This window comes from Macaca fascicularis, chromosome 7 (assembly GCF_037993035.2).
Source record: "Macaca fascicularis isolate 582-1 chromosome 7, T2T-MFA8v1.1".
In the NCBI taxonomy this organism is placed as follows: domain Eukaryota; kingdom Metazoa; phylum Chordata; class Mammalia; order Primates; family Cercopithecidae; genus Macaca; species Macaca fascicularis.
Genome location: NC_088381.1, coordinates 155,859,599 through 156,003,777, shown reverse-complemented (window position 1 = coordinate 156,003,777; position 144,179 = coordinate 155,859,599). Strand labels below are relative to the sequence as shown.

At 38.6% G+C, this 144,179-nt stretch overlaps 2 protein-coding genes and 1 long non-coding RNA gene across 8 annotated transcripts; 1 reads left to right on the top strand and 2 right to left on the bottom strand.

Annotated features, from left to right (window-relative positions):
• Positions 1 to 37,374: 37,374 nt before the first annotated feature.
• On the bottom strand, positions 37,375 to 45,389 carry GPR65 (G protein-coupled receptor 65). Its single transcript, XM_015454073.4, has 2 exons — positions 45,302 to 45,389; positions 37,375 to 39,145 (listed from the first exon to the last, which is right to left on the bottom strand). The coding sequence occupies exon 2, from the start codon at positions 38,689 to 38,691 to the stop codon at positions 37,678 to 37,680; it is 1,014 nt and encodes a 337-aa protein (XP_015309559.1). The 5' UTR covers positions 38,692 to 39,145; positions 45,302 to 45,389; the 3' UTR covers positions 37,375 to 37,677.
• A 4,845-nt stretch (positions 45,390 to 50,234) lies between these two features.
• LOC135972033 (uncharacterized) lies at positions 50,235 to 56,366 on the bottom strand. The gene is made up of 2 exons (XR_010588598.2): positions 56,246 to 56,366; positions 50,235 to 50,441 (listed from the first exon to the last, which is right to left on the bottom strand). It is a non-coding gene; the product is annotated as an uncharacterized lncRNA (long non-coding RNA).
• GALC (galactosylceramidase) lies at positions 56,277 to 114,284 on the top strand. Of its 6 annotated transcripts, none has more exons than XM_005561964.5 (17): positions 56,277 to 56,498; positions 60,927 to 60,995; positions 61,242 to 61,305; positions 62,871 to 62,984; positions 64,929 to 65,068; positions 67,223 to 67,261; positions 73,015 to 73,145; positions 80,954 to 81,109; positions 83,826 to 83,950; positions 85,854 to 85,981; positions 95,274 to 95,363; positions 96,092 to 96,178; positions 98,164 to 98,314; positions 100,304 to 100,484; positions 104,451 to 104,614; positions 106,023 to 106,099; positions 111,082 to 114,284. In XM_005561964.5, exons 1-17 carry the CDS (start codon positions 56,304 to 56,306, stop codon positions 111,226 to 111,228), a joined length of 2,058 nt encoding a protein of 685 aa, XP_005562021.3. In that variant the 5' UTR covers positions 56,277 to 56,303; the 3' UTR covers positions 111,229 to 114,284. The 6 variants fall into 6 exon arrangements, with proteins under 6 accessions (XP_005562021.3, XP_065405254.1, XP_065405253.1 ...); XM_065549182.2 differs by having other exon boundaries at positions 56,277 to 56,582; XM_065549181.2 differs by having other exon boundaries at positions 56,277 to 56,624.
• The last annotated feature ends 29,895 nt before the right edge of the window (positions 114,285 to 144,179 follow it).

Sequence of the window (144,179 nt, the reverse complement as noted above, 5' to 3'; positions counted from 1 at the left end):
GATTTTTTAGAAAACCTCTTTTATTATAAAATGAAACACAAATACAGAAAATTCCATAACACAAAATTACAGTTTAATGAATTACTGTAGGACAAGTACTCATATAAATACCACCGGGTCAAGAAATAGACTTTATGAGCTACCCAAGAAGCCCTCCACATACTTGGTTCCTCTTCCCTAAAATAAACCGCTATCTTGGTTTTTTATTGCAATCAATTCCCTTTTTAAAGAAATAGTTTGACCACCCAATTGTGCATTCATAAATGCTATGGTTTAATTTGGTCTCCTTTTAAAATTTGTCTTGTTTCTTTTCATCTAAAATTTCACCCCATGATCCTTTTTATCCTTTGTAAAGTATTTGTCAAAGAGTTTTTTCTTTTACCTATAGAGATTCTCATGATCTGGGTTTTGTTGATTATATCATTATGGTATAGTTTAACATGTTCCTCTGCCCTCTGTATTTCCTGTAAATTGGTAGTTTGATCAGATTCAGATTTGTTTGTGTATTTTGGCAAGACCATGGGTGATTGTGTTCTTTCATCAGGAGGCACAGACTGTCTAGTTGCCTCCCTTTGTGTTAGCAGCTATTGCTGCTCAAGGCTTAGATATGTGAATTGATTATGAGCTGCAAAGTAGAGATTTCATTTCTTCTTAATTACCTGGAATCTTTCTATGAAGAGTCACTTCTCATCTACTATTTGATATCTGAGATAAAATTCATATAGAAAAGACAGGATGAATGCTTAATTCATTCTCCTTTGTTAGTTTTAAAGATAATGAGTTGTTTTCCCAAATCCTTCCCCAATCATTTTTAAGGATCACTATACTAATGGATTTAAATATATTATATATGTAGCAATCCTTGGCAGTTAATATTCTCAGAAAACTCAAATTGCTCATTTTTGGCCACAGAGAGCCTCTTCTAATTGATTCCTTTTGACGTGATGCTTATAGTATGAAAACACATTTCAGGATCATCCTGTGCATTTCCTACCACTGTCCTGAAATTAGTCATATCTCCAAGAAGCCCTCATTTAAAGGAATATAATGGGTGGTAGGGATGTTTCATGTTTCTGGATTGAGTTCTTGCTTCCAGAAATGCCCAGTTGGCAGGTGAAGGACCAATCCAATTTCCCTTGCATCCAGATTGTGATCTTGAAGTGAGGTGTCTTGAATTCAAATGAATACATATGTACTGATATGGTTTGGATATGTGTCCCTGCCCAAGACTCATGTTCAATTGTAATCACCAGTGTCGGATGTGGGGCCTGGTGGGAGGTGATTGGATTGTGGGAGCAGTTTTCATGAAAGGTTTAACATCGTCCCCTTGGTACTGTGCTCATGATAGTGAATAAATTCTCATGAGATCCGGTTGTTTAAAAGTATGCAGCACCTCCCCGCTGTTTGCCCTCACTCTGTTTGCTCCTGCTCCTACAATGTGAGACCCCTTGATCTTCTTTGCCTTCTGCCATGATTGTAAGTTTCCTGAAGCAGAAGTTGCTATGCTTCCTGTACAGTCTGAAGAACTGTGAGCCAATTAAACCTCTTTTCTTTATAAATTACTCAGTCTCAGGTATTTCTTTATAGCAGTATGATAATGGACTAATACAGAAAACTGACACAGAGGAGTGGGACATTGTTATAAGGATACCTGAATATGTGGAAGGAACTATGGAACTGGGTAGCGAGCAAAGATTGGAAGAGTTTGGAGGGCTCAGAAGAAGACAGTACAATGAAGGAAAGTTTGAAACTTCCTAGAGACTGGTTGAATGGTTATGACTGAAATGCTGATAGTGACATGGGCAGTGAAGGCCAGGCTGAGGATATCTCAGATGGAAATGAGGAACTTATTGGCAACTGGAGTAAAGATCACTTTTGCTATGCTTAGCAAAGAGATAGCTGCATTGTACCCCTGCCCTATGGATCAATGGAACTTTGAACTTGAGAGTAATGACTTGCCGGGCGCGGTGGCTCAAGCCTGTAATCCCAGCACTTTGGGAGGCCGAGACGGGTGGATCACGAGGTCGGGAGATCGAGACCATCCTGGCTAACATGGTGAAACCCCGTCTCTACTAAAAAATACAAAAAACTAGCCGGGCAAGGTGGCGGGCGCCTGTAGTCCCAGCTACTGGGGAGGCTGAGGCAGGAGAATGGCGGGAACCCGGGAGGCAGAGCTTGCAGTGAGCTGAGATCCGGCCACCGCACTCCAGCCTGGGCGGCAGAGCGAGACTCCGTCTCAAAAAAAAAAAAAAAAAAAAGAGAGTAATGACTTAAGGTATCTGGTAGAAGAAATTTCTAAGCAGCAAAGCATTCAAGGTGTGACCTGGCTACTTCTAAAAATGACATAAAACTTGAACTTACGTTTAAAAGGGAAGGAGAGCATAAATGTTTGGAAAATTTGCAGCCTGGCCTTGTGGTAGGAAAGAAAAACTTGTTTTCAGGGGAGGAATTCAAGCAGGCTGCAGAAATTGGCATAAAAAGAAGCTAAGTACTAATAGCCAGGACAATGGGGGAAAAGGCATTGAATGCATTTCAGAGACTTTTATGTCAGTCTCTCCCATCACAGGCCTGAAGGCCTGGGAGGACAGCATGGTTTTGTGGGGCAGGCCCAGGGCCTCACTGCTCTGTGCAGCCTCTAGACACTGTTCCCTGCATTCCAGCCACTCTAGCTCCCACCATGGCTAAAAGGGGCCCAGGTACAGCTGTGGGCACTGCTTCAGAGGGTGCAAGCCATGAGGCTTGGTGGATTCCACATGGTGTTAAGCCTTCGGGTGCACAGAATGCAAGAGTTAAATCTTGGGAGCCTCTGCCTAGATTTCAGAGGATATATGGAAGAGCTTGGATGTTCAGGCAAAAGCCTGCTGCAGATGCAGAGCCCTCATGGAGAACCTCTACTAGGGCAGTGGAGAGGGGAAATGTGGGGTTGGAGCCCCCATATGGAGTCCCCACTGAGGCACTGCCTAGTGGAGCTGTGAGAAGAGGGCTGCCATCTTCCAGACCTCAGAATGATAGATCCACCAGCAGCTTGCACTCTCAGCCTGGAAAAGCCACAGGCAGTTAACACCAGCCTGTGAGAGCAACTGTGAAGGTTGAACCTTGCAAAACCATAGGGATGGAGAGGTCCAAGGCCTTGGGAGCCCACCCCTCATGCCAGTGTGCCCTAGATGTGAGACATGAAGTTAAAGGAGATTATTGGAGCTTTAAGCTTTAATGATTGCCCTGCTGGGCTTTGGACTTACATGGGGCCTGTAGCCCCTTTCTTTTGGCCAACTTCTCCCTTTTGGAATGGGAGTATTTACCCAATTTCTATACTCTCAGTATGTCTTGGAAGTAACTAATTTGGTTTTGGTTTTACAGGTTCATAGGTGGAGGGGACTTCTCTTGTCTCAGATGAGACTTTGGACTTTTGAGTTAATGCTGGAATGAGTTAAGACTTTGGGGATTACTAGGAAGGCATGATTGTATTTTGCAATGTTGGAAGGACATAAGATTTGAGAGGGGACAGAGGTGGAATGATATGGTTTGCATATATGTCCCCACCCAAATCTCATGTTCAATTGTTAACCTGGATATTGGAGGTGGGGCCTGATGAAGGGTGATTGGATCATGGGGGTGGTTTCTCATGAATGGTTTAGCACCATCCCCTTGGTGTTGTTCTAATGGTAATGAATGAATTATCATGAGATCTGGTTGGGGTTTGTTTTTTCTTTTTTTTCTTTTTTTGAGACAGAGTCTTGCTCTGTCACCCAGGTTGGAGTGCAGTGGTGCAATCTTGGCTCACTGCAACCTCTGCCTCCCAAGTTCAAGTGATTCTCCTGCCTCAGCCTCCTGAGTAGCGGGGATTACAGGCGCACACAACCACACCCAGCTAATTTTTTGTTTTTTTAGTAGAGACGAGGTTTCATCATGTTGTTCAGGGTGGTCTCAAACTCCTGACCTTGTGATCTGCCTGCCTTGGCCTCCCAAAGTGCTGGGATTACAGGAGTGAGCCACTGGGTCCAGCCTGATCTGGTTGTTTTAAAGTGTGCAGTGCCCTCATCAACTCTCTCTTGCTCCTGCAACCACAATGTGAGGCACCTCCCTTCCCCTTCACTTTCTGCCATGATTGTGAGTTTCCTGAGGCTTCCCCAGAAGCAGAAACCACTATGCTTCCTGTACGGCCTGCAGAACCTGCCAATTAAACCTCTTGCTTTGTAAATTACTCAGTTGCCAGTATTTTTATAGCAGTGCAAAAAGGGATTAATACATACACATATATATTCAAAAATATAAATTTAAATAATAAACATATCCAATTCAACTTTAGAAGAACTTAACCTCTTCTAGCTTAATGTATAGCTTCTTTTCTTCCATATTAAGAATTGTGATTTTCAAGAAAACAGTAGATGATAGAATTCGAATAGGACATAATCACTCGTTTCTTTTATCCTCCATTACATACACAATGATTATTTCACAATACTGCCAGCAATACTAACCCACCATAAGATTACTGAAAACAACTTAAAAATTATGTTTATGCTCTTCCCAACTTTTCCCATTTTTTAGTTATACCATAACTATATTGCCATAGTGTATAACTATTGCATATCATAATCTTGCCTTTCATACTTTCATTTTGACTTCATTCTATAAGTAGTTATGTATTTAATGCTCACTACCAGTATTCATGTTGATGCCTTTTTACATGTTGAATGTCCAAAGTTTGTTCTCCAGTGGATTCTTCAGGAAAGGTTTAAGGGAAAAATATTCTTTGAATTCCCAGATGTTGGTAATAGCTTGCCTACAGCTTTTAACCTAATCTTGAAAGTCAGTTTGGCTGGGTATGAAAATTTCAGGTTGCATTCTTTTTTCCTTCAATATCTTAAATGTATCAGTTATCTTCTGGCATAAAATGTTGTGCTTGAAAAATCTGATGACAGTTCCTTTTCTTTCCATTATAAGTCTACTTGAGCATCTTCTTTTGATGCTCACTGATGAGCTTTGTTAAATACAAGAGCCTGTTCTAACATTACCTTAGGATTTATGAAAGAGGATCATGTCCAAACTTGGAGGGAACCTGAGAAGTATATGAAATGCATTATGAGGTGGTGAGAGGGGATCTATACATGGCTTTGTAGAAGCAGTGGTCCAGAGCATGGATGCAGGGGCAAGTGAAAGACACCACCAGCAGAAAGTCATTTACATACACACATTCCTTGGGAATTCTAAAAAATCCACTGGGAAACTCTGAAGAAATGTAGATTTCTGATAGTTCATGCAATAGGCTTAGCAATACTCATATTTTGAATACAAAAGGAAATAAAATATTTTTCTGTTATAGGTTGCCATGTCTGGTAATAGGCTGGGCACATTGGAAAGAGGTTAGAAATGTGACTGGAAATGAATGCAAATATGTCTTCTATACCAGTATTGATTAGCTAGAATATATAATAAAACAGATGCCTCATTAACAGTAGTAACCAAAAATTTTTTTCTTAAAGAAATAATCCAAAAAGAAAGAAATAATCCCAGATTTCTGATCCTAGAAAGCTAGTAAACCAAGTTAATACAAAGACTAGCATAACGTGTAGAAATGCAGGATACAATCTATAATATATAGCAATTTTTAAAAAACATGCTTGCTGAATTCACACAAAAGAAAACCTACAGGTATAAAAAATAAATAAGGAATGGGAAAACAGAACTATAGGTCCAGAGGGTGTTACAAGCAAGATCTAACAATTCTTCAAACAGTAATTCTCCAGTTACAGAAACTGGTTCAATAAATAGAAAAAGGGGGAAAAATATCCATCTTATTTTATGCCATATAATCTCTATACATGTGGTGAAAGCATTTGGTCAAATCCAACACAAATTCATAATAGACACTTATAACAAATTTCTTTAGCCTGAGAAAGGAGATTACTAAAAACAGCAAGAACAAATACCATACTTAATAGTGAGAACTGACAAGGATGCCTGCCTTGGCAATTTCATTCAGTGCTATTATTCTGGAAGTTCTAATTGGCATAATAATATACGCAAACAGATAAAAGTTAAAGAGTTATGTAAAGAAAATCAAATTTTTATTGTCTGCAAATAAAATTAGTATCTCTGTAAAAATCAAAGTAAAGTTAAAGACAAATGACTAGAATTAATAAGAGACTTCATCAAAGTTGCTAGATACTAGATTACCTTATAAAAATGAATTAATTCCTCTACACCACCAATAAACAATTAAAGGATAAATTTTTAAAAATACCATTTACAGTATGAAAAATCTATTAGTGACCCAGAAATAAATCTACTAGAGGTGGCTAAGATCTTGATGGAGAAAATTGTAAGTTCTTATTGAAGGGCATAAAAAATTTACATGAAATAGAAACATATGCTAACTTCCTGGATGGAAAGTCAAAAATATGTAAAATCTCCCAAAGTTTATCTATAAAGTTTAATGCAATTCCAATTAAAATTACCAGAGTTTCCTCACATAACTTGATAAACTTATTCTAACATTCCGATAGAAGTGTGAAAGGCCAAGAATAACAAAGACAATATTGAAGAAAAACATTCATAAGGGAAAGTGAACTTTCTTTACCAGATACAGGGATTTATTATAAAGCTATTTTATAACGCTGTTATAACACTATTCACACAGTGTGGTTATGGTGCAGAAATAGATACAAAAGACCAGTAAAAGAGAATAGAAAGTGTAGATCCAGACTTAGGTATATACCAGAATGAAGCAATATTAGGAAAGTGTTATTGCATAGAGAAGAGAGAGTGGTTATTCAATAAATAAATGGTTCCAAAAAATTGGCTTCCTGTATGGAAAAATATAACAATATAAATTGGATCTAAATTGGATCATATAAACATATAAATTCAATTGTTACCCACAGCACTTGCTAAAATAAATTTCAGACAGTGCTCTGAGTGACTATCATAGGCTCTCCCACCTATGGAAGTGGCATGCCTGTCACCTACATAATGATTTATGATTGACATGAGGAAATAGGGGAAAAATGGTCCCTGGCTGAAGGACCAATGTTTGCCCTGATGAAGAAAGAAGCAAGCTGTGGATGAGGAGGCTGACATCACTGAAGCTTGGCGAATGGGGTGGGTGGCCACAGTTGAGATGTGAAAAGCTCTAGTAGGCCATGTTGAGTTTGCAATCTGTCCTAAGAGCAAATAGAAGCCAGAAGAGTTTTCAGTGGGACAAGCACTGACTCAATTTTTAAAAGATCCTTCTAGCTGCTATGTAAAGGATGAATAAGAAGGTCAGGAGTACATGTGGAAAGACCTATCAGTTGTCCAGAGACAGACTGTGGAGGTGGCTATGGCATTATGAGAGAGTTAGATGTTTTAGAAGAATGGACTTAAAATGGGACATGGTTACGTGAGCAGAAATATACCGCTATCCCTTTGTATCTATGGGAACTGGCTCCAGGACTCCCTGAGGATACCAAAATCTGTGGATGCTCAAGTCCCTGAAATATAATGATGCAGTATTTGCATATAGCCTGTGCTCATCCTCCTTTATACTTTAAATCATCTTTAAGGTTACTTATAATGCCTAATACAATGTAAGTGCTTTTAAATAGTTGTTATACTGTATTGTTTAGGCAATAATGACAAAAAAAAAGTTGTACATGTTCAGGGCAGGGGCAAACATACATTTTTTTAAAAATATTTTTGATCTGAAGTTCTTTCAATCCTTGGATGCAGAACCCACGGATACGGAGGACCAATTGTATTTTGTTACAGTTCTTCCCCAATTTCAGACAGCAAGGCTAAAGCCCCAAATGAAGAGACACTTTCAAAGGTTGCAAAAGACAACAAAAATTTTATTTTGGGTAAGAACTGTAACAAAAGATCAAGTAAAAACTCAAGTAAGGGGTAGACTTTACACTTGGGTAGAAAGATGGAGAGAATACCAGAATCACTGGAGAGCTTTGTTCAAATTATATATATTATGGACATATCAGGCCTCCAATTCAGGCATCAAAAATTCTACTGGGGGAAAAATTAGATGGATTATTGAGAATTTAGTATCACAGCCACAGCATATGAAAATCCAACCATAGAGTTGGCTTAGTACTTCTAAGAAAAGGCATACTAACAATTCCTAGGGAATGGTAGGAAATTGTTGCCTTTATAGACTGAGCTCTTTTCAATTATCAGAAAAATATTTGCTTCATTGTTTGATCTCCAGTGATCCATAAGAAAGTAAAGGGCAAAGGGAAAGAAGGTGGTAAAACTCCAAGTCAGGGACAGCTGCAAGAATACTGGAGAGGACTGGCCAGGCATGAAGGGCTGCAGCCTTGGCCACTGTGGCGGACTGCATGAATATCGTAACTAGACACCCAAGTCAATATTACTAGCAATCTCATTTGGAAATGCACAACCTGGACTCGTCAACATTTTCCCAGCATCCTATAACTCCAGGGAATTTGTATGGAGTAAGGGAGGGTGCCCTAGAATCACTGATGCATCAAAAACTCATGGGGTGGGAAAACTTTCTCAAAGTGAAAGTTTTGAGATATCCCTATGCCTAGCCCCACTGAGAATCATGGCTGTAAAACTTCTGTAGCCTCTTTCCGAGGAAGGGCCCTGTTGTAGGTTTTGAGTTATCCAAGATTTTTTATAGTAACATTGAAATAGCCCACATTCATTATTGTGTAGTTATCCAGGTACAAATAGATTCGATTTGGAAGGGACCTTCAGGACCATCTAAACCTCATTTTACAGATAAGAAAACTAAGAATTTGGCTAAGGTCACATAGCAAGAGTGTAGTGTGGTATCTTTGGTACTAAAATTCAGGTCATCTGCCTCCCACCTCATTACGGCATCTATCACACACACTTCTATTCAGTCAAGCTACCCTGACCCAAGAAATAGAGCACATTCTATTTCTAACCTCCTGCTGTGAAATGCCAACTGCTTTTTCAGTCTGCATTAAACTATGGAGCCGCGTCATGAATGTGCCATTGGAGAAATACAACAGGATGAATTCTTAACTTTCAGGCTCCCTATTGTCCTCATATATATTACTCCAACTCTCCAGAGGGAATTTGTGTTTCAACGGGTGAGTGAAATAAATCCTGAATAGCCGTTACCTCATGTTAACAATGGCTTGGGGATAAACATCCAAGGATTGCAGGATTCCTCTAGCAGGGACAGCAGCTTGTTTTTCACAAGGCTTGTTTCTAGAAATGGACATGGAAAGGGAAAACAACTTACTCTTGTTTGTTTTTGATCAAAAAAGTGGGCAAATTTAAAATGCATTGGTATGTGTCCTTATACATTTGTGTCTTCTGGGTCTTTCTTGCAAAACATTCTATGTGGCTCCAGTCATTCATACATAGACCTGCAGTAGTGTTTCCCAAAGTGACTCTTAAGGAATTCTGTTTCTTTGAGATATTTCATGAGAGTATACAGAGAGAGCTGCAGCCTATATCTTGCCTCTAGAAACATCACCTTTCTCATTAGCAGATAAAAGGCCTTGGAAGTCCTTTTATTTAGCCCATTTTCCAAACTTCTTTGATCATGGAACTCATGTTGACTTTTTTCATGTACCCACCTTAGAACTCAAGTTTCACGGGACACTCTTGGGAAGTCCTGGCTTATGAGTATCCTCCAGGAGTTTAACACCCTGGAGGGGGATTTTTGGTCACAATGGCTCTCTGTAGCACCTCATAAACGCAGTTCCAGCTGTAAGCCTGACACCAAGGTGACCACCGACATCAGCAAATTCTCTTTTGTCAAAATGTGACAGTATCTTTCAACTTTCCCCCTACTCCTGAATGTCTAAAGAACTCTCAGTGCATATTAGCCATCACCATGGTTGAGATCCAGACCTCTGCAGAGACAATCTTGATCCTCCAGCTCCCGTTTCACATTGCCCATGTCACCCTCGGCACTGAAATCCTTACCTCAAGCACTGGGAATTCAGGCCATGGAAGATTAGGAGGTTCACAGCAGGTTGCTTTGCCTTTTTTCCCCCTATTCCTTTTTGCATTTTCTTCTGGGTCTCTCAAAGGCCATCTAATTCTTCTCTGTCATACGCATAGATTTTGGAAACTACTTTGTTTCCTAAGCATACGCCTGAGAGGACTCACCCCTTACCCCCAGCAGCTTATCAAAGTATTTCTGTATTTCTGTCAAACTAGTGGAGTGTGCCTCCAAGAAGAATTCTGATTACATTTTCCCATGTCGTTGTTATGGAAACTGTATCTATATAAAGTGGGAAGATGCCAATAAGGGTCCTTGCTCCTTGACTGTGAGCTCCCCTATCTTTTATCTCTCTGTTGGTCTAGACGTGTGGTAATCAACCCTGGTTGCCCATAACAGCCTTGTGAGCAGCCTTCAAAATACAGATATCTGGGCCCCAATTTCTGAGATTCTGATTTAAATGGTGGAGTCCATGCATCGATTTTTTAAGCACCAAGGCAATCCCATTGTGTGCATATCAGAGTACAATATGACTGATTGAGAACATGGAGTCAATGGAAGTTGAAAATGCCATTCATTGTCAAATCATCATAAAGATGAAACAACTACTCTGCTGATAATACACCTGATCACCCAAGTACCTACTCAGCTATTCTGATCACCCACAGCTCTTCAGGTACAGCTTTTCTTCCAGATGCTCAGCAAAGCATGATAACATAGTCATTTATTCCTGCTCCTGCTCATTGATCTCCAAGCTTGTGAGAGTGGGAAAATAAGGAATGTTTAGGCACTTTACTGATAGATGTCCTTGGTATAATGTTACACTTAAAATGTACAGCTGGGGATGGATTTTCAGCCAGCTCCTGTGTGCCCAGTCCAGGGCACTAGTGACGGACTTGTTACTTGTAGGCAGTTGGTACAACTCGCTCATCTCAGAGGTGTGGGGAGGCAGAGTCTATCAGAGATTGTTAATGAAGGTAGCTGCAGTAGTACCCAAAGTGAGGTGGTGAACAGGAGTGATGGGGTAAAGGCAGCTCAGTAAGACAGGGGCAAGCAGTCCCACATCTTGCCCCTAACTCACTGTTCTGAACTGCCATCCCATCTTCCCACTTCTGCCTCAGGAGCAAGTTGTCCTTCAAGATTCAGGACAAATGTCACTTCCTCAGTGAAGCCTTCTCTCCCTCCTTGGTGTCTCCATAACACTCTGATTAGACTTCACATGATATAATATGTTTTCCTACTAGATTCTGAACTCCCCAAGAGCAGCAACCCATATCTTAACTCTCTTTGCATCAACAGAGCCAACACAATGCCTGGCACAGAGTGAGCCTCAATAAATATGTCTATGATATAAATTTGCAAATAAAATGTCTATGGTATCTATTGTCTATCTCAGAGTGAATTTAAGAAATTCAACATCTCTTACAAATCTAGATCATTCACTTAATAGAATGGCGTTACCATATTTATCAGCACGCACAGACAATAAACCTCAAGCTCTGCTTTGATAATACAACAACTCTAACTCTTATCTTACTTGGGAATGGGGGAAAATGATGACTGAATTGGAGGCCACTAAAAAATGGTAGGGAAGAGAACCAGCCAGGTACAACATCGTTTTGTTTAATCAGAATCAAGATGAAACCTCTTTCTGCATAAAGATACTTCAGTGCCCTCTCATCCCCTGAAAATGTTAAGCATTTTCTTAAAAAGAGATTGCTGCTGTTTCTAACATGTGCCCAGGGTTCTGGGAATCAACTAACTCTGTTGCTTCCCTGCTCGCCTGTGCTGGAAATCTCAAAGGAGCTGAGGGAATCTGGGCCTTTGCTCACTTGTTTTCAGGAGGCATGGGGCATTCCTATCTGAAGACTGCTGAGAGTAACTCCTCTTGACAATTTGCAGCTAGCTAAATCCACTATGCTTTCTTACTGGATATAATCCTGACACCCAGAGATGCTAAGCCCAAATGCCCTCAGAAGTCAGGCAGGGAAGGAGAATAGTGGAGTAACACCGTGATTGGTAGGAAGTAAGGCAAATGGGAAAAATGAATGCTCTGCCTAAAGATATTTAAGTTCAGAATTTTTCTGGAAGTTGACCCTGCCAAACAAAATACATCTATAGGCCAATTTATTCAGAAGGCCTAAGTTTTCAATTTGCATATGGCCATTTTGCTTTTCTGCATTCCTACCCCATACCTCTATGTAATTTTTTTTGCCCTTGAGCCGAGAGTAATTGGGAGTGAGGTGCAGGCAGAAGATATGGCACTGGGATATGTTGTAATTGAATGTTATGAGGGCAATGATAATTACACAAAATTTTGAGTGGGATGTTTCTTAACTGCATTGAAAGACTTGGCACAAGAAAACGGGAAGTTCATGACAGCCAACTGCCAAGTAAAAACAATCTTAAAAAGTCAAAGAGTTCTATGGTAACTTTGAAGGAGACTCTTATTTCCTACAGACTGCTGAAAAACAGACCCAGCATCCCAGTTTTCAGTGTAGCAGAGCTGCACAGGTGACTCAAGGCATAGCCCCAACAGATCTCATCTGTCAAAGTTAATGCCCTGATGGCAAAAGAGTGGGACCACTAACTTGTATTAGAGATATTTGGGTATATTATCCTGAGAATTCTGAACTCTGACATGTCTCTGAACTCCCCAGGATGGCAGAAGCAACTGATTCCAACTTGCCTGAGGGGAACAGTCTCCCCTTTTCTGGAGTCAATGAAATGACACCACTTAAGGCAGGTGCTTTGCAATATGGCACTAGTTCTCTTCCAGATCCAGTTCTCACTAGTTCCAGGCCAATGACCAGAGTCAAGTCTCAGCACAGTCTGATCAAGGAAGTACAATCTCTGCTCTAGGAGGAAAAGTCTATACTGAAAAGGATTTGCAGGACCTGGGACACATGTGGAAGCAGATCTAGAGGACATCGTCCTGGAGTGGGGAGACAGATAAAAGGCTGCATAGGGAGCATTTTCAACAAGGGAGAGCTCATTCGTGACTTAGATTTCAATGCTTTGGAAACATCTCAAGATGATTCTGAAAATCTGTTTGGATGGATCCTTAAAGCTTGTACAGTATGATGGCCTTCAGTAAATGAGGTAGAGATGCTAGGACTTTCTTGATGTATAGTATTGAAAAAAGGATCAGAAGGATCATAAAGATGGGGCCATTAGAATTAATTTATTTTGTAAGATCTAAAAATCTATCACCTGGCCATGTTCACTCAGTGAACACAGAATATACTCCATTAACCAAAGAAATAAAGAATGCTGTGGTCAGAGGGAACTGACAATTGTTTAGAAGTTTAGGCCGGGCGCGGTGGCTCAAGCCTGTAATCCCAGCACTTTGGGAGGCTGAGACGGGCGGATCACGAGGTCAGGAGATCGAGACCATCCTGGCTAACATGGTGAAACCCCGTCTCTACTAAAAAAAAATACAAAAAAACTAGCCGGGCGAGGTGGCGGGCGCCTGTAGTCCCAGCTACTCGGGAGGCTGAGGCAGGAGAATGGCGTAAACCCGGGAGGCGGAGCTTGCAGTGAGCTGAGATCCGGCCACTGCACTCCAGCCTGGGCGACAGAGCGAGACTCCGTCTCAAAAAAAAAAAAAAAAAAAAAAAAAAAAAGAAGTTTAATGGAAATTATCTTTGTAAAAAGGACTGATGGTTAGAGATGCTGCCATAAAATTGGGCTCTATATTATCAGTGGGGATGACAGGATTCTAGAGTGGCAGAGCTTGGAATTCTGATAGTTGAACTATCAGAGACATGGTGGACATAATGTCTACAATGAGCACCAAGGTCAGGCTGTCAATCAAAATGCCTTAATGGGGATCTTTGGTGTTGGCTAATAGACCATGGTGTTCTTAGATGTGAGATAGCTAGACTGTTGACAAGGATTGCTGACTTGCACTAATTTATTTTAAAAAATGGAGAACTACAGAAGTGTAACATCCGTCACCACAATGAAATCTGCAATCTTTCTTCCAGTTTAAAAATTTGTTAATATGTAGACCTAGAACCCACTAATTGAAAGGGAGGCTGAGTTCCCTTAAGGAATACATTGCAATGCTATTGCAAATTTATATACACATATGAAATATTCCTTATAATCCTTCCCCAAAGGGACCTATGGCCATTGATAGACCATTGTACACCGGGGTAGGAAGTACACATTATTTGGTTTTGAACACTGTTAAATATGGAATCCAAGCCTTCTGATGCTAGTGGACTCAAAACTTCATCATGTAATTCCAGTTAGAGTAGGTATATGGAAGCTAGGTGATAAATGAAATGTTAGCTCAAGTTTATTTCAGTTATTTTTCTAGTCTCCAAATACACAGTTATTTTAAGCATCTGGCAGAACCCTCCCATTGTTTCTCCAACTTGTAGATTAAGGGCCATTATGGTAGAAAGAGCTCTATAGAAACCCCTGCAATTTCTGCAATTCCTTCTCCTCCTACACATACACACATACACAAATGCGCACGCGCGCACACACACCTGTGTAGACATTCATGCCCTATATGGTAAATAAGACGCAATCTGCATCCTAAAAGGAATTACACAGATTTTCACTACCATTAAAGATTTAAAAAATGAATGTGTGGTGGTCTCATCATATCCCTATTCAGTTGCTTTATCTGTATCTTGAAAAAAATACAGATAAAAAATTCAGTTGGTCTTTCATGAAAAAGACCAACACAGTCTTTGGCATTTTATATGCAGCTACTAATCTGGAAAGCACTTTGTTTTTAAGTCAGGGGTAGGTAAACTACAGCTCATGGGCCAAATATGACCACAGACTACAAAAGCAGAGTTGAATAATTGTAACAGAACCATGTGACTAAAAGTATTTATTGTGTGACCCTTTACAGAAAATGTTTGTTGACTAGATTTCCATCAGCAAAAATGATCAAAAGGAATCTGTCTTTACATTTAGAGGGACAACTCTACATACTTACTGTTGTATTAACTCTCCTGTTCCTGTCACGATATAATAGCTAGGTATTTCCATAATCTTAACCTTCTGCAGAACGTCACAGTATCATACTTTTCTACTGTATTGATGATGCCATGCTTACTGGAAATGTTAGTACCCTAGGTGACCCAGTAAGATACATGCATATCAGAGAGTAGGAGATAAACCCAATGAAGATTCAGGTTCCCATGATATTGGTCAACTTAGTAGCTATCCAGCAATCCAGATTATGCTAGGATATTATTCCAAAGAAATAAGCACATTGTTCTACTTGCAACTCCTACCACTAAGAAAGAGGTACAGTGCTTGGTGAGCCTTTTTGAATTTTGGTGGAAGAATAGACTGCATTTAAAAATATTGCTTTGGTCTATATTCTGGGAGATACAGAAGTTTTGTCTGGGCCACAGTTAACAGAAGGCTCTGCAAGCCAGACTATTGAACCATAAAACTCAGTAGATCTAATCATCATAGAGCTCTCCATGATGAAGTAACTGTAGGAAATGAGAATCCCCTTCAAATCTGACAAAGAGTTATCTGGCTTTTGCAAACTGCCATTTATTTTGCAGCTCCTGGCCTGCTACCAGATATTTGTAGAGATTTAATGCCTGGTTATAAAATCACAAGACACCAAGTGTGAGCTGTTTCTGAGTCCATTTAGTGTTGCTATAAAGGAATACCTGAGGCTGGGTAATTTATAAAGAAAAGAAGCTTATTTGGCTCACTGTTCTGCAGACTGTACAAGAAGCATGGTGCCAGCTTCTGTTTCTGCAGAAGGGCCCAGGCTACTTCTACTCATGGTGGAAGGCTAAGGGGAGCCAGCATGTGCAGAGATCACATGGCAAGAGAGGAAGTGGAATCCGAGCCTTCTGATGGAGAGAGAGAGAGAGAGAGAGAGAAGCAGAGGTGCCAGACTCTTTTTAACAACCAGTTCTCATGGAAACTAAAAGAGCAAGAATTCACTCACTAATGAGAGAATGATACCAAGCTATTCATGTGGGATCCACTCCTCATGACCCAAACACCTCCCACTAGGGCCCACCTCCAACACTGGAAATGAAATTTCAAGATAAGATTTGAAAGGAGCAAATATCTGAACTAGAGCAAGCTGTGTGTTATTAGATCCACTAAATCATAGATTGGGTTAGCACAGCAGCAATCTACATTATGGAATGTTGTGCCTGGAAATGGGCCTGAGGCAGGTCCAAAAGGCAAGAGTAAATTGCACGAAGAGGTGGCCCAAATTTGCATGTCATCTGCTTCTATCACTTCGATATCTTTTTATCTCATCTTGCACTTAATGGTTTATAGGGGATTCCCTATGACCAACTGATAGAAGATTGAAAAAGCTTCAGGCCTGGCTCACAAGTTGTGTCAACAGATGCTAGTCAAAAATACACTGCTGACATATTATAGATCCACTTAGTGGTATCTCTAAAGAGCAGTGGTAAAAGTAAATTAGCCAGCAGGAAAGTGGTGAGCAGTAAACTGGTCATCTACTTTGCATGAGTGACTGGTGAAGAGTCTGGAAGGAACCAAATTAGAAAACTGGGAAGTGATGATGTCACAGGAAGAGGCATATAGATTGACCTATAAAAATGGACACAAATTTTGCAGCTATTACTACCTACCAGAGAACATCTACCACCAATAGGTATCTCAGCAACCAGTGGGGAAGGCTACCTCATCATGTATGTCATTTCATCTCTCTTTCATTGACTGCTTCTATGCTGTACAGTAAGCCCAAGAAAAGGGTGGTCATATGGCAGAGATAAAGGTTTACATGAACTCCTTCTAGTCTAGCTAATGATACTCTTGAATGCTCAATTTGTCAACAGCAGAGATTGAGGAGATCAGTCAGGCTCTTGGTATCAGGTAGATTACAATTAGACATCTTCTACTCTAGGGGGTTGAGGAGGACAGAAATTTGTCCTTATAGGAATTGATCCTTAATGTGAATAGACCCTGGGTTTGCCCTCCTCGTCTGTAGTACCTCCACTGGCTTACCATCCAAAAGTTTTTAGAATGCTTGACTTATCAACGTATATCTCACACAGCATTGCCACACACCAAGGGAACTGTTTTATAAGAATCAAGGTAATGAGTGCATGAAACAGGATCTAATAATTGTTCCTTGTATCCCATCACCCAGAAGCAGTCATCCTAAGAGAATGGTAGAAATCATTTTAAAGGTTCATTAAGATCCCAGCTTGGGGACAACACCTGGCAGGGTTGAATGTGATCTTCCAGGATATGGCATATACATTAAGCCAATGACCAATATGTGTTTTTGAATCCCCAGTAGCTCAATTATATAAAACTGGGAACCAAGTGATAATGGAATTTGTGTTTACCGTCTTGCAACTTTAGCCTCTATTGGATTATACATCTTAATTGTGATTGTGGATGGGAAAGAGAATAATTCTGCCAGATAAAATGTAAGGGTCCCCTGAATTTGAAGCTGAAAATATCAGTTGAACTCCTCATGCTTATGGGCCAGCAGGGGAGAAAAAGTTAGCACATCATTAAAAATAATAGCCCCTGACTCTGCTAAATAACTAGAGTTGCTGTTCTCAGTGAGGACAACAAGAAGCACGTCTGGAACCCAAGGATTTCACAGGGGTATCTCTTGGTGCTCCTGGGTCCAGTGATAACAGATTTGTACATAGTTTGTATTGTACCTACATAATCCTATTGTCAAAACTTGATGCGTAATTGTATTGCAACAACTATGGCCCAAAGAGGATAAGGCAAATAAAGGTTCAAGCCCCTCAGAGATGAATGTTTGTGTCATCCCACCAGGAGACCAACACAGATAGCTAATGTGCTGGCCCATAGTGAGGGAAATATAGAATTGCTGGAAGAGGTTGGAGATAAATATTACTTACGACTTCAGATCCAGGTCCAGCTATGGAACAGAAGTTTGTCTTGCTTATCCTCAACCATACTCTGGTGGACCATCCCCTTGAAGGGGACGTTGTGACAGATTGGACGAGTGCTTCCCCTCTTGTAGAATAGATTAGGACAACTTATTCTCACAAAAATGGGGACCTATATTGCAGTATGGGATTTGGATATAATGATTGGGGAAAGTGGTCCTGAATAGTACAGAGGTGGACTGTATTATGCACCTTTTATGTGCTAGTTTATATGCTTTGGCCCATCGATTTCATTCAAGCTGCCACTGAGATAACTTGCTCTTAGGGCATATTCTGATCACTTGCATGCAAGTGCAACCTGACATTGTTGCAACTTCTCACCTCCTTCCCTGGGGCTACCCTGATGATACTTAGATAAGAACCTTGTTACACTCAAATATGTGTAATATGGAGGTGCAGGAAGTTTCATGCTCTGTGAGACAAACCTTTGACCAATTGGAGGCTGCAGCCAGTGGTTAAATTCTTCACTTTCTTTTCTCCATGATGAAATTATACAATTTCTCAGAAGATGGTCCTATGGCATTGAGCAATCAGTCATACCTAGCAGCAGTTAGATCTATAATGCATCCTCCTATTACTCTCCCTCTTTCTCTATTCCACTCCCTTGTTCCTCATTTCTGCCCCCTGGAATTGTACAGTCTAATTCAGGCTGGGATATTATCCCACTTCCCAATCTGATCCACTTGTGGCCTTCTGGTGATTCCACTGCCACAGTGAACATTCCCTCCCACTGTACCATAACTGAAATGTGGCATCTTCTGAGGACACAAATTTCCCTGCAGCCCGCTCAAATGAAGACTCCTGGCTCACCAATAGTATTCCAAGACCATTCTTTCTCCTTGCTCCTTTGAAATGTATGTCATCCAACTAAAATGCCTTCTTGTCCTTCTACATATCTTTTGTATCTGTCCTTTTCTTGCAACCCCAGATGCCACCTGCCTAGGTCAGGTCTCCACTGAATCTTGCCTGTTTGTTTGAACAGCTCTCTCTTTCCAACATCAAATAACTCTCTGCTTCTCATTTTGTCTCCCTCCACCTATTTTGGACACTGAGACAAAAATAATCTTCCTAAAGCACAAATTGGATCGTGTCATTCACCTACTTAAAACTTTTTTGTGGCTACTTATTGGCTTGTTTCTTTCCAGCCTTTATCTTCTGCCACTTCCTCCCTCACCATCAGCTTCAATAATACTGAACTACTTTCATTTTCCTAAAATGGAGCCTGTCCTTTGCATGTGCTGACCCTGAAACAACCTCCCACACTTGATTAATGCCCACTCGGCCTTTTGGGTCTCAGAGGCAAGTGTCCTGGACCCTTTCAACATTGAGCTAGTAGCGGACATCTTATCCAACCTTCTTACTTAACTCTTACTGTAGCACTCACTATTTTGTAATTTTTGTCTCTGGATCCTCTGTCAGACTTAAGGCTTCCCAATTCTCTTAGCATCTAGTAAAAATCAAGCATTTGGCAAAAATTCATTGCAAGAATGTCTAGATGAATTGTTTTTCTTTTCTTCCTATTAACTTGTTCACCATCTTTTATAATATCATTAATAAGATGAATGTGCATTTTTTCTTATGTATTTTCCCAATGTACTTAAAAAGTGAAATGAAATGGCATATGAACAGCATGGAATTGACTCAGACCCTTCTCAGGCACAGTTTATATCATTGGGCTAAACCTCTTACAGTCAGCATTTAGGAAAAATAGATTAAATTCCGCACATAGATTTGTAATCATTTATTATATTCATATTCCTTTTACATTTTTATATTTTTTAAATCATGTGCCATATTTTTATCACAATAGTGCATCGCAAAGCTGAACATACCTCCTCTTGAACATTTATCACTAGTGGCCTTGAATCTTATGTGATATCATAATCAGAATTTCTACTTCATAGTGACTGATAGAGAACAGTAGTCTCAGCTGTAAAAATAGAATCCCCAGGGAATACTGATAGCCTCTTTTCCAATAAAACGAAATCTATTTGCAACAATAGGTGTATGCAAAGACCTCCTGAAATTACAGAAGCAAACTCCTTCCGCATCTTGACCTAATTAAGATCCATTACTCAACAGTGATCAGTCAGATTTTACTGTAAGAAGGAAGAAAACAAGGAGCCTGCTGGAACAACATGGAAACAGATAGGCTATATGTATGGTGGTTACAGTCACAGACATTTGGGTTCAAATTCTTGTTCTGTTTTTAGCCTCTCTAGCTCTCCATCTTGTAGAGGACTATGTGCTCGCAAACCAGACGTTCCCAATAAGTCCTGCTCTTGCAAACGAAGCAGGGCGTTCCTTCCCTGCAAACAGGGAGGACAAAGGAGCCAGCTGCAAACAGCAGACCCTGGGGGCTTGTTTATGTGTAAACATCTTGAAAATCTAGAAAGTCAGGGAAAGGTCAGAAAAACAACCATGTGTCTTGTGACTTGGCAACATTCCACAAACGACTGTATAAAATAAAGCAGAGCGCGCCATTGGGGCGGCTGCCATGTTTGTCTTGTCTTGTGTTGTCTTGTGTGTTCATTCCTTTGTTTAGGAAACACGTGGACCCCAACACCATCTCTTCTTGTACAATGGGGAAAATAACACCTACTTCATAATATTGTAGGAAAATTAAGTGAAATATCAGATGTGGAGTTCTCAGCACATAGTATCCTCTCAACATACCCATGGCAGCTATCACTGATGAGTTCCCGGAAACCTGGAACAATAAGGAAATCTATTACAAGAGCCTTAGGAATCTTCAGGGATGGGGGTCAAGGAGCCAGAGGCAGGTGAGAGAGGATGAAGGGAGTGGGGCCATTTCTCTAAAGTAGTTTTTATTAAACTTTAGCAGCTTCCAACCTGGGGTTCAGAACTCTAGGCAATGACCCAGTAGTCAGTGAGGCAAGAATAAATTGTGATAAGTCTGGTTCTATTACGGAAAACATTCTCAGCAAACTGCAGGGGAGAGATAGCAGGAAGATCCATGGCTAATGCACTGCTTTTAAAGGACTTTCATAACTCACCGGACACACAGGGATGTTATGTGCTTTTGTCTAGTCATGGACAGACAATAAATGCAGTGACTTACTTGTCAGGCAGAAAACTTGATTAATTTTTTTAAGCAGTAAGCAGAATCATAGGAAATCATTTCCTTAACGCAAGCCTGAAATAAATGGGAGGTTCATTTGTCACGAATTCATTTCGGTGTTCACATGGTAAAAAAATACTGCCACATGTGGAGTGAGCCAAGGAGGCTTTAGAACTCTGAAATAAACATTGCAAAAAATCATGCCCATAAAAACATTAATCTGTATTTCTTATGCCCACATTTTAAGGTTGAAAAGATCAATATAACATTAGTACTTTATCACTCTCAAATACTTTTATATCCAATATTTCATTTGCACTGAATAACAGATACCATTAGGTGGGCAGGGGAAATATCCTCCTATTACAGACAAGGACACAATATCTGAGAGGTTATCTCTTTTTTTTTTTTTTGAGATGGAGTCTGGCTCTGTTGCCCAGGCTGGAGTGCAGTGGTGCGATCTCGGCTCACTGCAAGCTCCGCCTCCCGGGTTCCCACCATTCTCCTGCCTCAGCCTCCGAGTATCTGGGACTACAGGCGCCCGCCACCACGCCCGGCTAATTTTTTGTATTTTTAGTAGAGACGGGGTTTCACCATGTTAGCCAGGAGGGTCTCCATCTCCTGACCTCGTGATCCGCCCGCCTCGGCCTCCCAAAGTGCTGGGATTACAGGCATGAGCCGCCGCACCCGGCCTTCTCATTTGTTAAAAGTCACTTAGCCTGTAAATGAAAGAACAAAAGTTCAAACAAACCTCATGCCTCCAAATCAAGAAGAAGTACCAATGGACCACACGATGTTGCTATTAGATATGTTCACAGTCTCATGTATTTTAATGTTACACAGGCCATTTTTAACATACATGTTTAGCAGTCAATGCCACAGGAAATGAACTTAGACCAGGGCATGTGTTTAGACATCTTATGAATATTTCCCTGATCGGGCCCATGACTAGAGTGTAAAAGTTGATAAGAAACTGACTTCCTGTTTGTTTCTCTCTTCCCACTTTTTGTCCTTCTCCAGTTGTGCCCTGGGTGTGCAACTGGAGGTGTCTATTCTCCAGTTGTGCCCTGGGAGGCTGATCTTAGGACCTACAACAGAGATTTCTCACTGGCTTCCTGGTGGTTCATTCAATAGGGAATTCCTGCAGCATGTTGGAGGGAGGGAGGAGAAGCAGGTGTGGATTTTTGTTTCTTTCCCTAGTTCTTATTTTAATGCCTGGCCATAGGCTGGCTGTGCCTGCGGGTCATCTGCAGGCAGACTTCTGTGCCTCCAGGTTTGGTAACCTCCCCCTCCGCTTGCCCTCTCGGAGCTAGGGGCCTCAGGGTGCCCAGATGTTCTTATCCCCAGTTCCCACATCAGCCTTCTGGCTTCCCTGTACCCTGCCCATCCTTTGTAAATATCTCTTTACTAAACCTTCCTCAGAATACCTGAATTTGAGTCATGGATCCATTGCCTGCCAGGATCCTTCCTGACATTACCTTCCAGAATGAATATTTCTGAAGGTGTCTATTCTCTATGCAAAGAAACTCAATTTCTCACCATGTATAAAAGGAAATAAACATCGTTTTCAATGGAAAATAATGTAGGGGACATGTCTGATGTCACAGGTTTGTTTGGGCCACACAGTCCAGAAAGATGGAGTCATAGAAATAGACTCTTTTTCTCTCTTTCGTTTGGTAACAGCATCCTGATTTTCCCTTGAGAAACCATCCTCTCTTCTCCTTACAGTCTGTCATTATGATGGGACCGACTCTACTCTCCTGGGCAGGCATGGGGCCCTGCCTTGGCTTATGAGAAAACTATACGCCCTTAACCACAGTGATCGATTTAAAGATGGGAAGGAACAAGGGCAGGGGAACCTTGACGTTTTCCAGAGATATCAAGAAAGATGCTCTTTTCCCACTGGATTTTCTAATCTGTGGAACCTAGGCTTGGAGATGCTGTTAATCATCTTTGACATCATATAAAAGCCAAATTAAAATAGCAAATGGTGGAACTGAGAGATGGTGAAAATGTCCTCCTGGCCACATAGGTTGAGCATTTGAATTCAGCCATACCTGAAAGTGTCCCTGCACTTCCTCCCTTGGACCAATAATCTTTTTTTTTTCTTTTGTGTGATCTGTTGTCACCTTCATCCGGAAAAGTCTACAGTAAAGAAAACATTTCTAAACTGAGAGACTTGGAATTGGGCTTAGATCTTAGATCCCTCACCCATAAAATGAGGGTTTTGTACTGGATGTTCTTCAAATGCCTTTCTAGAGCTGAATGTGGAGAAGGATCAACAGTAGCCAATCTTCCAGGTCAGCTAGAACTGAGAGAAAAGTTATGCCTCCAAGTGAGCTCATTCTCTGTTCTCAGCATGTTCACCGCAGCACTGCTGTCCATCCAGTAAAGGACAGACATCGTTACAAATAAGGGCCCTACCCAGCCCTGGTCAGCCCTCTTGATAACTCCCAGGAGAGCTCATCCCATCTTCCCACTTCAATCCAATTAACCAAATACACTATATAATTTTCGTGATACCGCTCTTAAAATCTAATCAGCACACCAAATGGCCAAAGAAATATTCAATGTCTACCAGAAGTAAAATGTGGTGCTAGGTATTGTGACTGTTAGCATTCCATCTTTATGTCTATCCTCCTTGAAAGGGACTCAAAAAACCCTTCCAAGCCCTCCAAGTTTCCACCAAGTAATATCTTCCTTCATGCACTGTGGCTTTTTGATACTTTCCTCTGGCATCCGTTTGATGAAAATTATTTTCATCAAAGGATGCCAGAAAAACAAATGAGTTTTAAAGTAAAGATGAAGAAAAATTTTGTAAAGTACTTAATTTCTTTGTTATTCATCCATTCATTGTTCCACTATCCAATGACCAAGACACTGTTTCTGGGTTGTTCACAGTAGCTCTATTTTCTGCTATTGTTTTTTAGTTGATGAAAATTTAGCTTAAGTAAACTAGGCTTATGTAATATCAATGTAATGGTACAGTCCTGCATAATTTGCCAAGCATTTGATGAGAGGTCACATATTTGCACAGTACATTTAGATGTGGGAAAGAAACTATCGTTATAGTGCCCTGAAAACCTCATTCCCACCATTGGTGGGGGGCGGAAAAACCCTAAATTTGTGCATAGAAGATATTTCTGTGTCTGATGGCTTAACTAGTGTTTTAAAGACTTGTTTAATATCTTCTGGATAAAGACTCAATCAAGTTTAAGGTCCACACCCCTCTTAGTACTGTTTGTCATCTTGGACATCCACTCACTAGATGGCACTTACCACGAGAGGTGCCTCTCACAAGATGTAGTCTTCCATAAGATGGCAGCTGGATGGAGAGGAAAGCTTACCTGTCCTCTTTGCTGTGAGGATGTCCACCTGCTGTTCCTCATACTGTCGTCTGGTCCCCTCTGGCCTTTGAAAAGGTCCTGTCTGTCCATTAGGCATACCCCCGACAGAAGCTGCTGAGACCTCAGCCAGTGTAATTGGTAATCTGGTAGCCTGCTGGGGGTCTACTGTGTCCCCTCCTGTTATACTCCCTTACCTTTGTTCTTGCTAGAGCAGCATCTCCCCATGGTCTCAGTTGCCTCCTCCATGCACCCCGGGCCTTGGTTGTCCACCCAGCAGCCCAGAGACTGTTTGACCATGGGGTCAAGTTTCTCTCCCACAGGGATCCATGGGAGGCCCACTGGCCATCATCTCTCTTCCTTACTCTTCTTCTTCTGGGAGCAAGTGACAGTGTTTGGATTCCTTCCCTATCCCACAGCAGAGGACCTATTTCCAGTTATCTTTTCTTCTTAAGTATCACCACCATGGCATACCACCATGTCGATTTTTCTGTTCTGTTGCAATTTTACTGACGCAGGGGTTCCCTAAAAGGTGATCTCTTCCCTGAACCCCAAAAAAGGCGTGAGTTCCGTCTGCCGCTCTGCTTCTGGGTTTCCTTGCTGATCTCTCTTGATATGAATCAAGAAATATGTCCTATCTCTTGCTCTTGCTTTCTGTACCTCATGGCTTCTTCGCAGAATCAGAAGGTATATCTACTTCATCTTTCTGTTGTTAAAAGAAAAAATTTTGCCGAATTAAATTTAAGAGAGTTTGATTGAGCAAAGAACAATTTGCAAATTGAGCAGCCTCCTGAGCCAGAGTAGGCTCAGGGACTCCAGCGCAGCCACATGGTGGAAGATTTACAGATAGAAGAAAGAGACATACAGAAAATGGTGTGAGGTACAGAAACAACCAGATGGGTTACTACTTGATGTTTGCATCGTTTGAGCACAGTTTGAACAGTTGGTCACCTTTGAATGGCCAAGACTCAGTGACGACACAAGACTACACTACAGTCTGAGTGCAACTCCATTGAGGTTACAGTTCATGATGTACACAGAAACCTTTAGGCTGAACTTAAAATACGTAAGGAGGCAACTTTTAGCTAAACTTGATTTAACACTGTCCAGCGGGGCATCACTAGGTAATATCTTCCTTCATGCTCTGTGGCATTTTGATACTTTCCTCCTTTTCCCTGGGCAATAAACTGGGCTTTCATGATGGAAAACCTTTGGGAGAACCATCACTTATATGGAGTGGAAAATTTAACAATTTAATATCTTCTAAACAGGATTTCTGTTACATCTAGAATACGTAAAACTCTGCTAGTTTCTAGGAAGGGAGCCGAGGATAGGCTCGAAGGGGATTAAAACGTGAATTAAACATGATTTCTGTTCTTAAATAGCTTTTAACTTGGAGGAAGAGATGGACATGAACACCATTGGCCAAGGCATGGCATAGGAACAAAATGTGGCCTGCACCACTGGGTGATGAGATCAGACAGGGGTGAAAGATCACTTAGATCCCTTAAAAAGCTGGCTGCTTTCAGTTTGCTTCTTCTAAATTCTATAGGTTAGGGACCACAGCCTGAACCCTGATTAGCTGCAGTCTTTGAGCCTAGACATTGGCTTGAGAATTTCTGTCTCAGCAAACATCAGGTTGGGCCTGAACTTGGAGGTGGGAAGGATCCGTCTCTTCACTGGTTGGGACTGTACCTTTTTTCTGGTAGATGGCAATTAATAGGAGGTACTTAGGAAAGGGCTGCCCTCTATTTGAGAGCAGTAGTTCTCAAAGTGTGTCCCACCCACGTTTGTGTTACCAGAAAACTTGTCAAAAACACAAATTCTCAGGTCCCACCCCAGGCCTGCTGAATCAAAATATCTGGGGATGAAGCCCAGCACTCTGTCTGAACAAGCTCTCCAGGTGATTCTCATCCATGCTAAAGTTTGAGAACCTCTTCTCTAGACTCTAAAATTATGTAACTCCACACCTGCACCCAGGGCCCAGCAGCACTGGCATTACATGGGAATTTCTTAGAAATGTAGACTCTCAGGCTCCACTTCAGATGTATTGAATAAGAATCTTTTCAACTAAGATTCCTAGTTAATTCTTATAAACATTAAAGTTTGAGAAACACTGCACTAGGTGATTGGACCTATATTCAACCTGGATTCTAGATCATAGGTGGACAGTATCATTTTTTAAATTATTATTGTACTTTAAGTTCTGGGGTACATGAGCAGAATGTGCAGGTTTGTTACATAGGTATACATGTGCCATGGTGGTTTACTGCACCCATCAACCCGTCATCTACATTAGGTATTTCTCCTAATGCTATCCCTCCCCTAGCCCCCCAACCCCCAACAGGCTCCAGTATGTAATGTTCCCCTCCCTGTGTCCATGTGTTCTCATTCTTCAACTCCCACTTATGAGTGAAAACATGCGGTGTTTGTTTTTCTGTTTCTGTGTTAGTTTGCTGAGAATGATGGCTTCCAGCTTCATCCATGTCCCTGCAAAGGACATGAACTCATCCTGTTTTTTAAAAGGTATGTTTTCTTCTCTCTGTTCCAGAAAGGCCACCTCCTGTCAAGGCTGGGACATCTGAGAGACAGTGGTCACACCACAGCTCAACTGCATGCGCACCTAAAACAGTAGCTATTTTCTCTGACTGTTTTATTCTTCTTTCTGATTTACCAACCTACTGGGTATCGGTGCAAAAAATTATTTTACTTGCGAATTAATGATATCACCACCTTTTCTTGCTTAAACTGTCTTTTTAGGTTAGCTCAGCTACTTTGGGCTAAATATTCAGTCTTTCAGATATACTGCACTTACCCTAGCTCCTCCCATGATGGCTCAGGGTGGGAGAGGCTTACACGACCTTGTGGTAGCAGAGCAGGGGCAGGGCTATGCTGCTCATGGGGCATTCTGTGAAAACAAGATGTGTCTTCCTTATGATACCTTCCTTCCAGATGTTGGAAAGTTGTCATACTGCTTTTATTAGAACAAGCACCTTGTTGCCATATGCTTTAAAATCGACATAACAAATGTGCAAATCTTCAATGTCTGTTAAATGAAGGGTGCCCTCTGAGACATGGATTTCTTGTGCAATACTCAACCTGCACAACTGTATGCCAGTCTCTATTTTTGTACCGCAGTAAAGTGCATGCATAAGGCAGAATACGGAGTTTTCCCCAGAGGCTTGCAGCTATCTTCAGGAAAAGCAGACTATTGTCATTGACTGTCCTGGCCACTCTGAAAATTCTATTGCTCTCGGGCCATGAGGATCAACATTGGTCCCCGACATCCTCATTTTAACTATTGCTTGCCTCCTCCCTTTAGACCCCTGGGGTCGGGAGCCCAGGCTTTTTCATTTTCCTGAATAATAGAAGCTTTGTTTATGTCGTGACTGCTTCTCACTACCCACTGGCATACAGAAAACTCCAAGTTTCAGTCAGCCAGGCCTGCTTCCTGAAATGATATGGGAGCCTAAGAGGTCTAAAAAATTCTTTTTTTTTTTTTTTTGAGGTGGAGTCTCGCTCTGTTGACCAGGCTGGAGGGCAGTGGCCGGATCTCAGCTCACTGCAAGCTCTGCCTCCTGGGTTTACACTATTCTCCTGCCTCAGCCTCCCGAGTAGCTGGGACTACAGGCGCCCGCCACCTCGCCTGGCTAGTTTTTTGTATTTTTAGTAGAGACAGGGTTTCACCATGTTAGCCAGGATGGTCTCGATCTCCTGACCTTGTGATCTGCCCATCTCGGCCTCCCAAAGTGCTGGGATTACAGGCTTGAGCCACCGCGCCCGGCCTAAAAAATTCTTTCATTTCCCCATAATGTCTGGCTTTTGAGACTGCACTCACTAGTGACTCACAAACAATGCTAACTTGCTTTTTCTAGCTAAAATTTACCCTTTTCCTGAAGCATAAAACACGCTGTTTCTGTGTGTAGGCCCCACAGGGCAGCAGTGTTTTCTGGATTTGAAAATTTAACAGAAAAGCTCTCACAAAAATTGTATTATGTTATCTGTCTCTTGTGGGACTTTATCGAAGGCTACAAGAAGAAGCCAAAAACCACCAACATTTTGAATTTTTCCTTCCAGTGTGTTGATTCCAGACCCTTGGTGGACATTATCTGAGTCTCGGGATATAGCAGGCAATAGTTTAACCAGCGATGGGCTGCTAACATCACAACTAGCTCTATCTTCATTGCCTCTCTACTGTAACTCTTTAGCTCTGCCTATTCAACAGTCTGGAGTCTGTAACATCACCCTGACTTCCATGTTCCAAATTCCATTAGGATCCTTTAGGATTCAAGGAAGAAAAATACCAGATTCACACTAAAATAATAAGGAAGTGTATTTGGTTCATGTAACTGCGATATTCAAGACTCTCCGTATCTTTAGGCTGTAGCTCCAGTGTTGTATGATTCCCTGAGCTCTCCTTTCTCCCATGCATTGGCTATTTCATGTTAATAAAATGGCCACAAAGATTCAAGGCATCTCATTCACATACTACAACATCCAGATTAAAAGAAAGGGCCTTTGTCCCAGAATCTAAGCAGGTTCAGTAGCATGCGCACCACTGAACCAATCATTGTGGCTTTGATTGACTTATTTAGGTACTACGTGTTCCATTCCTAAAGCCAAGAACCACGTAGGTCTGGAAGTCAGGCATTCCTAAAAAGAGGCAACTCTGAAGTGTCAACTGAAACATCATGAGATGTTACATTTAGAATGGAGACTTTATATCTCTTAAAGGGTTACAGCCTGCAGGGTGGTCATTTTGACAGGCTGGGAAACATAGCCTCTGGTAGAAGCCAGAAGGCAGGTACTTTGAGGGAGGGGAGGATGAAACAGGGATTTATGCTGAACAGATTGGCCAAGTATACATATTTAGCAGGTTATAAAAGTAGCTATGAATATTCATGAAGGGTGTCCTAAGGCATGTGCGCGGAATAAACATGCATGTTGCATGTTCACTTTGGGGTGGAGACTTAACATACAACTGCATTACAATTAGGCCTTGTATGTCAAAAGGTGAAGCAGAGACACAAAGGCACTCAAGTGCGCAGCCTCTGCAAACCAGCCAGAACCAGTCCATGGTTGGTGGTCTTTTATCAAGAGAAAGTTACCAAAATCAACTTCTTGTCTAATCAAAGTTGCAGTGATGGCTTGTGGAACAGAGGGGTGAAATCAGGCTGCATCTGGCAATTGGTGAGCTGTAATCGTTTCAATATTTCTTATCTCAAGGCCAGTGCTTGTTTAGCTGCTAGAGAAAAAGAAAAATTTTGTGGCAGGTGGAACATAGTTTATTCTTTAAGTACAGGGGTACATGATTTAACTCTTGCTTGGCGTGGCCTTAGGTCTTGGTCATAATTTAGTATCTATTGCCATAAAGAGTCCATTTTGTCAGTCTTATGATCTCCATTTTAACATTAATACTGGTCAGTTATTGTGTCTAAGTTGTAAAACGGAGTGGGTACAGTGAGGTGCGTACAAGCTCCCATTCTGTCATGGTTAGGAACTCAGTTTTTCAGGTTTCTCTGGGGTTCCCCGGCCAAGAGAGTTCTTTTCAGTCAGTTGGGGGGCTTAGAATTTTAGGATTTTATTTTTAGTTCTCATGAGGATATACAACATTTTGAAGGAAACTCTACCTGATGCACAAGAATCTGGGCCATTAACTGGGCTTCTACCAAGTCCTGCCCTGTGTCCCAAGAGATTCAGTAAAGGAATCAAGCAACCACTAAAAGGTTAGGCAATACTACCGTCACTGGTGACTATAAATCAAAGACCCCTTTTATTTTCTTTTTTTTTTCCCCTGAGAAATTTCTTACACTTTTTAATTTATTTATGTATTTATTTATTTATTTATTTATTTATTATACTTTAAGTTCTAGGGTACATGTGCACAATGTGCAGGTTTGTTACATATGTATACATATACCATGTTGGTGTGCTGCACCCATCAACTCGTCTGCACCCATCAACTCGTCATTTACGTCAGTTATAATTCCCAATACCATCCCTCCCCCTTCCTGTCTCCCCATAATAGGCCCTGGTGTGTGATGTTCCCCTTCCCATGTCCAAGTGATCTCATTGTTCAATTCCCACCTATGAGTGAGAACATGTGGCATTTGGTTTTCTGTTCTTGCGAAAGTTTGCTGAGAATGATGGTTTCCAGCTGCACCCATGTCCCTACAAAGGACACAAACTCATCCTTTTTTATGGTTGCTTAGTATTCCATGGTGTATATGTGCCACATTTTCTCAATCCTGTCTGTCACTGATGGACATTTGGGTTGATTCCAAGTCTTTGCTATTGTGAACCTCCCCGATTCTGGTGTAAACCAAAAAGAGGAAGACAATCCCATAATGCCTAAGATGGAATTTCCTATAGCTTGGTGGTATGTGGGTTGGGAGTTACAATTAAGCTGACAAAGAAAATGTAGCAATGTTTTTTCGCAGCACTGATTCCATGAATAGAGATTCATGCCACTGTGTAGTCTGCAACAAAAGTAAGTCAACTGATGAACAGCTTACTAAAAATTTAGGGAAGGGATATCCTAAACACATCTCTCATGAGCAAGGAATGATAGCTGGAAATTAACATGACAATTCTTGTTACTACTAATTTAAGATGGATAAAATGTCAATTGCTAATGTTTGTTCCTACTATTTTAGTTCAGCAAATGTAAAAATTATTAATAATGGCTTTCCTAATGGGAGACTCTTTCTCTTTGACCTTACTTTCCAATATAATCTTAAAGTTTTTCAACCAGGAATACAAATATCACCAAGGGTTTTAGGAACTGAATACAGTTAGGACAAACTGTAAAACTGCAGCATTTTTAGTTTGTTTGATTAATTAACTTATTATTTATTTATCCAACAAACAATTGTGATCACCAGTGGGAACACCCTTAAAAATACATTGTCCTTTCTGGAGATCAGAACAAGAATTGTTTCTAAATTTTCAATTGAGGTTTCCAAGTTAGATTTTTTGTTAGTGTCAACAGTCTTGGAGGAAATACCAGAAATTTTAGAGTAATTCTGAAAATATTTCTTTTAGAAAGATGTTTACAAGCTTAAGCAAATATCTACGAGCTTTCAATGAAATGCTGAGAACTGAAGTTAACATTTTTAACAGCATTGGCAAATTGAGTCATTGCACAGCAAGGTTTCTTGCTTGTGTTAGATTTGAAGGTCAATGAACACACATTTCCTAGATACAGAAATTTATACTTTTATTCTAGAGCTCACACTGAATAATAATATGGAGACCTCTCCAGCTCATTCCTTTATGGCTATGTACATGGATTGCTTCTTGAACATCGAATTGTAACATTATCTGAGGAGTCACAACCTATTTTTTAAATAAAAATGCACCGGTGCTTCATAAAGAGCTTCAGAAAATTATAGCAGAAGAAAAGTAAATTACAGGCCATTATATTTTTAAGATATGCAAATGCTAGTAAATTAGAACATGATTGTATTACTGTTCTTTGCAGGGAACAGATTTAAACAATTCAAAATACTAGATGTAATTTTTTAAGTGCTGAGATCTAACAATAAATTACAAATTAAAATTATACATATGTTGAGTTACATCTTGAATTTCATAGATAATAATTTCATAATAGACAAAAATGCAAACTGCATATAGCTTAAATGTTCTGTTTCTATTTATATGAAAGTTGGCCACTCTTTTCTTACATGGGTAAGATAACTATACAAAGACATATTTTTAATGCTATACCCACATTTCTGCAAGAATTAGACAACTTAGCCTATGCTCGCTTACATATGGGTGGAACAATTTTCACAAATTTTTAAGTTTGGAAAGACATATGGAATCTAAGCCAAATGAAATGACCTGATGATTGCTGAACTTTCCAGAGAGAAGATAAAGTATAGGGCAAATGAGATTTCAGCATTTCCCCATTCATTTCCAGTTCCTGGGAGGTACTTCTTGTTTCTTGGTTGACAAAATATCATCCTGGGTTCCTCCTCTCTTCTAGAGTGGCTGGTGGTGAACTATTAGTAAGAGGTCCCATGCAGAACACGATCGCCACCTAGTGGCCACAAACAAAACTCCTGCATGGCTTTTCCTGGCCAGCCACAAGTGATGGCAGTAAGAACAGCATCTTTGGAAGAGAAAAGAGGTAACTTAACCCCCACATCACTTCCCCCTCACCCCAGATTTGATCCGTTTTCCCATTGCAGGCTTATGCCTTCAACCTAGGTGCATTCAGCTAATGTAAGAAATAACACAAAACTAACCATGCTGCACTCCATCTTTAAGCTGTTTGAAATGTCAAAGAATAAAAGAGAAGATAGTGGTCAAATATGGTTTTTTTTTCACTTGAGTCGAATCAGGTTTTTATATTATAAATGAAAACTAATTTCAAAATAGTAAATGTCTACTTTCTTTTCTCTTCTTTTCGACGGAGTTTCACTCTTGTCGCCCAGGCTGGAGTGCAATGTCATCATCTCGGCTCACCACAACCTCCACCTCCCAGGTTCAAGCGATTCTCCTCCCTCAGCCTCCCAGGTAGCTGGGACTACAGGCATAGCTGGGATTACAGGCATGCGCCACCATGCCCAGCTAATTTTTGTATTTTTAGTAGAGATGGGGTTTCACCGTGTTGGCCAGGCTAGTCTCAAACTCCTGACCTCAGGTGATCCACCTGCCTCAGCCTCCCAAAGTGCTGGGATTACAGGCGTGAGCCACTGCGCCTGGCCCTACTTTCCTTTAAATTAAATTTCTGTTATTTCTCCCCAAAGGTGTCTACCTAGTAGATGTAAATAAAACGCAGTCAGAACTGGATTTTTCCAGTACAGTAGTGTAAAAATGCAGTTAGAAGTTTTCTTACCATAACTCCCTTGGCAGATCCTTCTGGTTGGGGGAGAAAGATGGAAGGAGGGACTGAGAGAGAGAATCTTAAAAATGCCCCCCAGATGCTGATTTTGCAAACAAGAAAATAAAAGCAACCTGATGGTGCATTATTTCAGAAGTTAAGGAGGTGATGTGTGTTCTACTAGTTGGTATTAGGACACCTTAAAGGACATGCTGAAAGGGCCCAGGGATTTTTGTTTGTTTTTGTGAGATGGGCAAGTTGTTTGTAAGTATACTTTCTGTCTGTGTGTCGGCTGCCGGAAGTTTTCTGATTCCATGGCCGGTCACCGGATAGACCAAGACAAAGGAGTCTATCATTACAAAAGCTTCCTGGGTTAGGGTGCTATAGTAGCCATTGTGTTTCCATAGCAACCTACAGATGGGTTTATCCAGGAAAGCACAGGGGCCCACCCATGCATAGCTAGCAGAATGATGAACATGAGGATTGTACGAAAAGAAGCATGGGGCAAGATAAACGTGTTGTAAAAAGAATGTGTGTTCTGTATTACAAATTCTATTCTAAAATCAGTGCTAATTAAAAAGAAATAAATCAACAAAGTCCACAGAGGCCTTTGGTAACTAATTATTTATTTGATCATCACATTAAAGAATAGAAATCTAATGTCTTGGGGAGTCTCATTAGCTTAGCTTGAGACAGAAAAAGGAATAAATCAGGCTGGGTGAGCAGATTTGCTCAGGATGCTCTGGGGGAGATAACGTTACATAATTTGAACCAAATGAGTTTGTTCTTTTGGGTGTTTTTAAGTTCCTCTTCATCCATGAAGCCTCCCCAGACTAGGTAGAGAAAATGGAAGTTTTAAAAACTTATTATCCGTCCTTTCTCTGGCCTGTCCAAGAGGTTTATTTTCAGTTCATTATATTAGAAAATAACATTTTGAATGAGAAAACAAAAAGTCAACAATTTTTAAACAAGTGATAAATGGACGTCAACCTGTATATTGATGTCCACAGTGTATGTCTCCTCAGAATCACGAACTCCTAAGAGCAGGAAGGTACTAGGGGTGAGAATGGTACACAGAAAAAGAAAAATAAAGGTCTTTAAATTACCTTAATGGATGTATTTAACCACTTAGAGAAAGTCGCTATAGCAGTGGTGCCCTACAGCCAGCTCCTGCCAGCTGCCATTGCTACATTCCTACCCCAGTGTTGCTCCAGGGACTTTTTATCTCTCGGGTTGCTGTCTATTAATCCTAATAAAGATGAGGATAACTAATAATCACAAACATTTTGACAAACTCACCACAGATCCACAGATTACAAAGCGTTTTCACATCTGCTGATTAAAAGCGGGTATTACTACTGTGCCTGCATTTTGTAAAAATTGAGTGTTGGGAAAAATCACAAAAATGTTTGGAGGTCAAACAGCTAGTAAGTGGGTGTTCTGGTCCTCTAATCCAGGTCTTCTGATAATAAATCCCAGGTAACAACAGCTAGAAGGTCTTATCCCTTCCGGAAGTACTTTCAGTTTACTGGGAAAATTTAATAAAAAACCTAAAAAGCCTTTAAAAATTAAATAATAACTCTCGAATGCTGAAATTTTGGATAATTTTAGGTTGCTGCTAGAATGTTTTGTCTGAAATCATATAAGTATCCGGTCAACATGGATTCTCCATGATAGACTCCCATAGGAAAGATAGGCTGCTAGAAGGCATGGGAAGCTGGTTCATCTGGGAACTCATCTCACAACATCCCAAATCCATGTTTCGCTGTTAATCATGAAGTACAACGTTCTTATTAAGGGTGCCACAAATATGTATTTGCTACGTCTGTTTGTATAACCAGCTGAGGAAAAGTCCTCATAGATTCTCTAATACAGACCACTGTAATTACTATCTACATGATATATTGCATTTCCAGACATATTAATTAAGGAAATAACTCTCCTTTTTCCTTTATCATGACCTAAACCTCATGACTACACTGAACAGCTTTCCATGCATATGTCTTTATCAAGCCTAAAGAAAGAAATGGTAGAAATGAGCAAAAAAGATCACAAAGAGGGAGAAACAACTCTGGAGGGAAGTCAGCATTCCTGGGTTCCAGGCCTGGCTCTGTTTGCAACCAACTGTGTGATCTTGGAGAAGACACTTAATCTGCACCTGAGTTTCCAGATGTGGGCAACACTGGTTTTGGATCTTTTACAAGTATGCGACTCACAGGCTGCCAATAATGTATCAGTAACTAATCAGTCAGCCCAAACTATTTTCATTATTTTTCATTTTAATGAATATTTAGTCTTTAAACATATGTGTGCCTCAGAGTGCCCAGAGGTAATATTAACTAATTCTCTAAAAGGGTTATGATCTGAAGAATGCAAAGAACAGAGAATGTGTGTATGTCCTCAAAGTAGGGTGGTTTTCTGTTATGTACACACAGCATCATGGAATACTTTCATGGGTAATGGAGTCAGTTTGTGCACTCACTGATTTTTCAGTGTGTGTCTAGAAGTTAATTACTGAAAAAATATTGATCTTTCTTATTATCTCTATGTATTTTTGAGACGGAGTTTCGCTCTTGTTGCACAGGCTGGAGTGCAGTGGTGCAATCTTGGCTCACTGCAACCTTCGCCTCCCGGGTTCAGGTGATTTTCCTGCCTCAGCCTCCCAAGCAGCTGGGATTACAGGCACATACCACCAGGCCAGGCCTGGCTAATTTTTGAATTTTTAGTAGAGACGGGGTTTCATCATATTGGTCAGCCTGGTCTTGAACTCCTGACCCAAGATGATCTGCCCGCCTCAGCCTCCCAAAGTGCTGGGATTACAGACATGAGCCACCGTGCCCAGCCCAGTATTTTGTTTTTTAATGTGAGGGCACCACTTGTTATCAAGGTATTTGCTATCTGATCATTTTGGGGGCAGTGGAAAGAACAAGCAAGAAAAGGAAAGGAAAGAAAAGGAGAAGGGTAGAAAAATCCTTAAAAATATTTTGGTGAGGAAAATGTTTACTGAGTATCTACTTACAACTAGGCAATTTCCACAATGAGGATTCAAAAGAATATGTTGTATCAAGACTCTCTTGGCCAGGCATGGTGGCTCATGCCTGTAATCTCAGCATTTTGGGAGGCCTAGGTGGGACGATCACTTGAGGTCAGGAGTTCAATCGAGACCAGCCTGTGCAACATGGTGAAACCCCGTCTCTACCAAAAATACAAAAATTAGCTGGGTGTGGTGGCAGGCACCTGTAACCCCAGCTACTTGGGAGGTTGAGGCAGGAGAATCACTTGAACCTGGGAGGTGGAGGTTGCAGTGAGTGGAGATTGCACCACTCCACTCCAGCCTGGACAACAGAGTGAGACTCTGACTCAAAAAAAAAAAAGAACTCTCAAAATATTCAAATATTCTAAGATTCTAAGTCCAAAAAGAAAGATACAATAGAACTATTTATTTGTCTATACATTAAACTTCTGGTAACTTCAACTATGTTATACCCAGTTATAAATTAAAAAGAGATCAAAATAAAACTCAGAGCCTGATTCCTTTTCCTTTATATAGAAATCTTTCAAGCTCAGAGACTAGACTTTTGAACTAATGTAAACTTCGTGAGGCTTCATGAAACCATTTCTTTCATAGTTCCAGCACTTAACTCAAAACCTAGTTTATGGAATGGATTCAGTAAATATTTGTTAATGAAGCCAAGTGGATTAGATAAACAAAATGTGGTATAACCATGCAGCAGAATCCTATCAGGCCATAAAAAGAAATGAAGTGCTGATACATTCTACGCATGGCTAAAACTTGAAACCATTATACTAAGTGAAATATGTCACAATAGGCCACAAATTGTATAATTCTATTTATATGAAATATTCAGAATATGAAAATCCTCAGAGACAGAAAGTAAATTGATAACTGGCATGGACAGGAGAACAGGGAGTGACTCCTAAGACTATAAGATTTCTTTGGTGGGTGATGAAAATTTTCTGAGTGTGGTGATGGTTGCACAGCTCTGTGAATATACTAAAAATCACCAAATTGTACACATTACAAAGTTGAATTTTAAGTTATGTAAATTTTGTGTCAATAAAGCAGTTATTTTATACAAGATAAAAAAATAAAGATTTGTTAATGAATGAGGAGATTAGAAGCAGTATTCAGTAGCTGGGGTTGTTGAAGACCGGTACAAAAAATTAGGAGAACTGATGGCTGACACCCTGGAATCCAAAGAAAGAGTGAGAAAAATCATAAAACCCAGACACAAAGGAAGAAACAGTCCTACATACTTTACTGACTCTGAGGGATTATAGCACAGATACAAAAACAATTGGCATTAGCAAATGTCCCTGAGTCATTAAGAAAATATTGAACTTTGTTCAATATATGTCATTTAATAAAACTCAGGGAGGGAGCTGTACACGGCACTCTTAAGATATTTTTATTAGACAGGATTAAAATATCATTCTGGGAACCCTTAGTCCCCTCATATGCTAGATTTCCTTTTCAAAACATAATCTTGATGTTATAATAATATGTAACTTAAACCTCCCTTCCCTTCAAAACATCCTTGGTTCTACTCAAGGACCTCTAATTCCATAGTATCTTTTGTAGACACAGAAAGTATGCGTTTTCTTTGTCTTTGTGATGTGTTACACCTCTCAGTGCAGAATTTTAATATATTCCACATATCATATCTTCCTGTTTCGGTTACAAAACAGTACAGAATTGGATCAGCAACACAATTTAAACTTGTTAATGCAACCGTGATTCTATACATTGTGTAAGTTTGCTTCCCAGACTTGCTGTGGTCTTTGAAGTACACATCATGCTCTAAAATGCAGCGAATCAGCAACATCACATGAAAGGGAGTAAAGCATAAGACAAAAGTAACTGTGATGCTGACCAGTAGTTTTATGATTCTCTTCTTCTCCTTGTTTTCCGTGGCTTTATTGTGCCGCACAGCTTGGTAGACTTTCCGGTTGCAGATCAGGATGGTGACCAAGGGTACTGCATAGCCTGTACACGTCCTGAACAAGTTGAGGTTGATTTGCCATTTCTCTAAAGGGTATCTGTCATAGCATAAAGTAAAATTAGATTTTTTGTCATCGCAATATTCAACAACTGTTTCATCTTCCCACAACATGACAGCATTGAAGATGGTTTCCAGTGTCCAGATGGACAGGCTGACCATGAGTGCAAATTTTCTTGTCCTTAGGAAAAAAAACTTCAAAGGGTAGACAACAGCCAAATACCTATCAATGGCAATGCAGGTGAGGAATGCTGTGCTGCTGTAAAAATTCATGTACATGAGAAAAGCACTCCCTTTGCACAAAGCAGGAGAGAAAGTCCAGTTGTCCTTATTCCAAGTGTAATCAATCCATAAAGGGAGAGTTAATGCATAGAGCAAATCTGATAGGGACAAACTGAAGAGGTAAATTCCTAGTTCACTTTCCTTCTTTGCTTGCAGGAAAGACACACACAGAGATCCAATATTGGCCGGAATGCTGACTATAATCACAAAAATGTAAACAATGGGAAACAAATAGTGATCCAGGTCATGCTGTTCTTCAATACATGTGCTGTTCATTTTTTTTTAAGGTAGCAATTATATTAGTTCTTAGAAAGTAAACAGAAAAGTCTTGTCTCGTTGTAGTTCGTTTTGAACATCGAATTCTCTTTTACTGAGAATTCTTTTTCAATTTTTCTATGTTGTCTAAAGTTCTAATTAATTCATCGATGCTTTTAAAGGGTGGACGTAGATCAATTTTTACACAGATATCAGCAGTTGGAAGTCAAAATTCAGGCTCCTCGCAGTTGGCTAAAGAGGTCAATTGAATTTAATAAACAGAAGTCCGTGTGTTCATTATCACAGAATGCTGACAAGCAGCCCACAAGGATCAACTGAGGCATTTGTAAGTGTACGTGGAGAGTTGTCCGCAATTTGTTTTTCTTCATAAATCTCACAGTAGATTGGTGCAAACATAATATACAAGGCTTTGTTTTCACAGAGATTGGTATTTCCTTTTAAAATTCCTTTCTTTCTGTAATGAAAGATGAATTAAAATTGTTTAGATGTTTAAGATACATAAGTTCATTACAATCATGATTTTGAAATAGTCCCTTTTTGTTTCATTTATTGAAGATATTGAAAATGCATTAAGTTACAGTGAAGGTGTTTAAAATGGGAAAATTATCTTAGTGACTTCAGTAAATAAAGTCAAGCCAAGATATTTTACTTATTTCAAATAAGAATTACCTGAGGCATGCTAGATTAGAGTGAATTATATTTCTCAATGGACATAACCCAATAACACAAAACTCAAGTTAAAAAGCCATTTTAGCAGCTAAAGATAAAAAAAATCTGTTATTGACACTCCCCAAAAGAAGACATTCATACAGCCAACAGACACATGAAAAAATGTTCATCATCACTTGCCATCAGAGAAATGCAAATCAAAACCACAATGACATACCATCTCACACCAGTTAGAATGGCGATCATTAAAAAATCAGGAAACAACAGGTGCTGGAGAGGATGTGGAGAAATAGGAACATTTTTACACTGTTGGTGGGACTGTAAACTAGTTCAACCATTGTAGAAAACAGTGTGGTGATTCCTCAAGGATCTAGAACTAGAAATACCATTCGACCCAGCCATCCCATTACTGGGGATATACCCAAAGGATTATAAGTCATGCTGCTATAAAGACACATGCACGTGTATGTTTATTGTGGCACTATTCACAATAGCAAAACTTGGAATCAACCCAAATGTCCATCAGTGACAGACTGGATTAAGAAAATGTGGCACAAACACACCATGGAATACTATGCAGCCATAAAAAAGGATGAGTTTGTGTCCTTTGTAGGGACATGGATGCAGCTGGAAACCATCATTCTCAGCAAACTATTGCAAGAACAGAAAACCAAATACCGCATGTTCTCACTCATAGGTGGGAATTGAACAATGAGAACACTTGGACACAGGAAGGGCAGCATCACACACCGGGTCCTATTGTGGGGAGGGGGTAGTGGGGATGGATAGCATTAGGAGATATACCTAATGTAAATGACGAGTTAATGGGTGCAGCACACCAACATGGCACATGTATACATATGTAACAAACCTGCACGTTGTGCACATGTACCCTAGAACTTAAAGTATAATAAAAGAAAAAAAAATCTGTTATTTGTCTGTGATTGATAAATACTTTTGCATGTATGATCAACTGTATGGTTATATGATTTCAAATTTCTAATTTCATATGCAATCTAGGTGTATGGCATTTTCAAAACTCACCTTATTATCCAAAGAAATACTATAATAGAAATACAATAAAGTTTTAGAATTTTAAAATGTAGCAGTTTGTTAAATCTTAGCATATAATTAGACAATCCTACTTCTGTTTTCTTTTTGTTTCCTCTGTAGACTAACTCACTTTATTTTTCTTATACTTTTATAAATGAGAGGACAGAATGTTCACAATTCTGGGTAAAATCTTAGAATCATTAATTTCCATCTTTATATCTGATAGTTTATTAGGTTAGTGTCTTTTTTAAAGCTCTGATGTTATAGATTCACATAAAAGTAAAGGTTCTATCCTTCTCTCCATACTGGAGTAGAGAAATATTTTGTCTATATCCCTTTGCTGCTGAGGCTTACTGGTGGCTTAGATTATTCACCTGGTGAATACCTTCACAGAAAGCTTTGTAGAAACACTATTCAGGGCACCAGAATCACTCCGTCTCAACTGTTGATTAATCCTGAGCACAAAAAGACCTGCCATCACAAGTCACAAGAATCCTACTAGCAGAGTAAACCATATGGGAGAATATATCATATTTCACTCTTAAGCAGAGAACGAAAACTCCTGAAACCTTTTAGCTTTATCAACCTGAAAAACAGGAATAAAACGTGAAAAACAGCCTTTTAAATAAATAGGGAAGCTTCCAAAGGGGGGAAAAATTCATAATGGAAGAAAGGAGGTGGGAGCTGCTATCAGGGAGGTGAGTGAGCATTGGAGCTCTGGATGGCCTGAAGGCATATGAATCACCAGGGATCCAATCACTAGAGATCAGAGAAACTAGAGACAAAGCTTGGGCCTATGCAGGTAAGAAGGGGTCCTTGACCATCCCAACACATGGGATCCAGGAACCTCTGCTGTCAGGGAAAGGGTGAACTAGAAAATAAACAAAATAACAAATTCCACAGAGATTTGCAGACAGTAGAGAAAAGATGGCAATTTCCCTGCCTCTGCTTGGTTTCTGTGAGGAGTTACAATAAAAAATTCTACCCTAAGTAGTTGTGGCCTGTGGGGTCCTCACTTGGAAACTGGGTCTGGGTCTACATTATTAGTTTGGTCCTGCAAACTTCAGGCCAACCTACATGTTCAGCTTCATTAGTCATCAGAGGAATTCAAACTAAAATTAAAATGATATACCACTACACACCCAACAGAGTAAATAAAATGAAAATAAGACAAAATATCAAGTGTTAGGGAGGAAATAGAACGCCTTGACTCATATGCTGTTGATTAAAAAAATCATTTGGCACTTATGCATACCATATGATCCAGCAATTCCACATCTAGGTATGTGGTCAACATAAATGCATGCATATGTTAACCAAAAGACAGGTACTAGAATTAGAATATTCACAGTAACACTACTTGTAATATCCCCTAAATAGAATGCCCATTAGCAGTATAATAGATGAGTAAATTGGGATATAGTAACACCGTTGAAATCTACACCTCAATGAATAAATTATTGCTACATGCAATCACATGGTTGAAAATCACAAATATAATGCTGAGTGATAAAAAATGACACAAAACAGTATGCATTACCTGATACAAACCAGGCTAAGTTAATCTATGCTGTTAGGAGTCTGGGTAGTGGCTATCTTTGGGGAAAGGCTGGGTGCTGCTGGAAGAGGGCATGAGGAGGACTTCTGAGATTTGGTAATGTTCTATTTCTTGATAGGGGTGGCTGGTTCCATGAGCATGCTCAGTTTGTAGAAATGCATCAAGTTGTATACTTAGGATATGTGCATTTTGCTGCATGTGTTGTATTGCAACGAAAACATTAAAGAGTGGAATCAAAAGGCTGTGTGAGATGGCATGTAGAGCATCTTGACAAACAAACATCTGTTTTATCTGCAGATGGAACATACATGCCTTCCTAAGAATTGGATTTTATTTCTATCCTCATATATAAAATGTAATTGAGAGAAACAAAACAATAAATAAATAATTTACATAATTATGAAAATACATTCACCAAAAATAAAGGTTAACTATATATGAAAAAATAAATTCTATGCTCCTGGAAGAAGTAGACACAGATCCCCCCTTGAACAAGTCCTCTTTAACTCGAGCTTCAAAGAATCCTACAGATAAGAGTTCCAACAAATATGACCTTATTCACACACACACACACACACACACACACACACACACACACACAGAGAAATAAGTAACTACGTGTGAGATTGAGCAGAAACAGCAAAGTAAATCAAATCCACAAAATTTTAGAGATAAAATTAATATAACACAAAATAAGTATGTTTAATAAATAGGGAAGCATGTTAAATAAATAGGGAAGCTTCCAAAGGGGGAAAAATTCGTGATGGAAGAAAGGAGGTGGGAGCTGCTATCAGGGAGGTGAGTGAGCGTTGGGGCTCTGCATGGCCTGAAGGTGTATGAAGGAACTCACTAGGGATCAGAGAAACTAGAGACTAGGTTTAAAGAAACAAAATAAGGGATTTAAAAACATGAGTAAGGAGGAAGAGATTATTAAAAAATGACAAGCCATATTTTTAGAAAGACTGAAAAAGACTTTCTAAAAATAAAAAATACGATAATTTAAATTTAAAACTCAACACAGGGACTAACCAACTGATTAGATCCAGCTGAAGAGAAAATCAGTATTGTGCAGGATAGAGATAAAGAAGTAACACAAAATTATCAGCATGTTAAGGACAGGGGAAAACATAAAAGAGATATGGAGAAAAGGTGAAAAGGGTAGCATATACATAATTGGAATTCCATAAAGATTGAAAAGAGAGAATGTTGAAAAGGCAATATTCACAAAGCTGATGAGCTTTCTAGAACTGATGAAGGAATCCTGAGGATGGATGAAGAATCCTCATATATCTTCAATCCTCATGGAATCCACAGATTAATGAAGCTTAGAAAATCTCAAATAGGATTAAAAACACAAAAATGGAAACCTATACTTAGACACATTGCAATAAAATTGCAGTTCGCCAAAGACTAAGGAAAAAAGAGCCAGAGAGGAAAGATGGACTACCTATGAAGGATGGAATTGAGATGGACAAAGGACTTCTCAACCGCGATAATAGACAGCAGAAGATTAAAAGTTCCAAATTGCTAAGAAAATATATGTCATCCTATAATTATATACTCAACAGAACTAAATTTCAAGGACCAGAGGAAGAATTAGGACATTTTCAGATAAACTACCACTGAGAACATTTACATCCAAAATCCCCACTAAAGAAACTTCTAAAGGATATAATTGAAGTAGGAAAAGGACACTAGAGTAATGTCTGAGATGCAGGAAGGATTGAATCAGCCCCCGCGGATGGGACTCTGATGCACACACAACACGTCCAACACTAGGCTCGTGTGTCTTGGGGAGAACACCTGGACCATGAAAACATCCTTCCTTAAGACCAGGACCGAGAAAGTCGGGTAATGGGCAGTGTGTACCTCTTCCTCCTCTGTCTGTGTTACTCAATAAATAGGCATCATTTTCTTTAAAAATGGGATGATAGATTAAATGGAAAAAATGATTTTTAGAAAGGTTTATAAGGTTTTCAATGGAATACATTTCTCTAGCTGTAAAAGCATTTCCTGCCTTGACTTAACCACAAGACAGGATGGGTTGATGAAGCAGACAGAGGCCCTCTTCTCTGTAGTGACGCAGAGGCAGTGCAGGCTTGTGGTTATGAGCGTGGGCTCTGGAGACAATTCAAATGCCTCTCAAAAGCACTCTGGGCCCATTTGTGTTTCTTCACCTCTCTAAGTTCCCGTTTTCACATGTGTAAGTTAGTACCCAGTTTCTAAGATTGTTGTGAGGGTTAAATGAAATGACATATGAAGCAAAGTTCATAGCACATGGGAAGCATTCACTGTAGGTTAGCTGGTAATATTGCTTTAATGACATTGGTAGTGTGCTCCAATCTTTGTGCTGTCCCCTACATTTCCTGAAAAGAAATAATCCTTAGCCATCTAGCCAGAGCATAGCAGAAAAGCTGGAGGTGCTCAGAGTGTGATTTGTATGGTAACATTTCACATATAATACCAAGCTCTGCAGATAATAGTTGTTCATTTAATTTGGGTGGATCTGAGATTTTCATGGAATACTGCATATAATTCCTATTACAGTATTCATATATCTTTTCAGATCTTATTTTGGCTCCTTTAATCAAATTTTGAGAAAATTGTTTTTAGAGCCAGAACTGAGAAATTTTGGTGAGTTTTTAATTTTTAAATTTTTACCAGATGTCAAAAAAGACAATCTACAGTATATTAAAGTGTATCTATTCTTGAACAGCTCTAAAAATAGTACAAATCATTGATGACGATGATCAAAAGTAAAATATTTTCCTACAGTGTTATAGAAAATGCTTGCTTTCATTTATCAGTTTAATAGTTACTTATTAAGACTCTACTATATATTTCAGGCACTGTGGTAGTCACTTATTAACTAATAATTATTACTTGACATTTATTAATACTGGAAATATTCATTCCTAACATCACATTTTTTTCCAATGGATATAAAAAATATTTACTGGACCATTGTACAGATGAGGGATTGGTGCCAGATAGCTCTAAAGCCAGGAGGTGGTGGTCGGCTTCTTCCTAAATACTGAATCAAGTTTGCCAAAGCACTCTTTCCTGGAAAGAAAATAAAGTATGAACAACCCCCTTTTTCTATATCTATAGTTTTACCTAATTAGTTCTAAATTTAAAGTTTGGCCCTTTACCACTGCTCAAAGTAGAGGAAACCCTGTGTCTTCCTCATTTCTTTCTCTCTTATAATAATTTGCATCACTACATTTATACAGCCTAAACCAGGTAGAATGTTGCGAACATCGCTGACAATTATACCAAAGCATGTTATCTATTTTAAAATCTTATTTTATTTTTTAATCTTACACTTACCCATGTTTCTTCGGGTGATGCGTTTGTTGACTGAGGAGCTTGATAAATCTGTGCCTGCATCAAGTCAAGAAGAGAAACCAACACTGCTGAGGGGACAGGAAATTGCACTCATATTTCACCACAAACCAATGAGGAAGTAGCATCTCAATGAGAAGGACGTGCATTATCCAAGTTTGAAGCCAAAACTCTCTTAAATACTTTTAAAGATGTTTCTAGTTATTTTTTTACCGTACTGTAATTTTTATAACTCACTTGTCTCATTGCATCTTAATTTCAAGTGTGTACAGATATAATATGCCCCTTACTTAATGGAATATATAGTAAATATTTTATTTCTTTATTCATTCATTAATTCAATCATTCATTCACTCATCATGCCAGCAGTGTGCGGGGAGATGTATACGAACTGGTTATCAACCCAAAGGAGTTTTTTTTTTTTAACCTAGTAAAGGAGAAAGACATGTTTAATAGTGATTGTAATGCAATGGCAAAATGAAGAAGTACTTCAAGAGGGGAACAGATAAAATAGAATGAGCCATTTGGATGTGTGAGATAGGGGAGGATATTGTAGACAGATTCAGGGTGATGAAGTTCCTGGGAGAAAAACAGAAAAGGGAGAATTGAGGCTGAGGGGTTTAATGATGGCTGTTGTGCTGTTTAAGGCTGGGATTAAGGTAGCCAACTTCATACAGTCTTTTTTTTTTTTTTTTTTTTGAGAGACTAATGGGATTGGATATATAGTATTTGATTGTAGAACTATTTTCTCCTTTGAGTTTCCTCTTGGAAACAGAGATGGCTAGGAGCAGTTGAACTAACTAGCTGAGACAAATAATTTTATGAAACTTGAAAATTTTATTTGAGAAAGATTTTTATTGTTATTACAAAACCTCTTGTACTTCAGCAAGTTAAAGTTAATGCCAAATCTATAAGCGGTTTAATATGAAGTGAAATTAGCTCCTATAACTTTCTTGCTATTGATATATAAAAAAGTCAGAAATATCACTTTTGAATCTTGCCCTCACAAACTTTTATTATAAATGAAGGGAAAATATTATTTAAAATAACATAATTGATTTGGGATGAAAATATTTAACCCAATTTTAAAGATGTAATCAGGACATTTTGAATCTGTGTTTGTAAAATGACATTAAGGGTTGGTGGTGGTGGTGGTGGCTTTTTTTTTCTTTTTTTCTCCTACCCGAGATGGAAAAGATGAGGCTGTATATAAGCAAGGCTTTTCATATTGAAGTTGATCAGGGTATATCAGGAATTTTCAATACTTCCTTTGTAGGTCTTTCTTTAAGAATAATAAAACTAATACTTTACATTTATAAAGTACAGGAAAGTTTATAAAGTAATTTAGCATATAGTAAATCATAAATCAGAATGTTACTGAAATAATAAAATTTATAAAGTAAAAAATTAATAAGTGTCTTGAACTTTTACAAAAATGAAAGTAATGATTTCAGTTTACTCGAGACTCTAATTCAAAATTCTCATTTTTGCTTGGTTTTGTACATCTGCTTATCTGTGGTTTCTATACACGGGATATCTTTTTTTAAGTTCGGGGTACAAGGGCATTGTTATGTAGGTATTTCATTACTCTCATGATCTCTTACTTTATCTGAATAGACTATACTTCTGCTTTTAGGGAAAGGATATTTTTTCACGTCCATATCAAATATGCATGTGGTTTGCTTTTCAAAAAAAAAAAGGTTGTAGTTAAGAAACATAAGAAATACAAACTTTCATTTCTCCTGATTTAACAGGAGAAAAAGCTGGAGCTGAGCTATGCTAACACCTTGCCAACTCTACACAATAAGAAATTTACCAGCTTTTAAGAATTTTGCTTCTTAATATGGAAAATATGGCAATACTGTATTTTCAATGATAGGGCTATCTTTTATAATGAATGGTTACAAATTTTAAATCAATGAGTCACTGTGACATTTTAACAACGTAACGCGAGATAATAAGTAGTAGTAGATAATAAGTAGTAAGTAGTAGTAGATAATAAGACAATAAGTAGTTATTCAGAACACTGCCTTAAAGGGGTTGGCAATTCTGACCAGTCCATTATTTGGTCTTCTTGTGGTCACAAACTGGGGACCCAACACTGGCCAGTTGGGCTACTCATTGTGTAATGGGGAGAAGATTGTGGATCCAATTCTCCATGGGGCAGACAGTGCAAGAGTGTGTTCTGCTGATGAAGGCGTCCTTTGTGAGACCACACTATCTGCTAGGTGTAGTTTCACTAGTCAAAGCAGCAACTAAATATGGCAAGGTAAGATTTTGAAATAATGCTGTATTTTCCCAGCCACATTTCTTTTCACTCTAGCCCTACCCTGACACTATCAGTGAACCATTTTGCATTTATTGCCTCGAGGAAATTTCTGGCACAAGCAGGGAAAAAAAAGAAGACAATGTGAGTTTTGAGTTTCAAAAGATTTAGGGAACTCAAGGCCATGGAAAAGACTGAGGCACAGACACTACGCTTGGGAGAATATGTGTTGAAATAAAGTAAAACTTCCCAGCCCCCAAAACTGAAAAAGATTGTCCTGCTTGGTGGGGGTTGGGTTTACCGTTGTGAGAGAGGAAGTATGTTCAAGAGCTTAGATGTGGTCAGTGCTTGAGAAAGGGGCCCTGCATCTTGATTGCTGTCCTCACTTCCAAGCAAGCCCTGAGGTAGGGGTGGGTGACAAACACCCTAGATGAGTTGTGTGATCTGGGGAGGAGTGAACCTGTTCCTCATTTCCAAGGAGAGACTCAGGAGTATGTTCCTGAGAGACCTCACTGTTGTAGTTGGGTATGGTTCGTTTGTCTTTACAAAGCTGGTGTTGATTTGATTCCCAGTGTGGCAGTAGTGGGAGGTGGGGCCCAGTGGGAGATGTTTGGGCAATGGGGGTAGATCCCTCCTTAATGGCTTGGTGCTGTTCTGAAGTAGTGAGTGAGTTCTCTCTCTGGATTAGTTATCTCAGGAATAGATTAGTTCTCGACAGAGTGGGCTGTTGTAAGTGAAGGGGTGACCTGCCCCTCCACACCTGTGGGCGTTTCTCGTTAGGTGGAACAAGAGACTTGAGAAAAGAAATGAGACACAGAGACAAAGTATAGAGAAAGAAAAAGTGGGCCCAGGGGACCGGCGCTCAGCATACAGAGGACCCACGCTGGCACTGGTCTCTGAGTTCCCTTAGTATTTATTGATAATTATCTTTACCATCTTAGAAAAAAGGGAAGTAGCAGGATAATAGGATCATCGTAGGTCAGCAGTAAGACATATGAATAAAGATCTCTGTGACACAAGTTTAAGGAAAAGTGCTGTGCCTTGATATGCATATGCAAACATCTCCATAAACCTTTTTAGTGCATAAAGAGCAGCATTGCGCTAGCAAGTCCCACCTTTCGCCGTAAGGCGGTTTTCTCCTTTCTCAGTAAACAGAACAAACAATCGGGTTTTACACCGAGATGTTCCATTGCCCAGGGACGGGCAGGAGACAGATGCTTTTCTCTATCCCAACTGCCAAGAGGACTTCTTTCCTCTTACACTAGTCCTCAGCACAGACCCTTCACGGGTGTCAGACTTGGGGACGATTAGGTCTTTCTCTTCCCTCGAGGCCATATTTCAGACTATCACATGGGGAGAAACCTTGGACAATACCTAGCTTTCCTAGGCAGAGGTCCCTGCGACCTTTGGCAGTGTACTGTCCCTGGGTACTTGAGATTAGGAGAATGGTGATGACTTTTCACAAGCATACTGCCTTCAGGCACTTGTTTAACAAAGCACACCCTGCACAGCCCAAAATCCTTTAAACCTTGAGCCACCACAGCACATGTCTCTTGCAAGGACAGGGTTGGGGGTAGGGTCACAGATTAACAGCATCTCAAAAACAGAACAAGATGGAGTCTCTTATGTCTACTTCTTTCTATATAGACATAGTAACAGGTTGATCTCTCTTTCTTTTCCCCACAGTAAGAGCCTGGATACCTCTCTGGCCCTCTCTGCATGTGTCCACTTTCCTTTGGACTTTCTCTGCCATGCTGTCTCACACCACATGCAAAAATTAACTCAAAATGGGTTAAGACTTAAATGTAAGACCTGAAACTGTAAAGCTGGTAGAAGAAATCATAGAAGAAAACTCCATGACATTGGTCTGGGCAATGAGGTTTTGGATATGATCCCCAAAGCACAGGCAACAAAAGTGAAAATAGACAAATGGAATTACATTAAACTAAAAAGCTTCTGCATATCCAAAGAAACAGTCAACAGAGTAAAGAGACAACCTACAGAATGAGATAAAATATTTGCAAGCCACACATCTCAGGGGTTAATATCCAAAATAAATAAGGAACTCAGCTCAATAGCAAGAAAATAAATAACCTGATTAAAAATGGGCAAAGGAGCTGAATAGACTCAGAATACTCTGAATAGACTCTGAATAGACTCAGAATTTCTCAGAATACATATAAAAGGCCAACAGGTATATTAAAAAATGCTCAAAATCACTAATCATAAGGGAAATGCAAATTGAAAACATAATATCACCTCACACTTGTTAGAATTGCTGTTATCAAAAAGAGGAAAGAAGATGTTGTCAGGGATATAGAGAAAAGGGAACCCATGCACACTGTTGGTGAGAATGTAAATTAGTTTAGCCATTGTGGAAAACCTGCAGTTCCTCAAAAAATTAAAAATGGAACTGCCATGTGATTCAGCAATCTCACTACGGGGTATATTTCTGTTGGAGAGCATTGTAACAGATGTTTCAAAAATATTTTGAGTGGTGAGAACGTCTTGTACAGTCATTTTTTTCATGCCTGGGGCCTGGAGCTAGGTGGATTCTAAAATTCTTTTCCTGGCAGGAGTGCAATAAAGTAGGTATTTGCAATCCAAGGAAGAGTAGAAATATCATAGGTAAAGCATAGGAGGACAATACAATTTCCTGGTATTCCTTTATTTGAGCAAATCTATGCTGTAACAATTACCAGCAAAAGGACTACAGGTGGTGAAGGCAATTTTTACAGTGGAGAAATGCAGACACAGAGACTGACACTTCTTTGCAATTACCACATCAGCTTTGGATCATAACCTGGTGTGTCCATCAGGGTTCCTTGCTGCAGGTAACAGAAACCATCTGTGGGTAACCTGAGAAGAAAATGAATGACTTAGAAAGAAAGAAATCAGGATATGGAACAAATTGATGCAGAAACTTCAGAATAAGACTTGTAAAATGGGTTAGAGTCAAAGGACCAAATAGACAGCCAGGTCACTCTGTCTGCGCATTCAGGTGAGAATGGCACTGCTTGATCACGCTGCTTTAGGTATCTGAGGCCACCGCTGATGAAGCCTCTATGCAGCTGCCTCTTCTGGACTCTGATATGGCTCTTGTGGGATTTCTCAACTGTGCATACATCTAGTTACTCTTCCAAGGTCAAATTTGCAGGTTCAAGGAACTGATTGAGAAAGCCTGGTCATTGTCAGAGCCTGTACTTCTAGGGACAGTAAGAGAGAGGATCTAGTTCCTTTACTTCTGAAGGAGGCAGAATTCTCCTTCACACCAAGACTCTCACTATGAGGAATCAGCCACACACGACATGGATTTGGATGACTGTAGACAACAACCTAGCAAAAAGAAAAATTGAGACCAATAGAAAGACAGGAATAATCTGTTTTTGCAGAATTAATTGTGGGGAAAGCAGTAAACTCAAAAGTTATACTATAGTTACATAGGTATGTCATTTATGTCATTATTTATATAATAAGCACTCATATAACACATAGGATGTGTGGGTCACTCTTCTAAGTGCTATATAAATATTAGCTTGTCCAATGTTCACATTAATGTATTGCCATCATTATCTCTATTTTATGGATGGGTAAACTGAAGCCCAAAGAAGTTATGTAACTTAACCAAAATTACACTGCTACAAAGCCATTGGAGAAAGATTTGAAGCCAGGCAACCTGGGGCTCCAGGGCGAATATTCTAACTACTATACTACATTGCTCTTTGCTATAGAAGTTTTTATTTGTAGTTATACTTAAGAAAATGTTCAGTAAGCAATTTATAATTTATTTCATTAGGTGGATTCTGTCCTCTGAATTATTTTCATTTTGTTTATGTAAAATCCTGAATTAATAGAGCCTTATAACATATTTTAGAGAGAAGTCACTGAACAGGGCAGTGTAACTAACAGTTGCAATCAAGAAACATGTCCAGAGTTGAAAGACCAGACAAATGGCAGATGTTGAATATATACTGAAAGGAATGTAAGTCATTCTCCCATAAAGACACATGCAAGTGGATGGTCATTTCAGCACTATTTGCAATAGCAAAGACATGGAATCAACCTAAATCTCCATCAATGGTCTATCAGTGAATAAAGAAAATGCGTTACATATACAACATGGAATACTCTGCAGCTATAAAAAAAAAATGAGAAGCCGGGTGCTGTGGCTCATACCTGTAATCCCAGCACTTTGGGAAGCCGAGGTGGGCAGATCACGAGGTCAGGAGTTCGAGACCAGCCTGACCAACATGGTGAAACCCCGTCTCTATTAAAAATACAAAAATTAGCCAGGTGTGGTGGCACACACCTGTAATCCCAGCTACTCAGGAGGCTGAGTCAGGAGAATCGCTTGAACCTGGGAGGTGGAGATTGCAGTGAGCCGAGATTATACCACTGCACTCCAGCCTGGATGATAGAGCAAGACTCTGTCTCAAAAAAAAAAAAAAAAAAAGAAAAGAAAAATTAGATCACGTTCTTTGCAGTAACATGAATGGAGCTGGAGGTCATTACCCTAAGAAGACTAACACAGGAACAGAAAATCAAATACTACATATTCTCACAAGTCAGAGCTAAACATCAAGTACATAAGGACACAAACAACAACGAAACAACAGGCACTGGGGCTGACTTAAGGGTGGAGGGTGGGGGGCAGGAGAGGATCAAAAAACTACCTATCGAGTACTATGCTTATTACCTGGGTAATGAAATAATCTGTACATCAATCCTAGGACATACAATTTACCTTTGTAACAAACCTGCACATGTACCCTGAACCTAAAATAAAAGTTAAAAAATATAGCAGATGTTACAGGACAGTTCGAGAAAACACTCTACACTCTTATGTCCCAGGGGATTCCTACTTTAAGAACTCAATTATACTTGAAGGTCAAAGCTCTGGGCAATCCCATAAATATGCACATCAGGTCCTCTGTTCACCCTGGGTTCTTAATGTACATTAGCTATGATTTGCCTTTAGTTCAATTCAACTAATATTTATTGAGTACTTAGCATAGTTTGGGCACTGTGCTTAAGATGTACAAATAAGAAATAAACCTGGCCTCTGCCCTAGAATTTCTGACAGCCTAATACCAAAAACATGGAATCAACCTAAATGCCCATCGATGGTAGACTGAAGGGGAGGTAGACTGATTTATAAAAGTAAAGCCTTTTCCTGAAGTGAGACAACAGACTACTATCATACTGTTTTATGACAGTTTTGGGGAAAGAAAAAAGAAAAAAAAAATCCAGACTGCTATTAGAGTTTATCAGTACATTTTCATTAAAAGGCAAGATCTCTGATTCCTCTCAAGAGACTATTTGATTTTGGTCACATTATTTTATTTAGAAAAAGGAGAGATGTGGGGTGGCTGAGGTGTAGTTGTGATACTTAGAAACACTTGTTATTTAAGAGAAAAATCATCGTGTTTCCTTTGGTAGACCATTTACGAACACTAGAATGGTACAGAGGTCAGTGTGGCCCCTGAGCAACGATAACATGCAAATTCTTGAAGTGTTTCAGATTAAACAGAGAGACAGAAACACTGTCATTACTTTTTAAACTGATTTAAAATCTGAAAACCGGGACCTTCCTTTCTTACCGTCTTATCTCACTGACCCTGATCCACAGACGCAAGGGAAGCTAAGCATATGATCACTTGTGGGATAACTGTCATTTTTCCTTATCTCACATCGTGAGTACATTTGAGGGCTGTGCCCAGCACTCCAAGGATCTCTGTCAGCTTGTATTTATTGGCCTTTTATTAGAAACTTTCTTGCCTCATGTCTGGTCTCATGAATATAGATCAGAAATTAGAAACAAAAAATATTTATCTGGTAAGCAATTTCTTTGGTAACTGAACTAATAGGAACTACTGGGACTTCTGGGAGTGAGGCTACCTTTTCCCTTAGAGTTTGTTTCCTCTTTTGTAGATTTCACACATTGCTCAAATATTTGTGGCATGCATTCCAACTACAAGGTGCAACTGAGGGCGGAGAAAAGGGAAAACTTAGTTGGGCAGACAGCTAAAGTTGGTCTTTGGTAAAATTCTTTTAAATAGAAAGACAGCCTGAAAAATCAAGCTACAGGCACAAATAGAGTGGCCTGGGGAAAACTCAGGCAACAGCTGCACTGATAAAGAAAGGAAGGCCCAGCATAGAAGCCTTTTGTTCTTTGGGTGATTAGCAGGTTCCTAGGAAAAAGTTTCTCCCCTTTTTCAGGCACATACGTGGTGGGCTCTATGGGAACTTGCATGGGGGTGGAGAGGGTGCTTACCTAGAACCCACAGTTACACAAAAAAGAGAAGCTGAACTTTATCCTTACCCAAGACATACCCACAGCTGCACAGATAAGGGGAGTTGCACAGATAGCTTTACAGTAAGTTACACGAACAGCTACAGAGATGAGAGGAGTTTCTTATAAAAGCTTTTGGATTCAACTGTAATAGTGGCAACCCATCTGGGACCCCTCTCCGCTGCAGACAGCTTTCTTCTTTCATATAATAAACTCTCTCTTCAACATCACTCTGGTGTCCACACTCCTTAATTCTTTTGGTTGTGAGACAAGCTTGGATAACACCTCAGACAACGAGACCACTGACCACTGACCCGTTTGACAATGACGTGCTACAGGATGGTGTACGCTGGGTATTCATACATCATCATGCAACTTCCTAACTTTATGTGTAAGGTGGTTTCCTCTGTTATCACCTTGGTATTTCCCATCTAGTCACGGTATTACATGGGTCTTACGCGCTTGTTAAGAGCTGGTAAGAGAAGCTTAACATTCACTTGATCGAATGGTTACCATGGCTTGTATCCACAGGAGCTCCAGCTCATGCTTAATATATTGTGTTAGAACAAATGGATCAGAGTGAATTCTGTAACAGTAAATCCACAGAACTGGAAAATTACTGACTTGCATCATAAACTGGTTGCAGTGGGAAGGTAGAGAGTTCAGATTGGTGTTGTACTGGGGAAAGAAGAAACCAAAGAAAATAAGTGGTTCACACACAGGGGACTATTTAACTGATCCAAGCCAGAAGACTACTGAGGATGAAGGGAGCATTATCAATAATTAACGTTCAGACAAAAGTTGTGACTGTCCTTAGTAAACCAGGATAGATGTAATTTAAAAAGAAAGAAAGAACAAACATAGCTAATGTACATTCAGGGATATCAGAGGACCTGATGTACATATTTATTGGATTGCCCAGAGTTTTGACCTTCAAGTATAATTGAGTTCTTGAAACTTAGATTTAGGTTTGTGGTTAAGGGGCAAAACAATCAGATTCCAAATAGGGTTCCGCAGACAAATCCCACAGGTCCTAAAGTCTCTGGGTCTTTTCCTTGCCATTGTGGTACCTCAGGGGCTTGTGTAGGCAATGACAACCAGCTCTATACTTCTGCTAAGAGAAATTTGGGGATCAGAAAATCTTTCTCTGCAGCTCTTCAGAGTCTCTTTAATTTACTTCAATAACAAGGAAATCAGAAATCTCAGGACAGTGCTGGATGTGGCAGAAATTCCAGGGCAATTCACGACTTTCCTACCAATTTAGAGTTATCTGTCTGGAATCACTTCAACTGACAGTGGAAGATAGTTTATAAAATTGTAGGGGAGGCAAAATTTCACCTTCATCCCTGTAGGGTCCCAGCAGGGCCCTAGTATTAAATCGATTTAAGATATTTATGGACTGTCAGGAGAGAACCACACGAATTTGTTTATTTTAAATGGCAGGGGGGGGTCTCACTAAAAAAACAAAAACAAAAACAAAACCTAAAGCAGTAGTTAAGAGTCAACTGCTTATAGAGTGAAATGGACAAAAAACAGTAAGTTGTGAAACATAAGGCGAAGGGGCTTGGGCTAGAGTAATTAACTGGGTAGAGAAGTGACTAGAAAGATAGGGATTAACAAATTTTGTTTGGACAGATTTCCCTCGACTTCAACTTTCTGTCCTTGAAGATAAGAATGCTATTTTATAGGGAAGACATCTTTCACATGGGAATTTCATCTCCTCCTTTTAAGACACATAATATCCATGAGAGTGATCTTGCACCTGCTGTTTTTAAGCGCCTTTAATTTAAAATAGTCAATATGCCACAGCAGCATATTTTGAGGTGGTATATTATTAACTCCTTCAAGGCTAAAAGCCTTGAATATGCCGGGGTAGTTTCCAGACTGGAGAACCTTCTCAGCTAACATTTGCCACTTGTGGAATGCATTCCATGTACTGAGTGCTTATTAACTTTTCTCTCAGTCCCTCACTGCTGCTCTTCTCGCCTCATCTCATATAAGGGAAAGCTCAGGCTCCAAAAGCAAACTGATTCCACCAAGATAACAATGGAACTGGGACCTGGGGTCCAAGCCTGGTCCTCGCACAAGGTAGATACTCCCTGAGATGCTGGGGAAGAGCCATGGTAGGGCCACTCATTGCCCTCTTCCCTGGGCGGACCTTGGACATCCACCTTCCCTGCGTTAAAGTGCTCCACTAGGTGACGTCGGAAGAGAAGTACATGTGAAATCCCGCGGCTGACCACAGACAGGCGAGCAGTAAGAAAAAGCTCGCCGCTTCCTTCCTCAACCCTGCGCTGGCTGCGTCAGTGGCCCTTGATCCGCACTCAAAATGGCGGCGGCGGCGTCAGCGTCAACGGCCTCCTGCCCGTACCTATCGTGGCGGCGACGGGACCCGCCTCCCTGGGCGCCGGAGTCATGTGACCCACACAATGGCTGAGTGGCTACTCTCGGCTTCCCGGCAACGCCGAGTGAAAGCCATGACGGCCGCCGCGGGTTCGGCGGGCCGCGCCGCGGTGCCCTTCCTGCTGTGTGCGCTGCTGGCGCCCGGCGGCGCGTACGTGCTCGACGACTCCGACGGGCTGGGCCGGGAGTTCGACGGCATCGGCGCGGTCAGCGGCGGCGGGGTGAGCGGCGAGCTGCGGGGATACGCGGGGGGCGACAAGAGCCCGCCCCGTGAGGCCCGCCCCACAAACCCCCGCGTCGTTGCCGTGCGTTTCGACCCGCTCCACCTTCGGCCAGTGCGGCCGAAGGTGCCCGTCAGCAGGCGGTTGGGGCGGGTGCGCTGCGGGGCTGGGACGGGTGCTTTCTCGTTTAACACGAACCACAGAGGCAGTTAGGTTTGAACGAATGAGGATCCGGAGGTCCAGAGAGTAAAGTGACAGGTCTAAGCAGTGAAGAAGCCGGGGCTGGTCCTAGTCCCAGGCAATGGGGCCCAGGCTGTCTTCATCTCGGAGATGGCAGTCGGGCAGCGTCGCTCCAGAAAGGGCCAGGGAGTGCGGGAGCGTCCGTGTGTGAAAGAGAACGCCCCAGCGGGATACTTTGGCTGTGTCTCTTCCTTTTGGGGGAGTTGGTGGGTGGTGGAGCCGTAAGTCCCGGGCAGTTGTTAGTGCAGGGTAAGGATGGGCTTCTCCGGAGACGGTAGCGCCGAATAGGATTTTGTTTGGAGGCACGACTGGTGCCTCAAGGTGTCTTTAAAAGGAATATAAGGGAGCGGCCTGAAACTACCAGGTACTCCCTCTGGGCCCACGGGCTTCATGGTGGCCAACCTTTGGGTGAGAAGGTTTTTGTTTTTTGTTTTTTGTACCTGAAATTACATCTAGGGCTAATTCTTTTTGAAAATGTTAACATTGAACTCGGGTTTTTGGGATTGAGTTGGATGGAGCTTGCATCCTTACATTCAACTCAGAACAAGCTTGAATGCCTGCTGCTAGGATGACCTGGTCGGTAGTCTGACCACATGATATAACCTGCTAGGGGAAATTTTTTTCCCCCTGGAGTTAGCTGATCCTTTTTGATTTTATGTTTTTATTCCCTAATTTGCAATCTCTGCAGCAGTGCTGATGTGTGTTTCAGGGGAAACCTGTGGGTCGATGAGCTAATGCATTTATTCTTTGCTACTACTATTCTCCTTTTTATGTTTTTGGTCTAAACCTGAAACAGCCAATATTTCATGAAATGGGGCCCCATCTTTTTTATAGCTTTACTTGTGATACTAAATCTAGTGTAAGAGCTTACCGAAAAATGGAAGTCTTTGTTTCCATTAGATTTATTAAGCCCAGTTTAAAATTACTAAGATGAGAAGAATCATTTCATAATTAGGAAACTCCTATCTAATCTGATAGAATATACAACAATTATTAGTATCCCTGTATAGTGCATTACTCCTCGTAGGAACTCACTAAATAATGAAAATGATTGCAACATTATATTTGCATACCACATTAAACTTCTTTGTGGAGTCCTTGGTCCCTAGCCCAAGTTGTGGCAGTAAGTGTTTAGAATGCTGTCATTTAATCTTTATGTCAGAGAGAGAAAGCAGTATGGTACAGTAAGTAGTTAAGAATGTAGGGCCAGGCGCGGTGGCTCATCCCTGTAATCCCAGCGCTTTGGGAGGCCGAGGGGGGTGGATCACAAGGTCAGGAGATCAAGACTACCCTGGCTAACACGGTGAAAACCCGTCTCTACTAAAAATACAAACAATTAGCTGGTCGCGGTGGCATGCGCCTGTAGTCCCCAGCTACTTGGGAGTCTGAGGCAGGAGAATCGCTTGAACCCGGGAGGCAGAGGTTGCAGTGAGCCGAGATCGCACCATTGCACTCCAGCCTGGGCGACAGAGTGAGACTGCGTTCAAAAAACAAAACAAAACCCAAAACCCAAAACCAAACAAAACATAAAGAATATAGACTAAAGAGAAGATTGCCAAGAGTGTATTCTGCGTTCTGCCACTTCACTGTATGACCTTGGCAGGTTATCTATTATAACTCCTCTCTGTCTCACTTTCTTTTTTTGGGATACAGTTATGTACCCACATGGTAGGAGCATCGTGAGGATAGACCTGAAGTCCTTAGGATAATGTCTTTCACGTTACTGATTTTGGTTAATAACCAGTTTCAGAGATTAGGGAGGAGAAAGTTATTTCAAGGCCACTGGATGATGAAATGTTCCCAGGGCTTTTTTCCTGTGCCTGTAAACAGTTCCAGGCCTCATTCAGGCAGTGTGGTTGGTAATCCTATGATTTGTTATTGCTTGATGGTGCATTTTAACATTTGGTTATATTGCCTTTGACTTATGCTGTTGTGTTAGGTGTGGCTATAGGTTTGCAATAGCATAATTGGTGTGTTTGCCTAAAGCCGATACTTTCTCTGTTAAATGTGGGAGTGCATAGAAGGCAGAATAAACCCTAGACAACAAAGTGCACAGTTTTAATGGCATAGTGTAGGACAGGAAGCATTGTTTACCTAGGGTCAAGGATATATTAGTGTGCCTATACAGTGTTCATTTAAAGATTGCCTATTTTGATATTGGAGCCCCTGCTAGGTTGTAAGCTCTTTGAGAAATATGTATTTTAAAAATTTGTATATATAACACTTGCCTTTATTGAGAACTTACTATGTGCCAGGTAATGTGCCAAGTCCTTTACATACATCTAATTTTAGTCTTACAACAGCTGAAAGAGTAAGATAGCCCACTTTACAATAATTTGCCTATGATTACATAGCTTATTAATGATGAAATCAGAATACAAACTCCATTTGACTTAAAGACTCCTATGTTATGTTGCCTGTACCAGTGCAACAAAAGACCCATAAAATATTTAATAAGTGTTTATTGAATAACAAAGAATGAGGATACGAACTTGAATAAGATTCAGTCCATGTCCTTAAGGAACTAAGAGCTGAGTCAGAAAAGTAAAGGAGTGATGAGGATGCAGGGTTCAAAGTGTTATAATAGAGATATGGATCTGGTGCCAAAGGATCCCAAAGGAGAGGCACTTACATCAAGTCAGTGAGCAGGGTCAAAAGGCATCCTTCCTTGAAGAGGTGGAATTTAAGCTGAAAGGTGAATTGGAGTTGTCCAAGAGAGGATGTGGGGTGCATTCCAGGCATAAGAATAGAAAACATTGTTTGGTACACCTAGATAGAAGGTGTGAGAGTGATAAAGTATCAGGGTTGGGAACTGAATAATTAAAGGATTTGGGTGCAAAATTGAGCAATTTGAACTTTATCCTGAAAGCTTTTGGGGAAGGGAAGATCTTAGCACGTTTACACAGAAGAGTTTCACGATTACATTTGTGTTTTGGGAAGGTTGCTCTCGTAAGTAGCATGGAGATGGAATAGAGGGAGAGGCAGAGGGGATGCCCTGAGACCACTTAGGCTTTTCCCATAAGTGAGGAGGGCCTAGGTAAGTCAGTGGGGTTGAAGAGTAGAGGAAGGATTTGAGAGCTATTAAGGATATCTTGGTGATTGAGGGTGCATGAGACGTTTGGACAAAAGGTGGCCCAAGTTTATGGTGGAGGCCAGTGTTCGTTACTGAGACAGCAAGCTCAGGAAAAGGAGCAGATAGGTGCAAAAATGCTATGTTTGGTTTGGGATATATTGAGATAGATGAGAAGAGTGACTAGAGAGCAGCTCCATGGGTCTTTGCCTTACTGGTAGGGACTGGGGATGTTTTGGGTGTGAGAACAAGTAGATATGGGCACTACCAGAATGTCAGTGGTAGCATATGTGAGAATATAAAATAGAAAGTTAAACCCCATAAAAGGGAAGTATTTTGTCCCTGTCATCATACACACAACTGGCAAAGTGTCAGCAGTTTGAACCTAGGACTGTCCGGTTTACAAGCCTGAGGATGTGCTACTATTTCATGCCAAAAAACGGCCTCTTTTTGTTTATTTTTTGATTATATTGCCTGCCAAAGGATAGATTATAGGTCAATTATTGGTTTTGTGATTTCTTTTTTCAAATAGTTGTATGCCATGGTCCAGGCATGATCAGCTATTGGTCCCCGCACTGTCCACCCTTGTCTTTCCATGCATTCTGATGCCACTCTTGGGTTAAGTTTTCTTAGTACGGCCTGGTCTGGAGATTATTGCTAGTTATTCTTAATAGTAACAGGTAGAATTTATGAGGATGGGGAAAGTGGTGCTTCCTTTCAGCACTGCTGCTTGTGATGTTTTTCTGGAAGATGTTAAGGGAAAAATTTCCTGACATTCATCCCTCTCATCTTAGCCCTGAGATACTGTTGCCAGTTGGTCTCAAGATAGAAAACCTGAATTTCAAGATAAGTTTGTGATCATGAGGTTAGCAAGCTTACCTCCCAGTTAACCCTCATCCCAAAAGAAGAGAACCTTTTAGCTGTTGGACAAACAGCAGCCCTACTTGCCCAGTGATTGGCACAGAAAGGGCAGATAAGCAACTTGTGAGGCGCTTTTCCATAGCCTGACCTTGCCTAAGGATAAATATGTGTATACCAGGTGGTGTGCATGAACACTGTAGACCAATATTCATGATTGGATTTCTTTTATTCATACTTTTAAAAACTTATTTTTTTAGGCAACCTCCCGACTTCTAGTAAATTACCCAGAGCCCTATCGTTCTCAGATATTGGATTATCTCTTTAAGGTAATGAAAAAATAATTATTTCTTGATACTTGTGATATTTTAGAAACTGTAGGGTGAATTTTACCTATAATTTATTAGCCTCAAAATTCTGGTTTTTGAAAAAATGGTGCATTACTTTTGGAATAAATTGCTATTTGAAGTTTTACTTTTGTTTTTGCGTCTGTAAAACGTAAGGCAGTAATTAGTAATTGTCTTGAAGCATCATACAATACAGCACTATGTTAATACTGTTAATTCTTTTCACAGCCGAATTTTGGTGCCTCTTTGCATATTCTAAAAGTGGAAATAGGTGGTGATGGGCAGACAACAGGTAGGAGAATTTGGGAGATAGGATTTCTCCCGTCAGCATTTTAATCTATACCTCACCATACGGACTGTGATTTCAGAATATGTGTAAACAGTACCAACACTTTTGAGATTGATTGTTGCTTATTAGAGTGTTCCTCATTTTAAAACTGTAATTATTTTAAAATATTATATAGAATATGGTCCATCTAAAACAACTTTCAGACTTTAAATTGCTTATTTAGTTGAAGTAATCGGTAGTAAACAAATCCACAGTTTTCTAAAATCTATATATACAGGACAGAGCATAGGGACAGTTTTGAATTTTATTGAGAAGTTAGAAAGATTTTAATTTTATGTAGAGCATATAAAGTGCTATTAACTTAAAATATGTGGTAAAAATGTATGTAACCAGTGTTTCAGAGATACAGCTTTTTTTTTCTTTTGAAAACAAAACTTTAATCACTAAATCTTCAGTCTTCATTGTCACTATTTTGATTGGCTTTGTGTAGTCCATGTTACCAATTGGCAGTTTATAGGCCTTTTGTTTTTCAGGAAGAAGAAAAAAATTCTCTCTATGATTAGATATAGCTTATTGTTTATAGATCAGATTCCATTATAATGAACTCTAGTGTATCTCCTGCATACTTGTATTCCTGCTAGTGATTTGGAAGTAATTCTTTGTTGAACAGATATGTCTATGTGGTGGTATTAGTGTTTATGTTGAAATAAAAAGTACAAAGCAAAAACAAAAGAAACCCGCATAACAGAAACTTTCCCCAAGCTATTGCATTTTACTGTTAAAACCTTTTAGGCAGAATTGACAATGATGGGCTAATTTCACTTGCTGAAGCTAAATTAGAGGTAGAGATACATAAACAGGCAGTTCTTGTGAATTCTGATGTTTACCTTTAAGAAGAAATGTGCAAGGGCCTCTCAGAAGGCCCAGCTTAGCAGGGGCAGATATTTGTGAACTGTGGGAATATATGAGGACTTTAATAGCAGTTAACTTCCTCCGTGCTAAGATAATGTAACCTCTACTAACTGCAGATGTTAGTATAGAATTTTGTTATTCTTAGAGTGGATATGTATACTTATTCCTTTTTTTTTTTTTCCCCTCAAAACTCTTCCTATATCAAGACATATTATAGGCTAAAGGTGTGGGTTCTGAGAACAGGGCTCAGGAGCCCGGGGATTCATATCCAGCATTGATAAGCTGAAAGTTGAGGTAATGAGAACTTAAAGTTGGACATGGGGATTTGAAAACCACAGAGAGATCATAAGCCCAGAAGAATGAATACTGGGAATTTTTAGTTATATGAGGTGATATTTCTCTCAGTACTGCTTATAATAGAAGGTTGTGGTTTTATTAAGACTTTTACAATGCTTAAGATAATGAAAAAAGGATGAAATAATGTGCTTTTATCATCCATCCTTAAGTTGTATAAGATTACGATTTGCCCAACTTCAGGATTAGAACTGGAATACTGCTTTTGTGAAGTGGGTGTCGTGGGTGGGGGTGGGGAGTGAGATGGTCCTAGGGAGTACCATTCATGGATCATTACTTCGTTTTTGCTCTCCTCTATTCAGATGGCACTGAGCCCTCCCACATGCACTATGCACTAGATGAGAATTATTTTCGAGGATATGAGTGGTGGTTAATGAAGGAAGCTAAGAAGAGGAATCCCAATATTACACTCATTGGTAAGAAATGAAGTTTGCAATGCTTCTTCAGTCTCTTTTCCTTTAACTTTTAAATTCTGGATCATGTTGGTGGAATCTCTATTAGTACGGAAGTGCTCATAATGTCATTAATACTACCAGTATGCTACCGGCAGCAAAGCATGTGTCAGGGGTGATCCTTTCTTTGCCCTTGTATATTATGTTGAATCCTTATAATACCTGTGAAGTAAGGCATGATTCTTTCCATTTGGCAGGAAGAAGCAGTAGAGGCTTAGAAAGATTATGCCACTGACCTAAGGTCATAGACAGTTAGTAAATGGCAAAATCGGTTTTAGCACATAATTCCATATTTCTATGATGCTAAACTACTTTTCTTCACAAAATCTGTCATCAGTATTTGTAAAAGGGTAATACTATGCAGTAGTACACCTAACTAGTTACACAATTGTATGTTACATGTAGTAGTAAACCCATTTTTAGAAAAGGTACATACAAAAGTGTTTTTTGTTTGTTTGTTAGTTTTTGAACTTCAATAATGTGCTGGTTACTGTTCTAGGGGCTCAGGAAGCCAATCACATCCCCAATCCCTGCACCTGTGGAGCTTAGGTTCTGTTGGAAGGATCATTGGCTAGTTGCTTCAATGGGACTATGTACATTTCACAGTTCTGTGAGAATGCGTACAGAGCCTGTGAAGTATTTCAAACATCAGAGTGATGGGATACTTTCATCATTTGAAATGAATTTGATTTTTTGAAACAGGCTTAAATTCAAACTAAGTTAAATGAAATTAATGATTCCTTCTAAAGGCCTGATTTCTAGTTATTTAAAAAATAATTTTCTCAGCAATCAAATTAAAGGATAAGAGTAATATTTTCTATGTTAAAAGAAATTAGGAGTAAGTATGTTCTTTATAAATGGGCTTTTGTAAGATTCCAGAAATGCTGTTTGCAGTAAAAGCATCACTGAATTTAGCAAATATCCGCTAGACTGCTTCCAAGGTCAGACCTCATTTAGATGTAGAAAATATGGCAGGGAAAACTATGTCCTAACAAAGACTCACACATGGTAGGCCTTCAGACTGCGTTTAGCATTTCATTGTTTTCAAGAATTCTATTACTTTAATGTCACATTTCTTATGTAATACACTTGGGTGTTCCTCCTGAGTTTAGAAAATAAACATTTTGTCATTTTTATTTTTATTTTTTTCAGTGGTGAACTAGTTTGGTAATATATTTATTGCTGAGGAACTTAACTGTTGAGCTTATTTTAAAATTAGTAGCAATTTAAATTTAGAATTATAATACGTACTTTTCTACTCTTCTCACTTTTTTACTTAAACGTAATCAGGGTTATTGGAAGAATATGGACTTATTTGATGTGTATCACTTAACAAGGGTATATTTCTCTATGGATTCATTGTCATTTATATTGATATAAGAACAAACTAGTTTTGCTACATTACATTGCCTGACTGATTAATATTTTAAGGACCCTTAAATTATAAGAAGATGTACAAGTGAATGATAAATTTGTGTTATACATAACTCAAAGGAGTGAGTAGTTTGGAATAAGCCTTTTAGAATTCTTTGGTTTGACCTCAAAGAACAGAAGTTGAATATTGAACATTCCAACAGTGAGTGGAAATGTTAAGTTAAAACATATGGTACATTTATTTCTATTGGTAAGGGTCTTGGATAGAGGTGTTTGTATTTGTTATTTTTCTTTTGCCTGGAAAGAACATTTGAAATTATGGGACCTGACTCTAGGGATCAATAAGGAATTATAGTGTCTATAGATTGGAAAGGATTTCAATAATTTTTATATGGTATATAAACTTTCCTTTAGTCAGATCTGTGTTGGTGTTTTGCAAGTTGAATGCTTTTCTTAAAAAAAATTTGTTTTATTTTCAATAGCGCCAGCAGTGTTATACCTCCTCTACCTTTGCCTCCTCCCTTCTCTCTGCAGGGTTGCCATGGTCATTCCCTGGATGGCTGGGAAAAGGTTTTGACTGGCCTTATGTCAATCTTCAGCTGACTGCCTATTATGTCGTGACCTGGATTGTGGGTGCCAAGCGTTATCATGATTTGGACATTGATTATATTGGAGTTAGTAATATATTTAAAATGATTCAGTTTGGGACATTTATTTGTAATTTAAAATATAATTTGGTTCTAAGGTACTTTTTGACTAACCATTTTATGTCATGAGACTAATTTGTTCTACTGGTATCTGATAATAACACAAGCTAAGTACATGTGACCTTTAATTGCTCCCATTTGCCCATCCCAATGTCACCGCTTTTGAAAACTGTGCTAAGTGTATACCTTCTTCCTCTGAGCTGGTTTTTTTTTTGTATCAGCCCAACTCAAATTCTCCTTCAAAGCTTTCCCTACTTTCTCTGGTTCCTACAACAATGTTGTGTTTCCTAGACAGCTTATGGGTTAGTCTCATTTTATTCTATTGTTGTCTTAAGCCAAAGATTGGCAAACTTTTTATTAAAGGGCCAGAGCATAGATAGTTTTGGGTTTGTGGGCCAAAAGGCAATATTGAGGATCTTGAGGTAAATATATAGCCATTTAAAATGTAACTATTTAAAACTAAAAGCACTTTTAGCTCTCAAGTTGTAAAATTACAGATGATGGGCCAGATTTGGCAGGCTGGCTGAAATCTGTGTCCACCTGTCACAAACTGTTACTTAACACCTTAACACCTTTTAAGGATTTAAAAAGTATGGAAAATCATATCATGTCCAGCTTGTCTGTTGGCTGGGTGGAGGCATGCCTTAGGCTGCATCATACCCCACAGAGCCTTAACATACACATACTGGGTCTCCATAATCAGTTGCTTATTAATATACCATCAATTAAAACTAATACTTAAACATTTTCATGCAACCATGACTTAGATTATCAGCAAACAATTATTGAGCCCTATTTTAGGGCTACTAAGATTAATAAGCTCTTGTATTCAGTAAGAGAAGTAGACACTGGAACATATTAACTGCGATACTACATGGTGGTACAGGGCATGAGGATGAGCCAAGGGCATGAGGAGGAGTCAAGGGCTGGAGGAAGTCAGAAGAAAGAATATATTAGTTTTTGCTATCCTTTTCCAAATTATGACTGAAAATTAGTTTATATTTGAGAACTTTCCTCTTTTTTTTTTTTTTGGCACTGTTGCCCAGACTGGAGTGCAGTGTTGTGATCTCGGCTGGCTGCAACCTCTGCCTCCTGGGTTCAAGTGATTCTCCTGCCTCAAGTAGCTGGGATTACAGGCACCTGCCACCATGCTGAGCTATTTTTCTTTTCTTTTTATTAGAGACGGGGTTTCACTGTGTTGGCCAGGCTGGTCTCAAACTCCTGACCTCGTGATCCGCCCACCTCAGCCTCCCAAAGTGCTGGGATTACAGGAATGAGCAACCACACCTGGCCAGAGAACTTTCTTAAATGTCAGGACATTTATAATCCATAGTGAGACTAAATGTAGGTTTGGTCTAATAGCTTTCTCTTATGGTACAATCACAAGTAATGGGTGATTCACATCTTGTTTAGACTCATGATAACACATGCTATGGTGAGGAGCTTCATTGATAAACTCTTTCCTATATTGTTGGAGTAAAAAGACCTGCACCTGGATTCTAGAATCATCTCTTGTTATTAACAGTTTTCTCAACTGTGGAGTTACAGAAGTTCTTTCAATTCTAAAACCTCAGGCTTCGTGACTCTAAACCTAATAGATGTATATATGTTCCTTTTATCCATCCTCATTCAGAGTTTGCTTTTGTGACTAGTGTATTACTGTGATTCTCTGTGTATGCTTAAAAATATGCCTTCTATACAGTATACATATTAATACTTGGCTTTCAGGTGTGCCTATAGGGATCTTGTCATAATTGTTTTAACAGTCTCCTTATCTATTAGTTCTCCAATGCCTAGTATAGTCTCTGGCACACATTGCACTGTCAACATGTGTTAAATGAATTAATGAATATTCCATTGTTGAAAATCTTTGGAATAAATTACTTTTTGAAAAATACCCACGAAATATTTTAAGGTCCTTAAAAATAATATTTTAATTTTAAAAAAGTTAAGCGATCTTACAAGTATCTGTAAATTCTATGGCAGGATATCCCATAAAGTTAAAAAAATGGCTTATCAGATAATATGAAAGATGAGGAGAGAAATGGTATCTTAATGATAATCTACTTTCTGACATTTCATAACTTTCAATTCATACTTTTTTGACTTTTTGTTTTGCAGATTTGGAATGAGAGGTCATATAATGCCAATTACATTAAGGTGTGTACAACTTTAGTATCTTTCTGTCTCTAACTTTTTAGTGAATAATTCCTTGTAGTTCCAAACACAGAAATTAGGAAATTTGTGTTGGAAACACCATATTTTTTATACTACAGTTATTTATTTTGCTGGTTGTGACATAAAATTCAAGCAAAATCTTAACAATGTTTATATTCCTGATATTAAAGCATGTGTAATTCTTTGTGAGTCCTTAATTACCTTTGTCTAAAGAATTGTGTTGAATTTTTCTATTTTAAAACTCATTAGTTTTGGAATTCTGATAAATTTTGTGAAACAATTATATCATTTTGGACTTTTAGGACTTCAAGAAATGTACCTGTTTTTTCTTTGTCTTTTATCAAAATTTATGGCATATATTCTAATTCTCGTTTTCTATTGGAGTGTGTTATAGTACGTTTCTTTTTGTGATTAGCAAAGAGGTGGCAATAACATCTGCCAATTGTGTTATTTTTGGGGAACTCTTCCTAACTATTTATCTCCATTTAATTCTCACATCCTTACCTATGAGGTAACTACTATAATTGTTATTTTCCAGGAAAGGAAAAACAGCATAATAACTTCTGCCATTGGAAAAAAATGGCAGTTTTACTTTTCAGGTGGAGTTTTACTTTTCAGGTGGAGCTATGCTCTGGTTTACTTTTCATTTCCTTTTGTCTTGTTGTATATATCTTTTCTCCAAGAAATATAATTTTCGGACAATATTTAATTTCAGGTTTTTAAAATTTTTTATATTAAAAAAAATTTGTTTTTATTTCCATAGGTCTTTGGAGAATAGGTGGTATTTGGTTACATGAGTAAGTTCCTTAGTGGTTATTTTTGAGATTTTGGTGCACCCATCCCTGGAGCAGTATACACTGAACCAAATGCGTAGTCTTTTATCCCTCACCTCCTTCCCATCCTTTACCCCTGAGTCCCTAAAGTTCATTTTATCATTCTTATGCCTTTGCATCCTCATAACTTAGCTCCCACTTATGAGTGAGAACATATGATGTTTGGTTTTCCATTCCTGAGTTGCTTCTTTTAGAATAATAGTCTCCAATCCCATCCTTCTTGCTGCAGATGCCATTAATGCATTGCTTTTTGTGACCCAGTAGTATTCCATTGTATACATATACTGCAGTTTCTTTATCTACTCATTGATTGATGGGCATTTGGGGCTAGTTCCAAATTTTCACAAATCTATCAATCCTGCTACTGGGTATCTACCCAGAGGAAAAGAAGTCATTAAACAAAAAAGATACTTGCACATGTGTGTTTATAGGAAAAAATTTCTTTAAATTGGGTGTTTTATGTTCTTAAGTAGATAAGGTTCAATACATTTCTTTCATATCTTCGTTCAGTTAATCATAGAGCATTTATTTGCTCAACACTAGTTTGTCAGGCATTGTGCATACGGTTGTAATATAAGGATAGAGAATGTGGTTTTCTGCCCAAAAGGATTTTTTGTATTGGGGAGGGTGGTATAGAGTCAGATATACACCTACAGGTCTTAGAAGACACAGAGGAGATGACAACTCTACCTGGGTTGATTGGGAAGTCTTTTAGAGGAGGTGATGTGTAATTTGAATGTTCAAGAAGGGATGGTTGGGAACTCTCCACGTTGCTAAGGAGGGGCATAGCATGTGCAAAGAACTGAAGATTGAGAGGTAAAGGGATATGGGAGAAAAACAAGTCATGAACGATGGTTTAAACAACGGAGGAAGAGTGGGGGCACTGACCTCCATCAGTAAGCTGAAGTATTCACTGGAATAATGGCTTTTTTTTTTGAGACGGAGTCTTGCTCTGTCACCCAGGCTGGAGTGCAGTGGCGCCATCTTGGCTCACTGCAACTTCTGCATCCCGGGTTCAAGCAATTCTCTGCCTCAGCCTGCTGAGTAGCTGGGATTACAGGCACCTGGCACCACGCCCGGCTAATTTTTTTTTGTATTTTTAGTAGAGATGGGAATTCACCATCTTGGCCAGGCTGGTCTTGAATTCCTGACCTTGTGATCCACCTGCCTCAGCCTCCCAAAGCGGTGGGATTACAGCATGAGCCACCGCACCCAGCCAGTAATGGCATATTTTAATTAATCTGTAGTTGTAGGGATGGAGAAGGCATAGATTGAGAAGATCTATTGCAGCCAGAACTAGGTAACTCAAGGTCAATTCCAGGCTGAAGTATGCTGGTGAGAGTGTGCTGGTGGGAGCAGAATGGGTGGGGCAGTGGAGCTGCCTGGTGGGGCAGTGGAGCTATTAATAAGATTGGAGCACAGGGATTGTAAGTGGAAAGTCATGTCTGCTATGAGCACAGGTCTGATAAGAGCAGTAAGTGGACAGAGCAGAAGCCAAGTTGGTGCATGTATAGTGGATAACTCTGTAATCAGGTGGATGGCATTGCTACAGTATCTTCTTAGTGAAAGGTGATGAACTTTTTAAATACCCAAATTTGACATTTCAAAGCTTATGTTTTATTTTCTTGTGATTATACATGTGTCTCTCTTGTGTTCATTTGAAGGAAGCATTTAAAGTATTAGTTTCCATTTTCTTTTAAACTAATGAAATAAGCCAGGGCTATATTTTATTTTATTTTAACTTTTTTACTATTAAGAATCTGTTGCTGACTCCAGTGCATTCTAATTCAGCTAACCTGGTTTGAAAGACTAAGTGTTGCTCTAAGACACATTTTCAGTATTTCAGACAGTTCAGACTTCATTTCCTTTTCTCTGAACCTTTAGTTTTCCTGCAGTAAAATCTCTCAGGATACAAAAACTTTTTACTTTGTGTTTGCCATTTTTTTCCAGCAAGATTTTATTGGGATCTGTGTTCCGTTTGTTGAAATGCCCATCGCAGGCCAGGTATAGTGGCTCACGCCTATAATCCCAGCACTTTGGGAGGCTGAAGTGGCTGGATCACCTGAGGTCAGGAGTTTGAGACCAGCCTGACCAACATAGTGGTGAAACCCTGTCTCCACTAAAAATTCAAAAACATTAGCTGGGCATGGTGGCAGATGCTTGTAATCCCAGCTACTTGGGAGACTGAGGCAGAAAAATCGCTTGAAGCTGGGAGGCAGAGGTTTCAGTGAGCCGAGGTCGCGCCATTGCACTCCAGCCAGGGCAAACAGAGTGAGACTCTGTCTAAAAAAAAAAGAAATGCCTATCACAAAGAGTTCAATAATGACAGATGAATGTAGGTGCTCAGATTGGATAATTTTAATGAATATACATTCTTTTTGGGATAATAAGATGACCCCTGGAAAGAATAAAGATTTGTTTTTTTCTTTTTTTGAGATGGAGTCTTGCTCAGTCACCCAGACTGGAGTGCGGTGGCGCGATCTGGGCTCACTGCAAGCTCCACCCATTTGTTTTTAATAGCAGAAATAAATATAATACAAAGGAGGAATTTATATAAAGATGACAAGGGTATTGTTTCTTTACAGTTTTTTTTTTTTTTTTGCTACTGGTATTTATGATTTATCGTGGTTTTCAGTGGTGTTCTTAAGTTTTCTAAGTTGTGTCTGGAAAATCTCATCTAGGATCTGAGGATAGTGGATGGAAATGGAAGTATGGGTCTTTGGACCTTCATTCAGTTCAACCAGAACAAGGTCCTTTCCATTTATCTTATAGAGCTTCTATTTAAGCTTTTTCTGGAGGAGAAAGTTCCAAAACAAAAACATAATCTGAAAATATGTTAGATAAAACTGCTCAAAAGAATGCTGCTATTCATAATGACTTTGGGATGGAAACTTATTTAGAAATCATAGCATGAGACTTGCAAATTTTGGAATGTTATTCAAATACACTGTATAAAAAAGTAAGCAGTCTTACTGGGATTTTCTAGGACTAGGACTAGAAAGACTAGATCCATCCATAGTGAAAAATGCAAATTTGACTAAGTTGCTCTTCCTCTTCTCTGTAAGAAGAAAGAGGCCGGGCTTAGTGGCTCACGCCTGTAATGCCAGCACTTTAGGGGGCCAAGGCGGGCGGATCACCTGGGGTCGGGAGTTCGAGACCAGCCTGACCAACATGGAGAAACTCCATCTCTACTAAAAATACAAAATTATCCAGGCACGGTGCCTGGCTGGGATTCCAGCTACTCAAGAGGCTGAGGCAGGAGAATTGCTGAACCTGGGAGGCAGAGGTTGCAGTGAGCCAGGATTGCGCCATCATACTCCAGCCTGGGCAACAAGAGCGAAACACCATCTCAAAGAAAAGGAAGAACTTCAGGGTGATGAAATTCAGGATTGATCTCCTGCTAGAGGGATAGGGATTCTCAGTCCTACTGAATCTTGAGAGTTGGTCTTGGTTTGCTATGAAGGATCTGTTCATGCTGCTTCTAGGGTGTCCTAGGACTCAGCTGATCTGGTTTGAAAGATGAAATTAGATTGCCACCTCTAATTTTCACCACGTTTTCTAAAATCCTGTAATATATCTGTTTTAAGAAACCATCTGTTGAAAAGTAGACCATGGATTTAATTGGAGCTTTTATTATTTGCGTCCTAAAAGAGCACATTAATTGGAAATTCCCCTAGTTCAGAGAAGTTGGAATGTGAAGAGAGAGCTTGTGAAATTCTTTGTTCTTTCTTAATTTCTTCAGCCAGTAGTATTGGGCATCTGCTGCTATGTGCCAGAGATTTCTGAGTCCTTGGGGGTATAGTGGTGGGTTTGTTTGTATCCATTCATCAAGAACTGCTTATGGTATGAAATCTGATCTTCCTGATCCTGAGTAAAATGATGTCTCCTCTTCTCTGCTCTTGATTTACATATAGGCAATCCATACGTTTTGGTATGTTACCTTCCCTTTGATTTTCTAGTACGCCCTGTTAATGTTGGTGCCCTGTTGAGTGTGTTTGCCACCTAAGGGTGAGGACTCCATCTCATACTTCTTTTAGAGTCTTCATGGGGTCCAAGTATTGAGTACTAAAATAGGTGCTGTTTGTTTGATTTATTTCCCATTAGAATTTATCTTGTTACTTTTAATTTTGTGGCTGGACAGTCCTACAGGTAAATTTTATGTCCTCTCCTGTTTAATAAAGCAGAATATTTGAAGACGTTGGAAAATACTTAAAATGATAAGTTAAAGCATTTTGCCGAATGGTATGATTAATATGTTACCCATTTTATTATTGTGTCTGCATAGGAAACTTCCTGGAAGAATGCATAGCAAAATAATAGTGGTTATTTCAGGGTAGTACTACTTGATTATTTTTGTTTCTTTTCCCCCGCATATTTCTATGGTTAAATGTAATTTTAAAGTTAAAGTGAGAATCCTCTAAAACGTTTTACCCCTTGTGTTTTTTTTCTTTTTACATTCCTAGTGAAGTAGGTTATCTTAATGATAATGCTTTTATTTTCCGTAGGAGGCATGTTTCTATTGAGAAAATATAGTATTGAAATGATCATCCATGAGGTCAGGAGTTCAAGAGCAACCTGGCCAACATAGTGAAACTCCGTCTCTGCTAAAAAATACCAAAATTAGCTGGGTGTGGTGGCGCGTGCCTATAATCTCTTTTACTCAGGAGGCTGAGGCAGGAGAATCATTGGAGCCTGAGAGACAGAGGTTGCAGTGAGCTGAGAACCTGCCACTCCAGCCTGGGTGACAGAGTGAGCCTCTGTCTGAGAAAAACAAAAACAACAACAAAAAAGCTATTATCCAGAATGCTGATTTGTAAAGATACTTTATCTATCTTGATCATAAATTCAACAGCTAAAAATTCATTTGTATCCTTTCATATTTTCTGTTTATTACTCCAAAAGATATTAAGAAAAATGCTGAACTCTCAAGGTCTCCAGCGAGTGAAAATCATAGCAAGTGATAATCTCTGGGAGTCCATCTCTGCAGCCATGCTACTTGATGCTGAACTCTTCAAGGTGGTTGATGTTATAGGGTAAGGCATGTTTTACTTGGAAAACTAGCAGTTTCTGATTGCTTGCTCTGTGTATTGACTGTTTCTTGCCTCTCCCCATTTGATTACATTCTCAGAAAGTAGCTGTCCTGTATTTACTTATCTGAAGCATGCATGGCTCATGGTTCATTACTTTCGCTTTTAAATGTATTTTAGGATCTTTCTGTGACAAACATGTATTGATAACTTTTAAAAAACATACTGATGTTTGGAATCATAAAACTGAGCTTTGTTTTAGATTAAGGGGCAGAGTAATACCTGTATTTAATTTTAGAAATTATAAAGGCAAAGTTGTGAAATTAGTTTCTAACTCTCAGATATTCTGTGGCTGGAAGTTCTTGCATGAACACTTTTGTAAGTGGTTCATTATGGTCACTGACGATAACTTTTGTCATGCCTCCTTAGTAGTATAGTTTTGACCCCTACTCCTTATTCCATTTCTGCCTTTTAGCCCTCTGGGCCCTGACCTCATTGAGTTCATTTTTTAAAAAAAGTGAATTTACATTTTTCCTACCGTGACACAGGATATAAACATTTGAAAAATAGAATATGTGTGTGTGTGTGTGTGTGTGTATGTATGTGTGTAGAATTTGTTCTTTATCCAGTGTGAACACTGATTGATCTCTCCATGTGCTTTATTTTTTTTAATGAAGAATTTTGAATGTACACAAAAATAGGCAGAATAATACAGTGAATATCTTTGTTCTTACCACTCAGCCTCCTGAACTGTGAACCCATGACCAATCTTCATCCATGCGTCTATCTACTCCTCTTCCCTTCCTGCCTACATTACTTTGAAAGAAATCCCAGACATTATTTCTTCCATAAAAATATTACTGTGTGTCTCCAAAGATAAGGATTATTTTTCTACTTACTATAAACAATACCATAATTATACCTAAAATGTAATAGTTTTTTATATTAAATATCCATTATTATTATTTTATAGTTTTATTTGATTGAATCTGGAGCCATTTAAAATTCATACCTTGTGATTGGTTGATATTTAAATCTGTTCTAATCTTTAGGTTCTTGCTCTTCTTTCTTTTTAATTTGTTGAAGAATAGGGTTGTTTGTCTTATAAACTTTGTGTCAGTCTGGATTTTACTGATTTCACCCCTACAGTTTAATAACTTGCTCATCTCTCCTTTTTCAATGGTTTTTGAAATTGGTGAAGGTGTGATTAGGTTAGATTTAGGCTTAATTTTTTTTGCAAGATAAATAAAATTTCTTCATTATATTTGAACATTTTATACATTGAAATTAAAATTAAAGTTTTGCTGTTGTTAAAAGCTTTCATAAATAGTTGAAGTCTTGAAGGAAAACAAAGTTGTGTTCATCTAAATGTATTTTCTTAATATTAAATGAAAGTATGGGTTTTACTGTATCTTCATGAAGGACTTGGATATGTACTTCATTTTTTATTGATATAGGTATTTTAATGTAATGAATTTTCCTCTGAGTACTGCCTTAGTTTTATCTCATAGGGCTGTTTTATCATTAATTTCTAACTTTATTGCATTGTGGCCATTTAATACCAAATGTATTATTTACAATTTTGGGGGAAATTTCTCAGGAGCTTATTTTTAAAAATCTGAAAAAAACCTTTGCATTTTTCTTGACTATCTCAAGAGCATATTTTGACTTAATAAGATGTATTCTTTATTAGGATACAGAATTGAGTTTATAACATCTACCTTTTTGATTATATTGTTCAGGTGTTTGGATCTTAACTATTTCGTCCACTTGAACTGTTCAGAGCTACCAGGTGTGTTTGTTTCCTTGTGTTAGGTCTGTTTCTCCTTTCAATCTTAGGCAGTTTTTGCTGTGTGGAAGCTTCTGCTTTGTTATTTGGTACATAAATACTGATGAATGTTTTATCTTCATTATGATTTATTTCTTATCATTAGAAAATGCCATTCTTTGTCTCGTTTAAAGCTTCTTGGCCTGAATTCTGCTTTCTGTGTGATTAAGAGATCCCTGCTTTCTTTTCATTAGGATTTGCCTAATATATTTTTGCCCTTTTATTCTTTACCTTTCAAGGCCATTTTCTTTTATGTGCATTGCTTGCAAATAGCATAGAGTTCGATTTTGCTTTTTTAAAGCTCCTCTGAAAATCTTTATATTTTAATCAATGAGTTAAACTCATTTTTAAATATAACTGATGTTTGTGTTTTCTATGCTATTACATTGTCTCTTGTTATTGAATAATTTATACTATCCATGTACTAATACAAGCTATTCTGCTATATGATTTGTTTACTTTGCACTTATTTAAGGAGGTGTTTCTTTTGTTATTTAGCAAGTTTTGTTTTTTGTTCTATCAATTATATTTATACTGATTTATACAAGTATTTTCAACTGAGAATAATTTTGCCTCCCAGGGGACATTTGGCAATGCCTGGAAATATTTTTAATTGCCACAAATAGGTAGGGTGATGCCACTGGAATCCGATGGATGGAGGCCACGAATGTTTCTAAATATCCTTTAGTACACTGGATAGTTTTCCCATAACACAAAATGATCCAGCCCAAAATATTAATAGTGCTGAGATTGAGGAACTGCTTCATACTAATACTCGTGGTTTCCTCTTCATTTAGTTATTGTCCATTGGTTTACTATAAGCAATACTACAATTATTTGATAACTTCTTCCTCCCCTTTTCTCCCCTACCATGGAATTTTAATTACTAGAATTATCTTACTTTTAATTTTTGTACTCTTAAATGAACTTACATGAACTTAAGCTTCTACTATATTGATTTGACAGCTACAAGTTTTAACTGTTTACTCCCAGATAATCTGCAAACTTAGTTTACATTTCACCTTCTTTCCCTCTTGTCTTATTTCATGTAGCTATATTAGTTGTACTTTAGCCAAGTGTGTAATATTTATATATAATTTAATTACTTTTTTTTTTTTTTTTTTTTGAGACGGAGTCTCGCTCTGTCGCCCAGGCTGGAATGCAGTGGCCGGATCTCAGCTCACTGCAAGCTCCGCCTCCCGGGTTTACGCCATTCTCCTGCCTCAGCCTCCCAAGTAGCTGGGACTACAGGCGCCCGCCACCTTGCCTGGCTAGTTTTTTTTTTTGTATTTTTTAGTAGAGACGGGGTTTCACCGGGTTAGCCAGGATGGTCTCGATCTGCTGACCTCGTGATCCACTGGTCTCGGCCTCCCAAAGTGCTGGGATTACAGGCTTGAGCCACCGCGCCCGGCCATAATTTAATTACTATTTCTTTTAATCTAGCTCTACCATTAAACATATTAAATGCTCACCTTCAAGTCTTTTGCCGAAGTTTCTCCCTCAGTTTCTTGGATGTCAGAAGTGTAATTATCTATTAAATGTCTCAGAAAGTGCTAATGGAAACAATATTTCTTGATGTGTTTAGATGTTTATTGATGTTTATCTATGACCTTTATACCTGAAGGACAGTTTGACTGGATATAATCCTTTTTTAATCCTTGAGTATCATAAAATGTGCTCCATTGGTTATTTACATAAAATGTTGCTATTGAGAATTTCGACTCCAGAGATATTTCCTTTTCCTTATAAGTAACTTGACACAATTCCTTTATGCCCAAAGAATATTTTTATTCATCTTTAAAGTTTAGTTGTTGTATACACCTTACCATTTCCAGATATATAGTATATGCATCTCTTAATGTCTATATTTAAGTATTTTCTTAGTAAGGTTTACTTAAGTTATAAGCTAAATCATAATTCCACTCCATTACTTTGGTTTTCTTTTTTGATGTCCCAGTTATACATCTTGCTCTTATTTGCATAGCCTTTATTTTGTATTTCTCTGAATTTTTCTCTACCTCTTTATTTACGTTTTCTATTATTTTATCCTTACTATTCTATATTCCTTACTGTGTTTTCCACAGTGTCTGTTCTGTCTAATGTTCCTTCTAGTTTAGCCTTCATTTCTAAAATGTGATTTTTAAAATAATTCTATAATTCTCTCATTTTAATTTCCTATATCACTAACAATTCATCTTTAAAAAATTTTTAATTGAAGTATAGCATACAAACATACATATATAAAAGTACAAAAATCATCGGATTATAGCTTAATGAATTACCACAAAGCGAACGTACCTATGTAACCACTACCCAGAAAATTATCAGTGCCCAAGAAGCTTGGTTATTGATATCTCCTCTTGGAAAGATTTTTCCTTGGAAATCTTTCTAATCATTAACCTCTGTTTTTGCCTTAAAGATAACTACTAATCTGACCTCTAACACCATGGACTAATTTTGCTGGTTTAAAAACTGTATTTAAATGGCATCTTATAGTAGCTGTTATTTCAGTCAATATTATATAAATGAGATGAATGCATGTTGTTATATATAGAGGTAGTTCATATTTATTGTTTAGCATCCAACTGTTGGATGCTAAGTGTAGTATACCACAACTTATCTGTGTATTATTTTTTAATGGTCATTTAGACTGTTACCAATTTTTGGCTGTTGGAATTTTGTTCAGGAGGTATTTCTTGGCTCACATCTTCACAGGAAGACTATTCCTTCCTGCCTCATTCATGTTGTGCTTGGCCTGTGCTATATCTGAAGATTTTTGTTTTACAGTTACAGTACTTTCTAGAGTCTGTTTCTGCTGGGCCCCATTCTTACTGACTGAAAGTTGTTCTCCTTTACACGAAGTGTTCCTGCCTTATTCAACTTGGATTCTACTTCAAACAGCTTATTTTCATGTTGAAGCTCTGTCATTCCTGATTATTTGCTACCTTCTCCTGAAATTGTTATTGCTTAAACCTGTGTTGTTCAATACAGTAGCCACTAGACACATATGTTTAGGAAGCACTTGAAATGTGGCTAGTTTGAGTTTAGGTGTGTTATAAGTATAAAATACACACTGGGTTTTGAAAATTGAATATAAAAATATTATTTACAATTGTTTTACACTGATTACATGTTACATGATAGTATTTTGGGTATATTGGGTGAAATATATCATTAAAATTATGTTCTCCATGTTTTTCTGCTTTGTAAATTAAATTAAATTTTTTTCATTTATGTGTTTTATTGTGGTAAAGACCTTTGCTGGTTTTTAATGTGGCTGCTAGACAATTTAAAATTATAATGTATGTGTGGTTCATATTATATTTCTACTGGACAAATCTAGTTTGAACTCTTACGGTATTGGGTTTGATCTCCTAGTGAATTCACGGTTTTGAGCATTCTCCCCTAACTTCAAGCCTGTGAAGATGTTCCCATCTTCCTGAGTTGGTCTTCTATTCTCCCACTTAGGATAGGGTCTACTCCTTTTTGTGAGTACCAGCCAATCCCCTTTCACTTCCAGTTTCCATATACCATCTGCTGATCCTGGGCCATTTCTGATGCTGTGAGGCTCCTGGGGAGAGTCTCTATCACCTGGTTTGATGGCAGTGTTATCTGTTTTTCCTTTCCCTTATCTGGTTGGTCTGTTTGGTTTCAGGAGGAGTACTGAGGAGCTTCAGAAACTGGGCTGCTGTCATGTTCTGCCTTGGCCAAAAATTCTAATTTTTTAAAGTACAAATATGTTCCTCTGTTAGGATAAACTATGAAGTTGGTTCACTTTCAATTATCTTAATTTTGTCTGTAATTGAAGTTTGAAAAATAATGCTGTGAAATGATAGAGAATGTTTGCCTGCTTATGTACATTAAAAATTTATATTCTTAAAGAGCCTTTACATTTTGTTGCACTAGGAATAAATATATACGTAGAGAAAGACCCAGATTTTAGTATTAGTTCTGCCTTTCTTTGCTCAGATCGTGTAATAAATCATTTGGGTTTTGAATGTAGTAACAGTTTCATTTTCTGAATGAAGGATATACCCCCTATTCCTATAACTTCAGTAAAGTTACTTTTTCATTTTATAAATATAATATGCTCATTATAGAGACTTTGGAAAATGTAGAAAAGTATTAAGATAGAATATACTCATAATCCTAACATCTACTGCTTATTGGTAACATGCTAGCATATTACTTTCCAGGGTTTTCTTTAATATAGAAATATATTTTAACCAAATACACCAAACATGCATTTGGCAACTAGACAACTGGATGACAACTAGATGGGGTATTAAAAATTAACATTTGGCTGAGGTAACAAAGCTGAATTTCATGGAGACAGAATGAAGTTGTGGGATAGAAGAGTAAATCTAAAAATGTAGTTTTTTGAATTTATATTAGTTAAAAGACTAGTAGCCAGATTTTTCAGGTTGGGTGTTATAGTGCCACAACGATGATTGCTTAACCCTGTTAGATGCTAGATTTCTTTGTAGTGTAGATTTGCAATACTGAATAGATGCCTGCTTTCACCTGAGTTTAGTGACTCAGTAAAATCTTAGTGGAACCTCGTTTTTCTCTAATACTTCTTTTTATGTTCTCCAGTATGTATTGTATATTATTTTCTTACTCATGAAATCCTGGAATGCCAAATTGATATTGTGCCCTAATTCATCTTCACTAGGTATAAAGAATTACCAAATAGGATTTTTTTCCTAAAAGATTTGTGACCTAAAATGGAATTAAATAACTAAAAAATAACACAAGTATTCACAATCATTTTTTGATGTTATAAATACTACTATACCAAACTACAAAGATTAGAATTATGGTATAACTTAATCTCCATTATTTTGCCTGTATTATTTTTTTGTAAATAATTGCTAAACTAAAAAGTAGATGCCCTTATTCCTACAGTTATTTAGCTAGTGTGCTCTCTTATTGGATTGTCAATCTATTTTCTATTTAAAATTTATTGTCTTTATTCTTATAATCAGTACTTCCACAGTCATCATTATGGGAGTATTTTACTCTTGCAGTAATGAATATGTATTTATACTTCCACTGACTGACTCCCCTCCCATCAAATGATAGGATGAAGGAGGCATTCATTTTCTGGGGCAGTTTCTCACTTGCTGCACTATTGATATTTTTAATGGCCAATTTTTTTGTTGTAGGGGTTGGTCCTATGCATTGTAGGATGTTTAGCAGCATTTTTGGCCTCTCTTCACTAGATGCCAGTAACAAATATCCTCAACCCCAGGTGAGACAGTTGAAAAAATATCTCCCTATAGTGCCAAATATTCCCTCCAGGGACAAAAATCATCTGGGTTGAGAACCACCTCTGCTCTGATACAGTAATTTCTAGTTTTCCCAAGGTAGTTTATTCTTTTTATTCAAGAAATAACCATTTGTGGGTATTGTTTTTTGTTTTGTTTTGTTTTGTTTTGTTTTTGGCCTGGGAGTAAATGCCAAGCTATCTTTCTGTGTTCTAAGGACAGGAGTAGAGGGGAGAGTACTACTTTATAGAAAGGTTTCACTAATCTTATTTTTGGCCTCCTCCTCACTCATTTACTATTGCCCCAAGCTCCTTAGCTTCCCCTGGGAAGTCTGAATCTTTACTTCATTCTCCTCTTGGGGTGTTCTAGGCTGTGGCCCTGTCTGCTGCCTCCATCCGTCAACATGCTTCCATCCATTTTGTGAGTTCCAGAAATAGACTGAAATTTCCTATCTATTGATGATTTTCCTTCCTATCCAGTATGCTGTTGTAGGTTTATCCCCTTTTGTTTTATTTGCTGTCATTTTAATGGCATGCTGAGACAGAAGGGCGTAAAGCAGATGCTTACATTCATTATCTACCTGGAAGCTACCCAACTGTTTTAAAATAGAAAACCTTGGAGAAGACTTGTGTTTTTATACACTCAACAAATATATATGTATATAAGTGCCACATTGTGACCTTTTGTCATTGACTCCCACCCTTTTTTTTTCCTAGGGCTCATTATCCTGGAACCCATTCAGTAAAAGATGCAAGGTTGACTGGGAAGAAGCTTTGGTCTTCTGAAGACTTTAGCACTTTAAATAGTGACACGGGTGCAGGCTGCTGGGGTCGCATTTTAAATCAGAATTATGTCAATGGCTATATGACTTCGTAAGTTATTAAAAACCTTTTAGAGTTTTTATTATAAAAAATTTTAAAACACAAGAGTTAGAAAAAAGTGGACTTCCTTATTCTTCCAGCCTAGATTCAATGATTGTAAACATTTTGCCTTATTAGCATTTTCTATTTTTATACCTATACTTAATCTACATCTAATTTTCTATATTTGAATATGGTCTATATTAAATAAAGTCTGGTTTATTAAGGTATAATTTATATGTAGCAAAATACATGCAGCTCTCTGAATATTTTTAATAATTATATAGTAAATAGTATATGTAAGGACACTTTATCTCTAAATGTTTTAGCATGTGTCTCCAAAACACAAGGATATTCTTCTACATATCACAGTATCATTTTTTCATACATGAGAGTGTTTTTAATACTCAGTCTATATTCAGATTTTCCTAATTGTTCCCCCAGAATGTCATTTGTAGCTTTTTTTAAGAAAAGGAATAGTCAAACACGCACATATTGCATTTAAAAGTTACGCCCCTCAAGTCTCCTTTAATCTAGAGTAGCTTCCTTATTCCTCATTTTTGATGACAGTGATCTGTTGAAAAGACCAGGCTGATTGTCTTGTGGACTGTCTGCTTCCCAGCCTGTCTGATTGATTCCTCATGGCATCACTTAATGTGTGTAATCTGTTGTTTAAAAACAGATGTTCTTAAGGGAGAACACAACTTATGTTCCTAAGGGAACCATTTCTTAAATGCTTTCACTTTAATTGTGAATAGATTGCAATTAGCTTTCTAAACAATGAACCACATTTTGTTCCTAAATTTTGTTCTTTTTTGTTCTGAAACATAGAACAAAAGCAAACCAATATTTATATATTTATTGTGATATTAATGTGGGTTGCTATATATTGTATTTGTTCTTTTTCTTCTCTTTGTGAAAGAAAAGATACTTAAGGAAAGTTTGGTTATAACTTAATTTGGTCTTAAGGTAAGGCATCTTCATGGCAGAGAATTTAGAAAACTGAAGATAGGTACAAAGAAAGAAGCAAAATCACCTACAGTTTTATGATCCAGAGCTAACTATCCTTAACAATTTTAGTGAATGTCCTCCTATTTTATATTGGCATGTATACATTTTTAATACAAAATTGAGACCATACTATAGAATCTGTTTAAAAAACTGCTTTCCACTTGACATGACATTAGGAACTTTTTCTCACATTTACCTATATTTCTACTTCATCATGTTTAATGCTGTAAATGCATTTTAAAACATTCTGTTACATAAAGCACCATTTCCCAAACTTGCCTTAAGAAGCACCCGAGACACTTGTTATACCTTCTCCTTGGCAGCTGCCCAGACATTGTGAATGAGAATCTACAGGGAAGGCTCCTGGGGTTCTGTCCATCTAGTCAGTGCCCCCTAGTGATTCTGATGCTACACAAGTTGGGAAACACTGATGTGGAAAATATATTATTCCTTATTGAATATTCTCCTCTTTTTAGAATTGGAAGTTGTCTCTGTTTTAATTAATAGCTTTGTACAAACTGAAATGATCAATTGTATACCAATATCTTTGTACATACCCATGACTATTTTCTTAGGCTGTATTCTTAGAAATGGAATGGTCAGAGATATATAGATTTTGAAGGGTTTTGTATGTATTTTACAAAATGCCCTCCAGAAAGCTTGTCTTGAGTGATACATCTGTCACTAGCCAGAAAGGATACCACGTATCTTGCAAACCATGGGCAAAATTACAAGAACTTAAAATATTCACTAATAGTAAGGTGTTTTGAAAATTAGGACTATTATTTCTACTTCGTATTGATAGAATTAGAAGGCTTTGATTTGCTAAGAATGTCAGTCTGTTTTTTAATGCTGGATGAGGACTTGATAAAAAAAATTCTGTGGGTAAGCTCTGTGCTTTTTTAATCTGTGAGAGACTCAACAATACCAAGTTCAAGAACTTCCATTTTGCCCTTGGATTTCCTGAGAACCAGAGAGTCAAAGTTTTAGGGGTTAGCACCTGCTCTGACTGTTAGGGCCTGATCATCTGAGAAAGAATGGGCCACAAAGCAGATCAGCAGTCGGATCCAACTACTACTTGTAGATGAAGTGGAATCATATTTAATAGCAATACTACAGCCCAGACCTTGTTCCGTACTCTTCCTATGCATTAGTACATTTAATCCTTACAAACTCACATGAGAGAGATGTAATTATTATCCTCATTTTACAGAGAGGTTAAGTGGTGAAACTATGGTTTAAACCCAGGCAGTCTGACTCTAAGAATTCTCAATTGTAAAACTTTGGAACAGTTCAGAGTCAAGTTCATAAAAATTATGTCATGAAACTGGGGCATTGAGAAGGCTGACTGTTGAAAGTAGGTATGCACAAAGCCTTTATTTGTATTTGACTCAAATTTGTGATGTGTCGGGTACTAGTAAGGCATGATTTGTCTTCTGGCTATACCACTTTTCAGTAAAAATCTTGCACATAATACATTTGTATTTTTTATCATGTGATTCACCATTAAAAATATTAAAATGTACCCAACACTGGATTTTTCAAAATGTGAATAAATTTAGACAACTTATATTTTCTTGTTTTGGGTGATCCTTTTATTGTCATTTACATAGATGTGTATTACTGTGATAAAGTCTTTTTACTCCAGGTTTTTAGACATTTATATTTTTATCACAAGTTGTCTTGGTGTTTCTTTTTTATCAAACACATCTTTTAGCACAATCGCATGGAATTTAGTGGCTAGTTACTATGAACAGTTGCCTTATGGGAGATGCGGGTTGATGACAGCCCAGGAGCCATGGAGTGGTCACTACGTGGTAGAATCTCCTGTCTGGGTGTCAGGTATGGTTCAGTTCCATCTCTCACTCCCTAAATTCTTCTCTAAGAGAAAACAGAAAAACACTTAGAGAAGATTATATAAACTGTGTGTCTATGCGTGTTTTAAGTATGTGATCTAAGCAAGATTTGCCAGTGTTTTATAAGAATATTTTGGGTAACTAGACTACTCTCTGATTGTTGTAAGACCAGGCTTTTAGAAAAGTGTAGGACAGGAGGAGACAGAGAGGGAAAGGAAGAGCTGAAATTAATAATCATCTAAGGATATAATTACAAATGATGATAATTGCTAATAAAATTATGTATTTGTAAACAGAGTATCTAGAAGTCTTAAGATTAGCTTTGGAGACACTTTGTTCTTTTATATTAATATAGTTTCAATTAGAATAATATGCTAGCAAAATCAAAGGTAGATGATTAAAAATACTATATTTATTGAATCATCAAATGAATAAGTAAATATGAAAGTTATGTGAAATATGGCTTTATACTGTCCCCTAAATCTGTGAAATGTGGGTTGTGAAAAGGTAAATTTCAAAATAGGTAACAATGTAAAGCTTATAAAGATTTAAAATGAGCATATACTGAAGATTTTATGTTACCCATATGATACGAAGGATCCTGGCACATGGCAGATGTTAGAAACAATTCAAATAAAAAGTCAGCATAGCACACATTTTTGTAGTGTAAGGGAACTGGAGATGAATTGTCAATGGAGGTAAGTTGGGTTTCCCACAACAGGGAAGAAATTAATTAAATTTCTACCAGACAAGACATAATTTATATAGCTCAGAGACAATGAGCAGGGCTATAGATAATACATCCATTTTTTATTGAAATACAAAAGTTTCGGTACAGTATCATTCCTTAGTCACAACGGAAGTTGAGATTATGCAGGGATGCATGGCATAGTGTCACTTTTTCATGAAGAGATATAACCATACTAATAGTGAATATAATCTAAACAAAATAACAAAATCTGTTGCTGAATAATGTAGAAATTTTTTCGGCAATTTTTTTTTGGTAAAATATTAAACATTTATGACCATTTTGTTTAAAAATCCTAACAATCTTTCTAAAAAGCTAATTTCTTTAAAGGTAAAATCCTTTCAGAAGAAAATTATGAATTTGGAGTGAATTTGTTTTTATTTTAAACTTAAATTTGGTGGTTTTCCCTTTTAGTTGTGCTCTCCTAAGACAGATTTGTAATCATATTAATCATGTAATCATGATGTTATTCTAAACTCCTTAAATTATCCTCCCAAAAATATGAGAAAATTAAGGTTAGACTTGTATATTAAACTTGTATATTCTAATATTGAGAATCATATGAGAAAATTAAGGTTAGACTTGTATATCAGCCCCTTGAATGTTGAAATTGTTGGCCCCACATTATCTAGATGAACTAATGCTCTTAATTTTGTGACTTTTCCAAGGGTTGGGACATGGTATATTGCTCAGTGCATTTTCAGGACGAGCTTAGGAGGTGACCAATAAGTGTACATGTGGTGGAAATAAATATGTTTGAAACCATAAAGTTAGTTTCTGAAATTCGTTATTAACTTTTTTAACCTTTTTATTGGTAGCTATTTTAGGATGGGTTAAATAGTGAGGAACTAAGGTTGCGGGGGAATAACTATTGTGTTCTTGAAAAAAAGACTGATCATATTCTTGAACTGACAGGTTCATTTATTTTTACCTATCATTCCGGGAATCTTCTTGCAATTATTTCATTTATCTAGATTAATTATTTAAAAATTTAAACACGAGGTTGACAGATACATTCCTCCAAAATAGAAAATACCTTGTTTGAATCAATCAGACCTAAACTGATATACAGCTTTATTTTTTCCAAAAGAAATACTATTATTGCCATTTTTATCTTATTTCAAACTTTGTTTTTCTATAGCTCATACCACTCAGTTTACTCAACCTGGCTGGTATTACCTGAAGACAGTTGGCCATTTAGAGAAAGGAGGAAGCTATGTAGCTCTGACTGATGGCTTAGGGAACCTCACCATCATCATTGAAACCATGGTAAACTTTTGTTGTTGCTATTGGGTTAACTCACTTCTTTACTATTGGAAAAATAACATTATATAAAACTGAATACTTTTTTTACGTGTAAATACATAAGCATACAGACAGATGCCAAGATCTTATGGCTTTTATTAAAAAAATTTTAGCCATGAGTCATAAAATGTAGCACACAACTCACTGATTTATACAAAATAGTCAGCTCTCATCTTTTCTCCACTTTGTTTCTGGCAATTGGGACAAAATTAAGGTTACCTATTTACCAATATTTGTGGAGAAGACCTTCACGACCTTCCCTTGCCCTGATATGTCATCTTATGGAGGCTGTGACTTTTTCCTTTTTCATCCTCAGGTTGTTTTGGGTTGTTTTGGGGAGACCTTAAGTCTGTTGAGAGCAAGGAGCTTAAAATTCAGGTGACTGAGGGGCTTGAGTAGGAAGGGAATAGGTCTGACAGGTGGACAGAGGCATGGGAAGAGGTAGGACCTTGAAGGCGGACATATCAAGGATTCAAGAGAACTGAATGAAAGAATGAAGGTGAAAAAAGGTGGATGGAGAAGCAGAACCAAATGGAGAGAAGAAGTCTTAGAGGTACCAGTTTGGGGAGATCTCAAGCTTCCCAAAGAGGTCAGTGAAGTTCCAACAAGAAGGAGGTAAACAGAATGGGAAGTGCATATAGTCAGCAGGGCTTATGTGAAGAAGGATTTTTAGCAATTAAGTTCCCATGGGAGAAGTAAGATCCAAAACAGAGAACAGAGTAACCTTTAAAAAAGTGTAAGTGTGTGTGTGTGTGTGTGTGTGTGTGTGTGTGTGTGTTTATGTGTATCATATCAGGTTCTGAATGTCAGCCTACAGTTTGTCCAACTCCTGACCATAGACTCTTAAAAAAAATTCTTTCAAATAGCCTACCATCAGGTTTGAGCCAGGACAAAGAGTAGATATTCCTGGCAGTATTGATTTTTTAAACCAAAGGTATCTATTAAGTGACTCACAACGCAAAACAATAAGCCTTTTATGTCTTACCCTGGGTGAAGAGGATTCTTAAAAGAGCGTGTAAAAAGATGCAGCCCTCCCAAAATCTACACTTGATCACCGAGAAAGGATGAGAGCCGAATATTTTGTATAAATCAGTGAGTTGTGTGCTATGTTTTATGACTCCTGGCTAAAATTTTTAAAATAAAAGCCATAAGATCTTGGCGTCTGTCTGTATGCTTATGTATTTCCATGTAAATACAAGTGTGCTATGTTTTGTGACTCATGGCTAAAATTTTTTAAATAAAAGGCTGAGAAGTGATCCTCCAAAGACCTAGAACCACTCCCAAGGATAGTCAAAAGAAGGACCCAGATAACCTCCCTACTCCCCACTCCCCGTCAGAGCTGGCAGTAGTTGGTAAACTAGCTGCCAATGGAGTGCAAATCACATTTTTGTCTGGTTGTACTCTTGGGGCCCCCACCTTGAAGTTGGCTGCCTGCATACGCAAAACTGACAGCTCACACATCCCTGACAGGTGTGAAGTCAAGCCAGGTTCTCAGTGGACAAAATGAGACAAATAGGAAAGCAATAGCTGACCCTGGGAGGGAAGGGATCTACAGGTAATGAGTACCCAAAACTAAATTTATATAAGAGTCACAAACCAAACAAATATTTTTCTTCTGCTAATCTGAATTTGGAGAGGAAAGGATGAGAAGTTTTTTTTGTTGTTTGTTTTTAATTGTCTTCTCTTAATCAAGTACTTCAGGCAGAGATCTAGAAGAGCAGGACTTGGTGAGAATTCTTACCTTTCTGCCAGCTTTTTGTCAGTGTCTCAGGATCTCATCTGCAGGCTCGTAGAGTGAGTAGGCATCTCATCTTCACCAGAAACTGTCTTCAGAGATAAGGAATATAGGGAGAGCACCTGTTGAATGAGGGTCTTATGACCTGCTTCAGAGGAGAAAGGAGAAGGTCAGAGAGTAAACTTCCTGCTTCTGCATTTTTCTCAGATTACTTCACTTTAAAATATTTGGGGGCAGTGTGTCTTGAACCCCTTCATGGCTGTTATGACTAATGATGTGGATTAGCATGTGTGTACAAGTTTTTCTGTGGATGTGTTTTCAGTTCTCTTGGGTATATATGTAGGAGTGGAATTGCTAGGTCACATGGTAACTCTGTCTTTAGGATTTTGAGGAACTACCAAATTGTTTTCCAAAGTTACTACACCATTTTACATTGCCACCAGTAGTTTATGAAGCTTACAATTTTCCACATCCTCCCCAACAGTTCTTGTTGTCTGTGCCTTTGATTATAGCCATCCTAGTGGATATGAAGTGCTGTTATTGTAGTTCGATTTGCATTTTCCTAGGGACTAATGATGTGGGGATCTTTTCATGTGCTTATTGGCAAGTAGTATATCTTCTTTGGAGAAATGTCTGTTTAAACTCTCCCCATTTTTAGATTGGAATATTTGTGCTTTTATTATTGAGTCATAAGTGTTCTTTATTCTATATAAAAATTCCTTATCAGAAATCAGAAATATAATTTGCAGATATTTTCTCCCTTTGTCTTTCATTTTCTTAATGGTACCCTTTGAATTAAAAAAAGTTTTACATTGTGATGAAGTCCACTTTGTTTTCTCTTTTGTTTCTTGTGCTTTTGGTGTCATATCTAAGAAATTATTGCCTAATTCAAGGTTCTGAAGATTTATGTTTATGTATTCCTTTAAGAGTTTTAGAGTTTTAATTCTTAAATTTAGATTTTTGGTCCATTTTCTTTCTTAACTGGGGTTATATGTGTGTCCAACTTGATTCTTTTGCATTTTGATATCCAGTTGTCCCTGCACTGTTTTTTGAAAAGACTATTCCTTTTTCATTGAATTGTCGTGGCACGCTTGTTGAAAATCAATTGGCAATAAATTTGAGGGTTTATTTCTGGAACCTCAATTTTATTCTGTTGGCCTATATATCTATCCTAATGTGAGCACCACACTGTCTTAAGTACTGTAGCTATCTGGTAACTTTTGAAATCAGGAAATTTTTGTTTTTTATTGACATACAGTACAATTTGATGTTTTGATACATACATGTGGGATAATGATCAACTCAGGGTATGCCCATCACCTCATGAATTTATCATTTCTTTGTAATGAAAGCATTCAAAAGCCTCTCTTCTAGCTGTTTTGTAATACACAAAACCTTACTGTTAGCCATCTTCACCCTAGTGTGCAATAAAACACCAGAACTTATACCTCCTGTGCAATAGGTACTTTGGACCCATCGACCGACCTCTTCCTGTCCTTCCCTCCCCAGCCCTACCCAAGTGTCTGGTAACCACTGTTCTACTCTCTGCATCTGTGATGTCAACTCTTCTTTTTTTAAATTCCACATGTAAGTGTGATGAGGTGTTTGTCTTACTGTGTCTGGCTTATTTCACTTAACATGATATCCTCCATATTCCTCCATGTTGTTGCAAATATCAGGATTTCATTCTATGACTAATAATACTCCACTGTGTATATATATCACACTTTCTTTATTCATGCATTCATTGTTGAACACTCAGGTTGATTCCATATCTTGGCTATTATAAATAGTGTTTTAACAAACATGGGAGTGCAGATACTTCTTCAACAATACATATTTTATTTTGGGGGATATATACACAGTAGTGGGATTACTGGATCATATGGTAGTTCTTTTAATTTTTTTTTTTTTTTTTTTTTGAGGCAGATGTCACTCTGCACTTCCAGGCTGGAGTGCAGTGATACAATCTCAGCTCCCTGAAACCTCTGCCTCCTGGGTTCAAGCGATTCTTCTGCCTCAGCCTCCTGAGTGACTGGGATTACAGGCGCCTGCCACCATACCTGGCTCATTTTTGTATTTTTAGTGGAGACAGGGTTTCACCATTTGCCAGGCTGGTCTCAAAGTCCTGACATCAAGTGATCTGCCCACCTCAGCCTCCCAAAGTGCTGGGATTATGGGCGTGAGCTACCACATGCCCCGCCTATTTTTAATTTTTTAGGAATCTTTCATAGTGGCTGTACCAATTTACAACCCCACCAACATTAAGTAAGTATTTCTTTTTTTCCACATCCTCACCAACACTTGTTTTATTTTTGTCTTTTTGGTGATAGCCATTCTAAGTAGAGGGAAGTGGTATCCCATTGTGGTTTTGATTTGCATTTCCCTGATGATTAGTGATGTTGAGTATTTTTTCATGTACCCGTTAATCATTTATATGTCTTCTTCTGAGAAATGTCTGAACAGTCTTTTGCCCAGTTTCAAATCGGACTATTTTGTTGTTGTTCTTGTTGTTTAAGTTCTTTATATAATCTAGATATTAACCCCTTGTCTCATGTATAATTTGCAAATATTTCCTCCCATTTTGTAGGCTGTTTTACTTTGTTTCTTTTACGACCTGCTTCAGAGGAGAAAGGAGAAGGGCAGAGAGTAAACTTCCTGCTTCTGCATTTTTCTCAGATTACTTCACTGTAAAATATTTGGGGGCAGTGTGTCTTGAACCCCTTCATGGCTGTTATGACTAATGATGTGGATTAGCATATGTGTACAAGTTTTTCTGTGGACGTGTTTTCAGTTCTCTTCGGTAAATATGTAGGAGTGGAATTGCTGGGTCACATGGTAACTATGTGCAAAAGCTTTTCAGTTTGATGTAATCCCTTTGTCTGTTGTTGCTTTGTCTGTGCTTTTGAGGTCTTATTTAAAAAAATTCTTGCCCACTTCATTGTCATAAAGCATTTTCCATATTGTGAGAGGTAGGGATCCAGTTTCATCTTCTGCATGTGGCTGTCCATTTTTCCCAGTACTGTTTATTGAAGAGACTGTCCTTTTTCCCAGTGTGTATTCTTGGCACCTTTGTTGAAAATTAGTTGGTCATAGGGCATGAATTTATTTCTGGACTTTCTATTCTGTTCCATTTGTCTGTGTGTCCGCTTTTGTGCCAAAACAATGCTGTTTTATTAATAGTTACTATAGGCTTTTAGTATATTTTGAAGTCAGGTAGTGTGATGCCTTCAGCTTTGTTCTTTTTGCTCAGAGTTGCATTGGCTGTTTGTGGTCTTCTGTGTTCCTATATAAATTTTATGGTTGTGTTTTCTATTTATGTGAAGAATGTCCTTGACATTTTGATACAGATTGCATTAAATCTATAGATTGCTTTGGGTAGTACGGGCATGTTAACAATATTAATTCACTATATTTTTGTGAGTTATTTTTTAGTGATTATTCTAGGGCTTATCATATACATCTTAACTTACTGGACTCACTTCAGATTTAAACTAACCGAATTCCAGTAGATTATGCTGAATTCCCTTGTTGGTCTGTTCCCTTTCCCTTTTTTTTCTATTATTAGCACACATATCACAACACTGCATGATGCAAACTCAGTAGGACATTGTTACTTTATATATAAATTGATGTTTTTAAACGAATAACATGCTGTTTTGGTTACTATAGCCTTATAGTATAATTTGAAGTTAGATAATGTGATGCCTCCAGATTGTTCTTTTTGTTTAGGATTGCTTTGGCTGTTTGGATTCTTTTTTTGGTTCCATATGAATTTTAGGATTGTTTTTTCTAATTCTGTGAAAGATGATGTTGGTATTTTGATAGGAATTACACTGAATATGTAGATTGCTTTGGGCATTGTAGTAACATTTTCACAATATTGATTTTTCTAATCCATGAGCATGGGATGTATTTCCATTTGTTTGCATCATCTATTATTTCTTTCAGTAGTGTTTTGTATAATAGTTCTCCTTTTAGAACTATTGGTTCTTGGTTAAGTATATTCTTATATATTTTTTGTAGCTATTCTAAAAGAGATTGAATTATTGATTTGATTCTCAGCTTTGTCATTATTGGTATATAGCAGTGCTGCTGATTTATGCACATTGTTTGTGTACATTGATTTTGTAACCTGAAACTTTCCTGAATTCGTTTATCAGGTCTAGCAGTCATATATCAATAGAGCAGAATAGAGAACCCAAAGATAAAGCCAAATACTTAAAACCAACTGATCTTTGACAAAGCATTCAAAAATATAAATTTGGGGAAAGGACATCCCATTTAATAAATTGTGCTGGGAAAATTGGATAGCAACATATAGAATAATGAAACTGCATCCCTACCTCTCACCTCAACATATACAGAAATTTACTCAAGATGGATTAAAGGCTTCAACCTAAGACCTGAAACCATGAAAATTCTAGAAGAAAATCTAGGAAAAATTATTCTGTACATTGACCTAGGCAAATAATTTATGACTAAGACCGCAAAAGCAAATGCAGCAAAACAAAAATAAATAAATGGGACCTAATTAAACTAAAAAGCTTCTGCAAAGCAAAGAATCATTGGAGTAAACAGACAACCTACAGAATGGGAGAAGACATTTACAAATTATGCATCTGACAAAAGACTAGCATCCAGAATCTATAAGGAACTCAAACCAGCAAGAAAAGCACAAATCCCATTAAAATGTGGCAGGTGACATGAATAGACATTTCTCAAAAGAAGATATACAAATAGCCAAAAAACAGATGAAAAAAATGCTCAGCATCACTAATCATCAGGGAAATGCAAATTAGAACCACAATGGGATACCACCTTACGCCAGCCAGAATGGCCATTAAGAAACGTCAAAATACAATAGATGTGGGCATGCATGTGGTGAAAAGAGAGTGCTTATCCACTGCTGGTGAGAATGTAAGTTAGTACAACCTATAGGAAAAACAGTGTGGAGATTTATCAAAGAACTAAAGTAGATTGATCTACCATTCATTCCTGCAAACCCACTACTGGGTATCTACCCAAAAGAAAAGAAGTCATTGTATCAAAAAGTCGCCTGCACACATATGTTTGTTGTAGCACAGTTCACAATTGAAAGATACGGAATCAACCTAAGTGCCCATCAACTGATGAGTGGATAAGGAAATATATATATATATATATATTTTCATGGTATATATATATACCATAAAATACTCTTCAGCCATAGAAAAGAATGAAATAATGCCTATTTCTTTGAATGTCTTACTTTTTTGTGTGTTGTTGGAAACTGGACCTTATATATAATATATGGTAGCAACTCATGTATAATACATGCTAGCAACTCTGGGCATTGATCCTCTCCCGCTTAAGGCTTGTTGTTGTTTATTTATTTATTTAGTGATTTGCTGGAGTATTTTAGTTAAGTCTGTTCCCTCCCTCTTCCCCCATACACACTGTAAAGCCTGAAATGTTGCTCCTTGGAGAATGTGGCTTTGGGCATATCCACAGTCACCCTGGGATGACATTGGTTTTTCCAGGACTCTATCTGGTTCCTAGATCACACCTCACTGTAAGTTACACTAACTGCTGGTGGATTTCTGTATTGTTTTAAACAATGCCCTGGCGGCTTAAGTTGTTGCAAAGACTGATCCAATTAAATTCCAGCTCATTTTCAGGGGTGGTTTGAGGTTAGTATTTCAGTTTTCTTCTGACCACAGGAGATTTTTTTTTTTTTAACTGTCACTTTTTTTCTTTTCTTTTCTTTTTTTTTTTTTGGTTCTCAACAGGATGCTAGGCTGGGCTGTGGTTTAGCTTATGCCTATGGTGAAGCTACTGGTCTCTTATTTTCTTTTCACCAAAACCTCCATTATATTTTAGAGCAACATTAGTCTTAAACATCTCTATGCTCTGTGTCAAATATCAATTCCTTTAAGAAAAGGTTTGAAGCTATTTCATGCCTTGCCTGTCCCCTTAGGCAAATCTCTAATCTCTAGTGATGTCACCTTTCTTATTGTTGAAATGTATGTTTTCTGTCAACCTGATCTTTTATTAGTCTGGCTAGAAGTTTTTCAACTGTATTGATCTTCTCAAAGGATCAGCTTTTGGTTTTATTATTTTCTTGTGGTTTTTAAATTTGTTTTTGTTTAATTGATTCTTCTTCGCTCATTATTATTTTCCTTGCTTATTTTGTTTTTTTGTTTATTTTTATTTTTACTTTTTTAAAAAAATTTATTTCCACAGTTTTATGGGGAACAAGTGGTATTTGGTTACATAAGTTCTTTAGTGGTGATTTGTGAGATTTTAGTGCACCCATCACCCGAGCAGTATACACTGAACCCAATTTATAATCTTTTAAAATTTGCTCCTATTTTTCTAGTATCTCAAGACAGAAGCTGAACTCTCAAATCCCTTCTTGATTTCTAATCTAGGTATTTAGTACTGTAAATGTCCCCCTAAGTATTGCTTTAGTGGCATATCACAAATTGTGATATGTTGTGTTTTCATTTTCATCAAGCTGAAAATTCTAATTTCTCTTTTTATTTTGCCTTTGATCTATTGATTATTTAGAAATTTGATAGTTTGTAAATATTTTTGACTTTTCCAGAAGGTTTTCAGTTATTCATTTCTGATTTAATTCTGTTGTGGTTTTAAAAGTACTTTTTGTGACTTGAATCTTCCTGTATTTATGAGGACTTGCTTCATGGATCAGAGTATGGTGTAGTTTGGTCAATGTTCCATGTGCACTTGAAAAGAATTTGCATCCTGCTATTGCTAGATGTAGTCATTTATAGATGTCAAGGCACTTTGTTTGGTAGTGTTGTTCAAATCTCTTATATCCTTGCTGATTGTCCATCTAGTTGTACTATCAATTACTAAGAGATGGGTATTGAAATCTCTGATTATGAAAGTAGTTTTTTAATTGTCTGCAAAGCCTGAAATAAAACTGTACTGTAAGTATTCTGTGACTGTGGAATCTCTTAAAGTAGGGATATATCTCATACTTCTTTTGATCCCAGCCCATAGTAGTGACTATTTAGTAAAAAATGATGGCAGTGTGAGAACTATGTTACATATATTTAGCTGACCTTAGTGTGTATTTGATATCTATGTATACTATATACACATCCATTATATATATATATATTTTACTTCTTACATGAGAATGAAAGTTATATGTAGATGAGATATCTTTTCAGTGAAAACAGCCTTGCTTTTGCTTTTTATTTGATGTATTTTAGTTGGAAAACTGTTATAACAAAAAATTAATCTGCGTGCCATATGTTTCTACAGTTTAGCTATGAATTCAAAATTTGATCCAGTTGAAATGCCACTGACCTTTGCATTTGACTAGGAACATACAATACACATTCAGTAAAGATAATAATATAAGAAAGTCTTTAAAAATGTGAAATAAACTCATATTTGTTATCTAGTATATGTTAATTTCTGTTAATCTTGGGCATTAACTATTGGACTTTTTTTCCCCTAAGGTAGCTTATACATCATTTGGATAATGTATGTGATTTTTTTTTTCAGAGTCATAAACATTCTAAGTGCATACGGCCATTTCTTCCTTATTTCAATGTGTCACAACAATTTGCTACCTTTGTTCTTAAGGGATCTTTTGTAAGTAAATATGTTTAACTTTATTTTGGTTTTGATTTAAGAATTTGTATATTCTATCACAGGCCAGTAGTTCTTAAGTGGAGCCTCATATTATGAACTATTAACAGTTTGTATATGAATTGACAGAGGCCTTGGTGTCTTCTGTCTTCTGACTTGCTTTAATCTAACAGGACAGAAGCCAGTAGGAGGTAAAATGCTCGGTGACTTTGAGGAACACTTACAAAAGTCACTTGCCAGAAAGTTGTTCTTGGTGGTAGAAGCATTGTATGGTCTCAGGAACTTTCAAGCATTGATATTTACAGTATACTATGCCAAAAATATTTTTTAAAAAGTACTGGATACTTGCTATTTCTGTGAATTGTTAGGTTTGAATTGAGAAACTGCAGTACCCTTTCTGATTACTAATGGCATAAGAATTGTTTTTTAATATCAGAAAGTTATTTTAATTTAAAGGTTTTTACACAGGTACAGTAATGAATGTTTTTGAAGCAAAGACACTGTGATTTTTTAATCATTTGCCAAAATTCTTTAGTGTTTAGAGAATAAAGTATTTGCTTGAACAGTGTTTTCCTATTTTTAAAAATATTATTATTTAATATTTGAGGTGATTCTCCTGATAAATAGAGATAATATTGTCATTGGTACATTCTTGCTGGTACTGAGTTTGGAAATCCTCAAAGAGGATGTGATGAATTACTCAGCCATGCTTTTTTGTCTTTTCTTTACAGAGTGAAATACCAGAGCTACAGGTGTGGTATACCAAACTTGGAAAAACATCTGAAAGATTTCTTTTTAAGCAGCTGGATTCTCTATGGGTAATTTTAAAGTAAATTGTTATATTTTGGGTATTACAACAGTAAAACAGTAAAAGGGAACAGAAATTTCATTAATAATTTTTATTTTTATGTTTGTATGTTTATAGATGTGTTCAGCTCTTAGACATTTAGTTTGTCTTGGTGGATGGTGACGCCATCACCTGACTGCCCAGGTCGGAAATTTAAGTCCCATTTGAGACTCTCTGTCTTTCCCATTCACCCTCTGTATCCCACCAGTGGTCAAGTATAGATGATTGTATCCACAAATTTCTCTTACTCACTCCTTATTCTCCATTACCACTGTTACTTCTGTTACTTCTTGTTTCAGTTCTTCATTATCTCTCTCCTGGATTTCAGAAACTGCCTCTTGTTTTTCCAGTCTGAATTTCCAGGTCACCCATCACTGCTACAGAGTGAAATGTCAAAAATGCAGATCTGATTTTTGTGACCACCATGCTCAGAGGACCTCAGTGATTATTTTCTTAGAAGTTCACATTCCTTAGTGTAGCACATGACCCTCATTATCCTCCCAGGAGGTAGAAGACTGGTCTTTTTCCTAGATGTGTGTCCTACTAAACTGGCCTCTCTTCACAGACTAAACTTACATTTTTCAAAGCGTAGCATGCCTGTTTATTTACTTCTGTGACTTTGTGCATACTGTTTTTTTTTGCATAGAATGACTTCTCCTCATCTTTATCATCTTTTGAGACTCAATTCAAGTGTCTCTTGCTCTGAAGCTTCCTCACCAGTCTTAGCTCATATTCACCTGGGGCCACGTGCTTACCTAGTTAAACACTTGTCCTGCTCCACCAGACACCTTGAAGACTGAGCCTTGCCTTATTTAGCTTTATATCTCAAGTGCTTCCCACAGTGCTTCATCCATGGTGGTTTCTGGGGAAAGGTTTCAAAGAACGAATTGACCCAAACAAGCATATTATTTCACTTAATTGACACAAATCTACCACTTTTTCTGGTTATTATTAATGTTCTGATAACCAACTAGTCACTAATAGTGATAAAACACCTTATTATATATTAAGTTCTGAAAAAAAGGTTCCTACTTTTTGTGTAACAAAATTGCTAGGAATAGCATAATAGAATTGATTTTCCCCATAAGAAAAATAATGTCATTTGGGGTTATTCTTCAACCTGAATATAACATCAGGTATTTCATAGATCTGATCATCAACCTACCGTTAAAACAAGGATAATAACTCCTTTAATTCAAAGTAGAAAAAACAGGTTCAAATTTCATAAAATGGGCATAGATTTAATGCCTTCAGTGATTATGCAAAGGATTCCAGTGTCTTCAGAGGTCTACATTTAGCATAGAGCAGCTTTGATATTGGGAGTGTTTCCCATTGGTCGCACACTGGGCTTAGCACTTTAAAAGCATTATCTGGTTTAATCATCACAACAGCTCTATGAGGTATGTATTTTTTCCTCATTTTGTAGATGAGGAGATTGTGGCTTAAAGAGATTAAGTTGCCAAGATTGTAAGTGTGACATAAGCCTAACTTGCTAGTTGAAATATATATTGAACATAAAACGAGCAGGATTTTCCTCTCTTAATTGTAAAAGGATATCTGTGATTAACAACTGGATCAACAGTGATATTTTATGGAGTTTTCTACCTTAGTAAAACTACTGAGAGGGAAAAAAGCAGGTCTCTTAGTTGCATGTATTGAATATATCCAAGCTTTAAGGAGCTTACTGTGTAGTGGAAAAGAATAGGCTAATAGAAATAGATTTTGAGATTATTTAGTCCTTCCTTCCATGAATTAAGGTTGTTTAAAATTATAAAGCATAATTTTATGAAGTTTTCTAAAATACTTAGGAGAAAAAGATTCCAAGGGCCTTGGTATTGGTCAGTTTTCCACAAATGTTTAGGAAGTTCTAACAAATGATTTGGACTTTTCTTTAAGCTAATTTTTTACAAAAGCTATTTTGTCCAGTCTTGAATACAGTAGTGTCTTCTTTTTCAGCTCCTCGACAGCAATGGCAGTTTCACACTGAAACTGCAAGAAGATGAGCTGTTCACACTCACCACTCTCACCACTGGTCGCAAAGGCAGCTACCTGCCTCCTCCAAAATCCCAGCGCTTCCCAAGTACCTATAAGGATGATTTCAATGTTGGTGAGTATTTTTCACTAAAAGTTAACTTCGTCTCTATAGTGTGTTGATTTCTACCTGTCATACTGGGTGCATGATGGAGTGGCTGTCAAAAGCACATTCATTTAGCTCCTACATCTCATATGTGGTAAAAGGAGGGCTAATTTTTTATATTACTTTATGGTAAATCTAAATTTGAGGACCCTGTATTTTTCAGTTTCAGAAAAAAATATAGAGTTCATTGTTAGAATGAAAGTTATAATTCTAATTTGCTTTTGGTGAAACTTAAACTTTGTAACTTTGCTACTGCCCCGTTAGCCATTACTGACATCTTCCTTCTGTGTGGAGGTTAAGACACATTTATATGTGTCTTTCCGCAGTGCTAGTGAACTGAGTGCTTATGGGCAGTTATGTTGTCATTGGGTGATCCAACTCATATACTATCCTGTGCCTCCGAGATTTTTATTGAGCTCTCTTGATTTTCTAGGAAAATCTATCCTAAAGTTCTTAGAAAAGTTTTTGGTTATAGGTGATTTAGGAAAACCACTTGGAAAACAGTTAGAAGATATGGTCACTGTAGTTATATTCCTAGTCAGTAAGTAACAAAATTTGTTGACTAGTTGGTAGTGTTCAATAGGTTTATGGGTCTCACAGACAGGGTCAGGTGGCTTTGTAATCTGCTCCTACAGTCTGTAGCAGGAGAGTAATAGGGAGGGAACTGGCATTGCTGGAGCATCACTTGAACCTCCTGTTTGCTGCAGAGCTGCTTGTTCCACCAAAGGTGGACACTCCTATCACCCTTTCCCAGTCACTGCTGCAGGGTCTCACCTTTCTTTCTCGGGAAATGATCTAGTTGGCTGGAGTAGAAGGCCTTTTGGACTGTGTAGTGGAGTCCTCTCAACTATAATACAGACAACAGTGACCCTCAGGGGAAGCTTGGTGGTTTGTTTTTCTCCAGCTCTTTGAAATGGCCTCTTAGATAAACCCATTAATTTTGTGAAACATAGGTCTTTCAAATCTGTTGCTTGGTTGGTTCTCTGTTAGCAAAGGTGACTTTTGCCTTCAGTAAGTGAGGAATTTGTGTGGGATATGGCCTAGTTAATGAGATTGAAGAACTGCCAGCACCAAGACCAATATTTTGTGACCCTGAAGACCAAGAGGCAATTCCAAACCTTCAGATATAAAATGTAATACTTTATGAGCTACAATATAAATTTAAAACTAAAGTTAAATATTATAAACTAGGCTCTGAAGATACTTGTTAGGGTTCTAAATGTCTCAAATGAGGTAATGAATGCAAAAACATTTAGAAAAGCATGAGGTATAAGAGCTGTAAGATATTACAACTAAAATTTCTCCTCTACAGCATTCATTATTGTTAAGACTAAAATTTAATTTAGTAAAACTAAAAAGGGATTGATATCTTGGGCCCCAAACTGGTTTTTGCTGCAGTTTAGAAGTAGAAGAAAATTTGTAAATTTTATGCTTCATATAATAAGCTTTTCTTACGCTCTTTTGGCAGGTGATTGTGACCCATGATTTGGAACCTTGCTTGACAGATATTAGAAATAATAAAGCTATCCCTTATTGAGCCCTTGCCAGATGCTGGCTTATGTACACTTTATCTTTTCTTTAATTCTCTTGTCCTCCTGCAAACCTAGAAATGAAGAAACTTTAGATGCAGGGCAGTTAAATAACTTGTTCAGGGCAACATACTGAGCTGGAATTTGAACCTAGGTCATACTTACTTCAGAACTCATGACTTTTCCTCTACACCAGATGCCTGGATTAAGTACTATGCAGCATCTATATGTCAAATTTATCATCTTGATATTTAGTAATGATGATACAAAAATTAATATATCTTTATAGATGTAGGCCCTAAACTTTGGTTTAGATGTTATTTATTTATTAAAAACTCTCAGAAGTGTTTCAGACATACTGTAAAATATCAGCAAGGAGAACTTCTGAAGGATTTGATACTAAACAGAGAATTTCTTATGTTCTGAACAGATTACCCATTTTTTAGTGAAGCTCCAAACTTTGCTGATCAAACTGGTGTATTTGAATATTTTACAAATATGGAAGACCCTGGTGAGCATCACTTCACGCTACGCCAAGTTCTCAACCAGAGACCCATTACGTGGGCTGCCGATGCATCCAACACAATCAGTATTATAGGAGACTACAACTGGTAAGATTGATGTTCTCAATGTGGATCTGGCTGAAATACCCTTGTAATATTGTCAGGTACATTTTGAAGTGAAGAGCTTTCAGTAGTCCTCCTTGTTCAAAAACCTAATAGATGTGTAATATGTAATATTAAGGGTTGTTGAATATTATGATGATGACCACAAAGCTGCACATTGTTTTGCTGCCTCAGTGTCCTTCCCTCATCTTTGCCCTATTTAATAGTGATTATTACAAGAACAATTTTATTTCAGTATAAAAACTGAGGACTTTTGGAACCAATTATAATTTAATATTTATTTATAAACAGACGGATTTGTGAGGTGTTTTTAAGTTTTTGTTTTGCTGGAGAGTTGATTTGTTGATCTGGTGTTGCCATCTGGTGGACCAATCATAGAATTACACCATCTTAGTCACTAAAAAATCTATTTACTAGGTGACCCTAGATGGCAATGGTAAAAAGCAAATCAGCTTTAGTTGCCTAGTGAATTTAACTTTTTATTTAGTCATCTGGTAAAGAGACAAGTTATATTATTCACATGAAATATAATGCCAAACTAAGTTTAGTTACAGAATTTCTATGTGCTGACTTATTATACCTGTCTTACGTGTTTCTTTTTCATTTTTTCCTATAACTAGTATGATTCCACTGCGGGATAAAAACAAACAAACATTCCAGGTTTAGAGCTACTACTAAGAATAACAAGCCACCAAAAAGCCATATCCAAAGCTTAGAAACTGGAGAGGGAAGAGAAAAGAATTCTGAAAAGGGCCTTGAATTGCTTGTCTGTGGAGTGTGCAGGAAGTGTTTATCCCTCCTGAAGTGCCTTACTCCCCGTTAGAAATCCTGATTCTAGTTCCAAGCTCCGACATAAGTCTCAAGAAACTTTCAGTTATCCAGAGCCCCTGGAACTCTTATAACACTAGGAAGAGTTATTGAGGTGCAGTGAAGCATTCTTTCCTAATTTAGGATGACATTTGTGGCTTGTGTTTTTACACAGCAGAATTTCTGCTTGTGCCATTGTCTCTGAGGAGGAAACTTTACCTAGATTTTCCGATTATGGCAGTGGAGTTCGTGGCATCCTCATTTGTGACGATGGTCTTATTGTAAGTCCAGTGGCTGGGTTTAAGTATCCAAGGCATGGGTCCCATTGTTTTGATCTCCAGTTTTGAAGTCACCATATAGGAAACTTTTTTTTCTGTGATGTCCCCTATACCCTATGCACTTGAATACTATAGAGGGCTCTTTCTAAACTCAAACTCAATCTTATTTCTGGCTGGGACTCCAGAAAGATTGAGAAGCCCCTTAATTGTAGTATAGAAATGAGATATAGCACCATTCAAAGATTTACTCCCCCACATCTTCATATATTTGAAGATTTTACACAATTTAAGTAGCAATACTCAATTTTTACTAGGATCTATTGCAGTGGATAAGGAGGTGGGGATGAGGGATGGGGAAGCGTGTAGAAGAGGAAGAGAGTGACACATTCTGAAAGGAAAGGAACCAGGAAGTCGCAATTATGCGTGTCAAGAAAGGACTGCCTTCATCTTTCTGAATCCCTGTTTTCATCATGTTATTCCCCTGCTCAGGAAGATGCAGTGACTCTCCCCTGCTACCTGTGTTTTCCACTTCTAGGCCTGATTTCCAAGACCCTTTATAATTTGGTCTCATCTATTATGGATTATTTTCCAGTATTCTACCCTCTATTTGAGGCAGCCAGATCTGCTCAGAGATCCACACAAATCCCTTGTTCATTTCTGTTGTCTGGCTGCTGTGCCCACTTATTGTAGGAAAAGGAGGGAATAAAAATTGGATAATAGTAGGCACTTTGATGGATTTCCCACATAACCACTTTATGGTGGAGATATCATCGCACCCACCTTGCAGACTGAGAAACCGCATCTTTGGAGTAAGATTTACCCAAGATATCACTGGTAAATGGCAGAACCAGGGCTAGAAGCCGGGTCTGTATGACTCACTAGCCCATTCTCTTTGGAGTATATCTCACAGCCTCATTTTAATCGTCTTCTTCCTAAAGGTAGGAAATGGGAAATTTGTCTAGTTTATCTGTAGTGCTATTTTAGTAAATCTGCTCTCAATGTGTGCACATTACTCACAGTTTTTAGAGTTGTGTTTTGAGTAGAACTTCCTCTCTTATACCTAGATTTAGTTATTTACCAGCAGAGTAATTTGATTATACTGGGTGGATTGTAGTGTAACTGGCTACTTCTATCTTGATAGTGAGCATTGGTTGGAATTCTTTAAAGACAATCACAAAATTACCTTTACCTGCACACAGCTGAACTCTCTCTCTGATCAGATTTGCCTTATATATTGGCTAGTTTTTGTTCTTTCAGCACTCCTGAGAGATTGTGGCTGTGGAAGAATAAACCACACTTTTATTCTATTTCATTCATTATCTATGAAATTGCCTGGCAAGTTCTGATACAAGAATCACTTTTTCTGGAATGTGGTATATAAAAAAGGAAAAAGTTTGATCTTCTCTCATTCCAACTCTAAATGGAATAATTTTATGGTGCTGATAGTATTTGTAGCACTTTCAAACTTATGATGAACCAGAAAGCAGGTAAGGGATAGAAGAACCAGTGTTGATTGCTAGTGGTTTCATGCTGGTGATAATCTATGGAGAGAAAACTCCCTCTGATGTCAGAGGACATGCAAGAGAGACTGGGCTTGAGTTACTCAGCATTTGATCTTCCTGTAAAGTAGCCCAGCTCTGCTTAGATAATTAAGTGTGGATTGTCCTCCCTGTGTACCTGATGTAGGTACTTTTGTAATATTTTCCTTTACATAGTAAAATTTCACTGTGCAAAATTCACTGATAAGATACAAATGTAAAAGCCATATAATTCTAGATCTCATTCCCCTCAACCCATTTCTGGAATAGATTTATTGGTGTTTCCAGTCTTATGTGAGATATGTTGCTTGATTTGTGTGCAGGCTTTCTTTTTTCTTCCTACTTGCAGATAGATACTGAGTAGGAAGTAAAATATTTTCAGAGATCATGTTGGTTTGGGGTGGTTGTAGCATCCCAGAAGGAAAGTGTTGTACCTGGTAGCATTTGTAAGAGGAAACCTGGAGGAGAGCTCACTGTAAAAGCTCAGTCCCTAGACAGCTGAATCTTTTTCCCATCTTTGATAGACTGCTGTGGATCAGTGAGCCTAGAACCAGGATTTTATTGCTTCCTTATAGACAGATACTTCATAGGGGAAAATGGTCCTCAAAGTGGCATTCCTGGGTAAGCAGCATCAGCATCACCTGGGAATTTGTTAGACATGCAAATTCAAGGGGCTGCCCCAGATTTACTGACTCACGCTGTGGGGTAGGACCAGTGAACTGAGTTTAAGAAGCCCTCCTGGTGATTTCTGTGCTGTTCAGGTGTGAGAAGCCCTCCTAGAGAGTCAACTCTGCGGTCTTTGCAGAGAAATAATTTTAGATCTTTTCTTCTGGAGTTTTAAAGTTTTGTTGGATTTAAATGTAAAAATTTGCCCTGGAATAGCTTATGTTCTCCCAGAGGCTCCTAGCATTGCCTTAATTACCTCTCTTTGTTGCTGGAAATTTGAATAAACATTTTCCCTCAGAATTGTGTGGAACTTTTTACTTTTTATTTGTTCATAGACAATAGTGGCTTTTAAAAATATTGTATTCTTAAGATGAGAAGTTGTTTTATTGTAGAAAAAAATATTTTCTCAGGAAACTTAAAAATCATAACTATTATTGTCCAGTAATCATTTAAATAGGCAATGAAATGACTTAAGTCATGTAACATTTAAAACTGTTGTCAATAAAGATTCTTGAAGCCCATCTCTGCTACAGGCTCAGACTTAGCAAATCACATTCTCACCTCAATTAGAAGTTTGGAGGCATGTGCTGTGAAATGACATATCTGTACTATGTTACAAAGGGCATATTTTAAGAGTATTAGTCAACCGTTTTATTTTGCAGGACGAATCTGACTATAAAATGTGATGTTTACATAGAGACTCCTGACACAGGAGGTGTGTTCATTGCAGGAAGAGTAAATAAAGGTGGTATTTTGATTAGAAGTGCCAGAGGAATTTTCTTCTGGATTTTTGCAAATGGATCTTACAGGGTTACAGGGGATTTAGGTAAGTGACTTTTTTTTTTTTAAATACCATATGACTTATAGGCTATGTTACTTTGAGCACCTACTTGTTATTTGTGGGAGTGATAAAAAAGTTCATCCCAAGGTGTTTGGACAGCTAATTGGGAAGAGATGTAAGCAAATACCAAATAGTTTACAATTATAGAAAGTTATTTAATTCCTAGAGATGGGGGCAACTCTGTGGAAGGGAAAACAATTGTACAAAGCTTTTTAGGGTATTGTGAGGTTGAACTGGGCTGTGAGGATAGGATTTGCATAGATAGTATCAAAACCATCTGAGGTAGTGGTGGTAGGGGGAGAATGCTCAGGAGGCACCATAAATAAAAGCAGGAGTATAAGAATGTTGCTGCTGTACTTATAGAAATATAGGGAGAGGGACTGATCTGCTTAAAATGGAAAAATCTCATAGAAATGGAAAATAGAATGGAAAATAGCTTGATTTTTCTCAGTCATCTTTACAGCCCTTGTGTTAGGTAGGATGATATTTTATCCAGAATAGGTGCTTCAAATATGTTCAGATTGAACTGTGTCCACTTCAGATTGGTTTTGGTACACACCACTCCTTTGAAACTAGACCTTACTAGTGGTGACTTTTCTTGATTCTCAGTCTCTTGATTTTCCTCTTACCTTAATTTAAAAATATCTCTTTTATAGTTTGCTGCTCTTTGCTTTGACTCCATAAATAAAATAAAAATTAAAGAGGAAGTAGGTAGTAAGGATATTAGAACAAGAGTTATATATTCATAACATTACCAATCTGAAGTTACCTCAGTGATATTGAAATAAAAAACAGAGAACCAGTGAGGTTAATTGACTTGCCTAATGACTCAAAGCTAGTTAGTGGCAAAACTGGAAGTAGGAATTTAAATCTGTGTCTGCAGTCCCCACTGTCTGTTTTAAACTGTCTACTTGAAATTTTATGCTGGGGTTCTCATAGGCATTCAAATAACAGTAATTCTAGAAATTAACTTATTATTTTCTCCCTCTGAGTGAATACTATTACCATGTAACCAATTTGACTGGTTGGAAATTTTATATTATCTCTCTCTTGTCTTCCGTATTCAATCCAGTCATGTATAAATATGTACTTGAACTATAGATGCTAACACCTCATACTGTCACTGGCTTTTAAGTATATTTCACTGGTTCTGTTGTGAACTCACATATGATATACAGCTTAGAGTAGGATCTCAGTATATGCTATTAAATGCATGGCTAAATGAAAAATGTTTTGGCTTAACTCAGTTGTAGATCTGGGAATGAAGGGACAGCTCTCTATTGAGGCTGACTTTACTACATACAGATGACACTTGAGAACCCCACTGAATTAAATGACTCTGTGATTGAGATCTCAAAATTATATCTATTAGGATAATCTTTTTGTGTTGCAGCTGGATGGATTATATATGCTTTAGGACATGTTGAAGTTACAGCAAAAACATGGTATACACTCACATTAACTATTAAGGTAGGTATTGCTGATTGGAGGATCTGGAGGTAAAATATTCTTTTGTTGTGCCTTTCTAGAATTTTCTGTTATAAAATAGGAGGGGGAAATTGTGACATATAATGAAGAGAGACAAGGAATCTGCCGTGATGCTGGGAAGCCACTCATCCCTAGGGTGGCTATGTGTGTGAGGGTAACCTACGTGAGAACCATCAGCAGTTGACTTTATCAGGTCACTATTTTTTTAAAAATTTGATTTTGTTTTTTAAACTGAGGCATAATTGATAAAGTCAACAATTGAACTATTTTTTCAAGTTTGCTTGAACCAAGACTATACATGGAGCTTATAGATGTAAGCAAAGTCATATACATTTATGTTTGATGGTTAAGAATAATTTGCTTTTCAATTATAAGCATAGTTTTTTAGAAATTGGTTTCCATGAATATTTTTTGTCAGACAAAATATCAGATTAATTTTAATATAATAGAAATATAAAAATATTCCTCAGAATCACTGGGTGATCATGAGTTACTGCTTGACAGTGCTTCCAAGGGATGCTGTGCAGAGAAATTTTTGTTTATAATGTGCTGGTCTCTCCCAAGATAGCTCCCTCACAGTTTTGTTTAGGGTGCAATAGAAATTAAAAATCAGATTCCAATAACTTTGGAATTTATTCTCTCCTCTCAACCACCAAAATGACAGCACTAATTTTTTTAGCATTAATAATAATGTATATTGAAGATTTGTTTGGATGTAGCATAGATTATTTAACTATACTACACTAGCCAAAATGTAGCCATTTTATAGCAATTATAATAATATTCACTATTATTGAATTTGAAGATTTTTTCCAAACTCATAGATATGATTTGTATTTCCTTGATAATTAGGGAGCTTGCACATGTAATGTTTATTGGCTATTTGTATTTTCTCTTCTCTGAATTGCCTGTTCACTTTCTTTCTTCATTTTTCTATCGTGTTGTCTTTTTCTGGCAAATTTGTGTGAATTTAATATGTATTCTGGATAGTAACCCATTGTCTGTTACATATGTCACAACTATGCTTTCCCATCTTGTGTATTTTAATTTTGCTTATGGTATTTTTGATGACTATAAGTTTTATATTTTGATACTGTCAAATGTTTCACTTTTTATTCATTGCCTTTATGTTTCATGTTTTAAATAAGGCCTTCTTGTTTCTCAAGGTTAGGAACATTTTTACCCCAAACTAAAAAAAGTTTAGGATTTATTTTTATGTGTAAGTTTTTAATACATCAGAAATTTATTTGTGAATTTTAAGGGGAAGTATTGAATATAATTTTTTTAAAAATGGATAGCCATCATTTATTACAATAGACTATCCTTTTGCCCATAATTTAAAGGCTACCTTTTTGATGTAACAAATCAGCATATATGCATATACTTGTTTCTGAGCTTTTTTCTGTTCTCCGTATTGTCTATTATTATCCGAAATCACACTTTTAATTGGTGTTAACATTCTAAAGGCTTTGATGATAGTTACTCCCTTGCTTCCTTCAGAGTTTTCTTACCTGACCACTTGATAGAAAACATAGCCCCATCTCACTCTCTAACTCCTTTCTGTTGCTTTTTTTTTCTCTAAAGGTTTTATCCCAAGTGACGTCACACATATTCTGTTGATTGTTAATGTGTTTTCCTACTCCCTTCACTAGCACATAGCTCCTTTAGTGACAGGCCTTTCTCCATATTCCTCACTGCTGGCTCTGTAGCACCTAGAAAAGTGCCTGACAGCCAGGCAGAGCAAGAGTCCAAATAATACTTGGTAAATGCATGAATGGATATCTGGTGGGGCAACTTGCTCATTGTTTCTTTTTCAAAATTATCTTTGCTATTTCACTATATATATTATTCGATTTGACTTTAAAAAAACAAACTTTCAATTATTTGAAAAATGGTGCTGGTATTACATTAAATTTATACATCAATTTGGGAAAAAATTACATTTTTTAAAATAATAATGTGTTTCCCCATGAGAGAACATAGGAACAAAAGCATGCTGTATTTCACCATTTATTAAGATTTGCCACTAGGTCCTTCAGTTTTATTTTTGCACACCTTTGATTAAGTTTGTTTTAGTAACTTTATGAGTTTTTTTGAAATCGTGAATGAGATTTAAAAGATTTTCTTAATTTTCTTCAGGTACTTTGCATACCTGGTTAAAATGTCAACAGGACTTACTGAAAACAGCTGCCTCACATCCTGTTCCTTCTTCTTGACCCCCATTCTGTGTTCTGTACTTCTGATACAGCCACTCCTCACTATTCTGGCTGTTTTTTCTGGTGTGTCTTTAATATAATGTGATTCACTACTTTTAGAAATTGGCTCTTGTCTTGCTACTAGGATGGATAAGACTTTGCCGGTTTGCACCCACTTCACTCCCCTACTCCTATTATTTTGTGTTTCTTCAACTATGGGCATTCTGCTTCCTCTTGAATCTCAACTTTTGCCACATACTCTGAGGGTCTTCTCCAACTATCGGCAGTAAAGTAGTCTGTCAGGCACCCGTTGTCACTTTGACCTGGCTTAATTTTTACATGCTGCTTATCCTTTAGCTCTCATTTTGTGTGTGTGTGCGTGTCTGTCCATCTCCTCCTACTAGGATATAAGCTCCATAAGAGCAGGGACCTTGTCTTCTTGTTCGTCTTAAATTCCCAGTGCATTAAACAGTATTTGACATATAAATCTTCTTTGCATAAATGAAAAAAAACAAAACATCATCTTCTATGTTGCCCATATTCCAAATTTCAGCTAATGTGAGGATTTTGTCACTGTCAGCCACCTGTTGAATTCTTCTCAGCACTTGTCAGGTGACGTGTCCCAGCTCTGTTGCACAATGGACTTTGAAGTGTACTGTATTCTACTTGCAAGTATTTTATATTGGGCAGCTTCAATTTTCCCATCCATTGTATCATGAAGAACACTTTTCTTATGAAGATTCAATGAGAAAAAAATATATATATATATAGTACCTGATATGTGGTAAGCACTTAATGAGTCAAGTTAATATTCTTATGAGTAGGAGTGTTTGGAACCAGAAGAACAGCATTAATATTTCCTCACTAACACATACTGAGACTTCTAGCAAGTTATTCCACCTCTTTGAGTATCCGTTTCCTTATCTGTAAAATGCAGATAACTTCTGTGAGGTTGTCTTGAGGGTTAAATGTGTTACATTCTTACATTCAACACATTTTTATTAAGCCCCTGCTATGTGCACTCTACTAAGTCCTAGGGATACAGTAGTGAATGAAATAGACAAGATTCCTGCTCTCTTAGAGCATATATTCTTCTAGGACAGGAGTTGGCAACTTTTTCTGTAAAGGGCCAGAGAGTAAATATTTTAGGCTTTGTGGGCCATGTGGTCTCTGCTGGCACCACCCAATTCTGCTGCTGTTGTGAGAAAAAAGCTGTAGACAATATGTAGATGAATGGATGTGGTTGTGTTTCAATAAGATTTTGTTTATGAAAAAAAAAAGGTCATTGGCATGTAGGTCATAGTTTGCTGAGCGCTATCCTGAGATAGAAAGCTTGTAAATAAGTTTATGATTATGAAGAAAAAATATAGTCATAAGATAAAGTAGCTCTGTTACCCTGATTCTCTAACCAGGGAGGTGAGGAAAGACCTCACTGAGTGGGTGGTACTTGAGTACAGACCTGAATGATGGGAAGAACAATTTGAGCAGACCACATGGCTGGTTCAAAAGGCAAGTGTAGCTGACATTGTGTGAAGAGCAGCCTGGAGGCTGGGGTGGCTGAAGCCTGGGGAGGCAGGAGAGATGAGGTCCTCTTAGACAGGTTTTGTGCTTAATGGGATTTGTGATATGAGTCCCTTGGCTCAATGTTAATACTGAGTGTTTGATGGCAGCAGCAGATGTTCAGTAAGCACTTCTAGAGCTGAAGATAGCTGTGCAAGTCTGTAGTAACAGGAATGTGGCTCTGAATTTGGAGCTAAGTGACTTGGAGCAAAAATCTGTGACTTTGAGTTTTAATCTATTAAGCCTCAGTGTTTCCATGCATAAAATAAAAAGAACTACATTAAAGTCCATTACATGATCCTTCCAAGACTTAAAAGCAGATTTATTCTGGTTCTTGGCCCAATGCTTTGAATTTTGAGCTCTTTACCTTTTGAGAGTAGCTAGTTTTAAATGATTGGCTGTAGTTAGTATGCTGTGAATATATGCTCATAAATGTATTATCATAAAGATAATAAGAGCTGAGATTTATTGTTTACCATGTGCCAGGCACTGAGCTAAGTAGAATGGCAAGCTTCTGAGGAAGGTGTAATTTTTTCTTTCACTGTCAGTAACCAGTAAGTAACACCTTATAGATGCCTCCCTTCTTCTACCCACTGCACCCTACTCCATCATCACTTTAACTGATGGTTACTGTTTTTTCAGCTTAAGGGTAGGAGCTTCATATGGCTTTGAAGTGATATTCTGTTCATGGCAACACAACACAAAAGCAAAGGTTAATTATTTTTCTTCTGGCTGGGCAGAGGCTGCTTAATGAAAACCTTAGAGAAGCAATGAGGTAGAAGCAGATGTTTTGGCTCCAGCAGAGTCATGTCTGAAGAGTTGGTGGCTGTTAGCCATAACACTTGTACGTGTGACTACTTATAAATAATGTTTTTTTTTATTTTAATGAGCTTTTGTCTAAAACTTTATAATAATGCATGAAAAGTTTTGCATTTTTGTTGGTTTTACATTTTCATGGAGCACAGGAAATATTGAGGTATTCCTTGTACATTGGGAACAATTTAAGTAGGTAGGTAAGAATTTCTTGCCGGAGTTTTCTTCTTTATTTTAAACTTTTGCTCAAACTTGTGGATTTGTGTTTTGCTGTGGTTAAGTCTTGAGTGAGAAGTACATTTGCTCCACTAAGTAGTGGGCCATACATGATCAAGAAACAGACTTCAGAGGACCATTTTCATATGGTTTCAAGGAATGTGTTTCTTTCTACTCCAGGGTCGTTTTGCCTCTGGCATGCTGAATGACAAGTCTCTGTGGACAGACATCCCTGTGAATTTTCCGAAGAATGGCTGGGCTGCAATTGGAACTCACTCCTTTGAATTTGCACAGTTTGACAACTTTCATGTGGAAGCCACACGCTAATACTTACAGGGCATCATAGAATACTCTGGATTTTCTTCCCTTCTTTTTGGTTTTGGTTCAGAGCCAATTCTTGTTTCATTGGAACAGTATATGAGCCTTTCGAGGCTAAAAATAATGAAGAGTAAATGGGGAGAGAAATTTATTTTTAATTTATCCTGGAAGATTTTGTTAGAATTAATTCCAAGGGGAAAACTGGTGAATCTTTAACATTACCTGGTATGTTCAAACTGTGCATTGGCCCTACCCTTAGGAGTGGTTTGAGTAGTACAGACCTCGAAGCTTTGCTGCTAACACTAAGGTAGCTCTCTTCATCTTACTTGCAAGCGGTCCTGCACATGGCAGTAACTTGATCATCATGGAGATGTATTTATGCATGCTGACCGTGTGTCCAAATGAGCCAGTGTCTTCAGCACAAGATGCTGCTGCCATAATAGAAAGCTGAAGAACACTGGAAGTAGCTTTTTGAAAACCACTTCAACCTGTTATGTTTTATGCTCTAAAAAGTATTTTTTTTATTTTCCTTTTTAAGATAATACTTTTGAAATGCAGGATATGATGAGTGGAATGATTGAAAAAAATGCCTCTTTAATAAACTACCTCGGCCGGGCGCGGTGGCTCAAGCCTGTAATCCCAGCACTTCGGGAGGCCGAGACGGGCGGATCACGAGGTCAGGAGATCGAGACCATCCTGGCTAACATGGTGAAACTCCGTCTCTACTAAAAAATACAAAAAACTAGCCGGGCGAAGTGGCGGGCGCCTGTGGTCCCAGCTACTCGGGAGGCTGAGGCAGGAGAATGGCGTGAACCCGGGAGGCGGAGCTTGCAGTGAGCTGAGATCCGGCCACTGCACTCCAGCCTGGGCGACAGAGCCAGACTCAGTCTCTAAATAAATAAATAAATAAATAAATAAATAAATAAACTACCTCTAACACTACTTCTGCAGTAATAGATATTATCAGATTAATTGGGTTATTTGCATTATTTAGTTCTTTTGATTCCAAGTTTTGGTCTTGTAACCACTATAACTCTCTGTGAACATTTTTCCAGGTGGCTGGAAGAAGGAAGAAAACCTGATCTAGCCAATGCTGTTGTAGGCATTTCCTCTGCCTCATCTCACTGTGCTGTGGTCTGTCCTCACATGTGGCACTGGTAACAGACTCACACAGCTGATGAATGATTTCTCTCCTTATGTGTGGAAGGAGGGGAGCACTTAGCCATTTGCTAACTCCCAGAATTGGATCATCTCCTAAGATGTACTTACTTTTTAAAGTCCAAATATGTTTATATTTAAATATATGTGAGCATGTTTATCATGTAGTATGATTTATACTAAGCATTAATGTGGCTCTAAGTAGCAAATCCGTTATTCATGTGGGTAAAGTAAATCTAGAATTATTTGTAAGAATTACTCATTGAACTAATTCTACTCTTTAGGAATTTGTAAGAGTCTAACATAGGCTTAGCTACAGTGAAGTTTTACATTGCTTTTGAAGACAAGAAGCTAAGTACTAGAATAAATAAGGTTACAGAGAACATTTTTCAGTTAAAACCAAGTGATTTCCAGTTGATATATCTAATATTTTAAAAACTAACATTGTAGAGTCATAATTTATTTACAATAAAATGTTCCCACTTTAAGTATACAATTCAGTGAGTTTTGATAAATGGATATACCCATGTAACCAACACTCCAGTCAAGTTTCAGAATATTTCCATCACCCTCTAGAAAGTTCTCTTGTATACCTGCTCAGTCAGTTCCTTTCACTCCCAATTGTTGGCAGTCATTGATACGAATTCTATCACTATAGGTTAGTTTTCTTTGTTCTAGAACATCATGAAAGTGGCATCATGTACTATGTATTCTTATGAATGGTTTCTTTCTGTCAGCATAATGATTTGAGATTTGTCCTCATGTTGTGTGATTCAGTGGTTTATTCCTTCTTATTTCTGAAGAGTTTTCACACATTGTGTGAATATACCACAATTTGTTTCCTCTCCACCAGTTTCTGCTATTACAATTAAAACTGTCCACATTTACAATCTTTGTGTCAAATATATTTCTATTTAAGATGAATACAGAGGAGTGAAATTTCTGGGTCTTATGTTAATTGTATGTTTAACTTTATAAGAAGCTACCAAACTGTTTTCCAAAATGATTGTATGGTTTTACACTTCCATCAGCAATGTTTAAAAGTTCCAGTTACTCTGCATTCTTGTCAGTGCCTTGTGTTGTCGTTCTTTTTAATTTTAACCCTTAATTGTGGGTGTATAGTATGTACATTTCTCTGATGACTAAAGCTGTTGAGCAGATGTCATGGACTTAATAGACATTTATATACTTTGTTTTATGTAATATCTATTCAAATCTTTTGCTCATCTAAAAAAATTCTGTTGTCTTTTCTATTGAGTTATAAGAGCTCTTTACATCTTCTAGATACATGTTTTTTTTTTAAATGTTTTGAAAATTATTTTCTCTTTTTCTACAAAGAACCTGATGGAATTTTCATTTTGATTACATTTAAATTATAGATATATCTGGAAAGAACTGATATCTGACTAATATGGACCCTTCAAATCCATGAGCAGTTACACCTTTTTAAAAAATTTTATTTTACTTTAAGTTCTGGGATACATGTGCAGAAGGTGCAGGTTTGTTACATAGGTAAACATGTGCCATGCTGGTTTGCTGCACCTACTGACCCATCCTTTAAGTTCCCTCCCCTCACCTCCCACCCCACACCCCCCAACAGGCCCTGGTATGTGTTGTTCCCCTCCCTGTGTCCATGTGTTCTCATTGTTCAACTCCCACTTATGAGTGAGAACATGCAATGTTTGGTTTTCTCTTCCCGTGTTAGTTTGCTGAGGATGATGGCTTCCAGCTTCATCCATGTCCCTGCAGAATACATGATCTCATTCTTTTTTATGGCTGCGTAGTATTCCATGGTGTATATGTATCACGTTTCCTTTATTCAGTCTATTGTTGATGGACATTTGGGTTGGTTCCATAACTTTGCTGTTGTAAATGGTGCTGCAATAAACTTAACATGTGCATGTGTCTTTATAGTAGAATGATTTATATTCCTCTGGGTGTATACCCAGTAATGGCATTGCTGGGTCAAATGGTATTTCTGGTTCTAGATCCTTGAGGAATCACCACACTGCCTTCCACAATGGTTGAACTAATTTACATTCACACCAACAGTGTAAAAGCGCTTCTATTTCTCCACAGCCTTTCCTGCATCTATTGTTTCTTGACTTTTTAATATTTTTATTTTGACTGACACGAGATGGTATCTCATTGTGGTTTTGATTTGCATTTCTCTAATGATCAGTGATGTTGAGCTTTTGTTCATGTTTGTTGGGTGCATAAATGTCTTCTTTTGAGTAGTGTCTGTTCATATTCTTTGCCCATTTTTTGATGGAGTTGTTTGTTTGTTTCTTGTATATTTATTTAAGTTCTTTGTAAATTCTGGATATTAGACCTTTGTCAGATGGGTAGACCGCAAAAATGTTCTCTTATTCTGTAGGTTGCCTGTTCACTGTGATGATAATTTCTTTTGCTGCGCAGAAGCTCTTTAGTTTAATTAGATCCCATTTGTCAATTTTGGCTTTTTTGCAATTGCTTTTGGCATTTTCATCATGCAGTCTTTGCCCATGCATATGTCCTCAGTAGTATTGCCTAGATTTTCTTCTAGGGTTTTTATGGTTTGGGTTTTACTTTTAAGTCTTTAATTCATCTTGAGTTAATTTTTGTATAAGGTGTAAGGAAGGGGTCCAGTTTCAGTTTTCTGCATATGGCTAGTCAGTTTTCCCAGCACCATTTATTGAGTAGGAGATCCTTTTCCCACTGCTTGTTTTTGTCAGGTTTGTTGAAGATCAGATGGTTGTAGATGTGTGGTGCTATTTCTGAGGTCTCTGTTCTGTTTCATTGGTCTATATGTCTGTTTTGGTACCAGTACCATGCTGTTTTGGTTACTGTAGCCTTGTAGTATAATTTGATGTCAGCTAGCCTGATGCTTCCAGCTTTGTTCTTTTTGCTTAGGATTTTCTTGGCTATACGGGGTCTTCTTTGATTTCAGACTAAATTTAAAGTAGTTTTTTCTAATTCTGTGAAAAGTGTCAATGGTAGTTTGGTGGGAATAGCATTGAATGTATAAATTACTTTGGGCAGTATGGGCATTTCACGATATTGAGTCTTCCTATCCATGAGGATGGAATGTTTTTCCATTTGTTTGTGTCCTCTCTTATTTCCTCGAGGAGTGGTTTGTAGTTCTCCTTGAAGAGATCCTTCTCATCCCTTGTTAGCTGTATTCCTAGGTATTTTATTCTCTGTGTAGCGATTGTGAATGAGAGTTCATTCATGATTTGGCTCTCTGCCTGTCTGTTGTTGGTGTAAAGGAATGCTTGTGATTTTTGCGCATTGATTTTGTATCCTGAGACTTTGCTGAAGTTGCTTATCAGCTTAAGGAGTTTTGGGGCTGAGATGATGGGTTTTCTAAATTTAGAATCATGTTATCTGCAAACAGAGACAATTAGACTTCCTCTCCTCCTATCTGAATACCCTTTATTTCTTTCTCTTGCATGATTGCCCTGGCCAGAACTTCTGATACTATGTTGAATGGGAGTGTTGAGACAGGGTATCCTTGCCTTGGTGTTGGTTTTCAAAGGGAATGCTTCCAGCTTTTTCCCATTCAATATGATATTGGCTGTGAGTTTGTCATAAATAGCTATTCTTATTTTGAGATATGTTCCAGCAATACCTAGTTTATTGAGAGTTTTTAACATGAAGGGATGTTGAATTTTATCAAAGCCCCTTTCTGCATCTATTATCATGTGGTTTTTGTCTTTGGTTCTGTTTATGTGAGGATTATGTTTATTGATTTGCATATGTTGAACCAGCCTCGCATCCCAGGGATGAAGCCGACTTTATCGTGGTGGATAAGTTTTTTGATGTGCTGCTGGTTTCGGTTTGCCAGTATTTTATTGACGATTTTCCTGTTGATGTTCATCAGGGATATTGGCCTGAAGTTTTCTTTTTTTGTTGTGTCTCTTCCCAGTTTTTGGTATCAGGATGACGCATCATACAGTGAGTTAGGGAGGAGTCTCTCCTTTTCAATTATTTGGAATAGTTTCAGAAGGAACGATACCAGGTCCTCTTTGTACCTCTGGTAGAATTTGACTGTGAATCCATCTGGTCCTGGGCTTTTTTTGTTGGTAGGCTATTAATTAGTGCCTCAATTTCAGAACTTGTTATTGGTCTATTCAGGGATTCGACTTCCTCCTAATTTAGTGTTGGGAGGGTATATGTGTCCAGAAATTTATCCATTTCTTCTAGATTTTCTAGTTTATTTGCCTAGAAGTGTTTACAGTATTCTGTGATGGTAGTTTGTATTTCTGTGGGGTCAGTGGTGATATCCCTTTATCATTTTTTATTGTGTCTGTTTGATTCTTCCCTCTTTTCTTCTTTATTAGTCTAGCTAGTGGTCTATGTATTTTGTTAATTTTTTCAAAAAACTAGCTCCTTGATTTATTGATTTTTTGGAGAGCTTTTCGTGTATCTTCTTCAATTCTTCTCTGATCTTAGTTATTTCTTGTCTTCTGCTAGTTTTTGGATTAGTTTGCTCGTTTCTCTGGCTCCTTTAATTGTGATGTTAGGTTGTCAGTTTGAGATCTTTCTCACTTTCTGATGTGGGCATTTAGTGGTATAAATTTCCCTCTTAATACTGCTTTAGCTGTGTCCCAGAGATTCTGGTATGTTCTCTTTGTTCTCATTGGTTTCAAAGAACTTCTTGATTTCTGCCTTAATTACATTATTTACTTAGGAGTCATTCAGGAACAGGTTGTTCAATTTCCATGTAATTGTGTGGTTTTGAGTGAGTTTCTTAATCCTGAGTTCTAATTTGATTGGACTGTGGTCTGAGAGACTGTTACGATTTCAGTTATTTGGCATTTGCTGAGGAGCAGTTACACCTTTTCATGTATTAAGTCTATAATTTCTCTCAGCAGTTTCTGTAGTTTTCAGCATACAGATCTTGAAGATGTTTTTTATTAAATGTATCCTTAAATATTTTATGTCTTTGATGCTATTGTAAATGGTGTTTATTATTTGTTATTCATACATAGAAACACAGCTGGTTTTTTGCATATTGACCTGCAGTCCTGCTCCCTTGCTAAATTCACTTATTAGTTTAGCTTTTTTTGGGTAAATTCTTTAGAATTTTCTACATATGTAATTATGTAATCTGTGAATATAGACAATTCTGCTTTTTCCTTTTCAATATTTCTGCTGTATTTCTGATGCTTTTGTTGCCTTATTGCACTGACCAGGACTTCAAGTACAATGTTGAGAAGTGGTAAGAGCAGATGTATCAGCCTTGTTCCTCATCTTAGGAAGCGTCTCTTTCACCATTAAGTGTGAGTACTGAATTTGTTAAATGCTTTTTCTCTACATCTAACGAGATAGTTATACTGTCTTTCTTCTTTATTCTGTTAATGTGATATATCACATGGTTTGATTTTCAAATATTAAAGCAACTTTGCATTCGTGAGATATGTCATGACCAAGTGGGGTTTATTACCCTGTTTATGTACTGGTGAATTTAATCTGTCAATATTTGGCTAAAAGTGTTTGTGTCTGTGTTCCTGTGGAATATTGATCTAGTTTTATTTTCTCCTAATGTCTTTATCTGGTTTGCTGGTAGGGTGATACCTCATAAATTCAGTTTGGAAATGCTGCCTCCTTCTTTATTCTCTGAAAGTTTGTGAGGTTCTTAAACCTTAGAATTCATCAGTTATGTCAGTCAGGGTCTGATCAGGAGACAGAAACCATGCCAGGACCAATCTAATGTTAAGAATTATTAATTAGTAATGAGATTAGCCACTAAGGGGTAGAGAGAACTCCAAAGAATACAGGAAGAGCAGATGTAGAGACCAGCCACTTCCTAGGCTGGGGCAGGGTACTTACAGGGCAACAAACTCGGAAGAGATCCTCCTTACATGACTGAGGCTCAGATCTCACTGCAGATGATATAGTGTTGATATTGTGTGACCCTGGAATGGCCTAGAGTTTGCTGAGATGCTGTGTGCTGGGGCTGGCAGTGGGAAACTGTCTTCTGGGGTATGTGTCAGACTCATTGGGAAGCTCCTCCTGGAGTGCTGCTGAAACTCGCTAGGAAGCCACCCTTTGTGGTGCTGGTGAAACTTTCAGGGAAACTACCTGCAGGGTTGTTGGTGAAAATCCCTGCACAGTAAGTGCCACTGGTTGTTCCAGCTCCTACTGGAAGAGGTGCTTCACTGAGTGTCCCAAATGCTGCTTGCTGGTAGCCACATGCCACAGAAGCAAGAAGGAAAAACCACACCGGGACAGAGAAGAGAAGCTCCTTCCTCCTGCAGTGTCCCTTTAGTAACCTCTGTTGATAAAACTTAAGTATGCTGCCTGACACAGGAGAAATGTTGACAAGACCCAGCTCCACTATCATAAAGCAGGTCAAATGAGTGGGTTTGAGGCTGAGAAGCTTTAACAGATACAAGGCTGTTCCAATTTTTCTATTTTTTTTTTTTTTTTTTTTTTTTTGAGATGGAATCTCACTCTGTCACCAGGCTGGATTGCAATGGCACAATTTCAGCTCACTGCAACCTCTGCCTCCCGGGTTCAAATGATTCTCCTGCCTCAGCCTCCCAAGTAACTGGGATTACAGGCACACACCACCATGCCCAGCTAATTTTTGTATTTTTAGTAGAGTCGGGGTTTCACCATGTTGGCCAGGGTGGTCTTGATTTCCTGACCTCGTGATCCACCCACCTTGGGCTCCCAAAGAGCTGGGATTACAGGCGTGAGCCACTGCACCTGGCCAATTTTTCTATTTCTTATGTCCGTTTTGACAATTTGTCTTTTAAGGAATTTGTCAACTTCATCTAAATTGTCTAATTTATTGGCATAACATTGTTTAAAATATTCCCTTATTTTAATGTCTATAAGACATTCCTGATATGGCCAATTTGTGCTTTCTTTTTATCTTACTTGGTCTAATTAGAATTTTGTCAATTTTATTTATCTTTCAAAGAACCAGTTCTAAATTTCTTAGACTTTTTTCTGTTTCACTGATTGCTGCTTGTACCTTTATTATTTAGTCTACTTTTGGATTAAATTTACTCTTATTCTAGCTTCTTCAGATGCAAGCTTAGATCTTCAATTTTAGATCATCTTTTAAAAAATATGTTAGCATTTAACACTAAAATTTAAACATTTATTTAGTTACATCTCACATATTTTAATATCCACGTTCTAATTTTCATTCAGTTCAGAATATTTTCTAAATTATCTTGTACTTTTTTGAACTTTGTGCTAATTATTGTAGAAGTTCAATGTTTAATTTCTAAGTATTTGAAGATTTTCCAGATAACTTTTTGCCATTGATATTTAAACTTAATTCTGTTGTGATTAGAAAATATGTTGTGTTTCCTTTCAGCTATCTTAAATGTATTTAGACTTGTTTTATGACCCAATTTATCTTAGTCAGTGTACCCTTAAAAATAATTTGCCTTCTGCAGTGATTGGCTGTAATGTTTTACAAATATTAATTAGGTCATGTTAGCTGATGGTGTTGATGTCTGTGACTTACTGATTTTCTCTCTACGTTTACTGTTAATTACTGAGTGAGAAGAGTTAAGATCTCCAAATACAGAAAATGTGTGTTTTCTATTTCCCTGTTCAGGTTCAGTCTGAGAGGTTGATTTTCCTGGGGCATTCTAGCTCTAGTCTAGCCCTGTTCTTAAGGCATGGAATTCCCTGGGAGCTGAATGAGTTCTCTCCACTATATTTGTTCACATCTTAAATATCTTCTAGCCCTGTGATAATTTTGATAGTTGTTCAGCTAACACTTTCCTGATTATTCTTTGGCCCAAGGGCTTTCACACTGTGAATGCTTAGTTTAGAGCTAAAGACACAAATAGACCCCCTCTGAGATTTCTGAACCTCTTTTTCTACATAGCACCCTTCTCTCAGATACTCTGCACTGCAAATTTCAGGTGCTGCAGCCTCTTTGAACTCTGATCTTTATCTCCACAGCTCCACAAGACCCATATACTCTGCATTCCCCCTCCCTGCACTGAAATCTGGTAAATGGCTCTAGACAGAAATGGGGGATCACAAAATTCACCTCATTGATTTCTCCGTTTTTCTCTGATCACAGTACTGGGCTTCCTGCTGTCTACTCTCTGAAACTGTTGTTTACAGTGGGCTGATCCAGTTGTAGTTTTTATTCTCTCAAGGCTGGAAATGGAACTCTTCATTTACTTGAATACCTGGCCATCCTGAGCCTTTTTTGATTTTTTTTTTTTTTTTTTGAGACAGAGTCTCACTCTGTCACCTAGGCTGGAGTGGAATGGGACCATCATAGCTCACTGCAGCCTCGAACCCCTTGGCTCAAGCAGTTATCCTGCCTCAGCCTCCTGAGTAGCTAGGAATTACATGCGTGTGCCACCACACCTGGCTAATTTTATATATATATATATAAATATTATATATATATATATATATTTTTTTTTTTTTTGTAGAGATGGTGTCCTTTTCTGAAATATTTTGACACTAAGACAGTCCCCAACTTATGATGGTTCAACTTAATGATTTTTCTGTTTCTTTTTCCTTTTTTTTTTTTTTTTTCTTTTTTGAGATGGAGTCTCGCTCGTCCCCCAGGCTGGAGTGCAGTAGTGCGATCTCGGCTCACTGCAAGCTCCGCCTCCCGGGTTCATGCTATTCTCCTGCCTCAGCCTCACGAGTAGCTGGGACTACAGGTGCCCGCCACCATGCCTGGATATTTTTTTTTGTAATTTTAGTAGCGACGAGGTTTCGCCGTGTTAGCCAGGATGGTCTCAATCTCCTGACATCGTGATCTGCCCGCCTCGGCCTCCCAAAGTGCTGGGATTATAGGTGTGAGCCACCGCGCCCAGCCAACTTTTCAACTTCATGATGCTGCAAAAATGATACACATTCAGTAGAAACCGTACTTCAAATTTTGACCTTTTCCTGGCCTAGTGATATACGGTACAATACTTTCCTGACACTGGGCAGTGGCAGCAAGCAGTATCTCCTATCAGCCATGTCATCCTGAGGGTAAACAACAGATATTCTGTAGTGTACTGTGTTGCCTGTGTTTTTTGAAATAATTTTGCCCAACTACAGGCTAATGTAACTATTCTTAGCACATTTAAGGTAGGCTAGGCTAAGCTATGATGTTCATTCAGTAGGTTAGGTGTATTAAATGCATTTCAACTTGATATTTCAACTTATAATGGATTTTTCTGGATAGAGCCCCATGGTACGTCGAGGAGCATCTGTGATTTGCACCACATATTCATCATCATGATTTAGACACTGTTTCAGCTGGTAGCTTTATTTCAAGTAGCTTTGAAGTATTTGGATATAAAGCATGTCTTATGCTTCTACATTCCTTGTGTTGCTGCCCACATATTAATAGGTGGTCATCAAGGACTTGATTTTTGATCAGGTTTGATTAGATAGGCTGTACTGGTAGATGGCTACCAGTAACCATGAATTGTATTAATTAAGTAGACTCATCAGAGCTTCTAAGTGAAACCACTTTGTAAGTGGCCAAAGTTACTTTACACACTAACAACAACACCTGGAAAAGCACCATGGTAAAATTACTGAAGTTGAGTCCTAAAATCTGGGTTGAATGCCAGACCTGCTGCTTATTTATCTGACTTTGGTTGAATCACTGACACTGCTCTTTCTGTAAAACAAAGAAATTAGGCTGGATAGTCACTGAGACACCTTCCAGTTCTTACTCTGTAATGCTGATTTAAACGTGTATTTTAAAAATTTAATTCAAATATTTGACTAGGCTCAAGTTGCTTACCAGAAGAGGTTTTTTTTTCTTAGTGAGATTTGCCATGTATTGTTTCCCACACTGAAAGATGACCAGACAGTGCCTTGTATGTTTAAACTTGGCCAAATGGCTTCATCAAATGAAAGTATTTTGCAAATGGATTTAACTTCATTAAATATATATATTTAATATATATGTAATATATATGTATATATATTTAATGAAGTTAAATATATATACACACACACACAGATACATAAGCTTTATAGCAGATTCCATTCTCTAAACATGTGACCTGCTTAAAAAGGACCATCTTTTATTATCCTCACAGGTCTACTGGTAGTAGTTTAAACTATGGGGGCCGGGGGGCCCAAGCATTGTGATGTGATTTATACCACTCCAAATCATGAAAGCAGGATTTAAAAATCATAGTGTTCTACAGCCTTTGCTCATAGGTAGATTTCGTCCTTACACTTGATTTTTCTTCTGCTTTGTTAGTGCTTTACATTCACTTGAAAGAAAGCCTGGCTTTCTTTGTTTGGAATATTATAGTTGGATCATATTATACTGAAAATAGCACCTCTGTTTAAGTCCATAGATAATTTGAAATTGTTCTGAAGTGTTTCCTCCCACTCTTTCTCCCACTCCTCCTCCTCTGTCTCCTCCTCCGTCTCCTTCCTTCTCCAATAAAACTGAACTTGATGCTCCATAGAATTGGCAATTGCTATTCAACTAGGAAAAATGCAAACACTTTGAGGGATTGTGATTGATTGTTGAACAAGATACTTGAAGTGATTTTTTTCCACCAGGTTATTTATAGTTTTCACATTCACTGGGGGAGAGAAATATAGAATTAAGTGATTTGAAAATTATATTGAAGAGACAGTTTATTACTTTCTGCATCTGTTTAACAGAATATACTAAGTATTGTTTTTGCATTGTATGGTATATATTTAACAGGATGTGGGTAGTAGTTAAGACCATGTTAATGATTTTATATGTGAGGTGATCCCTTGTCTTTTGGAAATCAGCATAGGCTTTGGCATCTCTGAGTTCATTACAATCCATTTACTACTCTATTTGATAAACAGGCTGTCTGCCACTCAATTAGAGACCCTACTAGACACAGGGAGAGGATACAAGTTCCTTAAATGTAGGTAAATAATAACTTACCAGTATATAGATGGCACTTCAATGTGGGGATCCCAGTGGCATCCCCCTAAGCAGCATTGCACAATATCTGGCCCTGAGGCTCACAGGGTTCTTAGCTACCTATGATACTATCTGGTGGCGGTGGGAATATGGTCAGGAACTTTGCAAATGGAAGGTCTCAAGTTGTCTCTCCTCACTTGCCTGTTTCTAATGACTCTGGAGACTAGCTATATGCTTGACTACTCCTTAGGTGGAACTAGTAACAATCCCAGAATAATTTGAAAATTTACTGCAAGACTGAGTGAGTTGAAGGTCACTTTCTCAGGTGAAGCCCCTGCTATAGTTTTGGGTATGGTTTATTTGTCCTCACCAAAGCTCATGTTGAAATTTGACCACCAGTGTGGCGGTGTTGGGAGGTGAGGCCTAGTGGGGAGGTATTTGGGTCATGAGTGGGGAACCCATCAGGAATGGCTTGGTGCTGTTCTTGGAGTAGTGAGTGAGTTATTGCTCATATGAGACTGGATTGGTTCCCAAGAAATGGATTCATTTGGGTTTTTATAAAGTCAGGATGCCCCTCAGGTTTGGTCTCTCTTCACATGTACCCACTTCCCCTTAGACCTTCTCCACCATCTTTTCACACATCATGAAAGTCCTTACTAGAAGCAGAGTGGATGACCATGCCATGATTCTTGTACAGCCTGCAGAACCATGGGCCAAATCTCTTTTCTTTCTAAATTATCCAGCCTCACATATTCCTTTATAGTAACACAAAACTGACTGAGAGTCTTCTTTCCCTCTTGTAGGTTCAGGCCACAGACCCTCCAGAAGTGTCTTTCCTCTTATATAGCTTGTGATTATCTTTGCAAATAATTAAGGTTTGCAAATAAAACTAAGATGATGTGATGGTTAATCTTGTGTGTCAACTTGCCTAAGCCACAGTACTCAGATACTTGGACAAATACCATTTTAAATGTTTCTGTGAAGGTGTTTTTTTAAGATGAATATTTAAATCAGTAGACTTTGGGTAAAGGAGATTACCCTTCATATTGTGGATGGACCTCCTCCAATCAGTTGGAAGCTTTAATAGAAAAAGACTGACCTCTCTATGGAGGAATTCTGCAAGCAGATGGTTTTTGGACTTGGACTGCAATTTGGTGTCCAGCCTGCTGGCCTACCCTGTAGATTTTGGATTTGCTACCTGCATTAGTCTGTTTTCACACTGCTAATAAAGACATACCCGAGACCAGGTAATTTGTAAAGGAAAGGGGTTTAATTGACTCACAGTTCCACGTGGCTCGAGAGGCCTTACTATTATGGCAGAACGCAAAGGTGAAGCAAAGTCACATCTTACATGGCGGCAGGCCAGAGAGCATATGCAGGGGAACTCCTATTTATAAAACCATCAGATCTCATGAGACTTACTCACTATTATGAGAACAGCATGGGAAATACCCAACCCCATGATTCTATTAACTTCCACCGGGCCCCTTCCATGCTGTGGGAATTATGGGAGCTACAGTTCAATATGAGATTTGGGTGGGGACACAGCCAAACCATATCACTACACCTCTACAATTCCACGAGCCAATTTCTTAAAGTAAATCTCTCTCTCTCTCTACACACACGCACACACACACATACACACACCCCCTGTTGGTTCTGTTTTCTCTGGCGAACCCTGACTACTACAGATGCCTTTCTCCTAGAACTCTACTACAGATGCATCTTGAAATTATTAAATGAAAGGTAAAATCTATTTGGAGCACTGCATTACATTTTATGATAAAAATATAACTATCTTAGAGCACAGGAATTTTTGGCTGTTTTTGTAGAGGGTAGAAGAATGCCTGGGAAATATTCAAATCATAAATACTTGTTGAATGAATGTTGAATAAAAAACTTGCAATTAGTTTAACTGTGATGACATTTTATCCCCAGCAGTGTAAAAGGTGTAAAGATCCATTAATTTAGTTGTCTAAAGAAGATGCTTATGGCTTGCTGGGTTATAGTGATATTTAACTAAATTTTTAAAACAAATAGTGACTTTTGAAAATTTCTCTTTTTCATGTTTCAATAGCATTTTACCTTCAACATATTTCTTTTTAAAATTGCTGCTCATTAGGGGGAAAGGACTTGACCCTTCCCATTTAAGGAGACTTGCTGGGAATGACCAATGTATATGTCATTGATCAGAACTTAGTAGAATTCTAGCCAGAAATTCACATGAGAGGCTGAGACATATGGCTTTTCAGCTGGGCACATCAACACTTCAAATACAACTTGGGCTCAGTTACTAAGGAGGGAGTGGAAAATGGATGTCGGGGTTTTTTGTTAATGTTATTTAAAATCTCAATCAGTGGACAAGCATTTTACCTAGTTGTTGTCAGTATTAATATACTAAAGCTGGCAGACCTGAATCATCATTGTTTTTAGGGAACAAACAAAAATCACACAGTTTAAATTATTGAGAAGTGTGAGAGCTGGCAGAGATCTTAGAACACATTGGGCACAGCTACTTCATTTTGCAGAGGAGAAACTAAAGCCCAGAGAGGTGAAGTGACTGAAGGGGTAATGAAATGCCCTGGGAAGACTTCCTGAGAGCAGAAAGATAGTCTTCTGAGGCTGTCTCTACACACTTGTAGGCCCTGTTATTTCAAGTTTAATCAAAGAAACTTATCCAGCCCTTCAGTGCTGTGTGGTTTCTGCCCATGAAACGTCACTGTACTAATACCTGCCATTTGGGAATCAGCATGCTCAAGTAAAAGTTCATGAATTCTTGCTGTACCACTTAAACTATGTATTTTTAGCAGTGAATGGATTGTTCCCATTCTTAGCATCTGGAAATAATAACAGCGGGAATTTATTGAGAATTGGGTTTATAAGCTCCATGAATGCAGGGATCAAGTTTGATTTCACGCGCCACTGTATCTGTAGTGCCTAACACAGCCCTTGATGCGTAATGCATAATCCAACAAATAAATAGCTGTTGGTTGGGTAGATGTAGTGTTTATGAGGTGGCAGACATGGTGTTAAGCACTCTTCATGAGTCATCTCATTTCATCCTTGTAACAGCCCTCTGAGGTAGATAATATTTGAAACTAAAATTTGAAAACATGCCCATGGATAAAAACATAGTGAGTGTTGGGACTTGGGCTAGTCTGTCTGACTCCATCCTAAATTACTAGGGAAGCTGGAGGTTTTGGGGTTGAATATCATATGAAACAAATAAAACTTCTCTTAGATTAATTATGAAGAATTTAAAAAGCCTGACTAGTTGATGTGTTATCTAGCACCAAAGATAATTAGCTTAACAAAAAAATGGAAGAAAAAAATAGGAAAAGGCTGACCTGTTAGGTTAGTGAAAGATTCTTGGGTGTTTTGGGGAGGAGTGGGATAGGGTTGAGTGGAGAAGTGTTATTCAATAAAGTTTTCACCCTCTCTTGTTTGAGAGACTTTCTTTTGAGCCATGCATTAAATTTGAAAATGCTCTCCTGAAGTGTTACCAAATCTAGATCATGGATGAGAGACATTGAGTCTTACTCCCAGGATCCCAGGATCCCAGGATTTATTTCCATGGTTCTAAGTGTCTTTTTTTTTTTTTTTTTTTTTTTAAAGGAAATGATGACTCTGTGTAGAATAGAAGAGAGCAGTGAGCTGCAGGGATTTCCTTTCTGTGGTTTCTGGGCCCTGACCTTGCTTTCCTATGTCTACTGGGAGAGAGCTTGTCTATTTCTGTGTACATGTTTTTGTTATTTGCTGCTGTTGTTCCTAAGGTATTTCTAATGTCATAAGCCTGTCTTAGGAGGTGATGACGGTGTGACCCTGCATCTTAGACACCTACAGAGAGATCCAAGTCCTTGTATCTGGGATAGAATCCCCAAAGCAGGCCTGTGGGTCAGGCATAGCTTAGGACCTTTGTCTTTGAATGGTGGATGTGGGCTGGAGACCATGTGGCCATATTCCTCTGAAGGCTGTTTTTTCCCCTCCTGTTGTATTTCCAGAACCTAGTTGTTCTAAACTCTGGATGTATGTTAGAATAATCTGAGGAGGCTTAAAATATGGATTCCTGGGTTCTACCAAAGAGTTTGAGTTGATTAGTTTGGTGAAGGGTCAAGGCATTCGTATTTAATTTTAGAAGCACCCCAGGTGAATTTAATTGTATAGTCAGAGTTGGGAGCCATTCTTGTAGCCTAACAAGCCCCCTGTCCCAAAACCATGATTTTTATTTGCGTTTTTCTCCTGTTCCGTATCTTGTGTCATCTAGCATTAGGGCTTCTGCTTCTGCTGGATGGCATTTCTAATGACCATTAAAGGCTGGGCATTAGATTGAAGTCAGGAGGACAGGTAAGGTAAAGTTTCTATGACGAGCACAGAGTGAGATGTATATAATAATTTGTTTTTTTAATTAAAAATCAATGAATAAACAAGGAAAGAAATAATAAAAATGAAACAATTATAAGCTAGAAAAGGTTTATAGATTTTCTGTAACCAGTAGATCCAAATACAGATAATCTGTCAAGAAATAGAGAAATTAGGATAAATGAATGCTTTTTCTTTAAAAGGCTTTAATAAAAAAAAAAGGTCTCAAAAAGAACTGAAAAAAATGAATCTGACCAATTGTTACAGAAGAAATTGAGCCAGTTATCATAAAAAATCAGGCACAAACAGTTTCCAGTTGGAGAATTTCAAATTTTTAAGGATCAGATGGCTCTTAGGCAGTTTGAAAGTGTTTCGGAACAGAGAAAGTGAACCTTCTGAATTATCTTTATGAAGCAAGCATAACATTAGTATAAAAAATGAGTGAGAATGGCACTTAAAAACAATTAGCTATGCAATGTAATCTTTTATGAGAATATTGATATGAAAATCCCAAATAAAGTATAAGCAGAAACAACCTAGCAATGAATAAAAGGATAGCACCACAGCCAAGTGAGGTTCATTTTAACAAATCAGAGATGGATCAATTGTGGAAATCTGCTTGTGGAATTCTCTAGGTTGATGGGTAAAGGAGGGAAGAAAGTGCCACAACAGATGTGGCAAAGGCATTTTATAAAAGTCAATACATATACTAGATAAGCAGTAAAATAGTAACACATCATATTTGGGTAATTTCTATGAATTTTTCCATTGTACCTAATGGTGAAGCACTAGAACCATTTTTTAGTGTTAGAGAAGAGGATACTCACAGCAATAACCACTATTATCTACCATATGTAACAAGAGATTTAGAGTACCAAGTGAACAGTGCTTTCCATGTGCCGTGCAAATCATTTAATCCTCCCCAAACCCTGCAAGAGAGATACTATTATTCCCATTTACTGATGAGAAAAATAATAGCACAGAGAAGTAACTTGCCCAAACTCACACTACTCAGAAGTGGCAGAGCTCGGATTTGAGTCCACCTACACTACCCCTCTAGGAAGAAAATTAATGATGATAGGATATTTGAATAAATGAAGATTTGATGATAATTTTGAAAGGATGGGATTTTCTAAATTTATTTATGGATTACATTATATTGCAATTATAATTCCAATAAGATTTTCTTAACTTAAAAATAATTTTAAAGTTCCTCTAGATGAATAGACATTAAAGGATAGCCAGAAAAATTCTATAAAGAAGTATAATAAGAAAGGACTTAAAGTTGTGGCAATGCAGTGAGCATGGAAATGGCCCAGGAATAAACCAAAAATGGAGGATATAGAACAGATGTCAACAGACTAAGGTTAGCAGAGGTGAAACTAAGGCCCACAGAGATACAGCCCCAGTCAACATTTACATAGGATCTACGGCGACTTTCATGCTACAACAGCAGAGTTAAGTAGTGACAGGGATCATATGGCTGGCAAAACCAAAAATATTTACACTCTGGTCCTTCACAGAAAAAGTTTGCCAATCCCTAGCATAGAATAAAGTCCCAACTTAAGTGGATTTAGAAGGCACTTAAAAATCAATCAGCGGGCTCTTGGGGCAAGATGGCTGGCTAGATGCAGCCAGGTGGAACAGCTGCCACCCAGGGAACTGGAAGACTGGTGCACTCCTACCATCTTCAGAGGGAAGGCACTGAGCGTGGATCCAGAGAAGACACAGAAACCAGCTGAAGTGGGAGGGAGCTGGGAACCCTGCATGGGTCTACTGCACAAGGGGAGGGACTGGTTCCTGGCCCTAGATGACTCAGGGAGAACGGGATGGGTGAGTTGAACTGGTAAGGAGCAAGTTACTCTTGCCACAGGCCTCTGGAATCCCTGCATGAGGAGACCTCTCGATAGCCACGGACACTTGAGCAAGGAGAGCTACTCGGAGAAATGGTAGGGGCAGCACTCCAGCCAGTGAAGCGCCCAAAGGGTTTGGTGTGGAAGCGTCTGTAGTGGAGCGCGGCTGATGCCCATCCCCTAGGCTCCACTTGCTCCCATAGTTGACTTTAGCTCCAGGGGAACTGTCAGACCTGAACTCTGCAGGGCAGTGCTGCCCATCAGGTGTGGCTGCTCCAACCTAAGCAACCCTCGGTCTGCTGGCCGCTCCCGGGGCCCCAGCCTGGCTGCGTCTGCTGGCAGTGCAGCCTCAGGTGCCTTGAGGGCCTGCATCCTGGCTCCTGTACTGGCAGACAGCGCCTGACGAGACCTCCAGCAGGGCGGCCCCGTGGACCCGCATCAGCCCGCCTGCTCCTTCCTTCACTGCAGCTCACCCGGCCCATGACCACCCGCCACACCGCTTTGCTGGTGCTGTGTGCCCCGGCGGATCTTACCTTCCCTCCCTACCTCACCAGTGCGCATGTGCGACTGCACACTGCCCTGCCACTGCTGCCACAGTGAATGCCTCCGCTCACCCATCGCCCCCGCCTCCGGTCTCCCGCTGTACCTCCACTGCAGTCTGAGCCTTGGCAGGCACACAACCCTCCAGCCCCGCCTCTACCAGCGTCTCATTCCTGCACCAACACTGCCCTCAGAGTGAAACTAAGGATGGAGAACAGCAGACCCTCTCCTGCCCTGTGCGGCCGCCTTCGCCTGCGTGAACACGCCCTGCGCCCCAGCCCCGTGCTACCACCATCGCCAGTGCAGCTGTGTGCACAGTCACCCGCAGAGACCCCATCCCCAGAGTCGTGCTGTCTCCATCGCTGCTGTGAATGCCCGCATAGAGGCTGGCACCCTGGCACCTGCTAGCACTCTATTGCAGTCCACGAGTGTGTGCTCTGCCGGGCTGCTGCTGCCTGCTACTGGCACATGCAAACGAGGACAGGATGGCTGCTACCGTCCTAGGAAAAGCTTTGGCTGGCACCATCCATCAGAGTGCTGGGACCAGCAGTCAGGGAGCCCTTCAGCAACTCCCTCTACCCCCCAACACACACCAGTGCAGTGGGGTCCTAACCTCCAGGAACCAGAGAACAAAGTTGAAGCCCTGTTTTGGTTTCCCAGAGTTAGAGCGTGCAGTACAGGAGTTGTGAACTGAACCTTGGCTCCCTAAAATACTCCAGAAATGAAGCCAGTCAACTGAACACACCTATACCACAATCAAACCCTCAAGATCATCAAATAGGATAAAAGAAAAAAGAAACCCATTGAAAGGACAGCAGCTTCAAAAATGGAAGGAACATCAGCCCACAACGATGAGAAAGAACCAGTGCAAGGACTCTGACAATTCAAAAAGCTAGAGTGTCTTTTTTCCTCCAAAAGACTGTGCTAGTTCTCCAGCAAGGGTTCTGAACTGAGCTGAGATGGATGAAATGACAGAAATAGAATTCAGAATATGGATAAGACTGAAAAGCATCAAGATGCAGTACACTGAAACCCAATCCACCAAAGCTAAGAATCACAACAAAATGATACAGCAGCTGACAGACAAAATAGTCAATATAGTAAAGAACAAAGATACAGCATACCAGAATCTCTGGAACACAGCCAAGGCAGTGTTAAGAGGGACATTTACAGCACTAAATGCCTACATCAAAAATTTAGCAAAATCTCAATTTAATAACCTAACATCACAACTAAAAGAACTAGAGAACCAAGAGTAAACCAAGCCCAAAGCTAGCAGAACACAAGAAATAACCAAAACCAGAGATGAACTGAAGGAGAAGACTGAGACAAGAAAAATCATTTGAAAGGTCAACAATTCAAGGAGTTGTTTTTTTTAAAAAAAATTAATAAAATACACCACTAACTAGACTAATAAGGAAGAAAAGAGAGAAGATCCAAATAAACACAATTAGAAACAACACAGGGGATATTACCACTGACCCCAAAGAAATATAACCATCGGAATATTATGAAAACCTCTATGCACATAAACCAGAAGATCTAGAAGAAATGGATAAATTTCTGCATGCATACATCCTCACAAGACTGAACTAGGAAGAAATTGAATCCCTGAACAGACCAGTAGCAAGCTCTGAAATGGAATCAGTAATAAACAGCCTACCAACCAAAAACAGCCAAGTACCAGATAGATTCAAAGTCAAATTCTACCAGATGTACAGAGAGGAGCTGGTACCATTCCTATTGAAACTATTCCAAAAAATTAAGGAGCAGGGACTCCTCCCAAATTCATTCTGTGAGGCCAGCATCATCTTGATACAAAAACCTGGAAGAGACACAACAAAGAAAACTTCAGGCCAATATTTTTGATAAACATTGATGCAAAAATCTTCAACAAAATACTGGCAAACCAAATTCAGCAGCACATCACAAAAAGCTTATCCACCACCATCAAGTAAGCTTTAGCCTTAGGATGCAAGGTTGATTCAACATATGCAAATCAATAAATGTGACTCATCACATAAATAGAACTAAAGACAAAAGCCACATGATTATCTCAGTAGATGCAGAAAAGGCTTTAGATAAAATTCAACACCCCTTCATGTTAAAAACTTTCAGTAAACTAAGTATTGAAGAAACAGTCCTGAAAATAATAAGAGCCATCTATTAAAAACCCACAGCCAACATTACAATAAATAGGCAAAAGCTGGAAGCATCCCCCTTGAAAACTGGCACAAGACAAGGATGCCCTTTCTCACCACTCCTATTCAATATAGTATTGGAAGTCCTGGCCAGAGAAATCAGGCAAGAGAAAGAAATAAAGGGCATCCAAATAGAAGGAGAGGAAGTCAAATTATTACTATTTGCAGATGACATGATTCTATCTAGAAAACCCCATAGTCCTGGCCCAAAACTCCTTAACCTGATAAACAATTTCAGCAAAGTCTCACAATACAAAATCAACATAAAAAATTGCTAGCATTTTTATACATCAACAACAGTCAAGGTGAGAGCAAAATCAGGAATGCAATCTCATTCAGAATTGCCACGAAAAGAATAAAATACCTAGGAATACAGCTAACCAGGGAGGTGAAAGATGTCTATGATGAGAATTACAAAACACTGCTCAAAGAAATCAGAAATGACACAAACAAATGGAAAAACATTCCAGACTCATGGATAGGAAGAATCAACATCATTAAAATGCCCAAAGCAATTTATTGATTCAATGCTACTGCTATCAAACCACCACTGACATTCTTCACATGACTAGAAAAAGTATTTTAGAATTCATATGGAACCAAAAAAGAGCCTGAATAGACAAGGCGATCCTAAGAAAAAGAACAAATCATGCTACCCAACTTCAAACTGTACTACAGAGCTACAGTAACCAAAATAGCATGGTACTGGTACAAAAACAGACACATAGACCAATGGAACAGAATAGAAAGTCCAGAAATAAGGCTGCACACCTACAACCATCTGATCATCAACAAACTTGACCAAAAAAAACGATGAGGAAAGGACTCCCTATTCAATAAATGGTGCTGGGATAACTGGCTAGCCATATACAGAAGATTGAAACTGGACCCCTCCCTTATAACATATACAAAAATCAGCTCAAGATGGATTAAAGACTAAAATGTAAAACCCAAAACTATAAAAACCCTGGAAGACAAACTCTGGAAGGCAATAACATTCTGGAATAAGAATAGGCAAATATTTTATGATGAAGATGCCACAAGCAATTGCAACAAAAGCAAAAATTGACAGTTGGGATCTAATAAAACTAAACAGCTTCTGCACTTTAGCAAAAGAAACTGTCAACATGGTAAACAGACAATCTGCCAGATGGAAGAAAATTTTTGCAAACTATGCATCTGACAAAGGTCTAACATCTAGCATTTTTATAAGGAGCTTAAGCAAATTTACAAGAAAAAACAACCCCATTAAAAAGTGGGTGAGGGACATGAACAGATACTTTTCAAAAGAAGACACACATGCAGCCAAGAAGTGTATGAAAAAATGCTCAAGATCACTGATCATTAGAGAAATGCAAATCAAAACCACAAAGAGCTACCATCTCACACCAGTCAGAATGGCTATTATTAAAAAGTCAAAAAATAACAGATGCTGGAGAGGTTGTAGTGAAACAGGAACACTTATACACTGTTGGTGGGAGTATAAATTGGTTCAGCCACTGTGGATGCCACAGCAGTGTGGTAATTCCTCACAGAGCTAAAAACAGAACTACTATTTGATCTAGCAATCCCATTCCTGGGTACATACCCAAAGGAATATAAATCATTCTATCATAAAGACACATGCACACGTATGTTTATTGCAGCACATGATTCCATGTCTTTGCTATTCACAAAGCGATATTCACAATAGCAAAGACATGGAATTAACCTAAAGGCCCATCAATGGTAGACTGGATTAAAAATTGTGGTACGTACACACCACAGAATACTATGCAGCCATAAAAAGAACAGTATCCATACCTGCTCGGGATCGACGTGCAGTGGAGGACATGCCTGGTTTTCTATCTGGCTGTGCTGGGAGAGAAGAGGAAGGCACATTTGGAAGGCGGATATTTGTCATCTTCTTATTTAATTCCTCCTGTTCCAATTCTTCAAGTTCTGCCATCAACTCATCCTGAATACAGGAGAAAGGAAGAATTACGAAGTTAACGTTTCAAGACGTGGGTTTCCTCAAACACAATAACAAGAACATCTGCTACCTAATTGATATGTGAGAACCCAGTGAAATGGAATATTTATTTTAAAACTAAGTCTTTTTTCCAACACTGAGCAATGATTAAAAAATGAATATTCAAAAAAAAAAAAAAAAAGAACAGTATCATGATCTTTGCAGGAACATGAATGGAGCTGGAGACCATTATCCTTAGCAATCTAATGCAGGGACAGAAAACCAAATACCACATGTTTTCACTTATAAGTGGGAGGTAAATGGTGAGAACACAGGGACATCTAGTGGGGAACAATAAACACTGGGGCCTACCTGAGGGTAGAGGGAGGGAGGAGGAAGTGGATCAGGAAAAGTAACTAACGGATACTAGGTTTAATACCTGGGTGATGAAACAAACCCCCATGACACAAGTTTGCCTATATAACAAACCTGCACATGTAACACTAAACTTGAAAGTTTAAATAAATAAATAAATAAAAAATAAGCAGGACTGTTGATTATGGCAGTTGTCTTATTCTCCAACTCATGCAGATTGCAATTAGTAAGTAATAGTAATAAGAGAAAACATTGCTTTTGTAAACTTGGGAATTACAAGTGTTTTCAGGAATGCTATAAACCAGGAATCACAAAGAAAGAATTTCAAAATATTACTACAAACATTATTTAAATGGCAGAGAAGCAGTGAAAACAGTATTGATAGACAAATGACAAACCTGGAAAGTATTCATAAGATATGTTTAGCATGGTTTAACATTTAGTGTTCAGTGTTCAGTTATGGATTATGGAACCCACTCTGGTTCTTTATGTAGGAAATAATTTAATGTACAGAATTAGGTGATTATTAAATAATTGTAAGGGCCAAAGGAGAAAATTTTCAAACTAGCCTGCCAAGCCAACTGCTGCTCTGGTTCACCTAGGAGGCTGCTGAGGAGGCTGTGATCTCTTCTGCTGGTCATTGTCACAGGGCCACAGCTGTAAGCCACAGATCAGGAAGCTGTGGCCAGAACTGTTGGATCATGGGCCACACCAAGCCCTTTGACTCCACAGCAGCAAAAGTGAGTAACATATGTGCCTCATGGACTGACTTTCTCTCTCAAGGCTCCTGCCATTATGTCCAAGTGGTGGAATAACATCACATTTGAAGTGTTAGCTGCAAGGGAGTCTGGAAAATGTGGGTTTTACCTCTTCTGGAATGGGAGGTTAGGACAGGTGCTGAAGGAGCTAATTTTCTCTACTTCCCATAATTATGCACACTAGCATGTACATAGAGCTGTGAAAAGTGAATCAGGAAAATATGAACACCCTTATATAAAAAGCAGGCAAAGAAAGAAAACAGGTAACTCAAAGAAAATCAAGATGTCAATAGAAAGGAAAGGCTGTGCAACCTTATTATGGCAAGAACTGCAACTGAAATCGGCAATGACAAATCTGGTATTGTCCAAGATGCGGCAGATGAGGCACTTTTATACCACTGTAAACAACCTTTATAAACCTTTGTAAAGGGCAGAGAAAATCATCTGATTGAATAATCCCACTACAAGGAGTGTCTGCTAAGGAAGGAGGTAACCCAGGAGGTTGAGAGGTGGTATATGCAAGCATGTCTATGAGAGTATTGATTGTAGTTGCAAAGTTTTGCAAACTAATTGCTCATCAAAAAGGGACTGAGTAAATAAATTATAGCACATGTACACCACAAAATATTATACTGCCTTTGAAGAAGAGTAGCATTGCTCAGAGATGGTATCATGGGTCAACTAAGTACATAAACTTTGGAAGCAGAGTGCAGTTGATTCTACCGCTTAGTAGCTGTGTGATCTTGGGAATTAATCTTTTAATGCATCACTTTTGCTACTTGTAAACCAGAGATAGTAACAGTAAAATAGGCATAATCATAACAGATAGTAACTTACTTGGCTGGAGTATTATGATAATTAAATGAAGTTATACAATATTTTCTCTTTCATTTTCAATGGATATTAATTTTTGTTATGTTTATTGCTAAAGATTAATGACCATAGCAATTTTGAGTAATGTGGTTTCAGAAGATCAAATACAGTATGATCCCATTTGATATAGAAAGCAGTGTATATATGAGCACGCACACGTAAGTAAGTGTGTTCAAAATCCTAACAGAGGTCCTCTTTGAATGGAATTTCAGGTGATTTTACATTATTTGCACTGTCCTGTATTTGTGTATGTATAAGTACATGTGTTTACGATGTGTCATGTAGCATTTCTAAAAAGCTATTTTAAAAGTTATTTAAAAGACAAAAGGCCGGGGTTGGAATTCTCTCCTTTTATTATTTGGACTAAAGTAAGACATAGCCTCCACTGGCAGACAGGGCTCCCAGGTCCCTGAAGAGAAGCGGAGAGTGTCAGCCAAGCCTGGAAACTCACTGCACTGCAGCAGGGAGCCTGGGCTCTCCTAGCAGGAGTCAGGCACCAGCTCAGATCACCATGGCAACCATGTGGAAAGTTAAGAAGTTTTGAAGAAAGAAAATGCCTCTCTTTATCATTAATCACATAAAAATAAGAAGCTTTTAATTTTAATTTTATATATTTTGACAGCAACCCTCTTAACTCCATCCCCAGAGTCCCAGAGCAAGAATTCCAATCCTTTGACCATAGGTCCAAACAACAAATGGATGATTTGGCATATGAGATCCTTTTATAAACAGTCCTCTTTGGCAGGCTTTTCTTGTTCTGATGACCTGTGGGCTCTACGGAGATTATTGTTTAATAAGCACGTTGGAAATGAGCAATCCATATGAGTGGTTCCTTCTTCAAAACAGAATTAGGAAACCTTTGAGTAATTTGAAAGTTGACTTGGAACCTGCATGAGGGGGAACCCGTGCTTCTGCATCTCTCATGGGTGATGATTTAGCTCCTGTCTGACTGTCCTGATAGGTGTCTGTCCTCATCCAGAAGACAAAGGAGGCATCCTTCAGACAGAAGCTAAAGAGAGATAACAAATGCTTCCTAATGATTATAACTATATAGAGAGCAGGCTATATAGCTACAATCATTAGGAAGTGTTTGTTTTGAGCCCAAAATATGCTTTTCTAAAACTTTCGTCAACTAATTCTGATTCCAGATCAGAATCAACTCTGAGAAGGTCTAATTCTTATCCCACTCCAAAGTCCTTTGAATAGATAAAGGCCACTTCTCAGGACTGTTTGGGAAGAAGTATGTATTCTCTCTGACAGGGGATTTTAGGAGTTCTTTGGTACTAGTGGTGTAAAAATAAATCGGACACTTCCATTTATAGTCTTGTTTGAAGAACTAATGTAGTCTCTCCTCACCTCTCCCCTAACATTGTCCTTTTGATCTAATTTGTCTTCGAAAGTCAGGACAAATGTCATGCCTATGTGTTCCCGGTTCTCTGAAGAGAGCTGCTTGCTCTGTTGCTGCTCATTCCTCCTGTGGTGTGAGGATTTGTTTCCAGATCCACCTCCTTCCCTAAACCAACAGTCACTCAAGGGTTGATGGGCACAGCATCCACCTCAGATTCTCCAGTGCCTGGCCTGCTCTGGGATGTCAGATGTACAGTGCTACTGGTACAAAAGGCAGGGAGACAAGACCCTCATATCTGGCACCTCTGCCAGTGCAGCCCAAGATGACATTCATTTCCTGATCTGCTAGTGTCTTAGTCCATTTTGGCTGCTATAACAAAATGCCATACACAGGTGGCTTAAACAAGAGACGTTTACTTCTTACAGCACTGGAGACTGGAAAGTCCTCTACTGAGGCACGGCCAGCTCATGTGTCTGATGTGGACTGTCTTGCTGGCTTGTAGACAACTGCCTTCTCACTGCATCCTCACCAGCTGAACAGAGAGCAAGCTCTCTGGTGTCTCTTCTTATAAGGGCACTATTCCCACCATGAGGTCCTACCCACATGGCCTCAGCTAGTCCTAATCGCCTCTTAAAGGCCCTGCTTCCAAATACCATCACACTGGGGGTTAGGGCTTCAGCATAAGAATTGGGGGAGGGGGCCGGGGGAGGGGGCCAGGTGCGGTGGCTCACGCCTGTAATCCTAGCACTTTGGGAGCCTGAGGCAGGCGGATCATGAAGTCAAGAGATCGAGACCATCCTGGCCAACATGGTGAAACCCCGTTTCTACTAAAAATACAAAAATTAACCAGGCATGGTGGCGGGCGCCTGTAGTCCCAGCTACTTGGGAGGCTGAGGCAGGAGAATCGCTTGAACCCAAGAGGCAGAAGTTGCAGTGAGCCGAGATCGCGCCACTGCACTCCAGCCTGGCAACAGAGCAAGACTACATCTGGGAAAAAAAAAAAAAAAAAAAGAACTGGAGGAGGGGGCACTTTCATTTTGTCACAGTGAAAATGACAGACCTGAGTTGTCCTCTTTTATTACCCAGTGAAATGTCATGGACCTTTGAGAGCTCCAACCAGAGACACACAGGGGCCTCCTGTTGGCTTTACCCAGATTTTCAGTGCAATGTTTTTGAATTTTAATACTCCTATCCGGTTTGGTCTTAAGCTGTTAAGAACAGTGTAACAAAGCCAGGCACGGTGGCTTACGCCTGTAATCCCAACACTTTGGGAGGCCAAGGAGGGCAGATCACCTGAGGTCAGGAGTTTGAGACTTGCCTGGCCAGCATGGTGAAACCTCGTCCCTACTAAAATACAAAAATTAGCCAGGCATGGTGGCATGCACCTGTAATCCCAGCTACTTGGGAGGCTGAGGCAGGAGAATTGTTTGAATCCGGGAGGCAGAGGTTTCAGTAAGCAGAGATCATGCCATTGCACTCCAGCCTGGAAAACTCCTTCTAAACAACAACAACAACAAAAGAATAGTGTAACAGTCTGGGGTAATGTGTGAAGTAGGGCTATTTGCCCCTAGAATTGCCTGCAAAGCCCCACAGCTGAGACCCAAAGGTGCTAAGCACCCCATGTCCTGAGTTCAAAGAAGTGTCAGCAGTTGGACCTGTCCCATTTAGGCGTGTTTTTATGAGAGACACCAGTTAGAGAACTGGCCCTATCCCTGTTGCTCCAATTCTCTCCAGGTGAAAAGATGGCTGATCTCCCTCATGGAGAGAAAAGTAGCCTCTAATGGGGAAGGTATTGTTGATTGTTGAATAGAGTGACTGTTCCTTTTCTCTCCTCCTCAAAATAAGGGTGGGAGGCTCCAGATCCACAGAGGGTGCCTGAACTATTCCCAGCTACCCTCACTTGGGAACTAGTGGTCACCTGTTGTCTCCTCACCCAAGCATCGAAGCTTCTGGAGTGTAGAGGCAGGGACTGGAGAGAGAAGATGGAGCCCAGACACGGCCCTGGAGAAGCTGCTCACATTGCACGCAGGCATGGTTGGGACCTGTGAGCATCCTGTGGTTCAAGCTCTACACTGTCTTGACTGTAGAATTCCAGTCCCCAGAGTAATTCTAAGAGTTGTCTGAAGGGCTGTCTCTCAACTGTGCTCAAGACTGGTTCTCTCCATTGTTCTCCAGCCTGCCTGTGACATGCCCACACTGCTGCCCCACTTCCTGGTGGGCCTTAGGGGTGCCTCTCCAGGAGCAAGGCTGCCCTGTGCTCATGTCCCTCTCCAGTACCCCCATTCTGGCTTTGGGGTGAGCATGAGCTTCTTTCTCCCCTTTGCCCTTTCATCTCTAGCTTGGACCAAGTTTGTCCTCTAATTCCTGGTAGCACTTTACAGACCCCAAAACCACAGAGAACAACTTAAAAGCCTCCACTAGTCACTATATACAAACTCCCAAGCTTAGGACTATCTCATACAGTCTCTCTTAGGTCCACTTCCCTGCCTACCTCTAGACTAGACACCACAAGTGAAGGACAGCTCCTCCTCCAGCACTGGGAAGACCCCAGGCACCTTCCTTCCTTAGGCTCAGAACACACTTCCCTTAGCACTCAGAGAGAAGCGAGAGTTTGTGGGTGGTTTTGTTCTTATTTTTTTCCTCTCCTTAACTTAGAGCCCATAGCTCTGCTGAAAGAAAACCCCGATGCGCATTATTTACTGAAACAGTCTGGAACGTCAGCATTCCAGTTCCTCCACACAGCTCTTCCCCAGTGGTAACATGTGGAAACTGCTTATGTGGGGTAGTTTTCCTAAACCAAAATATGGTCTTCCCTGCAAATAAATTCAAACCTCCTCCCTTCGAAGGCAGAAATCATTTGCAGCATCAAAAGTGTTTAATCCATTTTCAACGAAAAGCATCCCATTACCTTATTATTATTACAATCCTTGTCTTTTGCAGGACATTCACTTGGATGTCAAATTCTAACACTTCTGTTAGAAATCCAGTCACTGTTTTGTACTTTTATCTCATATTCATTTATTGTTTGTTTAACAAACATTTATTGAACATTTTCGAAGTCCCTGTTTTCATGGAATTTACATTTGAGAACAGGGATCAATTGGCCAACTTTTTCTGTAAATACCGGACAGTAAATATTTTAGACTTTACTGGCCATACAATGTGTTGCAACTACTCAACTCTGCCATTATAACCCTAATGCAGCCAGAGATAATCTGCAATGAGTGGTGCAAGAGAAAAATTTTGCAATGCATGCTTGTTAAAAATGGCAAGACAGATTTTATTCAAGCTACTGTAGTAAGTAAGAGGGACTTCAGTATAGAATTGCTCAGTTCCAAACATAGCACAATGAGGGGGTTAGGGGATGGAATATTGCTAAGAGAAACTTGATTAGACATCAGGGGAAGAAGGATTCTTGCCAAACGAACCTAACAACAGAATTCTTAGGACTTAGATATCAAGGGTGAAGGGTGAAGGGTGAGGAATTTGATCAGGTATTAAGGATGGGAGGATTTTTGCTGAACTGACTTAGCAGGATTCTTACTAAAACTGGGCTCTGGGGGCTGAGGGCAGGAAGGCAGGCTAAGGTCAAGCCCTGGTTGAGAAGTGGGCTCAGAAGAAACTGAAGTTTGGCCAGGGAGACAGTCTTTGTGAAGGGGCATGCATGCCTTCCAATAGAATTTTGTTTATAACACAGGTGGTGAGCCTAGGGGCTGCAGTGTGCTGACTCCTGTTCTGGACTATACAACCGCTACATAATATGGCAGGTATGACTAAGTGCTAAGAATTAAAAAAAAAAAAAAAAGAAAATGATAAATGGCAAGGGCCAGACCGTACAGCAATTTATGCTGAGTAAGATAAGAAATCCTTGGAAGGTTTGAACAGGGAAATGGCTTGATTTGACTCACAGAAGATGTGGCTGTTGTGCGCAGCACACTGCAGAAGGTATGGACCCTTGGAGGCCAGCTGGGAGGTGACTGCAGTGATCCAGTTGCCAACACATGGTGGTTGGTACCGAAATGGTAGTGATGAATGAGATGGTAAAAAGTGGTTGGATTCTAGACACAATTTAGATGGTAGAACCAGCAGGCTTTGCTGATGGTCCAGATATAAGGTATATGAGAAAGAGCTAAGTTCAAGGATGACTCTAAGATTTTAGCCTGAGCAGTTGGAAAAATGGCTTTTCCATCTACTGAGATGAACAAGAGCAAGGAGGAGCATGCTTTGGGCAGAGACCAAGGGTTCTGTTTGGGACATGTGAAGTCTAAGATGCCTATCAGACATCCAGATAATATGCTGAGTAGGCAGTTGGATATCCTAATTTGAGATTAAGGTGAGGGGTCTGTTTGGTGTTACAAATTTGAGTGCTATCAGCCTATGGATGGTTCTTGGAAGTATGAATGAGATTTGATGTAGAAGAGAGCCCCAAGGATTGAGCCCTGGGATGTTCTGGTGTTTAGAGGTCAGGGAGAGGAGACAGATGGTAGGAGAGAGACAAGGGAGAAGGAATTGAGGGGAAGAGCTTCTTGGGGCATCTAATGCTGCCTATGAGGTGACCAGGATGAGGCCTGAGAATGTCTACTTCTCAGACCTTGCACCAGGCTTTCTATGAGTGGATGCTAGAGCAGCAGGAGAGCTCTGAAGATTTCCTCCAGGAATGTGCATTTCATTTCCCTCTGCAGTTTCCAGCCACTGCTTTCAGAGATCTCCCAAGCCATCACTCTTTGCAAACGCCTTGTCACTAGACAAGTTGAATTTCCTTCGTGACTTGGCAACTTGGCAGGGAAATGATACCTCCCAAATTGCTCATAATCCTTCGCTAAGCTTCTCCCTTTGTACTGAAAAAGGAAGCTGGCAGAGTCACAGAATGATTTTCAGAATGAACAGGAACATTTACTGAGAAAAACGTGGGCACATCATAAACCCGCACACCCCTTTACCCTATTCCCTGGGCAGGAGGGATGAAATCTTGAAGTCTCTGCCAATATGGCATTTTTCCTCTCACAGGGTAAAAGCACAACTATGCCTGAGAGGTGTAGGAAGCCTCCTGGCTTTCATATGGAGGTAAAAGTTACAGGACTGGTCTTCCATGAGTATGTGTGTGTGTGTGTATTTATGGGCAAATGTGGGATGACAGGAGAGTGGGCAGAGGCGAGAGAGAATGACCTGGTCAAGGAAAGCAAGGAAAGACCAAAGCAGAAGACGCTGGTGACGGAGGCAGCAGGCTTTTTTTGTGCATCACCTTGAGTGTTTTTGACCCAGAATTGGCCCCATGTTTAAGATTATGGATCCAGGAAATCCATCCCCTCCTTCCTCTCTTCTCTTTTTGCAACAGCAAAGATGACATTTAGCTCTTTGGGCTTGCATCTGCTGATGCCTTTGTTCTATTTTCTTCCTGCCCTATTCAATTTGGGTATTGGTGTGAGAGATGAAGGTTTGAAAGTGACACTCCAGCTGTTCCCTCCATGCCACTTCTGCTGAATTATCTTGCAGTCCCCACCACTTGGCATGGCTTTCTCCAGTTCCCGCCAAGGACAGTCTTCGGCAGGCCCCTGTTTTGACACGGACTCATGCTCTTGGCACCTCCTGTCAACAGTCTTCTTGGATTATTGAACCTCTGTCTTCTAGGCTTCAAATCTTGTGGTTGGTGGATCATCGGCTGTCCCTGAGTACAGTTGAGAGCCACAGAATTGATGGGGCCTCTAGATGGTTTGGGTTCCAAGCCAAACAATATACAGGTATGCCCTGTGTGTGTTCAACACAGCTCAGGCCAGCAAAGTATTTAGATTAGGGAGATGCTCATAAAGATGGATTGTTTTTTGAATTATTTAATGATTATTTTTGTTACTGAGCTTTATCAAATCAGAGTATAGCATTTGTTGATTGTCCTGGCTACTAGATATCTAGTTGCAAAAAAGTAGGTAGGGAAGAAAGAGTTTTGTAGGTGGTAGAATAATGTATTATTTTCACATCTGCTACCAGAATTATTCTCAAGATGGAAACTATTTTAGGAAAGTATCTTGACAAGTCATTTGGGGATGTGACGGGGAGCACTGAGGGCTTGCAGGAGTTAAGACAACCAAAGGAATTTCAAAATTGTTGTGCATTAGATATTGAGGCTTAGGAACAAGGAGAAAAGAGAGAGGAGCTAGTGCGGTGGCCAGAGGCCAGTGAAGTGCTCCTGTTAGTGGAAAGGAGGGCTAAGGAATGTGCCCGGAGATGATAAATGGTCAGTTTGAAGGGGCTGCATTTTAGTCATGTAACTCTTGCACCTCTTGCAGTTCTCTGAAATTCTCAGTCAAGTACATTGCTCACCCAAATGCACAGCTTCCGTAAGTGATGTGCATGTGTATGTGTGCCCATATGTGTGCATGCATGTGTGTGAATTTAAGCATGTGTGTGTACATGTGGTGAATATGTATATGTGCGCGTGAGAGAGGGAGACACACAGAAAGAGACAGAGACCGAAACAGAGAGACAGAGAATGGTTTGTGTAGATGGAGAGACCTGAGCTGCTCCTTAGGAGGGTGGTTGCAGTGCAGAACAGGGAATGGATGAGGAGATAATACAGAAGTAGAGTGAATTTCACAGAAGCAGGATTCTAAATCAGAGGTGGCAGAAAGGCATGCATACACAGATATCTTATCTTGTGGTGGGGGGTTGAGATGAAATGGGAGTTAGAGCCAATCTTATTT

Excerpts from the sequence above, each read along its gene's own strand:
- GPR65 (XM_015454073.4), bottom strand. The coding sequence starts at position 38,691 with ATGAACAGCACATGTATTGAAGAACAGCATGACCTGGATCACTATTTG.
- GALC (XM_065549181.2), top strand. The coding sequence starts at position 56,304 with ATGGCTGAGTGGCTACTCTCGGCTTCCCGGCAACGCCGAGTGAAAGCC. Across the intron at positions 95,364-96,091 it reads TTGTTCTTAAGGGATCTTTT|AGTGAAATACCAGAGCTACA; the intron begins GTAAGTAAATAT and ends TTTTCTTTACAG. Across the intron at positions 98,315-100,303 it reads TAAGGATGATTTCAATGTTG|ATTACCCATTTTTTAGTGAA; the intron begins GTGAGTATTTTT and ends TGTTCTGAACAG.